The following is a 144,179-nucleotide window of genomic DNA, read 5'->3' as shown; positions in this document are numbered from 1 at the left end:
TAAATATAATATTTACATTTTAAATCAAATATTTATGTAAAATATATTAAATTAAAGCTCTTATCTTGATCTTTACTTTGATATGCAAATTAAATATTTTATAATTATTCGAATTCACAATTTTAGAAAGAAAAAAAAAACGTATAGTTTACAAATAAACCTTCAATTTTATTATAACTACAAAATTGTCACTCATTTTGAAATTAAATTGAAATTTTGACTTTTTAATTTAGTATAGATATACACGATAATGGACATATAAAATTATTTAAATATATAAATTAAGTAATACTTTTATTGAGGTAATAGAAAATAGAAAACCTAGGGAATAAAAATTGGTAAAACTATCACCATCCAAAATTTCTGCATTAGTCCTTTCATATGAATTCTCAAAATTTTATTTTTCAAAAAAAATAAATCAACAATCACTAACATTTCATTAAAGATCTACTATAAATTAACAAAATAAATTTAAAAAAATTATAGAAATCATTTACGACCTCAATTTATTAAGTATTTCTTCAACATCTTATTTGTAATAGGTTTGTAATTGTTGCTCGACCAATTCATCATTTGATATATTTGAATGTTGTTGGACAATTCGTTCATTAAATAATATTCGCTACGTCCACGAAAGAATTTCCCATTTTTCCTTTTTGGGACATCCACAAAAGAACTTCCTATCTATTTTTAGACTATATCCCACCACTTATAATCCTCTTACTTTTTCACTTTTCACAACTCTCAATCTTAATTAAAACACATTTTCACCACTCCAATACACTCAACTACCTTTTATCCACTCTCAATACACTTAACAATATTTTTTCTTAAAACTCGTGCCACTCCCTCCTAAGAAGTTCTTTCATGGACAGAGGGAGTATAACATTTCATATCTATATATGATTTTTGCTCAATAATTATGTAAATAATTGAACGACAAATTAGAGCAGTTTTTTTGTGTAACACCTTTTTTTTCATTTTTTTTTACCTAAACTATAACCTTAAATTCCTCTTTATTTTACAAATTGCCACTCAAATCAATTTCAAATTTAGAACTCCCTTTTTAATATAGCATAGATGTATTTTTTTCCCCTCTATGTATATATAATTTGAAGACACCATACCAAGATCGATCTTTTCTTTTTTTAGGAACAAAAACAAAATCACAGGGCATTAGATTATATCATATTAAGCTTCTTTTTCATTGAGTATCGAATCCTATAAACTCGTTATCCAATTATGATGAGTTCTCCATTATATATGTACAAAGTTAGAGTAACATTGTTCTTTCCTCTCTAGTTTTGCTGATAAATATGATTATTCCAAAGTTGCCTCTACCCTACTCATTGCCATTGAAATTCAACAATTTTAAGCAGTAATTAAATCATTTACAAATGCCTCGAATTCAAGCTCAATTCTCTCTCATGACTTCATCCATCGACAACCTTTGACCGTCTCACTTAAAATATCAACAAAATTTAGATGATTATTCCAAAAGTACAATCACGACTGGTTTTTAAAGTTTTAATTCAAAATGACAAAATTTGGTTGTATATATATATAATCTAGTTAGAAAAAAAAATCCAATATGTACTTTTCTTGCAATTGTTACATCATTCTCAAATATAAAACGTGTATAAATCTTTCAAAAATCCGAGTACACACATCACACACGGTTTTGTTTATTTAAAAGGAAAACAAAAAAAGTAGAAAAAAAAAAAGTCGCTCCAGCCAAAGGAATTGCATAGAACGTCAACTTATTTCAATTTTCAATTCTTTTTAAGTATTTATTCCTCTTTCCAAACGTCAAGTTTTATTCCTCCTCCACCTCCGCCGCCCGCCGCCGCCGCCCGCCGCCGCCATGGGCCTCTCCTGGAGCAAAAGGCGCCGCCACGAGAATCAGCAAGCCCCACCCCCACCACTACCACTTCCCCCACCCCCTCCCACCTTCTCCTCGTCAAACCCCCCTCCGCCACCAACTCCACCGCCCCGGGCCCCGCCCCCCAGCAGCTGCAATCCAGCCACAACCAGCTATGCTTTCGCGGCCAACGCCCCTCATTCAGCCGCCCCCTATCCCGCGCTTCTTCCGCCCCCTTACGCCCCTCCCCCGCCGCCGCCTTACAACTACAGCTACAACTTCTCCGGCTACTACTCGAGGCCCGTCCATATGATGGGCCACCACAACTACCGCCCCTATTACGTCCCCCAGATCAGCGGCTGGGGCCCCTCCGCCGCCCCCCTCCCGCAGCTGCCGCCTCTGCAGCCCGCTCCCTATGTGGATCACCAGAGCGCCAAGAAGGTCAAAAACGATGTCAATGTTCACAAAGACACCATTAGGCTTCAATTGGATGATCTCTCTCCTGATTGCCACTTGGTTACCTTCACTTTTGATGCCTTGGTTGATGGAAGGTAGATTCCAATTTCCGGTTTTTGAGTTCGGAATTCGTCTTGATGTTGATTTGCCCTTTTCTTTGATAAGATTTTTTTTTCTCTTTAGCCGGTTTTGGGGATCCGATCTACATTGATCGGCCTAATTGAATTGTGTAGATTACTGATAAAACAGACTAAGAAGTTGATCACTTGTAGCTAAGAGTTAAATCTTTCTGATTGGCTTAAGCTTATCACTGCAAATATTTGATCATCAATTGGAACGAAATAGGTTTCTGCACACTTTTAGGTTGTGTAACTATAGTGGATGCCTTCTTTATGCAGACCGCGTATATGTCATTTGTTTCTATTTGCATTTCTATATTAGCTTAAGACTGTTTGCGAAAATCGGCTCAATTGCTTCATTTTTTCTCTCTGTCCCAAAAGGTAATTTCCTGCATGAATTTGACTACGTATCATGTCATTTCCATTTGGAGTTGAAGGTAGAATTTTGCAATACCAACGGAGTTGCATTGCTGTCTGATGTAACTGGAGATTTAACTAGAATTCGTTGCTGTTCCTGAACCGTTAATAAATGAATAGCAGACAGCTTGAATTAGCTTCACATGAAAAGTTTCTTAGGTTAGAGGTGTGTGTGTCTCAGCATCTACATAGATTCTCCCTTAAACATGGGGGAACTTAGTCACCTTCTCTCCATGAAAAGTTCAACTGCCCAATCCCTGATTGAACTTGTTTTTCCATAAGACAATCAAATGAGTCTTTGATGATCTATCTGTAACATCTTAGGATCTGATTCTTTTGCTTAAAAAGGTTAACTATAATGAAATTGAGTGGATTCTTAGTTCCTTATAAAACAAACAATACAGTGTGGAGAATAAGTATTAAGTGATTCTTTAATCTAATGTTACACTTTTTACTGCAGAATTACTATCTTCTATTTTGCCAAGGAGGGAGAGAACTGTAAATTCTCTCCAGTTTATCCAGAGATCGTGCCAGTTAAAATTCCATTTCAGAAAGGACTAGGACAGAAATTCTGCCAACCTTCAGGAACTGGCGTGGACTTAGGCTTCTTTGATACCGATGACCTGTCAAAGCCTGTTCCAGAAGAAGATATCTACCCTCTTGTAATTATAGCAGAGTCATGTCAAGCATCGACACCTGTGGATGAGGGTTCAAAAGATGAAGCATCTCCTCATGCTCAGATCACTCAGGCTGTCTTACAAAAGAAGGGTGACGGGAGTTTTCAAGCGAAAGTGATAAAGCAGATTTTGGCAATTGATGGCGCACGCTATGAGTTGCGTGAGATTTTTGGGATAAGTGATTCAGGTGAAGCTTCAATCAGCAACGTGGAATCGGGAAAAGAATGTATCATTTGTTTGACTGAGGACAAGAACACGGCTGTCTTGCCCTGTAGGCACATGGTAATTTCCTTAACTTCAACCTCTTTGTGTCTGTTCACGGACAGTGGATATGCATATAATAGGAACAGTGTGATTGCGCAATGAAACGAGTAAATGAACTTGTGGGTGCTGAAAATTCGTCCAACATTAGTTTGATCTAGTTTAAGTCAGAATCAAAAGAATTGTTTTTCATTGTTTTCCACCTTGTCTACTATCTGGGAATCTTGTTCAAAATATGCTGATCATTGAAACCATTCCTTACCAACTAGAGATTCTTCAAAATGAATTAACCAAGCTGGAAAACCTCCAAGAATCATTGTTGCCCGCCCATGTAGAAAAAAAAACCAAAAAGAATGTTTTTTAAGTATTAAATCCTGGTTGCAACAATGAAACCTTTACTGGTGTCATCTGTTGTTGTCGATATCGTGTGTGCATAATGCTCGTGTTATCTATCGCTCTCCCATTAAATCCACTTTACTGTTTTGCAGTGTTTGTGCAGCGACTGCGCCAAAGAGTTGAGGGTCCAATCAAATAAGTGTCCCGTATGCCGGCAGCCCATCGAGGAGCTTCTGGAGATCAAGGTCGATGAAGGTAACCATTCCGCGAGTGCTTCTTCATTCGTTAATATGTAGGGGTGGTTTTTCGAGTCGTTGATTCATGAACTTGTTTGCATCTTTAAAAACCAGAGGGCTAATAGCTTGCCATGGCATCAACCACCAGCTTCTGTATGAATGGTAACTATACACAAATTTTACTTGTAAGAATATGATCACTTCTCATCAGGATCTGTACAGTCCATACCAAATCTTTTCTTTCTTTCTTTCTTTTTCTTATTTACAGTGTTTTATATACTTCACTAAAGCTTGTATATTTTATTTTGCTATAATTGATTTTGATTTATGATTAATGCAAAGTGTTAAGGGACTTTTTTGATTGGATTTGTGCTTGATTTTGCAACTCTTGTAGATTTTGCTTGACCTTAAATGTATTTTTAGAATGTAGTTCAAACTAGTCTCTCCATCTTTGAATAAATGTTTGATAGGGGATATATACAAAGATAGCTTAGTTATCTTGGCTTAAGTTTAACTACATGTTTGGTCTTTATTTCACTATTTAGCCGAGCTTAGGTATCCGACTGGGATTATATTTCTGGCGTTGAACAGTAGCATAGATTAACATTAGCCTCTGGTGGTTTGTGGACGGTGAAAATGTTTGTGAACGGCGCCGACATTTCGCATATGGTGATGAAGGATGGCGCGACCGGAGAGGGTTCTGGTTCTGCCGGAACACCGGGGGAGGGGGGCAACGTTTTTGGTGTTGAAACAGGGGGTGGGGTGGGGTGTTTGATGTTGAGGGAGTGGTGTTGAAACATTAAGCAATAGATGATTTTTTTATTTTTTTTAGTTTGAGGTTAAAATGGTAATTTACTAATTTAGTCTAGAGTTATATTTTATCTACCAAACAAGAATATTAATGGGTTATTTGCGTGTAAATACATAAACTTTCAGCATTTTTTAGTTTTTCCCAGGAACTTTATTTTTTGAATCTAAATACACCAACTTAGTGTTTTTCTAATTTTTCCCATGAATTTTATTTTTTCTCAAATTAATGTTGAAGTGGCCGCCGAAACTGCTGAAATCTGCTGACGTGGAACGGCGGCCCTCGGACTACGAACAACACTGTCGAGTTGGGTTTATCAAAGTCTAATTCTACCTTCAATTAGAGACATAAATTAGAAAGTGGAGAGAATTGACCAAAATTAACAGAGAATAACAGCGAGAATTGATAGAATAATGAGTTTTTTTTTTTTTTGAATAATTTGTGTTGTTTACGTAGAGAATGGGATGAATTCTATGGCTTTATTTTTTTTAAAGGGTTTTTGTTGTTTCACGCAGTGGGTAGGGAGAATTGCAACGAAAATTGATAGAATAATAAATTTTAATTTGATCGGAATATTTCGTCATGAGAAAAATCAAAAAAATACTAAGTTCATGTATTTTTAGATTCAAAAAATAAAGTTCGTGTATTTACACGCAAATAACCTAATATTAATTATCTTAAAATTATCTTATTTACCGAACACATATAAACAATAATAATCTCACTCAATCCACATTATTTTATCTAACTTTTACCTATCATGCTTTATCTCAAATTAGTTACGTATAACCGTAATTGTTAAAATAATATGTGAAACCAAATCGAAATACTATTAAAATGCGATTCGAGTTTTTAGTTTAATTCGGTTTTTATTTTTCAAAAATTAACTTTTCCATTTGGTTCAATTTGATTTTTTTTTTTTAATTGAACAAAATCTATATTCTGTATAAAGAAAGCAGTTCAACGTAACAAATTCCCGACAAAAATTTTTGACAGTTTTTTTTACAATTCACATTCAAATAAACATGGAGTTCTAAAAAAATAAAACAAAACATGGTGTTGACCAGCACAAATTTGATTCAACGTCTTTTTATTTAGGCATAAAAATTTGATTCAACGTCTTTAAATGAACAAGACAACAATCAACAATTTGTTCAAGTCTTAGATCTCATGTTTTTTCAATTAAAAAATGCTCGATCTTCACATTATTTAACATATTTCCACTGCTATTTATAATCCAGAAACAAATACTAGTATTACAATAAAAGGCAAAAAAAAAATGAAGTATAGCTCAATCACCTAACAATTCAATCGAGACGTGCGTCTTCTCTGCCTTCCCGCAACATCTGTACGATGAGGCGGCTCGATCGCCGGCGACGGAAGCCGTTAGATCGTTAATCCAGCAAGTGGGGTTACCGGATCTTTCTTATTCTCTCTGCTGCTGCTCTCCTTGACGCACAAAGAAAAGAACGCATAATGAAGAAGAAGAAGAAGAAGCTGTAGCGGCGCTGGATTCAGCTCACATACCTCTCTCTCTCTCTCTCTAAAAAGTGAGCTCAAATAAACTGTCTGCCTCTCTCTCTAGTTTCGCTTAAAGATTTCTCATACAAACACGCATGTTTTGGTGCGCTTGTGCGTTCTTGAATTTGGGGGTTTCTTGGAGTGGGGAAGTGGAATTCATTCATATTGATGCTCGAAAGAGCTAAAAAAGGGGAAAAAAAACAAAAAACAAACAAACATTGTATAAGTTTTTAACTTCAATTACGAGGATTTAACGGATTGCGAGTTGAAATCATTGCTTCTGTAAGTGTATAATTCGCATTCATGTGAGTAATCGAGTTTTTAAGCCTTACGCGCGCGCTGTGTGTGTGAGTTCTTGCCCCCTCTCGTGCTGTGTGTCGTGAACCCTAGGTAATATCGCTTCATTCTTGGCTTTAGATCGAGTCTTTTCTTTGAAAATTAGGGTTGGATCGAGTTTTTGCTGTTTGTTCGTTTTCTGTTACGCTAATTTTCGCCAATTTCTGAATTTCTTGTTTAGTATTTTGTTTGTTGATGCATTTAATTTAGTTATCCTTTTTTCTAAAGTAAGAATAAGTCTCTAAAAGATTTGTTTAAAAGGGTTTGGCTTATACTTGCATGTTTTTTTTTTGCTTACATGTAGCAGACGAATCTGATTCTACTGTTGAAAGACTGCAACTTGGAGAGAAGCCAAAAGTAAAACAATGGATGATGATCGACTGAGTGAGTTACCTGACTCGTTAATCCTCTCCATTCGACAACCCTTCTCTCCAAACGAGCCTTCACTTTGGCTGTTGAATCTTGAAAGTTTATTTATGGGGCTCTTGCACAATGGAAAGCTGCTATATTCTTCCCCTCTGATCCCATCTTGTGATATTGATTCGTGGCCCAAAAACAAGTGGAAAAGCTAGCTTTTGGTTTCGGATATAAAATTCATGGTGCACACTACTTGGTTCCACAGTGTTTGTATTCATGCTCATCAATCACAGAATTAAACCTACGCAATTGCTCGTTGAGAGGAATGTGCAGTGGAATCAACTCAAGAGTTTATCAATTAAATGTTTGGAAAAGTTGGTTTTTCCGTGTGTTTACGAATTACTGAAAACTTCAATATCCGATCTACTAGCTTGAAGATTCTCAAAATGGTCTGGTGTATTGTGAAGGCAGAGGGAGAGCTGAGAAATCTATTGAAGTTAAAAAATTCAGGTCGTGTTTGTGGTAGTTGTTTGCTATATGTCCCTTCTTTGACTACTGCAACTCTTTCTTACTTTATGACTCGTGTGGACGTGTCTCGTGAGAAAATGTTGCATCAAGTTTTTTGAAGCATCCGTTATGTTGAGAATGTGTCGTTCCCAGATTGGAGCTTTCAGGTTTCATTTCTTATTGCTTTATGTCATTCGTGGAATTAGATTTGATCTCAATCTCATGTTGCTACTTGCAGTTTCTTCAATTCCCGAATGCTGAGTTCTGCGTTTCCGACTGATGTTCTTGACATGTTGAAGAATTTAATTGTTGATAAGGTTTCTCTTTACCACTTGAGAGTCCAACATTCTCTAACTCGTTTTAGGTTTCATATCTTTTGCTGTTCTAAGTCATTCTACTAATTCGATTTTTGGGATTCTTTCTTTTTTGCAGAATGGTTGTATGCCTATCAAAGTGGCGTACGAGATTATTTCCCTTAGTCCCTCTCTGCTACATCTAAAGACAGTTGAGATTATATATAAAAGCTACCCCTCAATATCTTCATTGCTAAAATTTCTCACGTGCATCAAAAGATGGTGCTTCAACAACTTGGCGAGGAATATAATCAGCAGTTGGAATTTTGAACCAAGCTTGTGTTTTGATTATTGATGTCAATTTGGGCAATCGATTTATGGTACAATGAGTATTGTTTTGTAATTATAGTTATAGTGAGATATTTTTAAAAAAATGCTGCTAAAACTAAAAAGGCTAAAAATTGATATTTAATATTACTAAAATAATAAGATATAATTATTCAATAACCAACGTATTTATCTTTTTCAAAATATATTTTAATGATAGATATTGATTAAATATATTACAATAATTATTAATATCTGAACCGAGATAAAAGAGTTTCTTGGAGAAAGTGCTAATCTTTTATTAGGGGTGAGCAAATTCAAACCGAACCCGCTAAATCGACCCGGAGCGACGGGTTCGGTCCGTATTGAACCGAACCAATATGTATAAGCGGTCTGGTCTGGGTCTGTTTTTTAGGACCGAATTTTTTTTGGGTCGATCTGGGTCTGAACTCGATCGAACCCGCCGAACTTGGACCGACCCATACATTTTATAAAATAATAATTTAATTTATATATTTATAATTATATTAACAAATATATTAATTTTCACCTAAATTCTAAATTTCTAATCTAATATATATTTTTTTAATTATCCTTCAAAGTAAATAAGTATAAATTACAATCTTCAAAATATAATATTTAATTACTAAATTAAAAATAAAATATAATGTTTATAATTAACTTGTTTTGCTTGGATTATTATGTAATGGATTGATTTTAACTTTTATATATATATATATATATATATATATAGGGAGAGGTTCAGGAAAGAACCATAAATAAAAGAAGACCGGAGAACCATTTTCAGCCATTCGATCATCAAGATCTACGGTGGATGCATCATCTTGTTGGATGAATGTAGATCCTGGGTTCGAATCCTGAAGGGAGCATTTTTTTTTATTTTTTTGAGTGCATTAATTTTAACAGCGGATGCATTAATTTTTACAGTGAATGCATTAGATTTTATGGTTCTCCCGTTCTCACAAATAATGTAGTTCTCTCTAGAACCACACCCTATATATATATATATATATATATATATATATATTGCGATTTAGGATTGAGAATATTTGAGGCTACTATATGTGTTCGTATGGAATTTCTTTAATTTTAAATCTCAAAATTAAGTGTGAAAAAAAAACATTTCGGCGGGTCGGACCCGAACCGAACCAGACCCAATGTTCGGGTTCGGTCCGGTCCCGGGCCGGTCTTCTTTGAAAATTCGGTCTGGATCGATCCAACTTTTAAAAAAATTCGGTCCATCAAACCCGACGGGTCGGTCCGAGTCGTTCCGGGTCTGACCCGCTGCTCACCCCTATCTTTTATCTTCTCTTTGCACTCTTCTAAAGCATATTTTACCCGTTGATAGTAGGGTTTTTGCTTTTTCTCTTGATCGAAAACTAATATGACTCGTGCGCAGCACGGAGAATATTGTATGTTGTGTAATTTTAATATTTTATTAATAAATATAAAGATTTTTGTATCTATTATTTTTATTAAATAATACTTTATTCGTCCACGAAATGTGTACCCATTTGGGGTGGCACGAGTTTTAAGAAATTGATTAAGTGTGTGAGTGGAATAAAGAGCCTATGTTTTATTGTGAGTGAGTTGTGTGGGGTACACTAATCAAAAAAGGAAATGAGTACTCATTTGGTGGACAGATCAAAAAGGAAATATGATTACTTACTTTTTAGCTATGATGCACGGATTCTTCAAAAATTAGCATGTACGGCGAATCAGATTCTTTTGGGGTGCGATTCTCTCGGATTCTCGTCGGATTCGCACCCGATTCCCCACGTGGCGTATCTTTTAAAGCAATTTATAAAAATAAACCGGATTCGCAAATTCCATAGGCGAAATTCACATATCTCATGCACGAAAGGCCTACACAAGGTTGATTTTGATAATTTTATTGGACTAATAATATTTGAATCGTTATATTGTTGCCCAATTAACTTATATAACTGAAAATGCTTAACTTTTGAGTAAAATAAAATGTAAATTACATATAATTAATTTAAGAAAATTTAAATTGTATATATTTTATAAGCATTATATATAATAAAATTTAAATAATTATATGTATCCTTGCCGAATCGCACCCTATAATTTTTTAGAAACCCGTATCCCCGTACTCGTATCGTATCGCCCCCGCATCCGCACCCCCGCACCTATGCAACATAGCTTTGTAGACGGAGGGAGTAATAAAATATGAAAATTTTAGAAATATAAATGCAAAGAAATGTTCTATTGAGAATTCTAAATATTGTGAAAATGAATATTGACATTGAATAAATCAATAAATTATACGAATAAATCAAGGGATATTTGCCGTAAAATGCGCGAACTCTCAACAAATTCTAATTTTTCTCATGATCTTTAAAATTTGAAAGAAAAAAAATACCACCTTTTGATTTTTTTTATTTTTTTTCTAATCAATTTTTTTTAATTAGAGCAATGTACATTATTAATGTTAATTATACGATTCATAACTCTAAAATTAAATTCATATTTTGTAATAATAATAATAATAATTAATAACATAAAGTATTATTCATAATTATAATAATTACATTATTACTTGCTTAAAATAAGTTATAAATTAATTAATCGATTAAATAATAATAATAATAATAATAATAATAATAATAATAATAATAATAATAATAATAATAATAATAATAATAATAATAATAATAATAATAATAATAATAATAATAATAATTCACAATGCAAAATACACGAATCCTAAGAATGAGGAAAAAGAATACCTAACAAAAGTTAAGGAATAAGAATCCTGAAAAGTTGCACTACTTTTCTTTCTTTTCAGAATTTCTTTTACTTTTCCTATTTGATAAAAAATTTAAATATAGAAATTGAATATTTTGAAATCAGATTCTTTTTCCATGACAGAATCCATGTCAAACAAACAACCCTAGGGGTTTTCTGCTTTATTCACTTATGTGGATTCAAGCTCATCTTAACTCTTTCCAAGGGGTTTTCTAAAAAAAAAAGCTTCTTCATTTGCCTTTCTTAGTATTTAATTTGATTTTCGTGTGTGGGGTTTTCAAATTAACATCTTTTACACTAAATTAATTTCATTAATAAGTTTTGCATGATTTTTATCCGGTCGTCACGAGTCTTGAGACGACATTCCCAAGTCCCACAATTTAGCTTGTCTAGCAAAAAATACTGTTCAAACCCTTCAAAAAAAAAAAACAATAGTACTCCCTCCGTCCCACTTGAAATGTCCTGTTTTTCCTTTTTGGGTTGTCTCACTTCAAATGTCCTGTTTCTTTTTTAGGAAAAAATAAGAGATAATAAGTGTCTAATTAACTTACTAATTTAGTCTTAATTTAAACCTTAATCTCTCTTTGTCAAGCCCAATTTATTTCAGCGCAAATAAGGAAATGAATCTCGCTCTCTCCCAACCCTAAATCAACGGCATCTCCTCTCTCTGACAACGCGCCGCCCTCTATTCTCTCACCCTCCGTTCGCCGCCCTCTGTTCTCTCACCCTCTGTTCATGTCGCCCTCCATTCTCTCATCGACGGTTCACGCCGCCCTCTGTTCACCATCATGCACGGAAGTTCTCTGAACCCTAACCTATCGGATTCAGTCAGATCGTCGGAGGTTACATCGGATTAGTCAGATCTCCCTCTACTCACTATCACGCATGGAAGTCCTTTGCTAAAATGATGAGGAAACGTCTGAAGCTGTTGTTCGAGGATCCAATTCCGGTCGTCAAAGCTGTGGAATCAGAATATCCACCGGAGGCGCCAACATGGTCATCCATGGGGAGTCCATGCTAAGGATCTTATTCCCTGCCTTCTTCGAAATCCCTAACTGCTATGGTGGCTGTAAAGAGATTCCCTCTGTGTATGCTGAAGATTCGATGGAGCCTCTGTTTGTGAAGACGATACGATGAGTTCGTTAGAAGAGCTTTCATATCTGCCATCTATGTCATTTTCGGATTATAATCCCAATAATTTCCCAGTAAGCACAGGGGATGTGTATGAAGATATATGAGCATTCATGGCACGGAAAGAGCTGTTGCTGAACAGTGCAGCTAAATGATCTACCTTCAAATTGGTGATTTCTAAACCATCTTGTTATTGTTGAATTTTGTTATTAATTGTGAATATATTTTCTGTGGTTCAATTCTAGCAATTGATTGTGGCTGAAATGATGATTTGTTGGGAACTTAATGAAATTTCCTAATCCTAGTTTTGATGATACCAAAATCCTTAGGTTTCACTTGTAATAGACTAGAACTGCTCGAACTCAACTGTTAGAGTTCTTTTTCTAGTTTAGTTGCTGTTCTGAAGACTGAAGCCGGATGACTGAAGACTGAAGTTGCCGACTGAAGTAACGATGAAAGGCAGAGTCAAATACTGATATTTGACTGACCAGTCCAAGAATCAGTTACGACTGATTACTTAATGCGAGCCACGTGGATTCAGCGGACTGATACTAAAGTCAAGTATCAGTTAAACATTCTTCCTCAGACTAAAGCTCCAAAGCTTAAAGGAAGCCACGCACTCCAGAAGTACAGCCGCATTAAATGCAGAGATTTCGAGGATCGTCCTTTCTCTGCAGGGCCTTCCTTTTTGGTGATTACCTTTTCTGAGACGTCGTATCTCCTGCTCTCAAAGTAGCCGTTCTCACCAAACAAAGGAACCTCGAAGATTGAAGCCTCAGCAAAGTTCAAATCTATCTCCAACGGATGAATTCTTGAAGACCATTTCAGCCAACGGATTTATTCAAGACCTCTCCTATAAATAGAGCTCGAGGATCACTTCAATCTTCACCGATTCAACTACATAAGCTGAAATGCTGCCAAATTCGTCACTCGGCATTCAAAGCCATTTCAAAGTTTGAATCGAAGAAGAGAATCACAAAGCCAAAAATCAGTCACTGCTGATTACATACATTCTCTTAGAACTTAGGCAAATATTGTATATCCAAAGGTTAGGTATAACTGATTACAGAGAACTTGTTCTTTGTAATCTAGTTGGCAAGTTTTCGAACCTCTTTTCAACCGACCGAATCGAGAGTTTGAGCCGAGAGGAGTTCAGATCAGTGTTATGACTCCAAGAGATCTTAGTCTTTGTGGAAAGACATAGTTTTGTCTCAGTGAAGCTAAGAGTGAGAAATCTAACCCAGTGTGTTTGTACTGAAAATTGAATCTTCGGTTGTTTAGGTTTGCTGTGCACCCGTAAGCACAAGCCCAGTTAAGTTGTCAGTCTGATCAACTGACCGTGGATGTAGGAAGTATTTTTCGAACCACGTAAAAATCCCTTTGTTGTTTATCGCTTTCAGTATTTACTTTCCTTATTTGTGCACAAACGTTTTATCAATTGAAACTGATTAATAGCAAAGTGAAACACAAACCTTGACAACTTGCTTAATCACAAAGGCTATTTCGAAAGAAAAGTTTTTCTTTGTCGGTAATATTAATCTAATTGATGAATCTCCGGATAGTCAATAAGATTCATATTACTCCTCTATTTTATAAACTCGACTGAAGCCTAACGTGAATTAGTTAAAGTGTTCAGTATCAGTCGCCAACCAAAGTTTCACTAATCTTTTTTAACTGAAAAAGGTTGTGTCAGTTTGTTTTCGTTTGAAAAATAATCTATAGGTGTATTCCCCCCATACACCTATTTGAGACCCCAAGGGACCTAACATGATTATTTGCTATCTTGTTTTTGTGATATGTGATGAGGAGTAAAATATGCATCAGCCCAGCCTGGAACACTCAGCGCTGACCTTGAGACAATGGGAACCAGTCAACCAGGGACTCCGCAAGAAGACCGTGCAATAAACCTGACAAGAATGTCACCATGCTGATTCTACGAAAACAGGAGAGCAGCGCTGCATCCAGGGAAGGGATAAAACCAAAATGGCAGGGCTGGAATCAAAGTGGCAGGGCTGACATCGACTGAGCTGAGGAACAACATCCACTACGAGGAATGAAGGGCAGGGAGCAGGGCTGTCTTTAGGCATGCTTAGGGTCTTTTCTCACTTAATGTAGGGCAGGGCTGCGACCCTAATTTTACCGTTTTGCCCATGTTTATCTATATAAATAGAACCATTTTACCATAATGCGACTTACGTGATTCTCAATACAACAATTCTTATTTTCTTTGCTAATTGCTCTAAACTCACATTCAACGCACAACAGGTAAATCTCTTTTAAGTCACCCACCGAATCCGGACTCATCAATATGCATCAGTGATTCGATTAGGTATGAGATGCATTTGTTGTGTGTAGGTGTATGACTTTACCTTCACTTTGTTGTTTCTTTGCCGCAGCCCAAAGTCGACTAATTGTTCTTGGTGACGCTCCAAAGCGAGTCGCGACTGCCATCATCTTCCCTCTCAACGGTTTTTCATCAATGTTATTTTGAAGAAGGAATTTCACTACTTGATTTCTTTCACTAGTTGATAGATTCTTTTTTGCTTGTCATTGAATTTTATAGATTCGAGGTTGTAAGAATGTTGGAGTAAATAGGAATGAATGCTAATTTATTCTCTCTGAAATGGAATGTGTTGGATGTAAAAATGAATGCACAAAGGCTGTATTTATTGTTTTTGATTGCTAATTGACCGCCAAAAAATTTAGAACAAATTCGTGACTGTCAAATTTTTTTACTTAATGGCTGCCATTTGTTTAATTGCATCCACCGCCAAAAGTTGATTCATTAATTATTTAATGGCTGCCATTTAGTGTTTATTGATTCAATTATTTTATCATTATGCTATGTTTCATTAATTGTTTGGTTCGAAAGTTATAATTTTAAAAAAGTTTACTTTCAACTTTAAATTATTAAATGTTTTTTTGTTGGACCCACTCAGTTTTTAACTTTACAGAACACTACTTAATACTCTAATTAACTTGCTCCTAAATAATCGTGCCGAAAAGAAACAGGACATTTCATGTGGAATGAAGTGAGTAAAATATTTTAACTGTGCCAAGCCTTATCTTTATGTTGTCAGTCAGAAGTGAATCCCAAAGTGAATTTAAAATTATACATAACATAATAAATGTTAGGGCTTTAGGGTTGATTGTTATTTTGTGGAGTAATTTTTGATGTGATAAAAATTGAAAATATAATTTTTTAATATAAAAATAAGAATAAAAACTCATAAATGATATTTTTTCATATTTTTATTAGGGTTGATATTTTTTCGGTTTCCTTATACTCCCTCCGTGCACCAAAAAATTTCATATTTTTCCTTTTTGGGAGGTGCACAAAAGAATTTCCTACCTATATTTGGACTATACCCCACCACTTATAAATATCGCATTTATTCTTAATTTTTCATTTTTCATCACTTTCAATCATATTCTTAATACACTCAACAACCTTTTCTCTGCTTTCAATATATTAAGGCAATGTTTGATAGGCTTCATTAGGTGAGATAAATTATATTTCTCACCTAAACTGCCTGTTTGATAGACTACTGAAATAATGTTCCACGCCCGCTGCAAATGCAAAGCCTGCACTAAAACTACTGTGCCACTTAGAATTCTCATCCAATGCAGACCCCCAGTCCAATAATCTCCTCACCAACAGTGATTTAGATTAAAATTTCCGTGTACAATTTTATCCCTCAATTCACTTCAAATTCTAATGCTTCGTCAAATCCCGCCCTATTACAATCGCCTATTTCACAAAACGAAGATGAGTTCTGAGATGGATCGTCCGTAGACATTTGTTGAACTCCGTCGAAGGTGAGATTTCCGAAATTTCACAGGTGAGATTTGAATTTGTAAGGACTCATTTGGTTATGCAGATTTTCAATTATTCCATTCGGAATTTTGAATGTTCGAAATCAAATTTGTGAAATTAAAGATTTGTAAAAATTTCTGTCTGCTTCCTTTGTGAATTCCCTCGAAGGTGAGTCACGGTGAAATCAAAGTTTGGCAGAGGTTGTCTAGGTTTTTCTTTCTTTCTTTCTTAATCTCATTCTGCAAAATTTTTTGGGGCTCCACAAATATTGGTGTCAATGCTTTCTCTTTCATCAAAATATATTGCTTTTTATGTGAAGACCAGCATAGATTTTGAGTCTGTGTAAAAATGTGGTGTGGTTTAAAATTGGGTCTGTGTTGGGTTTAAATCACTATTTCTCTTCTCATTATTTCTTCAATTCTACAAATTTTGAGCTCCAGAACAATCTGAAATGCTCTGAATATTGTTGCTTCATGGATTTCTAATCTCAACTTCAAAATTTGATGAGTTTTTGCAGATCTGGTGTAGGGTTGCTCACCCGGTGCAGGTTGTTTTTCGTTGAGCGAGGTTTAAACTTTACCGAAATCAATCGAGGTATTTGGTGTAGATTTTTTACCCAACGTGAGGGAGATTGTCCGATTCATGAAAAATAGCTCATACTCTGGAATAGGCTGCTTTGTTTGGCTGTGAATTGTTTTTTGGTTAATTGTGATTTGCTCAATACTTGAAATGTCTTGTTCCATATTAAACGAATTGCATTGGCTAGCTGACATTTTTTTTTGTATCTTTATGAATTATCAAATATAATTTTAGTTTTCTTATTCGATTGATAACATATGCGTAATAAGCACCTGTCTTTTTTTAGAGTTTGAGAAACTACCCAATGTGTGAAGTTTGTTGGTTGTTTTCTGATTTCGGTTCTTTAAGAAGTGCTCAATTTCTGAAATATCTTCTGCCACTTTAATTTGTATGTAGATACTACTCGTTATTCATTTGTAGATTTATATCTTGCTCTGGGACAATATTTGCTATTCGTTTGCAGACAGCTATATTGATTTTGTTGGTTGAGAATTGCAATGCCAACAGATGATGTTAACTCGCTGTGCATATACTTGTTGATGGAAGAACAAATTTTCCATCAACATTTAATTTTCCTACTGGTAGCTTATCATATCATGGTTAAGATGACATCACGCAAACGAAAAAAAGGGTTCTAACAATGCAACTTTTGGGATGATTGAACGATTACCTGGTCAAGTTAAGCATATGAATAGGTTCATGGGTGTGAGTGATGTAGATTGTATTGCGAACTTACGCATGGACCATAATACATTCGGTAGACTTTGCATTTTGTTGCGTGATTTAGGGGGTTATCAGATGAGAGGTATATTAGGGTGGAAGAATAAGTGGCAATGTTTTGTCTATCCTATCACACCACAAAAAAAATTAGGGTTGCTAGGTTTGATTTCTGGCGGTCCGGTCAAACCGTATCAAAATTTGTGCACCTTGTCCTAAAGGCAATTATGAAATTGCACGTTGTTTTACTTGTCAAACCTGTGCCCATTCCAGTTGACTGTACAGATAGTAGGTGGCGATGGTTCAAGGTAATTCACTATGAATCTTTTGTTGTTTCCAACTCATAGTTTAGGATTTAAATACACTGACAAAGCACTTACATTTCAGATTACCATTGATTTTATGTTGCATATCTTTCATATAATGAGCTGAAAATTCTGAAAATCTTGTTTAGGGTTGTTTGGGTGCTCTCGATGACATTTATATAAACGTAATGGTGATTGGTGAGGAATGCTGACAAGCCTAGGTACTGAACCCGGAAAGGGCAGATTTCTACTAACACACTCGCCGTTTGTGATCAAAATATAAAATTCATCTATATGTTGTTACCTGGTTGGGAAGAGAGTGCAGCAGATTCGAGAATTTTGCGCGATGCCCTCACACGGCAGAACGGGTTGTAGGTGCCTAAAGGTAATTCACATGAGTAGATCATTGATTTTATGTACATTAGGAATAAATTTTGCTTCGAATATGACATTATAATGCTTAATGTTGCAGGACATTATTACTTATGTGACAATGGGTACGCTAATAGCGAGGGATATCTTACACCGTACAAGGGTATACGCTACCATTTGAAGGAATGAGGACCGAACATAGCCACAAAATACAATGGAATTATTCAATCTCCGCCATTTGAAGGCACAAAACGTTATTGAACGTGCTTTCGGAATAATGAAAATGCGTTGGGGGATCTTGAGAAGCACTACGTTCTACCCTGTGAAGACCCAGAACCGTCTAATCATGTCGTGCTTCATCTTGAATAATTTCATCAGAGCAAAGATGCCCAACGATCCTATCGAGCATGAATTTGATAATGCAACTACAAACAAGCAGGATGATGTTGAGTTTGAGGGTGAATTCATAGATGGAATAGAGTCGTCTCTACTGTGGAATGCGGAGCGAGATGCAATTGCCCAAGCCATGTGGCTCAACTATTTAGAAAACATTTGAATTGCTTCATAGTTGTAGATATTCTACTGAAATTTGCTACATCTTGTTTATATCTAGTTGCTAGGGACTAAATTTCTACCTAACTGAATTGATTTTAATTACAATGTCTATTTGAATCATGATGGTACTTGATTAAGGTGTGTTTTAGTGCGAGCGTGCCGTTAACTCGCTGTTTTGGGTTTTGAATTGGTATTTTTTTTTAGAATAAGAATGGTAATTGCAATTTTTGTTTGACCAAATGAGTGAGTGATTGCTCGAATTATGATATGTATGAAGCTCTCAATTTTATGTTGGACTATTGTCTCTATTCATTTTGTTAGAATTACGACCTATGCTTGCGTATTATGGATTGTGAACTTTCGATTATTGTTTTTAGTTTGTTGTTTATGCTTGATGATTGATTATGCATTCATCTTCTAATGATTTTAATACTTGCTTCAGTTCATAGCCATGGATAGGAGACTCGCACCGTGTTGTAGATGCGGACGTGGAAGGATGTTATTGATGTGTGCCGGCCCGAAGGCTCAGCACCCGGGGAGATGGTAGCACACATGTCCTACCAAGAGAGGTCACAATGGAGGCTTCGTTTGGTATGACGAGTACCATGGTCCATGGCTGAAATGACGACGAATGCCAACAAATATTCGGCGCCTACTTACCAGCCTCTACATTCGGAACACACATCAACATATGGGGTTGTAGATTCTCCACCACCGACCTCTAACAATCACATTCGACTAACCCGAGAAAATGACGTCTAGATTCCGCTTTTCTTTTTGCTTGTGATCATGGTAGTCTGTGGGATTGTAATTGGGAAGTTGCTCTAGTTATATCCATGCTAATTAGATTGAAGTTATGAGTACTTTATTAAGGTTATGAATTTAGGGTGGTATTTTGTATTATATGTAAGCAGAATAGGTATCATTTTGTTACGGTGGACTATCTATCACCTTATACTTCTATTTTTAAAAAATGTTACAACCAAAGAAAGAAAAAATTCACTCACACTCTAGCTCCTAGGGTGACTTGAACCCCCGACCTATTGATTGGAGGGGGAACGTCTTACCAACAGACTGCGCTTCATCGTCGACTCACTTTATACTTCTATTTTAAATCTTGTGGAGACAAATTTGTAATGTATGTTCCTACCCTTTGGATGGTACTTTGTAATATATGTTCTTGCCCGTTGGATTGTACTTTATGATAATAATGGGTATCATTTTGTTGCCTTATAAATTCACTACATGTTATGCACATAAAGTAACAATCATTCCAGTTTTATTTTTACTTTGTAAAATATGCTAAAATAATAGTCCTCACAAACTTGGAGCTATTTTGGGTTTTTCGAGAATGTTACCTTTTGTAGTTTGCTAACATTTAATTACATTGTAATGATTCATTTTCAGTTAGCTTTAAATGGTTCAAGACAATTGATTCATTTTGTAGAAATTGGTTGCGCAAGAAGGGAAGAAATTAGCATAAATATGTCATCTCAAATTAAAAGTTTATTCAACCCCCAACAACCACAATTATTGCAATTGATCAAGGAGGTTTATTATCACAACATGAAGGAACCCAATACTGATTCTTGCACCATTATATATAGCCCATCTCATCATGCAAGTAAATAACACCCAACACTTATCAAATTTAGCAACATCAAGGCATGAAGCCCTTTGGTGAGCCTTCGCAAGATTGGTTTTTTAACACTGGCAAATGGAACATTGCGCTCGATTCTTATTTGATCAAACGTCTTGTGGAACGCGAAGAGGGGTGTCAGTCAACTCTTCCTACTGATTCGCCGCATGCACTTATCTGTGAGATGGAGGCCTTGAACAAAGAGGTTGGAGCCGACGTCACATGCAGCGACGTACTCGACCATGTGAATTTCCTGCGGAAGCGCTACAATTTCTTCAAAAAACTCGCTTCTCGTGTGGAGACAAATTGGGATGTGTTGAACAATCGGGTTACATCAGATGACAAAGTTTGGAAGGTCATATTTAGGTAAGGAAACTTGGCTAACAACCATTTAAAAATCGAGTATGATTTGTATTATTTCTTACCGGTATCAAGTATATATTTTTTACTGATGCTTTTCTCTTACAGAATGAGGATCACTTTGCTCAAGCATGCTACGAGAGTGGTGATCCATTGTGGTTCAAGCTGTGTAGACTTTACGTCTCCAATGCCATCAAAAAGGAGGCCTCGCCTACTGTCATAATAATAAGTGACTCTACTCATGGTTTCGTAGCCCCATCAACTAACATTTGCGTGTCTCAGTCCGTTGATGATGTAAAGTCACCTGTGATGAAAGCCCCAACAGCCCAGAAATTGGTTTCGAAGACGACACAGAGGTGAACATCAGGCCTACTGCTGCAAAGACCTCTCATGTGTACCATATTTGGCATTCGATCGAGCGTCGCTTTGCATTTCCGTTGAAGCCAAAAGCTCTCGATGGCAAAGAAAAAGGTGTTGCACGTAGTTCGTGTGCATCGTCTAGCCTATACAAGTAAGAAGTTGTGTAGAAACTCCACCCTCCCCACAGCGTCGGTGAACTCTATTAACAACTTTTGTATTTGGGAATGAAATAGGCTGCTTGAACGAACTAGGCTGTTAATTAGTAGGCATGTTACATGTTTTGTTGAATTTGCTTTTGGTTTTATGATGAAGTAGGAAGTAGTTAACGTGGTATACTTCCCCATATGCCACTACTTGTTTAAAATTTTAGCATAAAAAATAGGCTGCTTGTATTTTGTATTATGTAATAGGCCGCAGCTGTATTATAACATATCAATGGAGTTCATGTAATTATGCTGGTTGTGGAGGCAAGGATGCTCGTATGTGTTAACCCAAGAACATTTTGTGAAAATCAATTTGTGGAAAACGTATGAAATCTTTTGGTATTTTGGAATAGTTTATTAATGTAACCTTGGATTAACATAAAGACTATAAATTAGGATGAATATAGTTGATTTATATCTACTAAATATTAGTGAAGCAGTAAGTTTTAATTGCTAAGAGTTTTGAATTTCAAAGTTCGGAATCTTGATTACTTGTCTATGCAGCATTTCATTTCAGTCTTATTTTTCTGTGAATCAGATATTTTATAAACATTGAATCATGTAATTATACACTATCTTCTGTTGCAGTTTTGAGTTTATGGAATGAGGTATATATTCATGGATTCGAGGCATATGGAATGAATCCATGACACAGTGGTTTTATAAATATGGTAGACTCCCTTGGTACTACACATTTTGTTGTTGTAAATACCTCATAGAGTGATATAAATTCACAGAAACAAATACAAATTCACATACAGAGATAGAAATCCACAAGGCAAATGTAGTAAAATTGCATCATATGTATGTTGAACTCCATTCTTAAAAATTCACTTCATGAGACAAAAATATATGTTGGGAACCCCATGGAATATCTTGTTTTGTTTTGATGATACCAAAATCCTTAGGTTTAATATGTAATAGACTAGAACAGTTTGAACTCAAGTGTTAGAGTTCGTTTCTAGTTTAGTTTGCGGTTCTAAAGATTGAAGACTGAAGAACGAAGGACTGAAGACTGAAGATATCAACTGAAGTATCAGTTGAAGAATCAGTTCGGAACTGATTACTTAATGTGTGCCGCGTGGACTCAGCGGACTGATACTAAAGTCAAGTATCAGTTAAACATTCTTCCTCGGAGTAACTTCCAACGTTCAAAAGGAAGCCACGTACTCCAAAAGTACAGCCGCATTAAATGCAGAGATCTCAGGATCTTCCTCTCTCTGCAGAGGTCATTCCTATTTGGTGGCTACTTTATCAGAGACATCGCATCTCCTGCTCTTCAACATAGTCGTTCCCACCAAACAAGGAACCTCGAAGATTGAAGCCTCAGCCCAAATTCAAAAAGCTCTCCAACGGAAAAAATCTTGAAGACGTTCTCCGCCAACGGATCTATTCAAGATCTCTCTTATAAGTAGTGCTCGAGGATCACTTCAATCTTCACCGATTCAACGACTTAAGCTGAAACTCTGCCAAAATTGTTTCTCAGCCAAAAGCTTAATCTCCCCAAAGATTGAATCGAAGAAGAGAATCTCCCAAGCCAAAAATCAGTCACTGCTGATTATACACATTCTCTTAGATCTTAGGCAAAACCTTGTTCACCAAAAGCCTAGGTCACAACTGACTTCAAAGAACTTGTTCTTTGCAGTCTAGTTGGCAAGTTGTCGAACCTCCCTTCAAAAGATTGAATCGAGTGTTTGATTCGAGGAATTCAGGAAGGTACTCTGGATCCTTGAGTGTTCAACGAAGGTAAAACGTTGAAAGGTGCTCAGCGCAGGTAAAACGCTGAGTGAGAAATCCAACGTGAGTGAAGTGTTGGTACTGAAGAGTGGAATCTTCAGTGGTACGGTTGTGTGCACCCGGCAAGCATACGGTTCGGTTTGCAGTGCACCAGTTAAGCACTTGCGGAGTGGATTGTTGGTCTGATCAACCGACCGTGGATGTAGGAAGTGTTTTCCGAACCACGTAAAAAACTTTGTGTTCTTTACTGTTTTCCGTATTTACATTCTTACTTGTGCTATTACTTTGATAAACTGAAAACTGACTAAAGCATAGAGAAACCTAAAGACTAACATCGTGCTCAACCCAAAGGCTATTTCGAAACAAAAGATTTCCGCTGCGTGTGTTATCAGTCTGTCTAACCTATCCCTGATAGTCAGTAGGACTTATAACATCTCTGTTCAACAAACTCGACTGAAGCCTTAAGTGGATCAGTTAAGGACTCTGAACTTAACTGATCACTCCTTACTGAAGAGTGTTCAGTATCAGTCGTCAACTCCGGTTCAGTCAAAACACGTTTTGTAAAACAGGAGTCAAAGTTTGTGTTTAAAGTTTCGATTCAAAATCAAAAATAGCCTATAGGTGTATTCCCCCCCCCTATGCACCTATTCGAGACCCTCCGGACCTAACAACATGTAATACTTTGACCACTTCAAATAATATGGTATCTAATGCGCGCAACAGGGGGATTTCATCCAAAAAAAAATATGGTATCTCCTCCAACATGGGATTACAAATACACTCACAAAGAACCAACAAAATATGGATCATATTTTTATATAGAATTCACTTGGAACATTTTCAATATTTACACAAAAAGGAGGACAAGGAATCTACTACAACCGCTCCCATAATTGCTGCAACTTAACATTGACATTTCCCAAGCTAAGATTCAAAACAGACAATAACATCAATGTGCTTCACAATATCACTCCAAAATAGATTACTAGCAAACCTAACAAGCCTAGAGTTTCTTAGACATAAGTATGCGCAAGACATAGTGTGGTTTCGCATCATCGGCAAGTCCCATGAATAATTAAAGACCTTGCTTGTCACCTGCCAAGATTTCACATGCGTCAAATTTATCGCTCATGGTCAAAGTAGGCATGTTGCTCAATTGTTCGAATACTTCTTTTCTAGCTTTCCCCAAGTCTTTCCCATACCCAATACGCGATGCAATTATATCTGCTCTTTTGTCGGCGTTTTTGCTTATCTCCTTCAACAGTTCACAAAGACTGTCAAATGCTGCGTTAACTTTACGTTTCTTGCCCGAGACTCTTGCAGCAACTCCTTCCTTATCAGGTTGACACACACTGTCATCTGCCCCTTCGATCTCAGCCTCGGTCTCAAAATGGGGATGGTAATCACCTTGCACTCCATCGTTATCATCGTTATCAATATGTTGCATATCGTTTACTGTATCCGTGACGTCTTCTGCTGCCGTACCAGTTGCACGATCCTTTCCGAATATCTCTTTCCATTCTTCTAAGTGCAGCCAACTCTTAGAACGCATGTTGCGTGTGTTGGGGTCACACTACACACATGGAGACATCAAGGGAATCAACACAATAAGCTGTAAAAAATACCGTGCAAACTATGCCAAATTTTGTTGAAATTGTGTTTACCTTTACAATTTGATCCTATAGCTCGGCATCGCAATCTATCATGAACTTCCCATCAACGTTGAAACCAACTCCGCTCTTTCCCAACATAGCAATTAGTGAATTATAGTTCTTTTTCCACATTGAGATCTTAGAATGGATATGGGCCATGCCTTTCAAATCCGTCCCTGGAAACGTATTCTTAACTGCTTCTGCTAGCTTTCCAAGATACCCAGCTCGGAAGCCGTTATCCAACTTCCAACCCTGCACCACAAGCTCTTTCAAAGCAGCAATAAGAACCTCCTATTCCCCCACTGACCAACTACGTCGTGTCTTATCGGGTTTATTAGGCTTGCTACGTCCCATTTCATTGCTCGTAGAGTCTGATCGTGCATCCATAAACCACAGAATGAGCACACAACTATGGACATAAATTAAAAAATAAACGAGCAAAATAGCCTGATTTTCCTTATTCAAAGAAACCACCACAACTATGGACATAAATTTAAACATAAACGAGCAAAAATATCCTGATTTTCCTGATTCAAAGCAACCAACTGCCATCTTCAAACAAATAATTTCGCTATGCTGAAAGTGAGATTGATTCATTACTCATGACTCTTATGAACGTAAATTCGAAGTAACCACAACATATTATGGTCATATATGATATCACTTATAAAAAATTATATAACAGCGATAATCTTCTCACAAAAAAATGAGGAATCAATCGAAACGCAAGGAAGACGTAGATGGAAACGAAAATCACTGAAAAAACATGAAAATACTTACCTTGGTAGAACATACTCATGGTGGTTCGATTTCTTTTGCGTCAAAGCAACAACGACGCAAGGGGATTTTGAAAAATTCAATCGATTACGCAAGAATCACTATGAATCGACAATAGATAAGGCTTGTTAGCGGCAAGAGCGAAACTGAATCGATGAAGAAGACATTGCCCTGCGTTCATGAATTTGGAGGGTTCCTTCAACGTTTGGCGCCCCAAATTTTGAAAAAAGTGGCGGTATTCTTTGGGCTCATTTTTTTTTATCAATTCTGTCAAGGCTCAGTAGATAATTTTCAAATTAAGTAGAGGGTAATATGGTAATTTCACCATATATACCATCAATTAAATTATGTTATCAACATGTTATGCATAGATTATTTACTAGCTATCACACAGTAGATTAATTAATTAAACTCACAAAATATGGATTAATTATCTCTATGTAATTAATATCTTCATTCCTATACCACACTATCAAACGGACCCACTATTTAAAAATAATTGTCTCCCACTAATATCGCCATTTCAGATATTTTTTAAATAATGTAAACATTCGATTTTATTTTTGTCATCAATGCAAATTCTTTAATTGTTTGATTTTTCATGCAATGGTTAAAATTAAAAAGAATTAATGTATTCACTTCCATGGTAAATGATTTATTATTATTATTATTATTATTATTATTATTATTATTATTATTATTATTATTATTATTATTATTATTATTATTATTATTATTATTATTAAGTACGATAGAGTATTTTACAAGAAAAACCATTTTAAAAAATTTAGTTCAAAATTCATGCTTAACAAAACCTTTATAATCGCATGTTGATATATTCTATAAAAAATTATTGATTCGAACCTTGAAAATTATAAATGACTAAAAGAAATATCTCAATAGATTTTTTTGGGAAAATTTAAATACTTTAATACTATCCTCGTCCACAAAAAATAATGCTTATTGAATTGTTAGTGGAGAAAATATTTCATTTAAAACGTAGTGTTTATAATACTAACTCTTGTCTTGATACACTTATCTTTTTAGTTTATTACATTTATAATGATATTTTTCAAAAATAGTATGTGGTTTCTACCTTCTCTACACCCATCAAATAAGTGGTCCCTATCCACTTCAGATTCTTAACACCTTATTCTTAATCTCTGTGCCCAAAGTAAATGTGTCAAGATAAGTGGACGGAGTATTATGAGTAGATAATAAAGCCACCCATATAATAGATAGTTTCCAAAAATGACAAGATACTAATTTTTGTGAACATCCCGAAATTTTTTGTAGATATATGGAGTAAGTTTTAATAAAGTCAAATAACCTGAGAGCATCCACAGCGGGCCATTTTAAGGCCTGGATTGACGCAGCAAAACTGGCGCACCGCGCATTGAAGTGTCGTGGCGGTGCTCCCCCGATTGTTAACTAACAACCGGTGCTTAAATGAAGAGAGAGAGAGAGAGAGAGAGAGAGAGATTTCGTGTGCTACACGTGCTTGAAATGAAAAATGAAAAAAAAGTGGCTAGGTGGAGAAATAGAGAAGCAGTTATAGTCGCAGAGGATGGGGGAGAAAGAAGAAAAAAAAGCGGGGGGTTGGGGTGGGGTGGGTTTAAAATTTTGTTTTTTAATTTAATTTTTTTATCTTTTTTCTTTTAAAATCCTAGTAATTTTTTAAACTTTTTTTCATTTTCACCTTTTCAATTGTTGTAATGTTTTTAATTTTAAAATCTTATATTTTATTTTAGCTAATGTGATATTGAATATTTAATTTTAATAAAATATTTAATTTTAAAATAGAAGTATAGAAATAGGATTAAATGGAAATGAGGATTTAAGCACCTCCACAAGAGCATCCACACAGTGAGGGTGACTTGGTAGCTGACTTGATAGAAGGGGGACCACAATGAGTAAGAAGGCCATAGTGGGGTGACTTGATAGCTTACTTGATCTTTTTAGTTTTTGATTTTTGTATTTTTCATCTAAATTTAATTGCACAAATTTAAATAACATAATTTACTTCAAATTTAAATTGCATTAATTTTAAAATCCTAAAAATTACATAAAAAAAATTACATAAATCTTAAAAATTTAAAAACATATCCTAAAATAACTATTCCGGCACTAGAGGTCTGAAATGTGCCCAAACGTGCTCGATCAAATCATTTTGGAGCTGAGCATGTATCTGCCTATCTCGAAGAAGTGCATCTCTTTGCACATATTGCTCGAAACAAACCGGGGTTGCTCGAGCACTCTCCGTCGAGTCACTACTAGACGCCCTGTGTCCAGCGTCGTCATCTCTTCAATGGGTAGCTCTTTCACCTTCGTTCTCCACAATCGTGTTGTGGAGAATGATGCAACACATCATGATGTCCTTGAAATGCTCGACGTACCAACCCCGCGCCAGACTTTGAATGATTCCCCATCAAGCTTGAAGCACTCTAAAGGCACGTTCGACATCCTTCCGTACCGATTCTTTCATCTTCTTGAACCTCGCCTCCTTTAGATTGGTCGCTATCGGTGGACTCTTGACGAAGTAACGCCACTCCAGATATATTTCATCGCACAAGTAGTAGCCCATTTGGTAGTAGTGTCGGTTGGCCTCAGAGATCACCGGCGTCGTCGTTCCATCCAACACGTCGGAGAACACAGGCGACTGGTTCAAAACGTTGATGTCGTTGTTCGAACCGGCGACACCGAAGAAGGCATGCCAAATCCACAAATCGTGGGATGCAACGGCCTCCAAGATCAAGGTGGGCTCCCCTTGATCACCGCGTGTATATGCGTCATGCCACGCCTTTGGGCAATTCTTCCACGCTCAATGCATACAATCAAGACTATCGAGCATCCCGGGAAATTCGTGTCGTGCCTCGTGCATCTGAAGAAGGAGTTAGACGTCCTCCGGCGTTGGACGGCGAAGATAATTGGCTCTGAAGCCTGGATGACAGCCTTGTAGAATCTCTTGAGGCATAGATGCCCCGTCATGTCGACGACCTTGAGATACTCGTCGAAAGTATCCGCACTGACACCGGTGGCTAATTGGTGGATAGCCACCGTGCATTTCTACAAAGGCGTGAGAGAGTCCCGACCTCATGCATCATGGCTCATCTGGAAGTAAATATCTTCACCTTGCACAACATCGACGATGCGCAAGAACAACTCCTTCTGCATCCGAAAACAACGTCGGAAAAATGTAGGCCCGTACGTCGGATTGTCGTTGAAATAGTCTTGCATAAGACGTAAATGAGCAGCCTCACGATCACGGTAGACGTATTGCCGGTGATGAACAACATGTTCCGGCTCCGGTTGGGAGTACATTTGAACAATCAATTGTTTTTGCAACTGGATCTCATCGATGATCTCTTGTTCTACCCCGTAGGACGAAGACGACGAAGTATCATCAGACCATTCGACCATTTTTAGAGGAAGTGAATATGAAAATGTAGTAGAGAAATAGATGAAGATTAAAGGAGAAAATTATTTGTGTGTGTGAATGAAGAAATGAGGGAGAGGTATTTATAGAAAGGAAAATAAAAAAAAAAATAAAAAATAAAAAGAAAAAGGTGAAGAAACGGCTAGAAAGCCATTGGAATTAAAAAAAAAGGAAAATTCGGCTATATAGCCGTTAGTTCCGAATTTAATTTTTTTTTAATAAGCTCGTGTCCACACGCGCCTTGAATAACCAAGATCAGGCCTTACCCGATAAATCGGGTAAGCCTCGAGTTCATGGAGGCCACAGTGGTGGACACAATCTGTGGGTGACTCGAGTGGCGCAGATCGAGTCACCCACTGTGGGTGTTCTAAGCACCTATGCATTGGAGGGGAGGAGGTGCTTAAGGTGGGGACCACCATTTAAGCACCTCCCATTGGATATGCTCTAAAAGGCTAAAAGTAAGCAAGCTTTTGAAAGGAAAATCTCTCTCTCTCTCTTACAAGTTTCAAGTGTAAGAAAAAGAAAAATCAAATACTAAACTATACTCTATGCATTTCGTAAGAGGGTATCATATATGAGATGATACGAATTTTAAGAACATATTAATAATGTGTTGTGTGAAAATGAGTGATTGTGATTGAATTATTGTGAGATTATGTAAAATTGAGTGATTATGATTTTAAAAAAAATGATATTATGTCCCAAAATGAAAGTAATACTTTTTTATGAGACAAATAAAAATAAAAAATGTGATATTTCTTATGAAACGAAAAAATATTATATTTGAACTAGGAAGACAATAATTTCAAAACAATTCACTTCACTAAAATCACAATAAATTTCATCGAATGTATATTAGCACAGGGTACACGATCGAGTACGTTTACAATGGAAAAGAAATTTAAAGTACAAATCTGTACTAAGAAAAATAAAAGAATTAGAAAATAACAACGAGAGAAACTAAAACTGATTACAAACTAAAACAAATATGAAATGATGTCAAACAAACAAGAAATGATGTCGAGTCGAGATGGAACTCTTCCCGCAAAAAGAATTTCGTCCCGGTAGTGCTATCGGTGTAGGTGATTCTTCTCCAAAACAATAACATCTCGACGGATGTAGCATCACAATTCCGACGAGTTCTGGCGAACTGAACAAGATCGAGAAATTAAGGCTACGTGTGTGTGCGCGAGGCCATGACCTTCATCAAGCCCACTAGCAAGCCCACAAGTTATTACCTCCATGAGCATTGATATTTTTATACATGAAAACACTTTTCAAGTGTTATTTTCTTACACAACATTCAAACTTTGATATACAATATCTCATTAACCGAAAATCGATTTTAAAACTTCAAGTATACCACGTTTATTTACTCGAGACGTAGATTAATATCCAATAATTATTCAATTAAATAATAAATATTTAATTAAATAATTAATTTTCAGATTGGTCTTAAAACTAATATTTCTAACAATATATACATCTCAGTTCAGTTATGATTTTGCATTCACGAGAAACAAATCTAATGGAATCCAAAATTCCGAGATTTCAGAGGCAAAAATCTTTATTCAATTCCAGATACCCTTGTCCGAATACAAAAATTCAGGAAATATTAGAGAACGAAATATAATTATGACGCCGATAATCAGATTTTGAAATTAATAAGTGCAGTAAAAAAAAGCTCTAAATTATAAATGTGGCAAAAGTCACAAGTCATAACCCCCATCTTCTTCAATCGGCAGAGCTCCCTTTTTGTTCCAGATTTGATCTTCAATTTTGTGCATAATTTGAAGGAGGGCCGAAATTTGAAGCAGAAAGATCATCATGCACTCCTTCGCCTACAGAGCTAATGCTCTGCTAACGTTCGCCATCACCATTCTTGCGCTAATGTGCGCCATGGCCTCTGTCTCCGACAACTTCAATTCGCCGTCGCCGACCTCTGAAGTTCAGGTAAACTTTGAATTTTGACTGTCTGTGTGTTTTGATTAGTTGATTGGATTTTGTTTTCGGCCCTGATTTTGTTTTTATCTATGCGGGTTTTAGGTGTCGCATATCAATTGGTTCCAGAAGAAACCGGACGGTGATGATGAGGTAATTCTTTCGTTCCGGAGTGTTAATGTGTAGATTTGTGCGAGTAGAGATTGAAGGAATGATTATCGCTTTTTTGGGGGGAGTCTTGTTTTTACCGGCAGTAATGCGTGGACTGACCTATCTGCAAATCGAGAACTGTTAGTTGAATTATTTGTTGCTCGAATTCGAAATTTAGGCTTTTGTTATTTCCAAAATGTTTCATTTTTTGCATATATCAAAAAAAAGTTCTAGCTTTTTCAAGTGGATCATGCAATTGTAGCCTATTGTCAGCCTATAATTCCACATACAGGGCCCTTTTCATGTGTTATCTTGTCACTGATGTCGGATGCTCGTGTATCACGGGGGAATTACTGGTACGCAGTATTTTTCATTGCCGCTGGCAAAGCTACTCTGTGAAGGAGATCTTATTATGTGAAAAAGTTTTAAAATTAATGGGTCCTAAAGATGTAATCTAGTCGTTATGAAAAACCTGTTCAGAGAGTCTAGATGCATGTATCTTGAAATGAAAGGGACTAAACAGGGCCTTCTTTTCTCAATGACTCTTGGATCAACCTTTTAAGACTAACTAGCTTCCCAGGAAGCCGGGGACTCACTTATACATTCTTTAACTGTCAAAATCTATTGCGCAAACATGTAGATGAATCCTAAATGCTGGTGATTCAACACTGTTTTGGTGTCAATGTATTGTTATTTTCTATATCTGTAGTTGCTTTTACTTTACATAAGGTTTATAGATGCTCCTGTTCCTTCCTGTATATGTTTGGCTTGATCTACAATAATGCATTACAGAAACTTGATTATCATAGTGGGTAACATCAATAAAAGCTCTGGCACAAGTCTTCCAATAATGTCAGTATAATGGATCCATCATCCTAAAGTGTTAGTCACTATTTTGTACAAGGGAATAGCCATCTCTCATATTTGTTAGGACCAGTCAAAGTGAAAATGACGCATCAAGTATCCTATATCTCTCAGTCTTGGTGGAGCAGGTTGCTACTTAATTATATATAGTGTCATAGTGGGAGCAATTTTCTCCACAAGTCTTCTAAACCCTATCACATGTCAGAATTTTTTGATGTATAAATACTGTCTAATGTCAATTAGTACAAATAAGGCATAATAGTGGTAATTTCCACTCCCTCTGTCCCTAATATGATTTTCTACATTTTAAGCATGTATTTTTAGGTGGAAGTTGAGAAAGCAGTTTTAGTTTGTTTAGGTTTTCAACCTGAAATCGGATTCTGATAAAAGTGAAATTATACACTATTTTACATATTACTTGCATAAACATCCAAACCATGATACATTTTAGATATCTTATAATTTCTATAATGATTGTACCTTGTGATGCAAGAGATAACCAATTTTTGCTGGTTTAAACTTCAGGAGTAATCTTGAGATTTACCTCTTTGTAGTGCCTATGTCTTCCATTTCTTCCTCTTCTTCTTCCCCTAATGCTTTGTAATCATCTGATTGGTGCTCGGAGTTTCTAATGGTCTTAATCTTCTCCAATTTGTCTTCTCGTGTTTCATGGTTTCAAATGGATTGTGATAGTATTCCAAGCTTTGTTAATAAGATGCCAGTAATGTCTAATGATGCATATGCATTATTATATATTAAAAGAGAACTCGGTTTGTCTGCTAGTTGAGATTTGAAGAAGGCCTACTTTTCTGCTTGATGAATGTGTTTCATCTTCACAGTTGTCCTCTCTATGTGTTGTTTCCCGTTTGTGGACTATCCTTGTAGCTTCCCTACATTGAACATTACATGAACCTAAACAATGGGAATGATATAGTATTCAAATTTTTTGGCTCTCCTCTTCCAGCTACCTGCCGTTGGCACCACCTCTATTCAGGGAGGGAATATGTGGACTGGCATTGATCTGATGATCTATGATTTGATAAACAAGTGCATTGTTTTATGCACTGTGCTAATAATAGAAATTAAAATTGTCTTAGTTTCTTGGTTTCATTTTGAGAAACAATTAAAGAGTTGGTGGCTTACATTTTTGTTTAATGAGGATTTCAACATTATGCAGGTTAGCCTGACACTGAATATATCTGCAAACTTAGAGTCATTGTTTACATGGAACACAAAGCAGGTTTGTCCATATTCGCTATATTATACTTTGACTCTGACTAGCCTCCTATTTTTGGTACTTCTAGTTGGGAGGATATCCTTCTAATCTCTGTAACCTGTGAGCTTTGATTGATTTGTATCTTATTTTGTGTCTTCTGTATATCCTGAAGGTTGGTTTAACCTTACCATTTTATCGTGTATTCATTCGCACATTTCAGTTGGTATTACACTTTTTCTGCATAATCTATGCATAATCTACACTGTTGCTCGATTATAGGCTATGCAAATTTACTAGAGCCTGAGGACTGCCTAGGCTTCTCCAATTATTGTTACTTCAAACTTGTTCCCATATAATGTTTTCTCTGCATCTCTCTTCTTCATAGGTTCAAATTTTCCAAGCTAGGGAAAGATAGAAGAACACAGTGCTATGTGCTAGCTCCTTAATTTAGGCATAATTTATTGTAATTTACTACTGAATTTCCAACTACTTGTTGCTGTTAAAGTTAATTCAGAATTGACGAACTATTCGTCTTGGTTTCTGTAGGTCTTTGTATTCTTAGCTGCTGAATATGAAACCCCCAAAAATGCGCTAAACCAGGTAAGCGAGTGAGGCTGTTGTTTAGCTGGCTTTTATTTTATGATCAATTTGTGTTATAAGATATAGTTGTCATAGGAAGTCTTGAAAAGGTAACCTACCTTTTCAATTACTTTAGTTGCTTGTTTCATTGGTAGTACATGTTTCCCTCGAGTCTTGGCCTTGATCGCTTGCGCAAGATCACATTTTTTATTTCAATTTATTTTCTCTGCGGTGACGAGGATATGTATCTTTTGTTTTGTAGGTCTCTTTATGGGATGGTATTATTCCTTCCAAAGAGCACGCGAAATTTTGGATTCACACTACTAACACCAAGTATCGTTTCATCGATCAAGTGAGTTCATCTCCGTTACTTTTGGGTTATTTAGGTTTAGCCTATTTTAAGATTAACCAGAATTTGTTCCCTTTTTTTTTATATAGGGAAGCAATCTACGAGGTAAAAAGTTCAACTTGACATTGCATTGGCATGTTATGCCCAAGACCGGCAAGATGTTTGCCGACAAAATAGTGATGAGCGGCTTCCGCTTGCCGGAGGCCTACAGATGATCAAATTGGCATATCTGCTCTAACTTTAGCCTTTGGAGAAGAAGATGAGAAATGGAGTTTACATTCGAAAAAGTACATTTAATGGATTTTTTTCACTACTTATAGAACTTGTAATTTAAGAGTTCCAAATTTTCGTTTCAAAAAAAAAAAAGATTTCAAATTTTGTTTTTAACTTTGTCAAGGTTGCTATACATTTATTTGAGACCCTGAAAGGTGATTGGCTAAGTTGGTGCATGAGTTTCGCTTAAAATGTACTCCCTTCCCTTCGTCTCATTAGTAATTTTTCAATTATTATATTAAAACGCCTCATTAGTAATATATTGTATTTTCTTTTTTAATAAAAATTTAATCATTTCAAATGTTACTTTTTCTGTTCACGAAATACTGTTTTAATTTAGGGTTAATAGCCGGAAAATACACGAACTATTTTTAAATTTGCATATTGCACATCAGCTTTAAAATTAGCTCCAGAATACATCACCTTTTAATTTTGTTGCAAATTGCACACGCGTTGACCATCACCTTGATCGGTGTTGACGTGGCACCGGAATTTTCAAACGTGGACTCACCGGCACTCAAAACGACATCGTTTTGAGTGAGTATCAATTAAAAAAAAAAAAGGAAAAATCATTTTGAAGGGTCGAAGCAGAGGTCGCCGCCTCCCTCACTCCAGCGCTGCCTCCTCGTCGCCGCCTCCCTCAGTTCACCGGAAGAAGGGTCGAAGCAGAGGTCACCGAAAGAAGGGCCGAAGCAGATCCAAGCCCTAAAGCCCCAATTCCAGCCACCACCTCCCCTCCTCGTTTTCCCGCCGCCAATCCAAGCCCTAAAGCCCCAATTCCAGTCACCACCTCCCCTCCTCGTTTTCCAGAGCGAGGGCAGCAGCGTCGGCTTGGAGGAGGAAGACGAAGTAGGTGAGGCGGCGGGAGTTAGCAGCGTCGATGAGGAAGTCGCGGTGGCGGGGCGTCAGAGCGGGGTTGCTTCGGTAGCCTCGGATGCTCAGTGGTCAGGAGAGGAAGTCGCGGCGGCGACCACCACAACATCATCGCCGCAACACCACCACAGATCCCCAAATCCTCAGCCACCAACAACACCTGCTTACGTGCTGCTTCACCCTCGCCGCCCCCGCCCCCGCCGACTCGAACTTGGAGCTTTTGCAGAGTTTGGGGTGTGAGGCTGTTTTGGTTAGTGGAAATGAGCTTAGGTTGGAGAATATTGTGGCTGCTGTTTTTGTAAACATTGACAGTGAATTTGATTTGGAGAATATTGTGTCCGCTGCTAGAATTTCTGGGAAGATGGTTAATGTGCTTCTGCTGAAGATTATTGTTGATTGTTGAGTGATTTGGGTGGTGGAGGTGGCGGTTGAGTGGAGGTGGAATGGGGGAGGCAACGATTCCAGATCTGGGTGGTGGAGGTGGCGGTTGAGTTGCCGTGCTGATGTCGGAGAGGCGTTCCTCACCGGAGAAGTAGGCGGCGTCTGGCTTGCTGCGGTCGCCGGTGGACAGAGGGAGGTGCCGGCGGTACTTTTCGTCGTCGCCGGTAGATCTAGGACTTAGGGAGGAGGGAGACATTTTTTTTTAAGGAAATTTAATTTCTGGGCAAAACGACGTCGTTTTGCCCACGTGGCTTGCCAACGTGTAAAATATTGTCCACGTCATCGCCGGTCAAACTTAAGAGTTGCCGGAACTTTCGCCGTGTGCAATTTGCAATTAAATTAAAAGGTGGTGTATTGTGGGGCTATTTTTGAAGGTGATGTGCAAAATGCAAATTTGAAAATAGTTCGTGTATTTTCCGGCTATTAACCCTTTAATTTATCATTTGGATCCGTACATAAAAAATTGTTTTAATCTATTTTTAATAAATTTATGGAATTTTTTTCACTCACTAACATGTGGCCATGTGGGCCTCATTTTTCACTAATCAACTTAATTAATTTTTCCACTTCCTTTCATTTGTGGACTCCTTTCTCAACTAATTAAATAAACAACATAAATTTTTTTAAAGCTAGTGTCTTCCTCCTTTTGGACAATATTTCGTGGGTGGAGGAAGTATTTTTTTGGGTTAATTACGCCAAAAACCATAAACTTTGGGCCGATTTCCAAACTTGCCATGAACTTTTTTTTATCAAAAATTTCCTGAATTTAAGGACTTGAACAATTTTTTCATGCTTTCTAAAAATCCCCAAATTCAAAGCTGACATGGCACATTTTAAGTTACTGGAAAAATGACGTGGAATTGCCGGACGATTAATAAAACGACGTTGTTTAGGTGTGATAAAACGACGTCGTTTTGTCATGTGTGTAGTCTCTCTCTCTCTCTCTCCACTTTCTCTCTCCTGGAATTGACGTCGCCGCCGTGAATCGAAGCTGTTGCGTGAAGATAAGGCGCAGCTATTGCCGCTGCCTACCGCGAATCGGAGCAGGGGATGAGCCAGAGTTTACCTATTAATTGCTCTGATTTCCTCCGTCTCTTCCGCGACTAAGACGTCTGCTAAAATTGGGGGCAGCGGCGGTGGTTCACCGAGCCCAAAGCCAACGGCCCCTTCGTACCTCATTTCCTTCTCGCCAGCCCCTTCACGCCCTCGTCTCTCACTATCGGCGACATCCGCATAGGAATTCGATGGAATCAGCAGACGTTTGGTGGCGGAGGCGGTGGTGAGGAAAAACGACGGCTTCTTTTTCCATAAGCAGATGAGGAACTAATTTCCACTCCACTTTTCTTTTCCGATTTAATCACCTGAAATCACCTAAAATAGGGTTTCGATTTAATCACCAATTTCCACTCCACTCCACTTTTCCACAAGCAAATGAGGATTTGTTACAATTTTCTGAAGCTTATGTTTCTTCTGAATTTTTCCTTGTTAATGATGGTGGTGGATTTGGTGATGATGGTGGTGGAGGGCGGTGGAAAGAGAGAGGGCGGCTGAGCGATGGACGTGCGTGGGTGGTTGGCGGCGGCGGATCTGGTGATGGTGGTGGGGGAGGGCTATGGAGAGAGAGCGGTGGCAGAGGGGCTTCAATGGTGGGGAATCTGCGGGGGTGGTTGGCGGCGGCGGATCTGGTGATGATGATGGTGGAGGGCGGTGGAGAGAGAGAGGGCGGTAGAGGGGGTTCGATGCGGCGGAAGAGGAAGGCGACTGATCTGGTGATTGTGGGAGGCGGCGTGAGGTCTGGAACGACGCGAGAAGGAGGAAGGCGGAGGTGGTATTCCTCGGCGCTGCTTCGTCGGAGGAAGGCAGCGGCGGTCCTTTGGTAGCGGTCCACCGGCCGACTTGAAGAAGGGGGAGGGAAAATAATTTTTTTTTTATTTTTTTTATTGTTTTTCCAAGTACGTGCCACATCAGCTCGGTACGTAGGCGATAGGTCAGCTTGGTATTACCACGTAAGCGACACGTCAGCTTGGAGCTTCACCGGAGTAAAAAAGCATGAAAAAATTGTTCAACCCCTTAAGTTCAGGGAATTTTTGATAAAAAAAAAGTTCATGACAAGTTTGGAAATTGGCCCAAAGTTCATGGTTTTTGGCGTAAAACCCTATTTTTTTTATATAAAACCATTTAAAATGTTATTAACAGTGAGTTCACCTTATTTTATACATTTAACTCATTTAAAATAATTCTTAAATATCTTTCATTAATTTATTTTATACACTAATTATACTTTTTTTTATTCAAAATCAATGGGACATTAATACGTTGGTTCTCTTTAGGTTGTTTAATACGTAGATGAGTGATGATAAACCTTGATCCACTATTTTATCACCATAGACCAAAATTTTGCAATTAAAAAGTGTTGAATACTTCCGCCTTTTTTTTTTGCCCTTGAATCTGAAGAAATTATACTCCCTTTATTCATTAAAATTATGTATTTCTTTCATTCATAATAAGTGTGATGTAGATAAAATTTAACAAAACATAAATTTTAAAAAGATATTAAGAGCATTCACAGTGGACTTACTTGATAGCTTACTTGATAGTAGGGGATCACATTGAGTAAATGAGGCCACAGTGGGATTACTTGATAGCCTACTTGAATATTTTAGTTTTGATTTTTATGGTTTTCATTTAAATTTAATTGCTTAAATTTAAATAACACAATTTAATTCAAATTTAAATTGCATTAATTTAAAATCCTACAACATACAAAAAAAAAGCCTACTCTAGATAAGTCCACGAACGCTTGAGCACTTCTTGGACCATGTAGTTGTGCAATGTCCTTTGTACATCCGTCATGTGCGTAGTATTCGTGTTGAGGAGCTTCATATTGAGCTTCTCCCTCTTGAGCTCGTTCTTCTTGGCATACTTGGCGGTGATTGCTTTCAAGTTTTGGTCGAACCTGTCCAACCTCTCCACGAATTCGGGTGAAGGCTTCGAGCTCTGCGACGCCTTCCCCTTCGCCGCTCTCGCCGCCGCCTTGTTTCCAATTGGCCCGGAAGACAAGATCTCCTCGCCCGACGTCGAGGTGGTGAATTCGCCCGTCTCCATAGTCTTCGTCATTTTCAAGGAATACACGTCTCCCTCGAGGTACATCGACTTGAACTTGTGGTTGTTCCGGAGAATTTTTCACGCGTTACAATAGTTGAACGCGCTCTTAGTTGGGCTCCTACTTTTGAAGAGGATTTGGGCCTTGTCCCAGAGCATGTCGTCCGATGGCCGGCAGGCCACCGGGTGTGCATCTCTGTCCAAATTGCCTTACAGAGCTGCACATCCGCGCTCACTCGGGCCAGTGCCTTTGAGTTTGGCGGTGTTTGAGGTTGGCGCCGATGAGGGTGTTAACACGGTCGAGAATCCGTGTCCAATACGCCTCCCCTTTTTGATCGATCCCACGGATGGCCTCATTGGTCTCCTCCGTCCAAATTTAGACGATGAGGTCCATCTCCTCAAGGGTGTAGGTATGACGGATAGTCATTCCTTCAGCCGACGCCTTCTTGTCATGCTTGATCTTGTAGGCGATTTCCTTCCCCCGACCTCCTTTCTTCAGTTTGGAGGAACTATGGGCCACCGTTGACTCCTCCTCGCCGGTTGGAGGGTCATCCCCAAGTTGCATCCCGCTAAATTGGGATGATAATCGGTGGAGAGATCGGGGCACCAATTTGGATCATATATGTTTGGGTTGCCATGGAGGTTGATAGAGAGAGGAAGAAGATGGAAGATGGTAGAAGGAGATGGATTTAGGGTTTGGAAAAGAAGGAGTATTTAAAGAAGATAAAAAAAGAAAAAAAAAAAAAGAAAAAAAAGTAAAAAAAACAACAAACGGTCAAATGGACCGAAAATAATAATAAAAAAAAAATTGTCATCTGCTAAAACTGCCGTTTTTTCAAATTTCATTTTTTTTTAATACACACTAGCCTTCGAGTATCACTCGATGTTTCAAGTAGCCCTCGAGTAGGGAGGGCTTGCATCGCCCTACTCGATCTCGCCCCTACTTGAGTAAGGGGGATCGAGTAGGGGCGATGTGGGTGCTCTAAGAGATGTGTATAAAGTAGAAAAATTGTCCCATCGAATTGATTTGTAAGGTAATATAAATGGTGTGTAAGATATATTTTTTAATAAAATATTATGTGTGAATGACATAAAGTATAAATGGTATATGTCATAGAATGAAAATATCATATTTATTATAAACAAACAAAAATGATAAAAAGATCATATTTATCGTGTTGATGAAGTATTTATTGGATTTTTTTAATATGTTCTTTAAATATATGTATTTTTTATTTTTGAACACTACATCATACGTTATTTCTGATAATTTTACTCTTATAATTTTCATTTATTAATTAATAATCAAGTTAACAAATATTTAACATGCAATTATTTGTTGGTGTGCGTGTGTTGGCCAAACGGTAAGAGATTAATGCCTAAGGCCAAAGGTTTTGGATTCGAGTCTCTATGGCGCGACCTTTTAATTTTTTTATTTAATAATACTATTAATTTATTAAAAAAAATACGCTAATATTTAAGGGGGAGAGGGTAGAATATATCGAAATATCGATCTATAAAAATTCTAAATTTTCAAAATAATTTGGATAAAGAAGTTTTTATGAGGAATTGGAGATCGCAGATCCAAGAGAGAAAAGCGCGTTAAAAGAGACGAACACAACAAAAGAAAAATATACTACTCCTATTATTTAAAAATTGAAGTGTCGTCGAAAGTCAAAAGATTCACTCATCTGATTTCCAGTGAAGCAAAAATACAAACAGAATGAATGCATAAATCAGTGCTGCTACAAAATTTGGAATGGCATGGCCTTCAAATTCGCCGCCGCCGCCGCCACGTGCCGCCGGATTTTCAACTTCACCGTGATCCCACTCCTCCTCCTCGCCACCCTCCTCTTCTTCCTCCTCCACCCCCGCGCTACAATTCCCAACTACCCCTCAAAACCCCAACTATTTCCCCGCAGATCCTTGCTCGCGCCGACCCCCAAATGCTCGCCCTCCAACACTACAGCGGCCGACGGCCTATTCAATTACTCATCTCTCCATTCCTGCTTCCTCCGCGGGAATCTCTTTCTCTCAGTCCCTCTCCTCGCCCTCATTCTGCTCCTGCAGTTCTACATCTTAGTGAAAACCGCCCAGGATCGCTTCTCCGTCGTGGTCACCAAGCTCGCCGCCCACCTCAAGCTCTCCCCGTCGATGGGCGCCGTCACGCTGCTAGCTCTCGGAAATGGCGCTCCCGACGTGTTTGCGTCGGTGGCCGCTGTTAGAGGGGGCCAGCCTCGGACCGGCTTCGGTGCGATTCTCTCTGCTGGGACATTCGTCTCGGCCTTTGTCGTCGGCTTCGTTGCGCTGTATGCAGCGCCGTTTGCGGTCGATCCAGCTCCTTTTATAAGGGATGTGATGTTCTATTTGACTGCTGCTTTTTTTCTCTTCTATGTTTACTTGAGCGCTGAGATCTTCCTGTGGCAGGCGATTGGTTTTGTTGCTTTTTATATTTTCTTTGTGGGGATTGTGTTTTCTATGGATTCGGGGTATGCTGGCGTTGCCGGAGAGAAGGGTAGAAGCTCACGGAATGGTGGCGGAGAGCTGGGGTTGGTTGAGCATCGGGAAAACCAGGTGGTGGATTGTGAAGTCGGGGAGTCGATAGCTCGATTTGAGGTCGAGAGGAAGACGAATTTTGGGTTTTGGGAAGCCTATGAGAAGGTGTGCTAGTGAGATCCAATCTATATTTTACCTCCTGCATTTGATTTATGAGTTGCTTGTGATTGCTTGCTGTCTGTGCCTGTGGATCATGAAATTCTGTTTTCCTTCATTTTTGGATAACTTTTTTCTGTAGTGACATGGCTTATTACAAGTTGTATATTACTGAAACTTAGATTTGTCCAGTTTAGTCTCTGATTATGGGGGTAAGCAACAGTAGGATGATTTTCCATGTGAACATCCTCATAAATTTCTGATTTGTTCATGATTTGGTTGTCAATTTGTGATGTTTAAAGAGAAAATGTATTGAATGTAGCCTGCTGATTAAGTTGTATGCTAGTAAGTAAAAAAGAACGCGTTCAAGATAAAAAAGAGTACGTTAGTTGATTTGGTACAATTAGCTTTGCATGAATTGTTAGGATAGTCATTATGTGTTTCATACATGCTTTGGATGCACTCGTTGTTGTACATATATGGTATTGCTAGGCTAGTACCTCCATGGGAGAAGATAGATATATTCTGTAGTGACAAGGCAATAAATAAGTTATAATTTCATTTCATAGTAATCTAGCATCCTTCTTGAGTCCATAAGTTCCCATGTTCAGCACTTGAGTTACACTTTGACGATGCAAGATTGGTCATATTGTTTTGGTGCCACAATGTTACTATTAATGGGTTTGAGAATGGGATATGTTACTACAGTTCTGCTATATAAATTAAAATTAGAAAAATCACACTATTTTGTTCTAGCTTGTTAATGGATAAGTGTTCTTACATTGTCAAAGATTATCTCTTATGAAAATGATTGATGACTAAGTTCTAGTTTGATTGGTAAGTATTCCCTTCTTAAGAAAATGTAGTAACAGAATCACATGTATGAATGCTGATGATATCTCTAGCTAGTTTGAGTTCAGTGGTACTACTTCTGAAGAGACATTGCATGTGATTTGTTAATTGCAAGTTTCAAGACTCTCTTGAATTTCATTTAGAAGTGTTGGTCACCTGTAGCTACAGATACATGAAGGTTTCTGAGCTTACATGATTTTCTTCTGATTTTTGGTCATTTGACTTGAGGTTCTCTTTCTTTCTTGTAGATTTCAAGAATATGGGAAGTTCCAGTCTCAATACTTCTAAAACTCACTGTTCCGGAAACTTCACCATCCAAATGGAGCCGATTTTACCAATCAGCCAACGTTGCTCTTTGTCCACTGGCCCTCCTATACTCCTGCAAATCATTTATGTCTTTAGACCATCCCATTAAATTTCTTCTTTCAAACACCCAATTTCCTCTTTGGTTAGTCGTATTCTTTGGAAGCAGTTCTTTGGCTACTCTTCACTACATAGTGGAGAAAGAGGCGCCCAAAAAAGAACAGATCTCTGCTGTGGTTGTCGCATTCATCATGAGCGTGTTTTGGATATCCACCGTAGCTGGTGAGCTGCTGAACTGCCTCGCGGCACTTGGCATGCTTCTGCAGTTGCCCTCTGCACTCCTCGGATTGACTGTTCTAGCATGGGGAAATTCGATTGGGGATCTTGTAGCTGATGTGGCTGTTGCTAAAGCCGGACAACCGGCAATGGCTATGGCCGGGTGCTTTGCCGGGCCTATGTTCAACATGCTTTTCGGGCTGGGAACAGGTTTAGTGATACAGACTGCTAATGTTTACCCTAAAGCGTATAAGCTTCATTTCCACACAAGTATAGTGGTTGCATTTGTGTTCTTGTTACTGAGCTTGATGGGATCTTTGTTGGTCGTAACGTGGAACCGATTTCGAGTTCCTAGATTCTGGGGGTTCTGCCTTGTTGGCCTTTACATTATTTTCATGATGGTAAGCCTACTCATTGCAGCCTTCTCTTTCTAATTTTTGGGGAAAAGAGTGAATGGTTGCTTCTATGTATATGGTTGAGATAAAGCATGCGAGTGCCACTAGTTGTATTTTGCCATGGTGCCTCTGTGTGTATGTGTGTGAATTTTATTAGATAAAACTAAATAATCACATGTAATGTCTCTTTAGAAATTGGTTAAATGGCATGCGAGTTTATGAACATATTACATATGTGGAATTTACTGAAACTGAGGAAAATCTTGAATCTCGTGAAAGTTTTTGGTTTAGCTAGAGAGAATTTTCATCTTGAAATCTATTAATGGAGAGAGAGAGAGGCCAATAAGAATTTTGAATAAATAAGGTCAAATGAGAAATTATGCAAATGATCGTAGTCATCTTTATATTATATAAAGAACCAGTTTAACAGCATCTAACTTACCGTTAATTTTTTAACAGAATATTCCTCTATTTTAACGTCTGTTTATTCAGCCTTCACCCACTAACATTCACCCATTCAGACTTCACCCACTAACATTCGGATTTATTCAATTTAATTTATACAGAATGTCACAAAATTAAAATATAATCTCTCACACTGTTCTTTTAACAATAACAATTTTCTTTCTCTCTCTCACACGATTTTTTTCACACGGTTTTCTCACAATCTCTTAGAAGCAACTATAACTTTTCATAAATCGGAGCAATTTTTCCAACTACATAATCTTCAACTGCTCTCCATTCATTTATGCACAAGGATGCTGTTATTTTTTATGATTGAGGCACAACCTGGAAGGGTAGATGGGTAGCATAGTGGAAACCGGTACAATTAGATCAGAATGTTGTATGGATAAAGAAGCAAAGATGAAGATCGTGAGAGATCGAATCTGAGAGTGACAACATAGACGACGCATCCAGTGATGTTCAAGACACCAAAATCCCTAAAAACCTTTCTTCCTGCCACCGTTGCTGTGTGCCGCCCCCACCCGCCGCATCACTGTCGCCGTTGCTTCCATTCTGCTTTCCATCGGGTGAGTATTGTAATTTCAGTCTTTATTCCAATGATTTGCAACGAGGTTTATAAATTGAATTGAAAGCACAATTTTCAGCAAGTTTTTTGGTTTGTGGTCTGTGCATCCCTCAATTGCATGTTGTTTATGTGAATTATGTATTTGTCAAATATTATATATTTATTTAATAATAATATTTTTGTACGGATGGCTGATTTATGCATTAGTTTAAGAAGTGATTGTTAGAGTCAATGTTGACTCCGACAATGTTGGATTGAATGTTGATAACATTCGTGTTTTCAATGTTGGGTGAAATGTTGATAACATTCATGGTGTCAACATTTCTGGGTTGCAACCAACATTCTGGAGTCTGCCTTGACTCCATACTTTGACTCTCCATTGGTAATTGTATATATTTAATCTTTACCTTCCTTTCACGTTTTATTATTCTTTGGTTGTGGAATAAAGGTTTTATGCTTGTTGACCACGTTTTTAATAAGTGGAAAGGTGGTTTATCATGGTCCAAAGTAGTGGGCTGTTAGTTCCTATTTTTCAGGACCCATGATCTCTCAACCAACATTCCAGACTGGTCGACTGGCAGTTTTCGGAGATGGATTGCGGCGGTTATAGGAAGCTTCTGGAAGTGGGAAGTGGAGGAAACTAACCACGACATGAAGGTCTATAAAAGCAGCAAGAAGCCTCATTCATCCTTACGTTTTGGGAGTGCGTTTTCACCGACCTAACATTCGCTCACAACCAACTCGTCACTTTTGTCTTGCTGCAAACATGACACCAGTTCTTCAAACCTTGCTTTGACGGAGGAGTCTTAGGCAGCCAATCTGTAAAGGCTTACTCTGTATTGACGGGAGGTCAAGGGTAAGGGTTAAAGATCGAGGACATTGGAGCGTAGCAGACTGCTTTGTTCGAGTAACATTTGTTACTCGACTGTTTTGGTTTTCTGTGTTGATTCAACACTTTAGTGCAGATTCTAGATAGGTAGATTTATCTTAGGCAGCCAATCTGTAAAGATAGATTACCAGAGAGATCTGAATTTGTACTTTGTATTGTTGATGATCATTGTGAATTTAGCCATGAGGCACTCACGGGTTGTATTTATATAACCCGTGAAAAAGTATTCATGTGTGTTCTTTAATTTCCGCTGCATGTTGGTTTCAATGTTATTAACATTTTGTTGTTAACATTCCTATCAACATTACTCTTACGAATTACACAGTGTTACTTGTGGTAATTTGGGGCACTAAACTATTACAATTGGCATCAAGAGCAGGTTCTTGACGAACTAAGAATCGATTCCTGTGTGCAAAATTACCACCAATGGATATGTCTAATGTTTCGGTTCGTCCTCCTAATTTGGATAGTAGTGGGAAGAACTATTCATTGTGGAAAACTAGGATGAAGATGTACATAACATCCACTGATGAACGTGCCTGGGCTGTTGTGTTGGATGGATGGACTCCACCGCGTGTTACTGATGATGTTGGCAACATTACTCCTAAACCTGAAAGTCAATGGAGTGCAGATGAACGACTCATTTCCAGCCACAACTCCAGGGCTTTGAAGGATATTTTCATCTCAGTTGATGTTCCTTGTTTTTGCATGATCTCTAACTGTGTTGAAGCTCGTGATGCTTGGTTTATTTTACAGGAAAAATGTGAAGGATTAGCAAGTGTTAGAGCAACAAAATTGCGAATGTTGACCACAAAGTTTGAAATATTGAGAATGCATGAAGATGAGACTATTCCAACATATTATGAGAAGTTGTGTGAGATCTCAAATGAGGCAGTTGATCTTGGAGAACCGATCAACAACGAGAGACTTGTAAGTAAAATGTTGAGATCACTTCCGGAAAGGTATAACATGAAAATTTCTTCTATTGAAGGAACTGCTGATGTTACTTCGATTATAATTGGTGATTTGGTTAGTATGTTAGTAGCATTTGAGATGAATCTTGAGCAGCAAAAATCCGGTTACTATCCTAAGAATGTTGCTTTTCATGTTGACAAATCTGCTTCTGCGATTGATGTTACTGACAGTGTTGAGAGCGCAGATGTTGATCTGGAAGATGATGATGATGTTAATCTTGTCATGTTGGCCAAGAACTTCAACAACATGATGAAGTCTCTGAAGAAAGCGAAGAACAAATCTGGAGACAAAAGGATGTCAGTGGGATCCTCATCTAACATCTGTAATGTTAAGAGGAACTACACTAGTCCAACATCAGAGATTAGAAATGCTGACAACATTCAATGCAGGGGTTGTCAAGGCATAGGTCATTATGCAAATGAGTGTCCTACAGTTGCAAGAAAAAGACAAGCTGGACTTACACCCGCCCTTAGTTCTTATTCAAAATCTGAGGAAGAACAATGTTTGTGGTCTGCAACTATTGATGAAGATGAATTGTCAAAAGCCGGAGTGATAGAAGTCCTTGAAGAGCTTGATGTTATCTCTGATGTTGAAATATCTGATGATGTTATTGAATCATATTTGACGAATGTTGGTGATAATGTTGATAACATTGTTTCAAACATTCAAGATGTTGATGATATGGAGATCTCCACTAACACAACAAACTGGTATGAAATAATATTTCTTGGTGAATTCAATACTAACATACCAGATGTTTCTTGTACTGCTGCTGTTGAAGAACATGTGATTGATCCACTGAAAGAAATGGAGAACAAAGAAGCCTTGTATGAAGAAGTGGGCAATTAATGTGGAGAATTGAGGAATGACATATGTTTGTTGCTGGATGAGAATCAAAAGTCGAAAGATGAGGTTACCAGAATTGAAGGCCTTCTAACACAATGTGATGTTGAATTGGGTAAGCTCGATGATGAGGTTGTCAGTGTTGAAAGAATATTTGAGCATCTAAACAAATGTACCTCTGATCTTAACGAAGTGTTGTCTCAAGTTCAAACTGGTCAATGTGAATTAGGATACATATCTGAAGGGCTCAGTATGTTGAATGAACATCACAATACCTGTAACACCCCGTGTTTTGAGAAGCTATTTGTGCCCTAGCTTGAATTTAAATTGAGTTTTAAATAGTAGCTAGAGGAATTATGCACGTGGGCGAATAAATGAGATAAGAAATTTTTAGAGTTTAATAGGAGGCGATATTATTTTCTCGAGTCTTATAAATTCTCTTATTGAGAAACCTATCTTCGCCCTATATTTTTATTAAAATGTCTATGTGATATAAATATTTTACTTGGTAGAATATTCACATATGATTTATTGATGCATTGTTATTATGATATTAGTTATATCATAATTGAGAAAACATTTCCTCACATGAATAAATATATTTTTCCACATACTAAATAAGGTTATAATTATTCAAGTATATATATATATATATATATAGATATATATATATATATATATATATATATAGATATAGATGCATCTCTCTTTCTCTCTCACTCTCTCACCCTAACGCAACACTCCCTCCCCACTCTCTCACATTATTCTTCTCTTTCCCATAATTGAAGATCACATGCACCTAAAAGGCTAATCTACTAGCCAACACATTCCTACACACTTTAAGCTCACAAGCACATGCACACCTCTCTCTCATTTCCCTCCCTCTCTTCTTCTTCTTTATTTTCGCAGCCCCTCCCCTCTTCACTTCACCTTACTTTCTTTTTTGTTCCACCAAATATAGTAAGAACTAAGGTTTCTTAAAGTGTTCATCTTCAAGCTCAAGCTCCAAGCATACTACGCATCATCCTCTACTCCACCTCCATTGATCTTGTTGGTAGCAACCTCAATCCCCCTCTTATGTTATATATATATATATTTTCATGATATATAGGCATGTATATTGAAGCATATTGAAGCATGATAGTCCCCTCTCTACTCTTGTGATTTTCGAAAATGTTGGTGAAAGAAAGTGTTATGAACTCCTTCAAAACTTTCACTACTTTTCATATGCTCATACCCTTCTTCATGTAGATGCATGAGAATGGAAGATAGTTCTTGAAAACCCTTGAGAGAGCTATATGTTATGATAAGTGAAGCATGATGAGTTATTAGTGTGAAGATGCATGAGAATGGTGTTGAAAGTATAGATCTAAGGTGATATGTGCATATGTGATAATTTCAACCATTTTGAGAAGTTTTCTTACGTTCTGGACTGATCAGTCCACGAGGTTTCCCTCGTCCAAAAATCTTCAAAAGTTTACAGAGTTTAGATATATGTGTCTTGAGGACGCTGGTAAAATTTCAAGTCATTTGGACTTCTTTTACTACCTTTTTAAAATGCAAAACTTTTACTGCGCATGTCCACCGGAAATTTAGAAAGGCAGTCCCTAGAGTCACACTTTTCAGTAACTTTCAAAAACATTCAGCCTCCCAAATTTTTATGATAGAAAGATACATGTATTATTAGGGATGTCAAAAAAACCCGAAACTGACGGGTCGACCCGAATAGACCGATAAAAAAAGAGGGTTAGGGCTGAAAAATTTTAGCCCGAAAAAAATTTAGCCCGAATGACCCGAACCGAAAATAGCCCGAGCCCGAGTGGGTTGGCCCGAAAACCGAGTGGGTTGGCCCGATTAACCGAACACTTTCTTAATAATTGATTTTTAAACTTTAATACTTTACTTTTTAATTTGATAATAACATTTTGATGCCTGTAGAATATGTTTTGATTTTTTCCAGCGGTTAATAACAAACATCTATGATATAAAAGTCAAAGAAAGATAGTCATTTATGTTAAATCTATATACAATTTTATCGGAAACGAAGTTAAAAGTTAGATATTATGTAAACTTATGTTAAACTAACACTAATTTTTGTATCTAAACTAAGGTGAAATGTCTTGATTTAAAAAATATGACATATTTTTATTATAAAAATATGATTCTCTATAAGAAAAGTTAAACATATAAAAAAAATCGCAAATTTGTGGGCCCGAACGGGCTAGCCCGAAATCGAGTGGGTTAGGGTTAGGGTCGAAAATTTTTAGCCCGAAAAATAAAAAAACCGACTAGCCCGAACCAAAAATAACCCGAAACCGAATGGGCTGACCCGAAACCGAGTGGGCTGGCCCGATTGACATCCCTATGTATTATACTGATTTACACCAAATTTCAAACCATTTGGCCAACGTTGACTATTTTTCAAAAATCCTAGCTTCCAATCGTGCAAAACTGCCGAATCTGGTAGACTGTGGGAAAACACCCATATCTCTTAAACCACTTGGAGTTTTTCACTCTACTTTTTTTTAAACGAAACTTGACTCAAAGAGGTTTTCATCGGTATAAGTCTCGAATCCAGGAGGTTCCTGGGTTAAAGCAGTTTATTCGTTAAAGTTGAGACAGAACAGAATGTTAAACTGGTAGTGTCCGAAAATTTTACCTTGATTTTGTGTTAAGAATTTTTAAAGAGCTTTGGTGGAATTATACACCATGATATGGCATGAAAATGCTACTAGAAAGTTTTATAAATATTTTTCAAGGCTTACATGAATATTTGAGAATTTCCGTACAAGGAAAAAGATTTCAAGTTCATAGAATGACTTTTAAGTCATTTGACTATTGAGATAATTCATTTATATTATTATGTGAAATATTTGTTTATTTGAAGCATGAATGACTATGTGTTTTTTTTATGAATGCTATTTACCTAGGATTGAGAGTCTTTTAATTGGATAAGATATCCGATTAAATTGGGAGGTCCAATTGGGTAAATAGTGGAGAAGTTATAAGATGAGATTAAGCATTGATGCAAGTATAAGTATTGAGATATTAGTTAGATGAATTCTAACTAGAGTTTATTTTGTCACATGGCAATCTAAACCACGTGCGCCACCAAAGGTTCGAGTGACGGCCGGCGTTAGTACGACTCTGAGCGTTACGTCATCGACCCCTGAGACAGGTGGGCTTTATTCTAACTCTATTATGGCTAGCTACCATGATAATAAGTTCAAATGCAAATTCTTATGAAAATGAAGCATGTTGAAGCATTATTGATGAGTATTATGAAAATTGTCAACTTGCCATATTTATTATTGATGAGAATGAGATATGGTATGTTGCCTCTATGAAAGACATGATTATGATCATGATGCAAGATATCGGCCTTTGACTGATTTATATGACAGTAAAGGTTTTGTGCGCAGAGGTGATCGTGAGCCGTCTCTAGTCGGCCGGTCACGGTGATTTGAAGGAGGCCTCCTTCTCTTCACCTTATATATATATTATATGAGTTCTCATAGTTGGCACATACCGTGAATATTTAATGTCTGCAGACTAATGATATTATTATGATGATGCAAATGAGTTTATGACAGAAAAACATGAACATGTATTTTTAATCTCAGTTAAATCCTGTTGATGCATTGAAAAGGGCAAGATTGACATATAGCTCTAAGAGCAACATTTCAATTATTTCCGGCATGAGTCCACTGAGTGCTTTTTGGTACTCAGCCCTGCATGTATTTCTAAATATGCAGGTCTGGCTTGGCGCGAGGATGGGTGAAAGCTGTTGGAATTGTCAGTTGGCTGTGTCTTTCCTATGTCTCATATTTATCCTTATAAGCTTTGACTCTATAAGAATTTGAACTCCCTGCTATATGTCTTCACACATATAGTAACGCATCTCGCTGCATAACTCTGATGAAACTCTTTATTTAATTTGCTTATGTCTGTAATATTCCTTAAGGGAAATACTTCTCAGACCCTTGCTAAGTTTCAATGGCTTAATCATGTTTACCCAAGCTAGTAATTATTTTGGTCTTGAAATCCTTCTTTAAAATGAGTAAAGTTTGCAATTGCTTCCGCTAAAACAAGATGTATTCCTATTTCTTTCACTATTTCTTTTATTAGTCGTACGATACTTGGTATACGCTATCACTGGCTATATCGGGCTGCGACAATACCACTGTGTTTGCTAAGGAGAGAAATGTTTGTGTGATCATGGATAATGTTAATAACATAGGATTTTCACATGAAAAGAAATCAAAGTGGAAGTCTAAGTCCCATGCGTGTCATTATTGCTCAACTCCATATCACATTAAACCCTACTGTGTTAAATGTCTCAGTGATGTTGATGATCTATCTGCCAAACAGACGTTTGATAGTTTCCAGAGGAATGTTAGTAACATTAGCAGGTTTGATTTTGGAGAAATGTCCAACACTGAAAAAGATGACGAACCTTGCAATGTTATATACATATTTTTACATACTAACATCTCTGATTGTTGGTATTTTGATAGTGGTTGTTCAAGATACATGACAGGTTCTAAAGCGTTGCTCACTGACTATGTCTCAACAAATGGAGGAAATATTACTTTTAGAGCAGGCATGTTGGTGAAGTTTGACAAGAACATCTGTGAAGTGTTTGACAACATCAATCAATGTGTGATGATGTGTAGGACATCCTCTAACATTTGTTACAAATCTGAGAATGGTAACATTTGCAATGTTGTCAAGCTAAGTAATGTTGAGCTGCAACATCAAAGACTCAATCATGTTAATCTCAAAAATTTTAAGAAACTCATTGCAAATGATGTTGTTCGTGGACTCCCAAAGTTTGTGATCAAGCGAGATGTTGCATGCCAACCATGTCAAAAGGGGCAACAACTACGGACTGCATATCCAATGTTGTCAACATGCAACACCACCAGATGCTTGGAACTGTTACATAGGAACTTGATGAGTCATGTTGAGGTAGAAAGTCTTGGAGGTGAAAGGTATGTTCTTGTGTGTGATGATGATTACTCAAAATATACTTTGGTTGCATTCATGAAAGCAAAATCTGAAACTTTTTATCGGTTTGAGAAACTGTATAAAATGTTTGTTACCCAATATGAACTGAATGTTGGCAGAATCAGTCTTGATCATGGAAAAGAGTTTGAGAACTTATTTTTAGATGACGTCTGCACTAACCATTGTTCTTTTTATGAGTACTCGGCTCTCAAAACCTTTCACCAGACTAGTGTTTCAGTAAGGAAGCATATGATACTTCAAGAGATGGTGAAAGCAATGTTGCATGCAAAGAGTTTGTCCAAATGCTCGTGGTCTGAAGCAGTCAAGACTGCATATCACACTATCAATCGAGGTTACTTGAGACCAGATGATGAAGATAGGTCAGTGTTACTGGAAGAACAGAAGGAATCTGAGCAAACATCTGAACAACAGAGAAATGTGAATGTTGACCCAACATCGGATGTATCATCCAGTGACTCAACATCTGAACCTGAGTTAGTTGAAAACACATCAGATCCCGATGATGAACATGGAAGACATCTTCTTCATGACTCCAGCAGGCGCAACCCTCTAGGACATGTTAGAAAGAATCACATGAGCACTCAGCTTATTGGTGATGTGTTGGAACAAATGCAAACTCGAAAGAGAAAAGAGATCAACCACAACGATATGGTAAGGATCGCATGCATGTGTTCTGCGTGTGAAACTGTTGAGGTTGAATGTTACTTGTCCATTGTTGAACCTAGGAATGTTACCGAAGCACTAAACGATGTTAATTGGGTGAATGTCATGCTTGATGTGCTAAATCAGTTTGTTAGGAATGATGTGTGGGATCTTGTCCCTAGACCACATAACAAGAATGTTATTGGCACAAAATGGATCTTCAAAAATAAAACTGATGTGGCAGGTAACATTGTGAGAAACAAGGCTAGGTTAATTGCTCATAGTTACACACAAGTTGAAGGCATTGATTTTGATGAGACTTTTGCTCATGTTGCTAGAATTGAGTCGATTAGATTGTTATTTGCTATAACATGTCAGGTTGGGATTTCTCTGTTACAGATGGATATTAAAAGTGCTTTTCTAAATGGTGTGTTGACTGAAGAGGCCTATGTTGAACAGCCCAAAGGGTTTTAGGATGTTGGTAAACATGACCATGTGTTTAAACTGAAAAAAGCTTTGTACGGTTTAAAACAAGCACCGCATGTATGGTATGAAAGGTTAACAATGTTTCTTGTTAACTATGGTTTCTCTAGAGGTCAAGTTGATAAAACATAAAAACATGTTGGTAACATCATTATTGCAAAGATCGATGTTGATGACATTATTTTTGGTGCTACTAATGATAAGCTTGTTAAAATGTTTGCTCAGGCAATGCCTACCACTTTTCAGATGAGCATGGTAGGTAAGTTGAACTACTTCCTAGATTTACAAGTGAAACTAACATCTGATGGCATTGTCTTCTCTAAAAGTAAATTTGCCAAGTGCTTAGTGAACAAGTTTGGTCTGGAAACTACCAAACACATGAGAACACCCATAGGTTCTACTGACAGATTGTGCAGAAACGATGTTGGTGCCAATGTTGACCCAACATTGTATAGAGGTATGATTGACAGTATGTTATTTTTAGCAGCTAGTAGACTTGACATTCTGTACAGTGTAGAAGTGTGTGCCAGGTATCAAGCTATGCCCAAAGAGTCCCATTTGAAGGATGTCAAGAGAATAATTCGTTATGTTGCTGGGACTGCAGAAGTTGGAATGTTGTTTTCAAATGACACTAATCCTAACATTGTTAGTTTTAGTGATGCTGATTGGGCTGATGATGTTGATGACAAGAAGATGACAAAAGAGGGATGTTATCTACGAGGTAACAAAGTTGTGCCATGGTCTAGCAAGAAACAACATCGTGTCTCTCTCTCTACAATTGAGGCTAGAAAGTATTGTGCGCTACTCCTATGGCTCAAAGAGATGTTGGATGACTATGGCATGAAAAGAAACATTCTCATTGTGATGTGTGATAACACTAGTGTCATTGAGATTTCCAAAAATCCTTTTCAACATTTTCACACAAAACACATTGACATTTGTTATCTTTTCATTAGAGATTTTGGTGAGAAAAAGTTGATTGCTTTGGAGTACATCCCTGCTGAAAAACAAATTGCAGATTTATTCACTAAGGTTGTTGATTTTGAGAGATTTTTTTATCTTAGGAAGTCTTTCGGTTTATGTTGCATGTAGGATGTTTGCATGTCATGGATGCTGGGACTTAGGATGTTTGTTGGATCCCAACATCTAATTTCTATTTCTTGTGTTTTATTTTTTTCAGGCATATGCATGTGGAGACTAATGTTACTAACATTGCAGAACAAAGTCGGATACTTTGATTTTCTAACTGACTTGATGTGAGACTGTCTCATAAGCAGATGATGATTTCTCAAAAATTCTTTGATGTTATAAGACCGGTAGCACAAGAGTGAGGCTTAATGGTCATAGAACATCCCCAAGAAAAGAGATCACACAAAGAACTCTCATCTAAGTACTCGGGGCACGGCGTTCGCTGCGACGATGCACTCAGGGAAAACAGATGTTGAGAACAAAAGATCTCAAATGTTTTTCAAAAGAAAAGGAGAAATCTTCTCTGCATAAGGTGATATGTTCTCTAAATTGAGAATGTTGGTTGTTAATGTTATCTGGTGGCGTTCCAACATTGGTAGATAACATTGTCTCCTTCCTGTTTGCGTTCATTAGGCATACCGTTGTTTCTTCTTTCTTTATCTCTCTTTATCTGATCGCGTGTGAGTTTATCTGCAATTTTGATTTTCTTTGGGTTTGTTTCTTCATGTTTATCTGCCTATCTCTCCAGATTTCGATTGATTTGGTACTGATTTGATATGTTTTTTGAAGAAATTTTTATGGGATTTAAAAGTTTTCTCCTTGTGCTTGAGAGTTTGATGTTAGCTGGTGTCTTGGGTTATATATGTGCCTCACTTTCATAACTTTGCATGATTTAACCTTGGTTGTTGGAAGCTTTTTCGAAGAGTTGTGCAGGCCTTAAAATCCAAGAGTCATGGACGAAAATTCTGATTTGAGTAAACTCTTTGAAAGCTTCATCCAACACTTCGGCTCATCAGAAATCGCTGCAAAACTTCTCTCTACCCTACCGACGTCCAATCCAACACTACTCTCTTTATAGTCTTAACATCCGATGGCCAACTTTCCAGAATCCACAAAATCTCTGGTGTCCTCGCCTAAAGCTTCGCCAAAATAGAGCTCTTCAAGATCTTTGATGGATGTTGGCACACATATTGAGAAAGGAGTTGCTCTAGATGTCGATGCCCCTGTTGCTGATGTTGATGTTGTACTTGCCCAAGGTTCTCGTGAGGAGGTTGGATGAAGGAGGTTGTGTCCTCAAGCGGATATCAGAGATCCACCAGATTGAAGTCCACACTCCATGTTTCATAGAACATCAATCTTCCAGACCGTTCTGAGTCTGATGTTGCACCAACATCCAAGCCAACATTGCCGAAGATGAAGATCTCTCATTCTTCTCCCACTAAAGCAGGTAAGGCAATAACTTCTATTCAAACAGTCTCTTAAACCTCATCTCCCACAGAAGTGCTTCAGACAACACCTCTAATTCAGAGGTTGAGGTAAGCAAGTCCTATTCCTCCGAGTTCTATTCTAGTGAAGTCAAAGGATTGCTTAAGTCTATGTTTGCTAGGAAGTTCCTGAATGAACGTCATACTGAAGAAAAATTCTTTCAAAAATATTGCTTGATGTGCTCTTGCAAGATATGGGGATGTAGGGGACCATTATGAATGTATTTGGATATGGTTTGGAGATTGATTAGGATATTCTATGCTAATCTAGTGAGTGAAGACTTCAATGTTGAGATTGATCAGAAATATGAAAAGAGTGTATTAGATATGAGGTAATTGATTTTTCTCCTACTATCATTGTTAAATCATATTTTATGGAGAATGTTGGTTCCTCTGTTAGCAACATTGATGAAAAGAAAATGATGATGATGTTGACTGGTGAAAAGCTGACCGAATGGACATCAAAGTGTTGCCTCTGTGCTAACGTGAAAGTATGCTGCTCTGTACAAGATCGATGTCTACAAATAGATGCCGAGTAAAAACACCATTGTGCTTACTCGTGAACAGGCTGGATTTCTTTATGAAGTTTGTAAGCCTCTTGCTTTTATATTTGGTGAATTGATGTTAGCTAACATCAGTCGTACAACATCCAAGTCAGCAGGCTATAGTTTGCATCTCTACTCCAACATTACCACCAACTTGTTGATCGTGTGAAGGATCTTCCCTATAGTCCAACGAAGCTTGGTGGACCCAATATTGCTGAGAATGATCTTAATAATGAGGAAGAATTCTTATGGAGCCACGAAGGCTGAGAAAAATGTTGTTGACGCTATAACTGCCTGGAGTACAGATGCTGACTCCAATGTTACTAACATCTCCACTTCAAAGAAACACTTATTTGTAGGCTCCTATTCTCATTCCCAGAAAGGCGAAGAGCTCATACATGCTGATTCCAGAGCAAAAGAGGTGGATGTTGTTATTGACATTAATGAACTAAAGAAGGCTGTGGTGGAATTTTGCAACTTTCTAAGGCCGAGTCAAGAATGTATGGTAGAAAGCATGAAAAAATAGGCGATGCCATCATTGCACGGTTTGAACACCTGGAGGAAGTGTTCCAACAACTTCTAAATTTTCTTCCTTCAACAAAAAAGGGGGAGTAGTTTCTGTTTTACTGATCAACTGATGTTGATGCCTGTGTTGATGCAGTTGGTGTTGATATGCTGAAGTTTGATGTTGTGGAGTGGTTTTTGATGTATAGTCTGTTTTTGTGGTGTTTTCACACCCTTGGATGTTTGTGGTGCATGAGAACCTTTTTGGTAACATTGTTAAATGTTATCTTGGTTTTTGGTTATGTTGTGTGTTCAACATTTCCTTGTTTTTGATATACTGTTAGTATATTGTGTTTTGTGTTGACAGTATATTGTGTTTTGTGTTGAGCTTCTGAATCCCAGATCCCAACATCGCGAATGAAGGTCTTAGTCTTCAGCTGACCTTCACAAGGATGAGGGAGAGATTCGAATTTCAATACTTGTTGTGTTTCACTGACATTTGTTTTGCAGGTTTCAGTGTTGCTGAATTTAGGGAGAGTTTCAAACTCTCTCGTAATTTGTTTCAAAGGGATTGTTGTTCCAACATTCTCTGGACTGTGTTGAGGTTGTCACCTCTTGTTTGTTTCAGGGGGAGTGTTGTTCCAACGTCTTTTCTGAACTATCTTGAGGTTTACCTCTTGTGTGATTTAGGGGGAGTTCTAAACTCTCTCGTTTTTGTTTCAAAAGAGAATGTTGTTCCAACATTCGTTCTGGATTGTTTTGAGGTTTACCTCTTGTTTGTTTCAAGGGGAGTGTTGTTCTAACATCTCTTCTAATCTATTTTTGAGGTTTAACTCTTGTTTGATTAAGGGGGAGTTTCTAACTCTTTCTTGATCTGAAAACCTGTAACATAGAATTCTTTTCTGTATATAGTTTTTTCTTTGTTTGTGTTTTTGTTGCAGGAAGGAAAAGATTAAGGGGGAGATTGTTAGAGTCAATGTTGACTCCGACAATGTTGGATTGAATGTTGATAACATTCGTGTTTTCAATGTTGGGTGGAATGTTGATAACATTCATGGTGTCAACATTTCTGGGTTGCAACCAACATTCTGGAGTCTGCCTTGACTCCATACTTTGACTCTCCATTGATAATTGTATATATTTAATCTTTACCTTCCTTTCACGTTTTATTATTCTTTGGTTGTGGAATAAAGGTTTTATGCTTGTTGACCACGTTTTTAATAAGTGGAAAGGTGGTTTATCATGGTCCAAAGTAGTGGGCTGTTAGTTCCTATTTTTCAGGACCCATGATCTCTCAACCAACATTCCAGACTGGTCGACTGACAGTTTTCGGAGATGGATTGCGGCGGTTATAGGAAGCTTCTGGAAGTGGGAAGTGGATGAAACTAACCACGACATGAAGGTCTATAAAAGCAGCAAGAAGCCTCATTCATCCTTACGTTTTGGGAGTGCGTTTTCACCGACCTAACATTCGCTCACAACCAACTCGTCACTTTTGTCTTGCTGCAAACATGACACCAGTTCTTCAAACCTTGCTTTGACGGAGGAGTCTTAGGCAGCCAATCTGAAAAGGCTTACTCTGTATTGACGGGAGGTCAAGGGTAAGGGTTAAAGATCGAGGACATTGGAGCGTAGCAGATTGCTTTGTTCGAGTAACATTTGTTACTCGACTGTTTTGGTTTTCTGTGTTGATTTAACACTTTAGTGCAGATTCTAGATAGGTAGATTTATCTTAGGCAGCCAATCTGTAAAGATAGATTACCAGAGAGATCTGAATTTGTACTTTGTATTGTTGATTATCATAGTGAATTTAGCCATGAGGCACTCACGGGTAGGGATGGCAACGGGCCGGATCTGGACCGGGTCTGGCCAATACCAGATCCAGATCCGTTTTCATATACTAGATCCAGATCCAGATCCAGATCCGTGGATCTGAAAATTTTGGATCCAGATCCAATCCGCCAGATCCGCGGGTCCACGGGTCCAGATCCATGGATCTACTATTTTTAAATTAAATTAAAAAAATTTCACAAAATCAACAACATCTAATTTTCATCATAAAAAATATAACACAAAATACTTTTATCTAATTACTTTTAGTTTTTATTCTTTTGAATATAATTTATTTATTATTTTTAATTTAGTTAATATTATTAGTAAACTAAATATAAAATATAAAAAATATATATAAAATAAAACGGATCCACGGGTCGGATCTGGGCCGGATCCGGATCTAAAATTTCAAGATCCAGATCCAGATCCGTTTTCAAAACTGAGATCCAGATCCAGATCCAGATCCGTTGGGTCCAAAAAATTGAGATTTACGGATCTGGATCCAGGGATCTGGACCGGGTCCAAGATCCACTGCCATCCCTACTCACGGGTTGTATTTATATAACCCGTGAAAAAGTATTCCTGTGTGTTCTTTAATTTCCGCTGCATGTTGGTTTCAATGTTATTAACATTTTGTTGTTAACATTCCTATCAACATTACTCTTACGAATTACACAGTGTTACTTGTGGTAATTTGGGGCACTAAACTATTTCAGTGATTGATATATATTTTGAAAGAGAAATAGATTTTTCAATCTATTTGCCTCATTTAAGATTGGGATAGGGTGATTACTAAACGAATATAAGATAGCACCGAAGAGGATTTCACAAAAATCTGGACAAATCTTTTGGAAATTCAACAGTAAAATCTTATTATAGCCTTTTGAAACGAGCTTGAGCTAATCGTGTAATCATTTGCTCAACTTTCTCAAATAATTTGTTATCCACCTTTTTGACGATTGAGATTTGACTTTAACTTATGTATTGATAAGTTTTAAAGTTCTTTTTCTTTTCTTTCTAAATTGCAATTGAGTAATTAAACAATGAAGTGATACGAGGTCTTTGGCAGTTTACATGTAGAAACTAATTGAAAGAGATTTTTCATGGTTTCTTGAAGTTATTCCTGTATTGTGTAATGATTATGATATATTGAAAGAGTTTCAAGGTAGTGAGCTAGGCTTAGATGAAATCGTGAAACGGGTTATTGGTTTGGGTGAGAAATGGTCATTTTTGAGCTATTACATATATAGATATGGATTTATGTACTCTAAAGTTTTCCATTTATTTTCCTTGCAATGATCTTAATTTGTGTTTCTTTTTGTTATAGGGTGTCAAAATACATACTTTTATACCGCATAGATTGGTGAAGAAATCTGGGTAAAAAAAATCGACATGAGCAGTTCTTACTAATCAAATATTTCTTTGTTCATCCAAACGAAATGCGTTACAAAAAAAATACAAATCATATCTATCGTATTATGATGTATCCAAAATTTGTAACTGATCATATCCTTAAGACTGATTTTCCCTGCATTAAGTTATTCGTTCGAGAGTTTTGAAGAGATAGTTATGATTGATGATGTTAATCAGCTGGTACATTTTCAATCTTATTTTATATTTTGTTTCATAATTGTGTATTATATAGGTATTTTGAATATGTTTAATTAATATTGTTTTGTAGATATTATTATAGAGCGATTGTAAAGTGTGGCAGCATAATGGATCAATTAAATTCTAAGTTACTTGAGTTGATTCTTGATTATGATGAGCAATAAGTAATCTCGATTTCAATTACCTTTGCAGTCACATTTCTTTGAAGAGGTGTTTTGATGAAAAAATTTGTGCTAAGAGTTCTGGAAAAAAGATGAAAGATGGGGTGATAGTGGAGGAGGAATGAATTATGCACTCTTCAAGTTTATTTATATAATTATATAATTGTTGAAGTGATATTTTAGTATTTTACAAAATTAAAAAAATTAAAAACTTTATAATATATTATGGCCCGTGCAATATGATCAAATTAAATAATGTATAATCTAACATAAATTATTTTTATCAATTAATCTAACTTATAACATAAATGGTGATATTTTAGTATTTTTACAAAATTTAAAAATTAAAAAACTTTATAATATATTATGACCCGCATCGCACGGGAGGGTGTACTAGTACTAACTAATGTACAAGAGAAAAAAAATAGTATTATGGACTATATCAATTCTCTATATATTTTCCTCAAAAAAAGAAAAAGTTCTCTATATATTTATGTATATTATGTGGAGAGTATAGTTATAAAAAAGGATCCGGTTAAAAGTGAATTAGCATCCTAGAAAACCAGCTATGTATAATAGTAGTTAAAAATGAAAAATGAAAAAAAAAAAAAAAGAAAGAAAGAAGAAGAAGGAGAAGAAGAAGAAGAAGAAACTTTTTTGTCGCAACTCATTTAGCAATTTAGACGAATGATTGAAAATCTATCGATATAGGGTGCATTTACTTTAAAAAAAATTATTGGAAAATAATAAATAAATAAAAAAAAATATTATCCTTTTCTCATTTTTTATCATATCTTTACTAGAGATGAAGAGATGAGCAAATGATAAAAAATATTTTCACATCACTACCAAAAAGAATATTATCCAATATTGGAGAGAAAATGAATGAAAAGAAGCTCTTGAGAAAATATTTCACCCTATTCGATTGATTTTTTTTATTTATCATACTGAACATGTGAAAATGATAGGAAAAAGTGAAAAAAAGATATATTTTCTCATTTTTCATAAAATTAAACGCATCTTTAATCATAATTTTTTAAACTGTTTTTATTAGCCAGATCTCATTGTCATTGGATATTGATGTGAAGTTGGGCCCAATATCCAAATTCTGTGGCCCATAGCCCACTTCTAAACCCGTCCACATAAAATACTTGCATGCCAAAAAAAGCAAAAAGAAATCGCAAAATTTGAGTCCTCAAATTTGAAAAAAGGTTATGGAAATATAACAACGGTCGGGTCGGGCAAGGAATGGCCGCTGCAACTATGCAGACTCCTCTCCGTCTCCTCTCCGATACCTATTTTCTCCATCAATCAAATCGCAGTGTCAAAATTCCTTGCAACCACTCTAATTTGACGTCTCCGCTTCATCACAACCGCATTTTTGCGGCGCAGAAAACCACAACCGTGTGCGCTGTAAACAGGAGAAACAGATACGGGATCGCGAAATCCGGCAAGCTGGTGCTGGAATCGGCCTACATCATCGCGTCGCATCTCCGGATTCTGCCGGAGCCTGTGGATTCAATTCTGAGAGAATTCGGAGCCGGAAATGGAGGCCGGAACGGGTTCTGGAGCGGATTCGGAAGGGGCGGATCCGACGGTTGGAGAAGGAGGAGGAAGATGAAATTGGGATTGGTGGGCATTTTGGTAATTCTCGGGGCGGTGGGGCTGTGGTGGATTGTTGGGAAAGAATTGGCATTGGATTCTGATGCTTTATTTGGGGGTTTAGGGTTTGTGCTCTTTGGGCTTTCTGTGGAAGGGTGGAGGAGAGGGGCTAGAGATTGGATTTTGGGGTTTTGTTGCTGTGCTGTTTTGGTGGGTTTGGTTTCCACCAAGGGTGATTTTCCCGTGTGGTTGAGGAATTTTGGGAGCTTGAAGAAGGGCCGGAGAAGAAGAAAAGGAAGAGCATTTTGAGGGATTCTTGCAAATTGGGATGATTTTTGGGCAATGTGCAAATTGAGTTAAGCTAGAGTTTGTTCATTTCTTTTGTCATTTTTTATTTTTTTAGGATTTCTTGATGTCTTTGTGTGTTATGGTTCAAGTTTTGGAGGTCCTAAATGATGATAGGAGTTTGATGATGATGAGAACTGATTGATGATTTCTTTGAATTGATCAATTAGACTGTACCAAAATAGATGTTGAAGATAAATATAATCTAAAGTATTTTTGGTGATAAACTTTGTAACTGATTTACTAAATGTGCATTTGTTCACTTTTTTTAGCTCATTTTATTTTCACCAAAGATATGTTGCAATGTGTGTTTACTGTATTTTTTTTGTTAAGAAACAGAGGCTGAAGCTGTAAGAGGGTCTGCCCCATTTTGAACAAAAAGAAGATGTTTTGGTCTTGCTTATGCAAATTTAGCTAGTTTTGGTGTAGATATGCATTTTTTGAATATTTTCTTTCTTGAAAGTTTTGGTGTCTGTTTTATATGTTTTCTAATAGAATCTGGAAATGTTTCATTGAATGATAATTTTGTAAATCTTTTCATCAGAACCATCAACATTATTATGCAAAAATATAAGGTCAAAGTTGAAGGTGAGGGCAGATTGTATTATCTTGCAGAGCATGTTGTGTAGTTGTATGCCTCTACTTAGTGGCGGAGCCAGGTATTAATTTGGGAGGGGGCTGAATTTACACGGGGGTTCGGGTATCGCCCCTGAAATTTTTTTTTTGGACATTCCGTATATTTAAGGCATTATTTTATTAAAAGACAAGCATAATAGTAATAATAAAGAACAACATTTTCATAGATTATATAATTTAAATATATAACAAATTAGTTTCAATACATTACAATTTTTTTTGGGACATTCTGTATTTTTAAAGCATTTTTTATTAAAATACGGCATAATAGTAATTATAAAGAACAACATTTTCATATACTATATAGTTTTAATATATTACAAATTAATTTCAATACATTACAAACTTTTTTTTTTGTCATTTCGTACATTTTAGGCATTTTTTTATTAATAGACAAGCATAATAACAATAATAACGAACAATATTTTCATAAATTATATATTTTCAATAAATTATAAGCTAGAATCGATAATAATAAAAGACAAGCATAGTAATACTAGCAAACAATTTTTTTTTTTGGTATTCCATCCATTTTAGGCATTTTCTATTAAAAGACAAGCATAATAGTGATAATAATGTATAATATTTTTATAGATTATATAGTTTTAAATAACACAATCATCCCTAAATTAATTATAAATGTAAGAATATAACAAGCTAATCAACTTTTGTAAAACAAATTTCTTTTATAATATAAACATATATCTATATATATTTAAAAAAAACTCAAAATTTGGGAGGGGGCTTCAGCCCCCCCCCGGCTACGCCCCTGCCTCTACTATTATGTAACAGCTGGTCTACATATAAAATAATTATGTGGAAATATTTTTGATATCATTCTTTTAAGGGTTAAGTATCAAATAAGCCTCTACCATAGTGGCCCTTTTCACGTTTAGCTCCCTATAGTCGAAGTTGGGCCAACTAAACCCCTGAAGTCCTTAATTTCGAACAATCCGGCCCTCTGCCATAACGGCAACTTAACACCGTTAACGACAACGATTCCGCCTCCTCCGCCCCCGTCGCCGTTGATCGTCCCCCCCTCTCCCGGCCCGTCTCCGCCGCTCTGGTCACGATCGCCGTCCCCGGCGTCCCTGATCCCCACCACCAACAGCAAATTCAGTCGGAGATCGCGAAGAAGCTGACGCCGCCGCCCGATGAATCGCGGAAGCTGTTCCAGTGCCTCAGGACCGACGAGGACGAGATTGAGCTGTTGCAGGGGTTCCTCAATTACACCACCCAGCGCTGCGGCCCACATACCTCCTCGCAGCACCACCACGACACCACCGCCTTCTACGACCAGATCAGGAGCAAATTCCAGCTCGATTTCTATCAGAACCAGCTCGTCGAGAAGCTGTGTCGCCTCAAAAAGAAGTACCGCAACGTCATCAGTAAATTCGGCACTGGGAAGGAGTATACGTTCAAGAGCCCCCACGAGCAGGCCAGCTTCGAAATCTTCTCCAAAATTTGGGGCAACGCCGCCGTCAATGGCGCCGCCGCCTACCGCGCGCCTCCCGTGCCGATCGATGAGGACGAGGACGGCATCAACAACCCTAATGTCAATAATTTCGTCGATTGCCAGAGCCCCAACCCAAACGGCATTGATAAAAACGCCAAAACTCCGCGCTCCAGGAAGAGGAACCGTGCCGGAGCGGCGGCGGAGGCCATCGGCTAGGTTAAGGGTGGGGGTGGGGGTGGGGAATTGGGGGTTCAAGGCGAGGCTGGCAGAGTTTTCGGCGAAAATTAATGTGTAAATTAAAAAAATAAAAATAAATAGTTAACGGTGTTAAGTTGCCGTTAGGGCAGAGGGCCTGATTGTTCGAAATTAAGGACTTCAAGGGTTTAGTTGGCCCAACTTCGACTATAGGGAGCTAAACGTGAAAAGGGCCACTATGGTAGGGGCTTATTTGATACTTAATCCTTCTTTTAAATTCGAGTTTGAATTCTACTGACCTTTTCTGTTGCCAACGCGACTATCTAGTATTGAGAAATTAGGTGCAATCTAGCTTTGAATATGAAATACTTCATCTATTCACAAAAGAACTTTCTAAAAGAGAGTAATTCGAGTTTGAATTCTACTGACCTTTTCTGTTGCCAACGCGACTATCTAGTATTGAGAAATTAGGTGCAGTCTAGCTTTGAATATGAAATGCTTCATCTATTCACAAAAGAACTTTCTAAGAGAGAGTAACACAAACTTGAGAAAAAATGTTATTGAGAATAGTAAAAAAATGTTTTAATTAAAATAAGAATGGTGAAAAGGTAAAAGTAAGGGAAAATGATATTTTGATAAGTGGTGGGGTATAGTCTAAAAATAATTAGGAAATTCTTTTGTGTACGTCCCAAAAAGAAAAAATAGAAAGTTCTTTCGTGGACGGATGCAGTAATATTTATTTGGTGCTAATATGTCAAAAGTGTATCCTATTACTGAAAATTGGGGGAAACTTTGGGTATAAATAAGTGTTAATGAGTAAAAATGTTCATATTTATAACTTCTAATTAAAAATGCCCATTTATATATATATATATATATATATATATATATATATATATATATATATATGAATGGGATCATATAGATCCCAATGCTTATAATAGATCCGTAGATCCAAATCTAGACCACACATTTATGACATGTGGCGCATCAAGATGCATAAAGGCATTTCAAGGCAAAATCTGGAGAGGGGTAAAATTGGAATGTAATTTTCGAATTTAATAATTAAAAAAAATATATTTTTTTAGATTTTCTCAAAATAGATATATTTTAGATGCATATAGTTTCCCACGAAGATGCATAAAGTTTTCACATGAAATGCATGACTTTGAACAGAAAAATGCATTTGATTTTTACAGTTTTGGTATTTTCACCACCCCACCCCGCACCACCCCCCAACCCACCCCACACCACCCCCCAACCCTCCCCATTACCACCCCCCAAAATAGTCATGTTTCACATGCATATAAAATCAAACAAAAGTGCATAAAGATTTTACATAAAAATGCATTAAATTAATCAAAAAATGCATTTCATTTTAATAAATCTGGTATTTTCGCCACCCCACCCCTGCCCCACCCCCACCCCCCCCACCCAATTTTTTTTTTTTAAACTGATTTTCTGACCGCTAACCCCCCACCCACCCTCCAGCCCAAAAAAAAATTATATTTTTTCAAAAAATGTAATGCATTTTTGTGTGAAAGTATATGCATTTCTGTGCGAAAGTATATGCATGTAAAACATGTAATTTTTTTATGCATGTAAAAATCAATTTTTCAAAAAAAAAAAAATTGGGGGGTGGGGGGTCAGTGGTCAGAAAATCAGTTTTTGAGAAAATAAAAAAAATAAAAAAAAATTGGTGGGGGGTGGGTGGGTGGGTGGGGGGGTGGGGGTAGGGGTGGGTCAGTGGTCAGAAAATCAATTTTTAAAAAAAAAAAAAAAAATTTTTTTTGGGAGGGGGGTGGGTGAGTGGATGGGGGGTGGGGGGGGTAGGGGTGGGTCAGTGGTCAGAAAATCAATTTTTAAAAAAATAAAAAAAAAAATTTTTTGGGAGGGGTAGGGTGTGGGTGGGGGTGGGGTTCAGGTGTGGGGTGGGGTTCAGGGGTGTGGGGTGTGGGGTTGGGGTGGGGTGAAATCTTATGCATTTTTGTATGAAACTTTATGCTTTTTTATATGAAAGTTCATGCATTCTCGTATGAAACTTTATGCATCTAAAATATACCTATTTTGAGAAAATCTAATTTTTTTTTTTAATTTTGAAAATTACATTCCAATTTTACCCCTCTCCAGATTTTGCCTTGAAATGCCTTGCCACGTGTCACCATCTTGATGCGCCACATGTCATAAATGTGTGGTCTAGATTTGGATCTACGGATCTATTATAAGCATAGGGATCCACATGAACCCAACCCTATGTATATATATATATATAGGGGGCCGCTCCAATGAGATCCCCTAATTTTAATGAGATTTAGGGCACGATCTGGTGCGTTTATTTTATCAATCCTATGGCTGATATTGTATCTGGAGGGTGATTTTTTTTCGTAGAGTTCGAATCCTGGAGGGAGCAGAATATTTTAAATTTTGTTATTCATCAGTATATACTACATTGTTCATCAGTATATACGGCCCTGTTCATCAGTATGTATGTCTTATTCATTACGAATTTTTTAAATTTTATTTTTCATCAGTATATACATATTGTTCATTAGATATACGTTTTGTTCATTAGTATTATATGCCTTATTCATTGTACTCATGTTACACGAAAAATAGGGGGTCTCATTGGAGCGCGCCCCTATATATATATATATATATATATATATATATATATATGGTAGGGTTAATATAAAAACCCCTCTTAAGATGAAAACTAGGAACCAATTTAAAGCCATTGATTTAAATAAAATAGAGGGCTGAGATTAAACTACAGATGCACAATTTCGATTGCATAGATGCACAGTTTCAATTGCATAGATGCACAATTTCGATTTGCTTGAGTATTTTGCATTGTTGGTTTCAATTGCATAAATTGCATATTTTTTAAGTGCACAGTAAAATATAATAGATGCACAGTTTCTTTTGTTGACTAAATCATAACCATTAGATCTAATATTTAAAAGGTCAAGATTAGGTTCCTAGTTCTCATTTTAACAGAGGTTTTTATTAGAACCTCTTCCTAATATATATATATATATATATATATATATATATATATATATATGTGAAGAAAAAAAAACTTGATTCTACGCCCAAACTAAAGTGAAAAGTCGAATTTGCATGTTGATGGTTGTACATCATTTTTGTGCAAAAGTCACTTTTTTGACCTAAGGACAAAAGTGTAAGAAAAGTGTTAAAAAAAATTGTCTGCTGTAAAAAAAGTAGGCTTTGTTTTACAAGTACATTGATTGAGATATTAAGGATAATTTAGTCAAATTTGGCCACAAACACAATTTTATAAAGTGAGCATTTTTCATTATAACTTAATAAAAGTGGGCATTTTAAAATTTTACTCTATAAATAATGTGTAATTATATTTCTTTTCATATATAGATACAAATTTTCTAAGTTTAAGCTCACTTTGAGTTTATTTACATAGGAATGATGTTGTTTTACTCTAAATGGGAGTAGGAGTAAATTTCGCCCACTATAGTTATTGGTGCCCTAGGACTGTGTTTTGTCTATAAATACAACTATCTGCTCTCAGGATAAGACACACAAAATAATCAGGGTTTTAGAGAGCAGTATAGGGCGCCGTTTGTAAGTGGCCGAATTCTCCTTGGGAATGCTCATAGCTCGTTGTCCATCCAACGTTGGGAGTTGAGCAGGATACAGTTCAGAAGGTCAGAACTGAAGTCTTTCAATTCAGCCATCGACAGCCTCTGCATACAATTCACAAGTAAGTGATTCTAACTCCAACGTGTAGCACTTAAATTCATAGGAGCATGTTAGGGATTAATCGTTGTATGGTGAATTATGATATCCAAGAAATGATCCTTTCGGGGCTAAAATCCTTCACACCGAGGGCTGCTCCTTCCGGAGAAAGGGCGATTGAGGAACATATTCTTGATAGAATGGAATGGATTCTAGTTGACATGCTATGTTTCTTTATGTAACCTTTTAAGTTAATTCAATCTAGATTCGGATTATGTTATATTATCATTGACCAATATTCCCTGTGAGGTTTATCTACTTTTTGCTTAGTTGATTGAGATCAAGTTTTGAACTTGTAGCTTCGAAGGTTTGCATTTCCCATTAGAATTATTTAGTGACTCTTGTGGGATTTGGTTGCTAGCTGCAGCTTGTAGCTTCAATTGTGATTTGTTTGGCGAGATCTAGTTTATTCAGCCATTATACGAAACCTTTGATGCCAATGTGTTATTGTGTCTGCCTAAAAATTTGGTGCATATACACCTTTTTTTTTTTTAGAATATATTAGTATGCCTCCCGTGCGATGCACGGAGACACAAATGTAGGAACTACTTAACATTAAGAAATACAGCTTTTGTTGAATCAAAAGTTACCCGAGATTGTGTGCGTGTGTTAGTCGAGTGGTTAGTGCATAAGATCAAAAATTTTGGGTTTGAGTTCAACATAGCGCGATCTTTAAATTTTTTTATTTAATATTGTTAATATATTAAAAAAAATTAGATTAATAAATTCATGTTTAGAAATTCATCATGTTCATGGATGATTTTTTCAGCCTCAATATAAAAAAATAACACATGAAGCTCATGAAGGAAGAAGAAACTTATTAATCATATATCAATTTGTTAAAAATTATTATTGATTTTTAAACAGATCAAGCTTTTAATTTTTAATTTAGAAGCTCCCAGCTCAGTTCTCCCAGTTCTGCTCTTCCAGCCCTGTTCTCCCAGCTCTGCTCTCCTAGCTCTGCTCTCCCAGCCCTGCTCTCCCAATTCTGCTCTTCCAGCCCTGCTCTCCCAGTTCCCAGCCCTGCTCTCCCACTTCTCCTCCTTTCTCTCTCAAAACCACTTCCCCTCCATAGCTTCCGCCGCCATCGCCCCCTTTCCGGCGACCGCACGGCTGGAAGACCTGCTGCCCTCGTCTCCCTCTCTCTCTCCCAGCCCTTAACACTCAACATACTCACCAACAACAATAAGGAGAAACATAGCTTTGAAAGTTCTACTCATCAATATCAGTCCGTTCGCACGGGAGAGCTCACTAGTAATTAATGAATAGTGAATTTACCAACTACCAATATTGTATTAACGGTAATTATATTCACATCCCTCATTTTATTCACTATAGCCCTTCATATAAAATAACATTAATAAAGAATTATAATTTACTATTTTACCCTACGATCGTAACTTCCAATTAAATCTCTATTTTATATAAGCCCCAGAACATACACAACTCAATCTGAGGCGAATACATCTCCAATTACTGCAGCAAGTTAAGATTTATCAGTAGGACAATCACCCGATAACAGAGCCCATGCAAGCAAAGAAAACATCGATGTTAATACCGTGTTCAATGAGACTGGATCATCTGTGAGGAGATAAATGAAAAACGCAAGAACTATAAACTCATTTAATTGTACCCCCCCTTTTTCATCTATATCACAGTAGCCGACAAAGATTACCAATTTCCTCGTCACTGATGCTAAATTCAAACGCGTGCAAGCATTTCTGAGTGATTGGTTTTGTTCTGTGTTCCAATCCCGTGTTAAAATTAAAAATAGAATATCTCTTGTCTCGCATCTGCTTTGCCTACTCTTTCCCAAATTATATGTTTGATGGGAAAAAATGGATTTGATATGATTGCACAATGAAAACTGATTCTAAAAATATGTAGTTGCATAAAATAGGATTTCGAATATGCCATTAAACATTAGTATAATTTTTAAGCAATAAGCTTCACGATTCTATAACATACAAGGTTGGGATTAAGATAGGGATTTAATTTAGAGTCTAGAGACTCATGAAATAGTTGCATAAAATAGGATTTCTATCGTCAGAGGCTGAGGTTGGGGGTTATACAAAAATAAGAATTTAATTTAGAGGCTATAAATTGTAGGATAAAATAGTAAATTTATAATAATTTATTATTATTATTTTATATAAGAGGTTATAGTGACAAAAATGCTATTAATCCGTAAGAGAATTATAGTTTTAGGTGTTGGGAACCTTGTGGAATATCCTAACCCTTGTTTTGATGATACCAAAAATTCATAGGACTTAACTGTAATAGACTAGAATTGTTTTGAACTCAAGTGTTAGAGTTCGTTTCTAGTTTAGCTTGCGGTGTCGAAGACTGAAGACTGAAGACTGAAGAACGAAGGACTGAAGACTGCAGATACCAACTGAAGTATCAGTTGAAGAATCAGTTGAAGACTGATTACTTAATGCGCCCAATGGACTGATACTAAAGTCAAGTATCAGTTGAACATTCCTCCTAGGACTGATCTTCCAACGTTCAGAGGAAGCCACGTACTCACAAGTACAGCCGCATTAAATGCAGAGATCTCAGGATATCCTTATCTCTGCAGAGGTCATTCCTATCTGGTGGTTACTTTTCAGAGACGCCACATCTCCTGTCCATCAAAGAGAGCCGTTTCCACCCAGACAAGGAACCTTGAAGATTGAAGCCTCAGCCCAAATTCGAATTGCTCTCCAACGGAAGAAATCTTGAGGACGATCTACGCCAACGGATCTATTCAAGAGTTCTCCTACAAATAGCGCTCGATGATCACTTCAACCTTCACCGATTCAACGACATAAGCTGAAGCTCTGCCGAAATTGCTACTCAGCCTAAAGCTTAACCTCCCCAAAGCTTGAATCGAAGAAGAGAATTCCAAAGCCAAAATCAGTCACTGCTGATTACACATATTCTCTTAGACCTTAGGCAAACCTCTGTTTACCCAGAAGCCAAAGGTCAAACTTGCTTCAAAGAACTTGTTCTTTGTAAGCATAGTTGGCACTCGCTCAAACCTCCCCCCCATAAGAGTGTTTGAGTGGTTCGGAGTTCAGGAAGGTACTCTGACTCTGAGTGAGAAGTCTTAGCACGGGTTGTGCTGAGCAGAGAAATCTGACGCGAGTGAAGCGTGGGTACTGAAGAAGGGTTTTCTTCAGTGTACGGTTGTGTGCACCCGGCAAGCACACGATTTGGTTTGCAGTGCACCTGTTAAGCACTTGCGGAGTGGATTGTTGGTCTGATCAACCAACCGTGGATGTAGGAAAGGGTTTTTTCGAACCACGTAAAAGTCTCTGTGTTGTTTACAGCTTTCAGTTTTACTTTCTTACTTGTGTTATTTTATTTGATAAAACTGAACACTGACTAACTGCAAAGAGCAACCATAACCAACAACGTGCTCCACCGAGGCTATTACGAAACTAAGTTTAATTTCCGCTGCGTATGATATCAGTCTGACTGATCTATCTTCTGATAGTCAGGAAGAGTGTTATCATCTCTGTTTTCGCAAACACGACTGAAGCCCTTACTTGCATCAGTTAAGTTCCAGCAACTTAACTGATAACTCTTTACTGAAGAGCTTTCAGTATCAGTCGTCAACTCTGTTTGGTCAAAACTGATTTCAGTAAAACAGGCGTCTTTGTTTGCATGTAAAAGTTTCGTTTTGATCTCTGACTGAGATCCCTCTGATTGAGGTTTGTTAAAAATAGCCCATAGGTGTATCCCCCCCATACACCTATTCGAGACCCCCAGGACCTAACAATTGGTATCAGAGCAGGTTGTTCGCAAGAACATTCTGTATCTGATTAGGTTCTAATTGAACTAGATCCTTTTTCTCAAAGGTCTCGAAAAAGTTCTCTCTTTCTTTTTGTGCTTGCTATCTGTTCTATGTGTTGTTATCTGTTCTCTCTTTTTTGATGGAGACTAACCACAACAGATTATCTTCTCTACCTATGTTTAGTATTGAAAAATACGACATGTGGAAGTTTCGGCTTGAAAGCTTCCTCACCGCCCAACATTGTCGAATGTGGGAAGTCATCACCAGCGGACCGATCACCATCATCGAAACCGTCAAAAGGGTTCCTGTTGATCCATAACAAGATCCTTACGATGAGGTCCAGCCCAAGCAAAAAGCAGACTTCACCACCGAAGAAAGGAAGCAAGATGAGCTAGACAACCTCGCCAAAAGCATTAAACTTTAGTATATTTTTTAAGCAATAAGCTTCACGATTCTATAACATACAAGGTTGGAATTAAGATATGGATTTAATTTAGAGTCCAGAGACTCATGAAATAGTTGCATAAAATAGGATTTCTATCGTCAAAGGCTGAGGTTGGGGGTTATACAAAAATAAGAATTTAATTTAGAGGCTATAAATTGTAGAATAAAATAGTAAATTTATAATAATTTATTATTATTATTTTATATAAGAGGTTATAGTGACAAAAATGCTATTAATCCGTAAGAGAATTATAGTTTTAGGCTCTTTCAATATCAGAGTAATTGCATCATTAGTTCATGTAACAGTTTATTTTTGTACAAACATTTATTCGTAAACTACAAAATCGAATTACTGTAAATTGATTTCTGCATCGGCCCAATAGGATCCCCAAATTTGCATAGATTTATCTGTAGTATTTGGCCCAACAGAGAAACGCCCAAATACACCTAAAACCCTACTTAATTTAGCAGAACGCGACGCCATTGCCTCCTCTCTCTCTCCCGTCTTGCCCCGATTCAACAGCAAAGATGGTATTTGTTAGGTCCAGAGGGTCTCGAATAGGTGTATGGGGGGGGGGGGAATACACCTATGGGCTATTTTCAACAAATCCTCAATCAGAGGGATCTCAGTCAGAGATCAAAACGAAACTTTGCATGCAAACAAAGACGTCTGTTTTACAGAAATCAGTTTTGACCAAACAGGGTTGACGACTGATACTGAAAGCTCTTCAGTAAAGAGTTATCAGTTAAGTTGTTGAAACTTAACTGATGCACGTAAGGGCTTCAGTCGTGTTTGCTAAGACACAGATGATAACACTCTTCCTGACTATCAAAAGATAGATCAGTCAGACTGATATCATACGCAGCGGAAATTAAACTTAGTTTCGCAATAGCCTCGATGGAGCACGTTGTTGGGTATTAGGTTTCTCTTTGCAGTTAATCAGTGTTCAGTTTATCAATTGAAATAACACAAGTAAGAATGTAAAACTGAAAACTGTAAACAACACAGAGACTTTTACGTGGTTCGGAAAAACCCTTTCCTATATCCACGGTTGGTTGATCAGACCAACAATCCACTCCGCAAGTGCTTAACAGGTGCACTGCAAACCAAACCGTGTGCTTGCCGGGTGCACACAACCGTACCACTGAAGAAAACCCTTCTTCAGGACCCACGCTTCACTCGCGTCGGATTTCTCTGCTCAACACAACCCGTGCTAAGACTTCTCACTCAGAGTCAGAGTACCTTCCTGAACTCCGAATCACTCAAACACTCTTTTGGGGAGGAGGTTTGAACGAGTGCCAACTATACTTACAAAGCCTAAGGTCTAAGAGAATGTTTGTAATCAGCAGTGACTGATTTTGGCTTTGGAATTCTCTTCTCCGATTCAAGCTTTGGAGAGATTAAGCTTTAGGCTGAGTAGCAATTTCGGCAGAGCTTCAGCTTATGTCGTTGAATCGGTGAAGGTTGAAGTGATCATCGAGCGCTATTTGTAGGAGAACTCTTGAATAGATCCGTTGGCGTAGAACGTCATCAAGATTTCTTCCGTTGGAGAGCAATTCGAATTTGGGCTGAGGCTTCAATCTTTGAGGTTCCTTGTCTGGGTGGAAACGACTCTCTTTGATGGACAGGAGATGTGACGTCTCTGAAAAGTAACCACCAGATAGGAATGACCTTTGCAGAGATAAGATCCTGAGATCTCTGCATTTAATGCGGCTGTACTTTGTGAGTACGTGACTTCCTCTGAACGTTGGAAGATCAGTCTGAGGAGGAATATTCAACTGATACTTGACTTTAGTATCAGTCAATTGCGCGCATTAAGTAATCAGTCTTCAACTGATTTTTCAACTGATACTTCAGTTGGTATCTGCAGTCTTCAGTCTTCAGTCATTCGTTCTTCAGTCTTCAGTCTTCAGTCTTCGACACCGCAAACTAAACTAGAAACGAACTCTAACACTTGAGTTCAAAGTAATTCTAGTCTATTACAATTAAGTCCTATGAATTTTGGTATCATCAAAACAAAGGTTAGGATATTTGTTTACCTCATTTTTGGGTAGTATTTGCGAGTTTTCTGCTATGCATTCGAGCGTGTTTCTTATCGTTTTGCTCTATTTTTCACGTGCTCGATGACTATTTGGGTGTTCTACTGTCGTGCGCAGGATTCGGGAGTTGTTGAGCGTTTTTGGCATCGTTTCAAGCAATTTTTGGAAGCAAGCTCACGGCGGCCGCCGTGTCACGGCGGCCGCCGTCAAGACGCCGGCCACGGCCCCACGGCGCGCGCTGTGCAAATCTGGGAGAAATCAGCGAAGGCAGGCCACGGCGGCGCCGTCCCACGACGGCCGCTGTCTACGGTGTTGGACCTTTGAATTCGCTGCTCTGGAGGGCTTCGAATTCTCTGCTCGAGACGACTTCCCTGCTCGAAGCGATTCCTCTGGCAGCAGGGAGTGATTCCTCTGGCAGCGGGGAAACTTCCTTACTCGCCTCGATTCCTCTGCTCGGGGAGACTTCCATGCTCGCCGCGATTCCTCTGCTCGGGGAGACTTCCCTGCTCGCCGCGATTCCTCTGCTCGGAGAGACTTCCCTGCTCCCCGCGATTCCTCTGCTCGGGGAGACTTCCCTGATCGCCGTGATTCCTCTGGTCAGGAGAGCCGCGATTCCTCTGGCGCCTCCGACCCCGCTGGCCTTGATCCCGCTGGCGTCGATCCCGCTGGAGTTGATCCCGCCGTCCCTGTGTAATTTCGGCAGTTACGTTTCTTCCATTTAAAAGCCCATTTTTAGGGTTTTTCACCACACTTTTCGACCTCAGCAGCCTCCAGGCGATTTTACCTTTGTTTTCCTAGTTTTAGAGTAGTTCAAACATCAACAAACATCTTTTGGCTTTGTGGATTGAAGATTATGTTAGTTTCCATTACTTTGGATTGAAGATTTGGATCGTACTCGCTATAAGACTCAGTTTATGTTTTCTATAGGATTGAATGTTAGTCTATTTCCTTTGCATAGATTATTGTTGCTTCAAGTTTATTTGATGAATTGCTTGTTCTTTTATCTCGCCTAGATAATCGTTGTTTATGATTGTTGATTTAACTATTACTTTCTAGATTGCTAGTTAGAACCCTAGGTTTATTAGTTTTCTGCGTTCTTAATCTGCTTCCTATCTTTCGCCTAGATAGATTTATATGCTTTATTTTAATTATGCATTAGTTAATCGAGAGAGAGTGTCAGACCCAACTACCTGATTAGAGTGTTTAGGTTTTCTTTCAGTTTCTTGTGAGTAACATAATTAGAGCCCTGCTAAGCCTTCCGTGTGAGACGACTTGAGTCACCTTACCGCCCTAGGACGACCTCGTATAAATTCGAGTCCATCCGCTAGGTGTTTTAGGATGAGTCCAATTTTGGCACCGTTGTCGGGGAAGGCTTTAGGCATTTGATTGTGTTGCATTTGTTTTCCGTGTTTATTTTTGTTCTTTCTTTTAACTCGGTTATTTTTTTTCTCCCTCCGGTGCGTTTGATTTGTTTGTTCGTGTTGTGTATGCAAGGACGCAGAAGCTTGAAGAGAAAGCTTGCACCTTACTACGACAATATTCACCGACCTCGTGAGGTCTTTTTAAGCCTGGAGGAGGAGTCCGAGTCCAGTTCGAGAAACCTTGTGGAATCACAGTCTCGAGAGGAAGACTGTGAAGAGAGAATCGCTTCCAACCCCATTCTGGAAGCCGTTGAGGATACACTGTCAGTGCATTCTGAAGGAGAAGAAGAAGCTCGGCCTAATCCTGACCAAGAAGCCATGGCGGAGCAGAATGTACAGTACATGGGAGATTTCTCCAGGCCGGTCATTGGGAACACTAGCACTTCAGCGATAGTGCTTCCCACAGCAGTCCGAAATTACAATCTGAAGCCCAACGATTCAAACCTGTTGCCGCTCTTTCATGGGATGCCCAGTGAGGACGCCTTACAGTTCATCCGTGATTTCTGCACTCAAGTGCAGACCTTCCCACTGCTGGAACTCACCGAGGATCAGTTGAGACTCAAGTGCTTACCTTATGCACTCAAGGACCGGGCGAGAACGTGGTTATTGTCCTTGCCACCGAACTCCATCACTACATGGGGAGAGGCGTGTGAGAAGTTCATGCTCAAGTACTACCCTAATCACAAGACACAGGAGATTAGGAGCCAGATAATGAACTTCATGCAAGGAGCTGACGAGCCTCTCCACGAAGCTTGGGAGAGATTCCAAGAGCTCCTCCGCCAGTGCCCACAGCACCAGTTAGCACCCGTCATGTTGATGCAGTTCTTCTATGACGGATTGATTCAGACGGCACAGTTTATGGTGGACAGTACAGCAGGGGGCAACATTGCCCGGAAGACAGCTGATGAGCTCAAGGAGATCTTCGACACACTTGCCGCGAGTTCTCAACAAAAGTCGGTAAGAGGAAGGAGGGTTGATGCGAATGCAGTGGCTCCAAACAATGAGCTTCAGAAGCAGGTAGCGGACTTGATGAGGCAAGTACAACACCTCACGATGAACCAGGTGGAGACTCCACCCGTTCGCGCGCCACCAGCAGAAGGTTGTGGCATATGTGGCGAATTTGGCCATGGAATCAACGCGTGCCATCGAATGGGGGAATCTACACCTGAAGGAGAAGTAGAGGTCTATGCTGCTCAAGGCTATTCGGGGAGGCCTCAATTTGAACAGAGGCCCATCTTTAAACAAGGGCAACAAAGCTCCAACTCGGGTTGGAGAAATGAGCAGAATTCGGGATGGAGGAACCAAGCTCCTGGCCAAGGGTCGGGATCAAACCAAGGCAATCAGTTCCCCCGACCTCCACAGCAATTGGGGTATCAGAACCAGCAGCAGTTCTACCCATCTCAACAACAGCCCTCATTCCCTCAGCAGCAGCATTACCCTCAACCATATCAGCAACAACAACCACCGCAGCAACTCTACCCACCTCAGCAGCACCAACCTCCAGGCCCCTTATTTGAAGATCAGATGCAAGCTTTCATGCAAGCTAGCAAACAGGCGATGGAGGCTCAGAGTGCTACCATCAAGCGCCTCGAGACTACAGTTGGGCAACTAACAGGAGCCTTGAATCAGCTGCAGCAAGAACAACCAACTGGGAAGTTCCCAAACCAGGACCAACAGCCGCATCAAGCTCATGCCGTGGCGGTAATCAAGGAGAATGCCCCAATAACCATGGGGAAATGGAGAAGCAAAACCGTGCAAGCAATCAAGGCTACCCAATTCCCCAATGAGCCACTGCCACCTGTCACTGTTGCACCAGAACAACCACCACCCAAGCAAGGAGATCCAGGTAGTTTTATTTTTGATATTAGCTTAGGTGGGGTTGAAAAGGTTTTGGGAATGCTTGATTTGGGCGCGACAATCAATTTGATGCCGCTTGATATTTTTGAGAAATTGGGAAACAAAGAGCTGAAATGCACGAATATTAAGATAGAGCTAGCTGACGGCTCCATTAGCAGCCCACGAGGCCTTGTTGAGGATGTTGAGGTTGTCGTGAGGGGGATTAGAGTTTTGGCTGATTTTGTTGTCCTGGATGTGAGAAAAGGGATTAGAGGCGAGAATGTGTTGGATTTGTATACTGAAAGCAAGAACTTTATGCTTGTATACAATGATTCCTGTTATTCACTATTCTTATCTCCTATCTGATTGTGTTCATGATTGCATATGTATGTTCTTTATCTCTGTATAAGTAGATTATATGGTGTGTTGTAGATCACAGAAGACCATATAATTGGAATAACCTTAAGAGATATAATATGATCACAGCCGAAATAACTCTAGGACAAGTTATTGGTTTAGGCTGCAGTATAGATGGAAGTAGTTTGTCTTGGCTACTTGTCTATACTGGTACGTCATTACGTATTGATAGGACCAACAGTTGAGATGTATTCTTCTATCTGACTTAAGTGAAGAATCAAGATCTCGGTGACTCATAAATCTTAATACTAATAAGTATTCAGATATATATGTTAATTCGTATATCACTTTGACTTACTATGGGCGAGAGTTAAATACTAACTCGAGTAGTCTGTATCTTGGGTGATAGCGGTTAATATATGATATTTGATTATCTGTATTAGTACCCGTATCCGGTATAGGATAATGACATCCCCTTAAGGAGCTCAATAAGGTTTATTACGCTAAACCCTGCAGGTTGATTAAGTTCAGGCGTAATAATAAAGATTGAGTGGTACTGCTTAAGGAATTATTAAGAGATTAATTAATTTAAGCTGTCAGAGCTCTAATTAATTAATGGATGTCGGATATTTTAAATACGGAGATTTAATAAGTCTAAATACAAGCCCCGACTCATCACCGGCAATAAAGGGGTAAGTCAGTATCGGTTCTCTAGTGGAATGAACTGATATTTATAAATTAATTATGGTCTGGGCTGACCATAGATAAATTAATTTATTTGAGGCCCATCTTTATTCCTTGTATCTGGTCCCTGGGCTGGCCCAATGTCTCCTAGCCCAAGTAGGGCAGAAAAACGCCTACACCCTAAAACTGGCGCCCCACTCTTCTTTCTGTATTATTAAATACAGCTGTCAGCTCTCAGGAAAATACACTGATCAAAAATTAGGGTTTTGAGAGCAGAGAGGGGGCGCATAACGTGATTGGCTTTTCTGTCTTGGGAGTTCTCATAGTTCGTTGTCCATCCAACGTTGGGAATTGAGCGGGATACAGTCGAGAAGATCAGAGCTGGAGTCTGAATCATTCGACGCGATCATCAACCATCTGTGCATCCGATTCTCAAGTAAGTTTTCCTAACACCTGTGTGCAGCTGTTAAATTCATAGGAGCATGTTAGGAATTAATCGTTGTATGATGAATTAATAATAATCCAAGAAACGATCATCGGGCAATCGAGTATTAATTCAATTTAATATTCCTTCAGAATGGGCATCTCGTGCTACTTGGCCGACCCTTTATGGCTACCACTCATACTCGCATCGATGTGGGTACGGGAACTGTAAGTATGGTAGGGGCAGGTAGAGCGGTAACATTCTCTGTTTTTGATAAAAAAAAACCTACTACCCCCACTCCCTAATTCAAATCTGCTCTTATGTTGAAACATTTGATGCTTTGGATGAGGATTGTATTGTGCAGGACTTCCTTAATAAGCTACAGGAAGAGGACGAGATCGTGGAAGAATTTCTTGCTAACTTGCAAGATGAAAGTGAGGTTGAGAGAGAATTCTTGGATAAGATACAAGAGGAAGATGATAAAGAGCAAGGCTTTCTGTGTGCCTTGCTATTGGAAGAGAAGCTAGATGAGGTTGGGTCACTCAATTTCATTGGATGTGTGGATAGAGGGCCATCCCAGGATATGAGCATGGAGGACTCATTTGGAGGACCCGCAGCTGCAATTCAAGAAGATGTGTTTACAAGAGCGCTAAGGCAGCTGGAGCTCCAATCGGATTTTGGTTAAGGGGTTCTCTTAGTCGGGCTGGCGACTTAAAATCTAGCGCTGCATGGGAGGCAACCCATGTTTTCTTGCTTTTCTTGTTTCGTTTTTATTTCGTTTCGTTTGTGTTGTGTTTTGTTGCTTTTATTGTTTGGTGCAGGTTGTTGCGTTGGAGACTGCTTGTTCTTTGGATGAGAGAGAGGCAGACATCGTGGGACATTACAGACTCACCACTGGATCGGTATTTAGGGAAGTTTCCTCTTTCACCCCTCTTTTTGTTTGCACTGAGGACAGTGCCAGATTTTAAGTGTGGGGGGGTGTTTGTTGGTATTTGTAAATCCTGTGGGTGTCTTCTTGTTGTGTTCTTGGGCTTTATTGTGTTGGGGCGAATGGTCCCCTTGTCTTGATTTCATGTTTGTTTTTAAGTGCATCGCATGTTGATAGTGGTTCATTGGCGATTTTGGGTTGTGTTTCGTGTTGTTTGTTGTCCTTGTCCTTTATGATTGATTTGTTCCCAATATGGTGTAATTAGTTTAATGTTTAGATGCAACACCTTGATGAGCAACTCTTGACGTGATTTGTCCGGTAGATGCTAGGGGGAGTGTTTTCAGTGCAATATCCTAATATCTTTCTCTGTGTTGAAATTTATGGTTGGTTGTTGAGTTTTTGATAGCTCTGGGTCTCTGCTCTTCTGATGGCATCATTATGAGCATGGGTAACCACACGAGAATATTTTGGATCACCTCCAAAAGTTCAATCTCGTGAATCATGGCCTATCTATTAAGAGCGAAAATAACTTGACCCAAAAAAAAAAGAGAAGTGAGATGTGAGAAGAATGAAAGAATGTGAAAAAGGAACGAGATATGATTGTAAAGGAAATTGCATTAGGAAATTCACCCCTAGCGGAGAATTGGGTCTGATCGGATTGAGTTGTTTCATCTTGTTGTTGCATTTTTAAACCTTAACTTTGAACACTTGATTGGGGACATTGATATCTTGAAGGACTTGGTTTGGTTGGTGTTTTGCTTGGTGAGAAGAATCGCTTGTGGATTTTCTGTTGATGTTGTGATTGTTGCTTGAGGACAAGCAAGGATTTAAGTGTGGGGGGGTTGTTTACCTCATTTTTGGGTAGTATTTGCGAGTTTTCTGCTATGCATTCGAGCGTGTTTCTTATCGTTTTGCTCTATTTTTCACGTGCTCGATGACTATTTGGGTGTACTACTGTCGTGCGCAGGATTCGGGAGTTGTTGAGCGTTTTTGGCATCGTTTCGAGCAATTTTTGGAAGCAAGCTCACGGCCGCCGCCGTGTCACGGCGGCCGCCGTCAAGACGCCGGCCGTAGCCCCACGGCGCGCGCTGTGCAAATCTGGGAGAAATCAGCGAAGGCAGGCCACGGCGGTGCCGTCCCACGGCAGCCGCTGTCCACGGTGTTGGACATTTGAATTCGCTGCTCTGGAGGGCTTCGAATTATCTGCTCGGGGCGACTTCCCTGCTCGAAGCGATTCCTCTGGCAGCAGGGAACGATTCCTCTGGCAGCGGGGAAACTTCCTTGCTCGCCTCGATTCCTCTGCTCGGGGAGACTTCCATGCTCGCCGCGATTCCTCTGCTCGGGGAGACTTCCCTGCTCGCCGCGATTCCTCTGCTCGAGGAGACTTCCATGCTCGCCGCGATTCCTCTGCTCGGGGAGACTTCCCTGCTCGCCGCGATTCCTCTGCTCGGGGAGACTTCCCTGCTCGCCGCGATTCCTCTGGCGCTTCCGACCCCGCTGGCCTTGATCCCGCTGGCATCGATCCCGCTGGAGTTGATCCCGCCGTCCCTGTGTAATTTCGGCAGTTACGTTTCTTCCATTTAAAAGCCCATTTTTAGGGTTTTTCACCACACTTTTCGACCTCAGCAGCCTCCAGGCGATTTTACCTTTGTTTTCCTAGTTTTAGAGTAGTTCAAACATCAACAAACATCTTTTGGCTTTGTGGATTGAAGATTATGTTAGTTTCCATTACTTTGGATTGAAGATTTGGATCGTACTCGCTGTAAGACTCAGTTTATGTTTTCTATAGGATTAAATGCTAGTCTATTTCCTTTGCATAGATTATTGTTGCTTCGAGTTCATTTGATGAATTGCTTGTTCTTTTATCTCGCCTAGATAATCGTTGTTTATGATTGTTGATTTAACTATTACTTTCTACATTGCTAGTTAGAACCCTTGGTTTATTAGTTTCCTGCGTTCTTAATTTGCTTCCTATCTTTCGCCTAGATAGATTTATATGCTTTATTTTAATTATGCATTAGTTAATCGAGAGAGAGTGTCAGACCCAACTACCTGATTAGAGTGTTTAGGTTTTCTTTCAGTTTCTTGTGAGTAACACAATTAGAGCCCTGCTAAGCCTTCCGTGTGAGACGACTTGAGTCACCTTACCGCCCTAGGACGACCTCGTATAAATTCGAGTCCATCCGCTAGGTGTTTTAGGATGAGTCAATATTCCACAAGGTTCCCAACAATTTCCCCCTTTTTGATGATGCCAAAACCACACAACATTTCTAGACACCAAAAAGACTGAACTCACAGTACAAGTTCTAAAACTGGGTTGAAAACAGTTCCCCCTTAACAATAGAACCTAAAAACTTGTACTTAGAGTTAAGAACGAAACAGTTCTAAAACAGAACAAGGAGAAGACAAAAAAACATAATCAGAGCCTGGACAAAAAGTCATTGTCTTCAGGTTGAGATCAAAAAGAAGTTATTTTCATTAATAAAAGACTGATAAGCCATCAGTCGAGGTACAGAGCAAGACTTACATTGGAGTAAAAAGAAAAACAAAAACAACATGGGGAACCCATGGACTCCAGCAGTCTGCTTGGCTGCGCCTTGAACTTCTTGATCTTCATCTTCTGTCTTCGTGTCTTCATGTTCCTAAGCTTGTTCCACTCTCACTTGTTTTCCGTTGATTTGAGGTCTTTACTTTACCTCTTGGTTAATCTTCCTCATGATCATCGGATGAAATCAGATGATCATGTTGCTTAACCAACTTAAGTTCGTTTCTGATGGTTTATCTTCTTTCCCCATTTTTGGCAACATAAAAAAGAAGGACGAACCTAAGAAGGAAGCGAAGAGCATGCGAAGGTAAGTTCGTATGAGGAAGATATTGGGGTTATTGGGGATGCAGAAGGCGAAGGCTTAGAAGGAGGTTAGGAAGAAGAGTGAGATGATGAGGGAGACAAGAAGAGAAGCAGAGGTTTGGAGAGGTGAGGGGACGTCAATTCAGTGGTAGCTGTGAGGATTCCACTGTTGACGTAGCGCCGATTGACAACGAGCTCTTGCTCATTGTTGTTGCTCCGCATCGAAGCTCCACAAAAGGCGAGAGGCCTTTTGGTGAAGACGATGAAGTCTATCCTATTTCAGACAGGTACTTCAAACCGATGCACCGGGCATGAGGATAGAAGACACTCACTTCGCTGGATACAAGTGAGGGTAGAGCAAACTTTGACGTCGGAGAGACGTTGAGATCCAGTGGAAGGGTCCGGTGAAGACCAGGTATGTGAGCGTCATTCTTCCACTCCATGACTTTGCAGTCATAGATTTCTCCTTTAGTCGGAACAATTTTTCTCTGCAACTTTGGAAAGATTGAAAGTTTTTCTCACAGTGAAGGCTGTGGAGAGTTGTTAGTTGATGCAGAAAAATCGTGAAGACAACATGGTATAAATAGACAAGACGTGAACCATGTAAGAAGATGAAAAGTTTTTCGAAAACTGTGCCTAAAGTGTATTTGAAGAAAAATTCACGTCCGCCTTCACTGCGGGGGACTGAGACTTCAAAAAGGTGAGATGCATCATTGCATTCTGTCATGTCAATGAGCTTCTCAAGAAATTTTATCACAGAGGCAAAAAGGTTGGAAAGATTTTTGGTAAAAGATCAGGACAAGTTCAATCAAAATAGATTTTCCCTTTAAAATACTTGTCCTTCTCGGATATTCCATTTTCCAACAACCAGTTAAAGTTTTTGAAAGAAACTGATCAGTTAGAGAAAGATTTTGAACTGAAACTCAAAACTTCTGAACTGAAATAACTGATTTTAAAAGTAAGCTTTTAAAATACTTACTGATCAACTGAACATTGTAGTCAGTTGATACCACTAGATCCTGGTTGAATCATCAGGATGACTTCTTCTTCAGATGAGCGTTCTGACTTCATTGCTTTCCACGTCGGTGATCGTAGAATCAGCAGTTGGTTGACCACCAGTCAGCATGACTATTTGAGAAGGTCTTCAAACACAGCATCACTCTTCAGGGTTGATGAGGCCGATCTTTCCACACAGATCATTGAACCTCTCTTCTGGAAGAGCCTTGGTCAGCAGGTCTGCTCTCTGAATAGCAGTGGGAATCCATTCTACAGAGATATTCTTTTTTTCGACATGATCACGGATGAAGTGATGTCGAATAGCAATATGCTTAACTCTGGTGTGATGAACTGGATTCTGGGAGATTGCAATAGCGCTGGAGCTGTCGCAATAGATAGGAACTTCCTTTTCGTCGATCTCATAGTCCTTCAACTCATGGACTAACCACAGGATTTGTGAGCAGCAGCTTCCGACAGCAACATATTCAGCTTCAGTTGTAGAGGTGGCGACTAAAGTCTGCTTCTTTGAAAACCATGAGATGAGCTTGTTGCCTAGGAATTGACATGTTCCGGAGGTTGATTTGCGATCAAGCTTGCATCCACCGAAGTCTGAGTCTGAATATCCGGTGAGCTTGATGTCGTCGTCTGCTGAATACCACAATCCTAAATTGGGTGTGCCTTTGAGATATCTTAGTATACGCTTTGCTGCATCCAAATGAGCTTCCTTTGGATCTGATTGATATCTTGCACATACCCCGACAGCAAATGCGATGTCTGGTCTGCTCGCAGTCAAATACAACAAAGATCCAATTATTTCTCTGTACTTCGTCGAAGAGACAGATTTTTCTTCTGAACCTAGATCAACTTTCCAGTTTGTGTTCATTGGGATCTTGACTGATTTCATGTGCTGAATACCGAACTTGGCTATCAGTTCCTTGGCATACTTGGACTGACTGATCAGTATTCCTTCGTCAGTCTACTTGACTTGCAATCCGAGAAAGAAATTCATTTCTCCCATCATGGACATTTGGAACTTGTTGGTCATGATGTCAGCAAACTTCTTGCACATGCGTTCGGATTTGGATCCGAAAATTATGTCATCGACATAAATCTGAACAATCAAGAGATCTTCTCCTTCTTTGATAGTGAACAGAGTTCTGTCCACAGATCCTTTCTTGAAACCTTGTTCAACAAGATACTCCGAGAGAGTATCATACCACGCTCTTGGTGCTTGCTTCAATCCATAGAGCGCTTTCTTCAGCTTGTACACCTTTTCTGGTCCAGCAATCTCAAACCCTGGAGGTTGTTCCACATAGACTTCATCTGTGAGCACTCCATTGAGAAATGCACACTTGACATCCATTTGGTGTACCTTGAAACCTTTGTGAGCTGCGAAGGCTAAGAAGAGTCTGACTGCTTCCAATCTGGCAACTGGTGCGAACGTCTCGTCGTAGTCGATTCCTTCTTCTTGACTGTATCCTTTGATGCAGTTCTGATTGATGTCGAAGACGAGGTTGCACATTGATCTCCGAGTCTTGACGCCATCTGATGGTTTTCCAATGATGTTCTCCTTTGAGTGGAGTTCAAACCATCTTCGATACTTCTTGATCTCTTCTGGAGATGGTGGGGCTTCTTCGGTCAGAATGGTTCTGATGTTGAGCACTTTCTGGAGCAGGGGAGAGTTGAGCTGGAGCTGCTTCTGCACGTTCAACTCTTTCTTCAGCAACTGGAGTTCCCCCTTGACTGATGCCATCTGCATTGGCTCCAGTCTGAACTTCAGACCTTTGGCTGATCTTTTGATACTGAAGCTTCTCAGTATCTTCATCTTTGCCTGGTCCCCACACCAAGACAGTAGAGGGCTCGGTGTTGTGGATTTCAGCTTTGGAACCTTCAGTGTTCTGAACACACTTTTCAGCTTCTTGTTTCCTGAAATCATCTGTAGACTCATCAAAGATCACATGAGGTGTTTCTTCAACACAAAGAGTTTGAGAATTAAACACTCGATAGGCTTTGCTTGAACGTTCTGTTCCAGAGTATCCAAGGAAGACACATGGATCAGCGTTGCTATCGAAAGTGTTTAACCTCTTCTTTTCATTATTGTGGATGAAACACTTAGAACCGAAAGCATGAAAGTAGGCAATCGAAGGCTTTCTGTTCTTCCATAGCTCGTATGGAGTTTTTCCATGTCTCTGAGTGAGGAAGGAGCGATTCTGCGTGTAGCATGCGTTGTTGACTGCTTCGGCCCAAAACTTCAAGGGGAGTTTTGATTCGGCTAGCATCGTCCTTGCTGCTTCCTTCAAAGACCGATTTCTTCTTTCTGCAACTCCGTTCTGCTGTGGTGTTCTTGCTGCAGAATTTTGATGACTGATTCCTTGTTCATCACAATACTCACGAATGACAGTATTGAGGAACTCAGTCCCACGATCTGATCTGATGCTGATGATGTTGACTTCCTTTTCAACGCTCAGTCTTCTCAGCAGCTTTGGCAGTTCCTCCAGTGTCTCTTTTTTCTTGAAGAGAAAGATAACCCAAGTATATCGTGAATAGTCATCCACAACTACTAAGGTGAACTTCCTACCGTTGTAGCTTCTTGGAGTGATAGGGCCAAACAGATCCATGTGAAGTAGATGCAGAATTCTTTCAGAGGAGTGTCCTGACTTTGACTTGAATGACATTCGCGTCTGCTTTCCTCTTTGGCATGCTTCACATTCTTGCTTCTTCTAGAACACAATAGAAGGGAGACCTTCTACCAGTTGATGTTTAGCAAGCATGTTGATCGTCTTGAAGTTGAGATGGTTGAGTCTCTTGTGCCACAGCCAGTTGAGCTCCGAGCTGCTCTTGCTGATGAGGCATGTTTCTGGTGGACTGTCTTCCCATGAAACGAAGTAGAGACTCCCTTGTCTGAATCCTTTCAGAACCACCTTCTTTTGATTGTTTCTAACAGTGAATTCATCCTTCTTGATCTTCACTGTGAAACCGATGTCACAAAATTGACTTACAGACAACAGATTATGTTTAAGACCAGAAACAAAGCTAACATTACTGATACTGGCGTTACCCATGTTGAGCACACCGTAGCCTTTTATTTCTCCGATTGAGTTGTATCCGAATGCAACTTTGGATCCAGCTTTCTCAACATATTGAGATAGATATTCTTTGTAGCCCGTCATGTGCTTCGAGCAGCCACTATCCAGATACCACGTTCTGATTGAAGCTTTAACCTCTTCCTTCTTTTTGTGTTTCCTGACATTGACCTGCAAGGAAGAGTTGCTTCAGGCACCCAATCAAGCTTGGGTCCTTCGATGTTAGCTCGAGTTCCATTTGGAACCCATATCTGCTTCAGAGTTGGTCTGGCTGATCTCTTGCGCTTTGTTGATTGTCTGATTGACATTGTTGGCGCTTCAGTTGGCACACGAGCATTCTTCTGTTGAGAATTTCCTTTGAAGGCCTCACTCTTGTAGGAGTTATGTCTGATGAGTGGTTGAGGTCTTCTTTGCTCAACGAAGTATCTTCCTTGAGATACTCGTGTCTTTGCAGACTTATGGAGACTTGACTGATGTCGTGTGACACGAGTCATTTGATGTCCAGTTGCTTGTCGTCGTGGATGTCGCTTAGCTCGACTGGACTCAACATTGTTTGGTCTCCATGGATGTTGTTCTTTCTGAAACTGAACTGATGTCAGTCTCTGACTGATGTGGCCTTTCTTCCCCCTGGACTGGTGAGGAAGATTCTTCTTGATTCCTGATGTTCCTTTCCCGATCTTTGACTGAAATCTGCTTTCCAGTCTTCTCAGTAAGATGATCTGATTGGGGGCCTCCTTTGCTCGTCTGTAGCTCCGTGGAGGTGGAACATTTGATCTTGCCATCAGTCTGCGTTTGCGAACTTCATCCATATCATGATCTCTTGATTATTCTGATGTTGTGATTTCAGAAGGATCGTCCTTTGAAATGATCATGATCTTCTTTCCTTTGTCAGCTGCAACCTTTCCTCCAATGCTTTTAACAAGACCTTTCGATGGAAAGTTGCTCATCATGGGAGACTGCATCATGCAGTTCTTGACTGTTTCTTCCAGCTTGTGATTGAGCCTCTTGATCTCATGAGATGCTCTCTCACATTCTGAGTTGGAGATTCTGAGCTTTTCCTCCAGTCGGCTGTTCTCCATGATTAGCTGATCAAGACAAGTTTCATCCGGAAAGTAGATGATTGTCTGATTTCTAGCTCGTTCATCATTGATCTCCTTGTCCATTTTCTGATTCTGCTTGAGGAGATCTTCGAACATTTTCCTCAACTGACAGTGATCAGTCATGAGCTGATCAAACTTGTCAGTCTCATCGGATGAGCTATCTCCAGATTCTGAGTGGTCTCTTGAAAGCATCAGGAAGTTATCAGTATAAGGAGTTTTTGAATGAGAGATTACCTCTGAGCCATTCATTCCATTGTCGTAGCTGTTGTCAGCCACGCTTTCTGATTCATTGGCCATCAGGGCTCGGCTCTCATCGTCTGAGCTGGAACTGTCGAAGTCGGATGATTCTGATGTGTCTTTGGAAGAATCAGCATCATCAGCAACCATCGCTTTCTTCTTCGAAAAGCTGCGATCTTTCTTAGCTTTCAGCTCTCTGCGCTCAGCTTGAGTCAGATCAGGGCATTCATTTCGAAAGTGCCCTTTCTTTCTACATCCAAAGCATTCCATGTCTTTGATGTCGTAAGCGGCTGACTTCCTTTTTCCGCTTCGATCTGTGGAATGTCTGGAGTTGTTTTCTCTTTCCTTTCCTTTGTAGTGCTGCTTGTGGAACCTTCTGTACTTCCGGAACTTGGACTCCATCTTGTTGAATCTTTCAGTCAACAAAGCATATTGACTGAAGAAGTCCTCAGGGTTGAGTTCCGTTGGTTCCTTGATCTGCTTCTTGCCTTCTCTTGTTGAGGCTTTCAGTGTAACTCCTCTTGAGGTTGAGGGACCATCTTCGTCTGATCCTCCAGCCTTCTTGTTTCCAAGATTTCTCAGAAGGTCGAACTCATTTGCCATGAGATCGGAGAAAAGCTTGTTTGTCGGGAGCTGACTGAATCCAGGCTTATGCTGATGAGCGACTAAGTAGATCTGCCATTCTCCTCGTGGCAGTGCTCGAGGAATCTTCAGGTTGATTTCTCGTTGAGTGTATTTGTCTTTGGAAATGGATTGAACTTCATTCAAGATTTGATTGAATCTAAGTTCCATTTCCTCGACAGATTCATTCTTGAGCATGAGGAAGGAGTCGAACTTCTGGCAAGCTATGGATAGCTTATTCTCCTTGATTTCCTCGGAACCTACGCACATTTTTTCCAGAATGTCCCACATCTCCTTTGCAGTTCCGCACTTGATGATCTTCATGACATGCTTGTCGGGAACGGTGCCGGAGATGATGCTTTTGGCGAGGTTGTCTAGCTCATCTTGCTTCCTTTCTTCTGTGGTGAAGTCTGCTTTTTGCTTGGGCTGGACCTCATCGTAAGGATCTTGTTGTGGATCAACATGAACCCTTTTGACGGTTTCGGTGATGGTGATTGGTCCGCTGGTGATGACTTCCCACATTCGGCAATGTTGGGCGGTGAGGAAGCTTTCAAGCCGAAACTTCCATATGTCGTATTTTTCAATACTAAACATAGGTAGAGAAGATAATCTGCTGTGGTTAGTCTCCATAAAAAAAGAGAGAACAGATAACAGCAGATAGAACAGATAGCAAGCACAAAAAGAAAGAGAGAACTTTTTCGAGACCTTTGAGAAAAATGATCTAGTTCAATTAGAACCTAATCAGATACAGATAGTTCTTGCGAACAACCTACTCTGATACCAATTGTTAGGTCCAGAGGGTCTCGAATAGGTGTATGGGGGGGAGAATACACCTATGGGCTATTTTCAACAAATCCTCAATCAGAGGGATCTCAGTCAGAGATCAAAACGAAACTTTGCATGCAAACAAAGACGCTTGTTTTACATAAATCAGTTTTGACCAAACAGGGTTGACGACTGATACTGAAAGCTCTTCAGTAAAGAGTTATCAGTTAAGTTGTTGAAACTTAACTGATGCACGTAAGGGCTTCAGTCGTGTTTGCTAAGACACAGATGATAACACTCTTCCTGACTATCAAAAGATAGATCAGTCAGACTGATATCATACGCAGCGGAAATTAAACTTAGTTTCGCAATAGCCTCAGTGGAGTACGTTGTTGGTTATTAGGTTTCTCTTTGCAGTTAATCAGTGTTCAGTTTATCAATTGAAATAACACAAGTAAGAATGTAAAACTGAAAACTGTAAACAACACAGAGACTTTTACGTGGTTCGGAAAAACCCTTTCCTATATCCACGGTTGGTTGATCAGACCAACAATCCACTCCGCAAGTGCTTAACAGGTGCACTGCAAACCAAACCGTGTGCTTGCCGGGTGCACACAACCGTACCACTGAAGAAAACCCTTCTTCAGGACCCACGCTCCACTCGCGTCGGATTTCTCTGCTCAACACAACCCGTGCTAAGACTTCTCACTCAGAGTCAGAGTACCTTCCTGAACTCCGAATCACTCAAACACTCTTTTGGGGAGGAGGTTTGAACGAGTGCCAACTATACTTACAAAGAACAAGTTCTTTGAAGCAAGTTTGACCTTTGGCTTCTGGGTAAACAGAGGTTTGCCTAAGGTCTAAGAGAATGTGTGTAATCAGCAGTGATTGATTTTGGCTTTGGAATTCTCTTCTTCGATTCAAGCTTTGGAGATATTAAGCTTTAGGCTGAGTAGCAATTTCGGCAGAGCTTCAGCTTATGTCGTTGAATCGGTGAAGGTTGAAGTGATCCTCGAGCGCTATTTGTAGGAGAACTCTTGAATAGATCCGTTGGCGTAGAACGTCATCAAGATTTCTTCCGTTGGAGAGCAATTCGAATTTGGGCTGAGGCTTCAATCTTCGAGGTTCCTTGTCTGGGTGGAAACGACTCTATTTGATGGACAGGAGATGTGACGTCTCTGAAAAGTAACCACCAGATAGGAATGACCTTTGCAGAGATAAGATCCTGAGATCTCTGCAATTAATGCGGCTGTACTTTGTGAGTACGTGGCTTCCTCTGAACGTTGGAAGATCAGTCCGAGGAGGAATATTCAACTGATACTTGACTTTAGTATCAGTCTATTGCGCGCATTAAGTAATCAGTCTTCAACTGATTCTTCAACTGATACTTCAGTTGGTATCTGCAGTCTTCAGTCTTCAGTCCTTCGTTCTCCAGTCTTCATTCTTCAGTCTTCGACACCGCAAACTAAACTAGAAACGAACTCTAAGACTTGAGTTCAAAGTAATTCTAGTCTATTACAATTAAGTCCTATGAATTTTGGTATCATCAAAACAAGGGTTAGGATATTCCACAAGGTTCCCAACAGTATTTTTGTCGCGGTTCTTGCAAATTTCTCTTGCTGATGACGATTGATTTTTCGTTTATTTGATAAAATTGGTGCTTGTTGATAGGTTCTCTCGAACGACTACGATTTGTTGAACCCACCGGCGGAGCTTGAGAAAAGGAAGCACAAGCTTAAGCGCCTTGTGCAATCTCCTAACTCTTTCTTCATGGTAACCTCTCTTCAATTTCGGTTTCGTTTTCGCTAATTTGATTTATGGTTTTTAGTTTTTTCTGTCATTGTTTTTTATTGGTTTTTTGTAATTGTTGTAGGATGTCAAGTGCCAGGGTTGCTTCAATATGTAAGTTGCATCGGATTTTGTAAACTGGATAATTGGATTTGTGAAATTGTGAATCAAGTTTGTTGAATTATTTGTGAGATTTTGAGTGATTGTTGATATGTGTGAATATGTGTATGTGTGTGCAAAACCACTGTGTTCAGCCACTCCCAAACAGTTGTTGTGTGCGGAAATTGCCAGACGGTGTTGTGCCAACCGACTGGCGGCCGCGCCAGGCTCACCGAGAGCTGCTCCTTTCGGAGAAAGTGCGATTGAGGAACATATGGAATGGATTCTAGTTTCGTGTTTTCATTTTGATCATTCAAGACATGCTATGTTTCTTTATGTAACCTTTTAAGTTAATTCAATCTAGATTCGGATTATGTTATATTAGCTTCCCTGTGAGGTTTATCTACTTTTTGCTTAGTTGATTGAGATCAAGTTTTGAACTTGTAGCTTTGAAGGTTTGCATTTCCCATTAGAATTATTTAGGGGTAATTCTATTGATAGCCACCATTCTTCTCTCTATAGCCTCACATTTAATAAAATAATAAAAATAATATTACCCCTAATTTAATTTAGGGCAATTCTCTTTAGAATTCGCCGCCGGTGAAATGGTTGAAACTTGAAACTGGACACTTACACGCTCAAAACAATAAGAATAATTAAGGATGATTCATTCCTGCGTAATCATGATGATTAGGATTTGATGGCTGCTAAATGGAGGTGAGAGCTTCTGGAAACAATATGATGTTTGAAGGGGTTGTGCAGTTTGCATTGAATGTGATCATGGACAAAGGCTTTGACAATGATAATATATACTCCCTCCGTCCCAATAATAAAGTCTCCTTTGTTTTGGGCACGGGTATTTAGGAGAGGTAAAGTTGATGTTAAATTAGTAGGGACCACATAATTAGTCCTTTAATTAATGTTATTTTATTTCTTAATTAAATTGACTAATTTAATTAAGTTGATGTTTTGGGCTGCCTGCTACTCTCTCTCTCTGTACGTGATTTCTACTCTCTCTCTCTCGAATCCGCCGCCGCCGCCGCTGCTGACAGGCCGGCGAGTCGCCGCCCTTATTCCTTCTTCGGTCGGCGTCACTTCCCCCTTCCTCTTCACTGTCATTCTCTCCATTTCTCTTCCTCACACTCAATTTCTCAAAATCGAGCCCAAATCTCTTCTCTCTCTTCTCGCCGTTCTCTCTTGCAAAACACACACACACAGGCGACTGGTGGGGTGTGAAATTTTCATCCCAATTTTCATCCCAAAATTTTCATCCCAAAATTTTAATCCCAAAATTGGAGGTTCACATCCCAAAATAGCCCAGATCTCTTGCAAAACACACACACAAAATCGAGCCCCAATTTGAAGGAATATTAAACTGAATTAATGCTCCGATTGCCCGATGATCGTTTCTTGGAATATTATTAATTTATCATACAACGATTAATCCTAACATGCTCCTATGAATTTAACAACTGCACGTTGGAGTTAGAGAATACCTGAAGAATTCCTAAGAATTCGTCAATCTGTTGCTGAACAGGTCAGCCAACTTTAAGCCTTCGTTTGAAGCCCCAAACGTCCTCAAATCGTATTTCGCCCAGAAATACGACTTCTTCGTCGTCGAGAGAGCTTTCCGTGGCCGCCTGATTCGTCTGAATCGGAGTTCTGTGGAGGAAGTTATGGCCGTTGTACGGAGACTGCCAGAACTTGGTTTCCTGCGAAAATCTGACTCCAGCTCTGATCTTCTCGACTGTATCCCGCTCAGCTTTCACCGTTGGATGGACAACGATCTATGAAAGTCCCAAGAGAGAAATACGCCCCACACGTTTTTCTTCCCTGCGCCCCACAGCTCTCAAAACCCTAATATTTTATCAGTCTGTTTTCCTGAGAGCTGACAGCTGTATTTAATTAAAATTAAATACGTGTGGGCACAGAATTAGTGTAGGAGGCGTTTTTCTCTCCTTCTAGGGCTATGAGACATTGGGCCAGTCCAGGGACCAGATACAAGGAATAAAGATGGGCCTCAAATAAATTAATTTATCTATGGTCAGCCCAGACCATAATTAATTTATAAATATCAGTTCATTCCACTAGAGAACCGATACTGACTTACCCCTTTATTGCCGGTGATGAGTCGGGGGCTTGTATTTAGACTTATTAAATCTCCGTATTTAAAATATCCGACATCCATTAATTAATTAGAGCTCTGACAGCTTAAATTAATTAATCTCTTTATAAATCCTTAAGCAGTACCACTCAAACTTTATTATTACGCCTGAACTTAATCAACCTGCAGGGTTTAGCGTAATAAACCTTATTGAGCTCCTTAAGGGGATGTCATTATCCTATACCGGATACGGGTACTAATACAGATAATCAAATATCATATATTAACCGTTATCATCCAAGATACAGAGTACTCGAGTTAGCATTTAACTCTCGCCCATAGTAAGTCAAAGTGATATACGAATTAACATATATATCTGAATACTTATTAGTATTAAGATTTATGAGTCACCGAGATCTTGATTCTTCACTTAAGTCAGATAGAAGAATACATCTCAACTGTTGGTCCTATCAATACGTAATGACGTACCAGTATAGACAAGTAGCCAAGACAAACTACTTCCATCTATACTGCAGCCTAAACCAATAACTTGTCCTAGAGTTATTTCGGCTGTGATCATATTATATCTCTTAAGGTTATTCCAATTATATGGTCTTCTGTGATCTACAACACACCATATAACCTACTTATACAAAGATAAAGAACATACATATGCAATCATGAACACAATCAGATAGGAGATTAGATAGTGAACTTAGGAAACATTGTATACAAGCATAAAACGTTCTTGCTTTCAGTATACAAATCCAACAATCTCCCACTTATACTAAAGCAAACTTTTAGTATACAATGCGTCTATTTACCAATCACCTAACACTTCTCCCACTTATACTTAAAGTTTCCTAAGTGGGTGGCATCAATCTGGCATCAATCGCATTCCCATCTTTCAATGACCATTTGCGATAAGCCTTTTGTGAAAGATTAGTAGGTTTCTCCAATATGTGAGAATTTATTCTTTGAGCACAAAAACCTCGATTTACGAATAATCGTATAACTTGGTACTTACTCTCCATGTGTTTAACCCCTTGTGGTTCTTGGATTCCTTAGAGTTCGCAACTGCACTTGAGGTATCACGAAGGTGATGCTCCCACGCAAACTAGGAAATACCCTTAGATCCTGGAGGTAGTGGTCAAACCAAAAGGTTTTACCTCCCAAGAAAAAACACATAGCTCGAGGTAATTATTCTTTGTTCCGGTCAGCCTGGAAATCCGAAATCATATAATCCAAAAAGGAACTAAACTGTCTAACTGGTAGACTATCCTTATTCTCTAGTCAGGGACTTGAGAATATAATTTACCACAATTCAGTGTCCTTAACTAGGATTATACTGATATCTTACAATCATGCTAACTGCATAGCAAATATAAGATCTCGTACATAGCAATCCATACATGAAGCTATCTACTGCGGAAACGTAGAATACTGCCTTCATTTCCTCAACCTTAATAGGCATCTTAAGACATAGTCTTTAGATAAAGGAACGCCATATCTAAAAGTTAGCAATCCTTTCTTGGCGGTATTCATACTAAAACGAGTATTCTCAGTATCAGTGTAAGACACTCGAGATAAGCCCAACATCTTTTTCTAGTGATCCCTTATAACCTTGATCACAAAGATGTATACTATACCTCCTTAGTCTTTCATCTGAAACTGTTCGGATAACCATTACTTTATGTCCTGACAATAGCTCCATATTGTCGCCAATTAGGAGGATATTATCTACATAAAATGCAAGATAAACCACATCACCGATGACACGAGAGCGATTGACACGAGATGCTTCTCTCCCTCCCTCACGTAACCTTCAGGTTGTTGCGCATGGATGTCCTTCCCTTTTTCAAGGAAATATATATGACATCCATTTGCCAGACCTCGATGGTTTAAGTGAACTGCTATGGGTAAAATGATCCGAATGTTCTGAGCATGGTACTGGCGAAAATATCATCATAACCTATACCCTCACACTGGGCATAACCTTTCGCCACCAGTCTAGCTTTAAAAGCTACGACCTTGCTCATTCGGGCTTATCATTCTCCTGTATACTCACTTGGAACCTATGGCTTTACGGCATTCTGGTAGCAAGATTCTCTTAGCATACAACCATATTCTTAATGGATTGCTCCATTGAGGCGTGCCAGGAATCTACATTCTCGTCTTCCACTAATTCCAAGTAGATATCTGGGTCGATTCTCTTATATTCACTACCAGAGACTGAATCCAAAGATTCTCCCAAGAATATAAATCGATCGGGTTGTCCCACAACCCTCCCACTACAATGGATCTGTGGTGGCACATGTGTGTCAACAGTGCGTGCAGTGTCTTGTGGTACAAAACTCTTGCACACTTGGCTTGGGTGATGGAATTGCCTGTCTAATGTCTTCAATTTCTTGAAGCACACTATCTGACTTGGATTAGTGATTATTCCCATAGCCCACTTCTAAGAATCGTGTGTCATTGCTAATAACCACCTTCTGATTCTTTAGGACTAATTGCAAAGATGCATAACTCATCATTGAATATATTTTTCCAAGAGTGACCTATTTCTTTTCTCCACCACACCATTTTATGCAGGGATTACACGGTGTAGTAAACTGGGTTGGAATCCCAAACACTGACAATGAATCAGAAAAGATCATTCCTAACACATTATTGGCCCTTTATCCCCTTTGTCATGAATGACCTGGTCTCCATCTTTTCCTCTATACAGGATTCGCAGGTTCCAAATGGTACAACCTGGATTAAATCCAATGTACTATTTAGACACGAGCCTTTGGATCCTGTTAAGATAGATGCGACCTAATCTAGGGTATCAATATATGTGTAAGATCCTCATGAGAGATTAGCCTTAACTTTTCTCTTTCTTTTGTTCGATGATGTAAATGCAATATAAAGGTATTTTGTAGACAAGTTATAGTATGAAGAGAGATGTTCAAAATACCAGAATAGACAACTTTGTCATTTCTTATGATAGAAACACCACTATCAAAAATGACATAAGATCCATCTATTCAAAATTTTGGAACATGATAAGGAACTCTCAAAAACTAAACTATGTCTTTAGAACTCAAAGACAAGTCTTCAATTGCAACAACTGCGACTCTAGTCACGTTGCCTATGAAGACTATCATCTCATCACTTCTCAGCTTCCTTGTCAGCTTATAAAAAGCCATGCAAGATGTAACAATCATTATCAGTTTCTCTCGTTATCCACTACTCATAACTGAATAGAAAACAAGCTGACATGTCTTAGTTACTATAGCAAGTGAGATACCTTAACCCTTTGCCTTGAGTATTGAAAGAATAAATCTCCAATACTCAATCTTATCACACCACTACTCCCACTATTTCCCTTGTCTTTCTTGCCCCTTGGACCCTTCTTCTTCCCGTCATTCGACGAAGAAGATGACTCACCTTTGGCAATAACAAGTGCTTGCATATCTCTTTCCCACAACTTCCTTAGCCGTAACTAGAGTAACTCAAAAGAAGTATCTTTCTTGCTCATAACAGCATTGAGGCGGAAGTTCTTAATTAAAAGACTTGGGAAGAGAGTTCAGGATAATATCGATTTTTGCCTCACCGTCAATACTCCCACTGAGCAAGTCAAGTCCGTCAAAAATTGCATGACATGCTCGTGCACTGAGCTGTGCTCACTCATAAAATTAACAAGATTACTCTCATCAAATTTAAATGAACAGCTCAGTCCAACTCTTCGAACACTTTCTTGAGATTCAGCATGATGCTAATAGCATCGTCCATGCCCTGATGTTGGAGCTACAAGGTTTGTGACATTATACTCATAATAAAGCATATAGCCACATTATTCGTCACATGCCACCTTTTATGCAGTTCCTTTTTCCCATCAGTTGTCTCATTGTTCGAACAAATAGAACGTCGAGTAGTAAGCAACACAAAAAATGTGTTAGTTTGTGATAAAGATGAAAATCCAAAACTGCGTTTCCATTTTATATAGGTGGACCGGTTAAAAGACTTTGTGCAAGAACAAAGAAACAGGAGACATAGACATATCTGAAAGTAAACAAGTTAAACATGTAAGAACATGAACGCATATAGTTCGTAACAATAATATTGTAACCTTTTGATAAAACAATATTAATGAAACCTCCAACGGCTCAAAGAATCCCATGTGCAAGCCACGTTGGGTGGACGTTTACACACGAACTCCTCAACCAGACTATTCACCTAGTCATTTAATTTCCATCCATGTCAACTTAACCTTTTGACAAAGGAAATTAATAGTTGGCACCTTAACTAGACCATATCATCATCAAGAAGGGACTCCTTTGGGAGTTGTACATTGTACTTGATATGATATCTAAGCAATGACCACATTTTAACCTTAAAAATTAAATTCTCGAAATTAGCATACTCACTCGGACCATGCCGCTTTCAATTTAATTTTCTTGGTTATCTTATTTAATTCCATTCTCCAAAGTACTTGTGAAAATTACACAAGTAAGCCACGTTGGGTGGACGTTTACTGCATAACTCCCACTACTTTAATGGATTTAAATATTTTTATAGAAACCTCTTCTGACAAACTTATGAAAAACAAATATGAAGTAAGCCACGTTGGGTGGACGTTTACTCACATTGCTAATCACTTTGTCTAGAGACCGCATGTGGAGGTCTACATAATTTTAAGAATAAAAATTATTAAGTAATAACCACAATTTAACCTTGAAAATTAAATTCCCGAAATTGACATACTCACTCGGACCATGTCGCATTCAATTTAATTTCTAAGTTATCTTATTTAATTCCATCCTCTAAAGTACTCGTGAAAAATTATACGAGTAAGCCACGTTGTGTGGACGTTTACTGCATAACTCCCACTACTTTAATGGATTTAAATATTTTTATAGAAACCTCATCTGACAAACTTATGAAAGAACAAACATGAAGTAAGCCACGTTGGGTGGACGTTTACTCACATTGCTAATCACTTTGTCTAGAGGCCGCTTGTGGCAATCTAAACAATTTTTAATCATCTATAAAATTATTAATACAGCTTAGTCTTTTTCTTTCAAAAGGTTTGATCATGCTCAACACATAATCCTAAACATGCTCATCTAGAACGCAACATGTAAAACATGCTCGCAGAATTCTAAAACATGCTTAAGAAAACGATAAACCTAGCATGCTTGTTTAAGCGCAGTTAATAAACACATATTAACAAGCAGAGACAAAACAGCATGCATGGAGCATAAGGGATTAACACCACGACATGCAAAGAACATAATTAAAGAATTAAAATTCTTCGTGACCCATTCGTGGAATCCCATTTCTAATCTATTAGAATAAAACAATAGAAAAGAAATAAAAATAAAACTCAAAAACGTAAACTTGGCCCGAAACGCTTCAAACAGGCTCGTCTTTGAAAATAGGGTTTGGGCCCCCTAGGGTTTCTTGAAACCCGCGCCCACCTAGGGTTTGGAGTTCCCTAGGCGCCGCCGCCACAGCTCCCAGCACGCTGCACAGCAGCAGCCCGGCGCGGCAGCCCGGCGCACAGCAGCAACCTCCCGGCGTGCAGCAGCAGCCTCCCGGCGCGCAGCCCCGGCGTGCAGCAGCGTCCTCCCGGCGAGCAGCCCGGCGTGCAGCAGCGTGCAGCCCGGCGCGCAGCCCCGGCGTGCAGCAGCAGCCTCCCGGTGCGCTGCCCCGGCGTGCAGCAGCGTCCTCCCGGCGCGCAGCCCGGCGTGCAGCAGCAGCCTCCCGGCGCGCAGCCCGGCGTGCAGCATCAGCCTCCCGGCGCGCACAGCAGCAGCCCGGCGTGCAGCCCGGCGCGCACAGCATCAACCCGGCACGCACAGCAGCAGCCCGGCAAGCAGCGGCAGCCCGGCGCGCAGCCCGACGCGCAGCGGCAGCCCGGCATACAACCCGCCTTGCCTCCGGCTCTCCAACCTCCGTTCATTCGATGTTGATTCGTCGTCGTCTTTGTCTCGATTTTCAATTTTACAGATTACAACGGAAAAACAAAAACAATTGAAATTCTAATCTAACCACGGATTTTCTCGTGGTAAAAAAAAAACGATTACAACGTCAAAACGACGTATCCCACGAATCAACAGACCACGAAGAACAGCAGCAGTAAAAACAACGCATATTATTAATCGTACATAAATTAATAATAGAGCCAAGAAATTAATCCTGGGCTCTGATACCAATTGAAGGAATATTAAACTGAATTAATGCTCCGATTGCCCGATGATCGTTTCTTGGAATATTATTAATTTATCATACAACGATTAATCCTAACATGCTCCTATGAATTTAACAACTGCACGTTGGAGTTAGAGAATACCTGAAGAATTCCTAAGAATTCGTCAATCTGTTGCTGAACAGGTCAGCCAACTTCAAGCCTTCGTTTGAAGCCCCAAACGTCCTCAAATCGTATTTCGCCCAGAAATACGACTTCTTCGTCTTCGAGAGAGCTTTCCGTGGCCGCCTGATTCGTCTGAATCGGAGTTCTGTGGAGGAAGTTATGGCCGTTTTACGGAGACTGCCAGAACTTGGTTTCCTGCGAAAATCTGACTCCAGCTCTGATCTTCTCGACTGTATCCCGCTCAGCTTTCACCGTTGGATGGACAACGATCTATGAAAGTCCCAAGAGAGAAATACGCCCCACACGTTTTTCTTCCCTGCGCCCCACAGCTCTCAAAACCCTAATATTTTATCAGTCTGTTTTCCTGAGAGCTGACAGCTGTATTTAATTAAAATTAAATACGTGTGGGCACAGAATTAGTGTAGGAGGCATTTTTCTCTCCTTCTAGGGCTATGAGACATTGGGCCAGTCCAGGGACCAGATACAAGGAATAAAGATGGGCCTCAAATAAATTAATTTATCTATGGTCAGCCCAGACCATAATTAATTTATAAATATCAGTTCATTCCACTAGAGAACCGATACTGACTTACCCCTTTATTGCCGGTGATGAGTCGGGGGCTTGTATTTAGACTTATTAAATCTCCGTATTTAAAATATCCGACATCCATTAATTAATTAGAGCTCTGACAGCTTAAATTAATTAATCTCTTTATAAATCCTTAAGCAGTACCACTCAAACTTTATTATTACGCCTGAACTTAATCAACCTGCAGGGTTTAGCGTAATAAACCTTATTGAGCTCCTTAAGGGGATGTCATTATCCTATACCGGATACGGGTACTAATACAGATAATCAAATATCATATATTAACCGTTATCATCCAAGATACAGAGTACTCGAGTTAGCATTTAACTCTCGCCCATAGTAAGTCAAAGTGATATACGAATTAACATATATATCTGAATACTTATTAGTATTAAGATTTATGAGTCACCGAGATCTTGATTCTTCACTTAAGTCAGATAGAAGAATACATCTCAACTGTTGGTCCTATCAATACGTAATGACGTACCAGTATAGACAAGTAGCCAAGACAAACTACTTCCATCTATACTGCAGCCTAAACCAATAACTTGTCCTAGAGTTATTTCGGCTGTGATCATATTATATCTCTTAAGGTTATTCCAATTATATGGTCTTCTGTGATCTACAACACACCATATAACCTACTTATACAGAGATAAAGAACATACATATGCAATCATGAACACAATCATATAGGAGATTAGATAGTGAACTTAGGAAACATTGTATACAAGCATAAAACGTTCTTGCTTTCAGTATACAAATCCAACACAATTTTCATCCCAAAATTTTCATCCCAAAAATTTTCACCACCATGGGAGGTTCATAGAGTCGAGAAGGGTTGGTGGGAGTCGTGGTCGCAGAAGCCCTCCGGCGACTAGAAGTGGATGAGTCGCGGCGGAGAAGAGCCGCGAGTGGACGCCTGAACGGTGGGGTGCGAACTGCGAAAGGGTGGGTGGCCTGACCGCCTGAGTCGTGCCGCGTGAACGGCGGCGCCGGACGGAGAATTAAACGAGAGAGGAGCTCCGCCTGAGTTCCAAGAGAGGGCGGCGATTTGAGAGAGCGACGCGGCTGTGCTACAGAGAGATAGGGCGGCGGCGATTTGAGAGTGAAGAGAGGAGAGAGAGAGAGTGACAAAGAGAGAGATAATAGAGAGAGAAGAGAGAGAGAATTGTTAATTAAGTAACTAATTTTTGCCAAAAAGGGAAAGGAGACTTGAATATTAGGACGACCCAAAAAGGAATAGGAGACTTGAATATTGGGACGGAGGAAGTACTTCTTTGTTTGTTTCACTGGATTTGGTTGCTTATTCTAATAATAAATTCTCATTTCAATTTTGCTTTTAGAATTCTATGGAGCGAGGCTACATATTCTGTAGCCATATTACTTGAGAGGCTTTCGACTGTGCTACTCAAAATCGCAAGTTGTTTGTATATATATTTTTGAATGATTCAATTGTATATATTTCAGCCTTTAGGAATTTTCCTAAAGAGTAAAATTTTGAAGTAGCCAAAATGAAGCATAAAACACAATTTATGGTCACACATTGAAAAAACACAAATTTTGGCCATTTTTATAGCTTTGGGACGTTTTTGCCCTTAATTGGGCGGACTGGGTAGGGTCAGGAGCGCGGGTCGCGTGCCGGGTAGGATCAGGCACGCGGGTCGGGTTAGGCACTTATGGCACTATTAGTGCCATAAGTGCCAAGCTTGGCACTTATGGCACTATAAGTGCCATAAGTGCCAACGAAATTTTTTTTTTACTTCCCCTGCCCTGTCTACCCCCCAGACCCCCGACCCCACCCACCCCACCCACCCCCCAAGCCAAAAAAATTTACTTTATTATTTTATTTTATGGCACTAATAGTGCCATAAGTGCCAACGAAATTTTTTTTTTACTCCCCCTGCCCTGTCTACCCCCCCGACCCCCGACCCCACCCACCCCACCCACCCCCAAGCCAAAAAATTTTACTTTATTATTTTATTTTATGGCATTTATGGCACTAATAGTGCCATAAGTGCCAACGAAAATCCAAAATAAAATAAAGTAAAATGGTCTTTTTAGCACTTATGGCACTAATAGTGCCATAAGTGCCAAACATGCAGAACAAATATAGAAACAACAGCATCATCTAAACCCTAAATGGAACATTTAAACCCTAAATGGATAATCTAAACCCTAAATTGAACATCTAAACCCTAAATGGATAATCTAAACCCTAAATGGAATATCTAAACCCTAGGGGAAGTGTTTAAAAAGTTCCTTTTGGCTTGGGGGTGGGTGGGGGGTGGGGGGGTAGGGTCGGGGGTCAGGGGGTAGGCAGGGCAGTGGGAGTAAAAAAAAAATTATTGGCTTGGGGTGGGTGGTGGGGGGTGGGTGGGGTTGGGGGTCTGGGGGTAGACAAGGCAGGGGAAGTAAAAAAAAAAAATTTGCTTGGGGGTGGGTGGTGGGGGGGGGTGGGTGGGGTCTGGGGGGGTAGACAAGGCAGGGGAAGTAAAAAAAAAAAAAATTTGGCTTGGGGGTGGGTGGTGGGGGGTGGGTGGGTGGGTGGGGGGTGGGTGGGGTCGGGGGTCTGGGGAGGTAGACAAGGCGGGGGAAGTAAAAAAAAAAAAAAAATTTGGCTTGGGGGTTGGTGGTGGGGGGTGGGTGGGTGGGGTCGGGGGTGGGGTAGACAAGGCAGGGGAAGTAAAAAAAAAAATTTTTTTTGGCTTGGGGGTGGGTGGTGGGGGGGTGGGTGGGTAGGTGGGGGGTGGGTGGGGTCTGGGGGGTAGACAAGCAGGGGAAGTAAAAAAATTTTTTTTTTTTTTTTTGGCTTGGGGTGGGTGGTGGGGGGTGGGTGGGTGGGGGGGTGGGTGGGGTCGGGGGTCGGGGGGGTAGACAAGGCATGGGTTAATCCCTAAATCTGGATCCGGGTCAAATGAAGTTGTTGGATCTATTGGGTTAAAGGGTAAATTAGGTAGAGCACATAAAAGATGGCCAAATATTGATATTTTAAATTTTGTGGACAAAATTTAAGTTTCAATCACCAATAAGGCCATCCGGCCCTATTGTTTCTTTCCTAAACATTTCTCTCTTTTAATTAGTTTGATTTTAGTTGCGTGTCTCCACTACAAGGTGGGACTGGTTTCGTTGAGGCTGGTTTCTCAAAAGCAAAGAACAATTATTTATTACGTGATTATTTTGTTTGGGGGCTATAAGGTTAAAATAGTAATTTTCTTATTATTTTTATTAATTTGTTTTTATAAGGGGCTATACTGAGTAAAATAGGGGCTACGTATAGAATCACCCATTATTTAGTGACTCTTGTGGGATTTGGTTGCTAGCTGCAGCTTGTTTTTCAATTGTGATTTGTTTGGCGAGATCTAGTTTATTCAGCCATGATACGAAACCTTTGATGCCAATGTGTTATTGTGTCTGCCTAAAAATTTGGTGCATATAGGCGTCATGTAACTTTTAAGGCAATGCAGTCTTTTTATTGTTGTGATATGCTTTTTTGCTGCATTTTATATGTTGCACACGGGTTAGCACCTTCTTTTTGCGCAGATTCTATCGAGCCATTATTCACCTCTTCGGCGCGGAATACTTGAGGAGGCCAACTTCCGCCGACTGCCAACGGCTTCTAGCAATGCACGAAGCGAAGCACGGCTTCCCGGGAATGCTAGGGAGCCTCGATTGCATGCATTGGCCATGGAAGAATTGTGCAACGGCATGGCAAAGCGCATACACTCGCGGCGATCAAGGGGAACCGACCATCATCCTCGAAGTCGTCGGATCGTAAGATCTATGGATCTGGCATGCTTTTTTAGGACTCCTGGTTCGAACAACGACATCAACGTGCTCAACAACTCGACGTTGTTCAACGATCGACTGCAAGGAATGGGGGTGCCGGTCACATATCAAGTCAACAACACCTACTACACAAGTGGGTACTACTTGACTGACGGCATCTATCCCAATTGGCCGGTATTCGTGAAGAGTCCTACACATCCGACGGATCCGAAGGGGAAGAGATTCAAAGTGATGCAGGAAGCAGCTCGCAAGGATATTGAACGAGCCTTCGGCGTCCTTCAAGCTCGTTGGGCAATCGTCAAAGGCCCATCGCGTCTTTGGAGCAAGGAGGAGATGAGCGACATCATGTTCACGTGCATCATTTTGCACAACATGATCATCAAAGACGAAGGCGAGCACGCAACACAGTGGGAAGAAGACGCCGACGAAGCTTCGAGTAGCGCCGCATCTCAACCTCGTGCCGGTGCTCCGCCGGATTTTCGTGCATTTGTTGCACGACAAGCATCCATGCGAGACGCGGAGATGCATGCTCGCCTCACTTTGGACTTAAAGGAGCACATTTGGTCTCGTTTTGGTCCGATCGAGCCCTAGGAAATTATTGTAATTTTTATTTTTTTATTGTATTTAAATTATGTCTTTAAATTATTGTAATGTAGAATTTAATTTTAATAAAATATGAATTTTAAAAATAAAAGTGTAGAAATGTGAATTTTGTGGAAATGGGGATCTAAGCACCCATCTAAGACACAATGCATTGGAGAGGGGTGTGTCTTAGGTGAGTACCACCTTCTAAGACACCCCCTAAGCACCAATGCATTGGAGATGCTCTAAGCATTTAGTGGGCCCAGCGGCCGCTGGCTTCTCCGCGCCGCGACCGCTGAAGCTCAGCGATCACTGGCTTCTTCAACCTGCTATCCGCAGGAGTTGGGATCCAGCCAGCGCTGGCTTTTCCAACATTTCAATTTTTTTATCAATCTATTTCTAACAAAGTAAATACATGATAAAAAAAAAAAATAATAATAACATTATCTCACTTTTTCTTATCCATCATTTTCAAATGAAAATTTTACTATCAAATTAAACCCACCCTTAGTGAAAATCAGAAAGTCCGTTGCTTTGACCGGAACTAGGGCTTTCACTACAAACCACTCTCCATCAATTCCGATCACGCAAAATGTTCAGTGCACTGCGTTTCAACCTGAAATCGAGCCTCCGCCGCTTCTCAACGGCGATTAATCGCCGCCACATCGAGGACGAAGGCGACTGGCTTTACTCCTCCGAGTGGTGGGCCGGCCACCCCTCTTCCAGGCGCAACGTCTTCCGGGAAAACTCCCGCCATGGAAACGGTGTCGTATCTGTTCTATCTCACCCTTGCTCCAAACCAGTACGTCGTTACGTATATATATATGTCCACGTTTGTATGTATGTAGCTATTGACGAATAGCATTGATGCAGGACAGATTTTACTGGGGAAAAACTGAAAAATGGCTCCAACAGAGGCGCGATGAGATATTTCCAGGTTCGAAAAATGGCGGAAACTTCAGAGTTTGTGGTTATGAATGGAGAACGCTTCACTTCAATGACTTCACTCGTGAAAGCACCGTTAAAGTTTTGGTTGCGCGTACGGAAGAAGAAGAAGGAGATGAAGCTGGCTCCGTTTGCGTTATGCAGCAGCCACGTTGTCTGGCTGTACCATGTAATTCCCCCCAAATTTTTTCCTTCTCAATTCACTATGCTAGAATCCTAATGACTGTATCAAATAAATCGTTTTATTGAGCTCAATTTTCAATGGATAGTCTGAAACAAAAAAAAAAGTGGGAGATTGAAAAGAGTAGACTCAGAAAAGAATTGAACATTGATTTGTATATCTTTCCCATGATATTATGCATAGGTCATTCCTTACCCATCCGGTGCTCATTTATCGAGCAAGAGTTGGGACTCTCTGTTTTTCTGATTCGTGCCTTTGTTTGCAGATGTGAAGAGTATGATATCTGCTGGATTGTCTACCATCACATCATGCAATTATGAGCTCATGAAGAATGCTGTACTTGGGAAACAAAATTTGAATGTTCTATGTATCGGTCATGGCGGAGGAAGCATACCTTTGTTTATGGCTAGTGAAATCCAAGGTTTAATAAAACTAACCCTCTTTTGCATTCAGTGATCTGAGAAGCTTTATTTTAGATATCGCTCTGTTTTAGGTGCTTCTAATCATAAGCGAACAATTGTAGTTGGATCTTGTTCTATGCAATATACTTTCCTCTCATATAAATGCAATATTTAGCTATATATAATAATATATTGTGAAATTCACATTAATAATCTTTTTTTCTTGTCAATGGCCCTTACTATAGTCACTATATAAGGATAGTCCAGTTACTTCCCTGAAGTTGGCATTGCTAAAAGAATATGACACTGTGCAAGTGAATTATGCACCCTTGCACACTTGTGAGCTGTGTCTTTCCCGTGGACAATTGTGTTTCTGTAGGCCTTAGTAGTTTTTTACTTTTGAGAGTTTGGCAGCCCTTGAGATTGAACTGAATTGGTACATTATATTTGCTATGGTTTAACATTTCTGATCTGAAAAATCTGTTTACTAGCTTGATAAGGACTAGAACCATGTTCTTTGATTTGGCCAAACATTTTGCTGTTTACTCTTGCTGGACATGGCTGCGTATCTCATCTTTGGTACCTTTTCAGGTGCTGTGGTTCACACGGTTGAGATTGATCCGATTGTAGTCTCAGCTTCAACACGAGCAATGGGGTTTCCTGCCTTCACAGTTACGTCTCCCAATGGAAAGCGTGCTCGTGCAGTGCCAGACCCTCTGGATGAGGTTCTGTGGAAAGGCACTCATGAAAGGATGCTACTGTTCAGTTGGGATGCGGAGAAGTTTGTTCAAGAGAGCACCAATGTCTACGACATCATCTTCATTGATGCCTACGACGGGGAAGACATCTTCCCACGCAAGCTGTGGGATCCTGATTCCCCGTTTCTGCAAGCTCTGGGGAGCCGGCTCCATCCGGATCACGGCACAGTTGTGGTGAACCTGCACGCTGACGTGGAGGTGGACTTGGATGCAGCAGATGCACCGCAGGTCTCGTTCTTCCATATGGGAAAGCACGTGTCTCGAGTATGTGACGCATATGTAGATGTGTTGCTAGAGAGGGGCAATGGTTTTGGTTATACTGTTCCTGTACCGTGGGTGTATAATACATCTCTTGTTGTATGTCGAGGTTTGGGCAGACCTAAGGATAGTATGGAGTGGAATACAATTTTGAACACTCTGATTTGCAAAGGTCTTGAGGTGGACAAACTGCTTAACATGCCATTTTCTTGTTTGCAGTATGTTAAAGGAGGTTTTACTCCGCTGGAGTGATGATCAATTCAACATTTGTCTCTCAACTTCTTTATCATACAATCTCTCTCTCTCTCAAATGCACCCTCCTCATTCTCCACAATCAAATTCATGGTCGAATCGAGCTCAAACCATAAAATCAATACTCCTACCATTTCACTTTGATACTATCACATTGTTTTTAATAATTTTTAAAAAAAGTAATGCAATTTAAATTTAGAAAGTGAACTATATATTTGATCATATCAACAAAGAATAGGACATTAACAAAGTGAGACGAAGGGGATAAGATTCGATGTTCCATAATTTTATTATGTATGCACTGTCTCTCTCACTTTTATAATTATTATTATTTAAATAATAATTTTTAATAAAAAATTTATAATACTAGTATGATTTATACTTAATTTTATTTTAGAAAATAATACACCATTATTTATAATTTATCAGCCTATTATTAGAAAATAAAAGTGAAATTAAATAATAAAAAATAATTATATACCCTAATTAGATGGAATAAACCTCAATCAATAATCATAAAATTAAATTAAAGCATATAAAGTTGAAATTAGAGAGAAAATATATAATAAAATAAATAAGATTGAAAATAAAATATAAAATGGGACATCAAATATAATACACTGAATCTCAATCCAAAATAGTTAAGCGATTTTTTTTTAAATACCTAGAAAATGTTTTGAGCAGCATACAAACTGTATGTAATAGAGAAAAAAAAAAAAAAAAGGTTACAGTATAGTATGAGTATGCTTGTGTATTCTTTTGTAAAATTATCAATTTAATAATGGATATATTTATTTAATTTTTTTTTGGAAGAAGTACTCCCTCCGTCCCAATATTGTTGGCCACATTCTTTTCGGCACTGAGATTAAAAAAGGGATAGTTAGTGGAGATAAGTGTGGTCCCCATATAATTAGAGGCATTTAATTAATTTGTTAATCTCATTTGACTTTAAATATATTTCACTTTTTTTGTTTTTTTCGCTGTTTCATTTTCGGCTATTTCATTCATTAATTAACTCTATAATTATGAAGTCATTTTCGGCTGTTTACATTCATTTTTGTTGTTACATTTTTCACTTTAAATATGAAGTCACCAATACTCAATAATTTCGACTGTTCCATTCATTAATTTGAAGTCAACTTTAAATATGAAGTCACCAATATTCAATAATTTCGACTGTTCCATTCATTAATTTGACGTCACCAGTATTCACTAATTTCAAGTTTTTAAATTAACTCAAAGCTATGACTAACAAAAAACAATTTAAATAAGGCAAAAATGAATAAAAAGAGGCGGCAGTTTTTTTGGCCTCCAAATCAATAAATCTCCATCATTACACAAATTTGAGTACAAATTTAGGGGGGTGTATTCGTTGTGGAGTTTAATAGATTTCTATGGATTTTAAAAGTCTGGGTGTATTCGTTTCAGACTTTTAAAAGTCTGCAGAAATCTGGGTGTATTCGTTCAAGACTTTTAAAAGTCCATATAAATCTGGGTGTATTCGTTTCAGACTTTTTAAAATCCATACAAATCTAGGTGTATTTGTTATTCCATTGACTTAAAATCCGGAATGACTTTCATGGATTTCATCCAAAAAATACACACGACGAAATCCGGCCAAGAACAACGAGAATTGAAATCCATGAAGTATTGAGCGAGCGCTGAGTTCCAGCGCCCGCGGCCAAGAAGCCAGCGAGCGCTGGAACTCAGCCACCGTTGAGATAGTCCAGCAGACGCTGGATTTGAGCGGGCGCTGGATTCCCAGCGGTCGCTGGAACTACTCACTACAACTAGGGTTTCTGTCTCGAAAAATCAATTTTATTGATCAAATTCAATCACTGAAGCTCCTTACTGGTAAATTCTATCTGATTTCGTGTGTATTTTGACATGTGATGTGTAGCTTCAAGGTTCGGCGCGAGAATCATATCGAGTATCTTACCAAAAGTCTGAAGCAGCTCGGCCCTAACTTTTATGTTTTGGATGCCAAGTACGCTCTTTTTTCATCTATTAGTCCAGATATTTTCGGATTTTGTAGTTCTGTTTTTTAAATTGTTTTTAGTGTTATGTTTGAGTGGTTGGAGATAATTATGTTCGTTGTTCACTTGAAATAAATCTAACTGCATATGGAAACTATGACCATTGGTTTATTTAGGCTGTAGAAAGTGATTTGCAGCAATAAATTGTGATTATGAACGTTTTATTGTAAATTGTGTAGTTAGTTATGCAACGGTTTTAGATTTTGAGCAGTTTTGAATGTGAAGTATATATAGTATTCTAAAGTTTTGATTTTCTGATATGTAGTCGACCCTGGCTCTGCTATTGGATCATACAATCGATTGCTTTGTTGGGGGATTGCATCGACGACGAATTGGAAAATGGCTTTATTGATTTTCTTAGCAGGTGTCAGGTTAGCTTTGATTCGATTCAGTATTGATTGTCAGGATCCTTATGTTTGCTAGCGAGCGCTGGAATTGAGATAGTCCAGCGCTTGCTGGGTTTCCAGCGCTCGCTGGATTCCCAGCTGTTGCTGGGTTTCGAGCGGTGCTGGGACTCAGCGGGCGTTGGTTTTCATGGATTTCAATTCCAGAATTATCCCCTAAAGTCTTCGAAAATCTGTGAAAATCGGGGTGAAATCCAACCACAAATTCTTTGAAAGTCGTCTGGAATCTATGTGAACTCCATGGAATTTAAATTCCATGGACTTTTTAAAGTCTGTGGAAATCCACAACGAATACACCCCCCTTAGTTTCCCCCAAAAACAAATCTATAAATCTGCCATCATTTGGCAGATTTTCACTATTCAAGTTCTGCTCCAAAAACTCAAAAACTACATACACTATGGTCATCAAAGACCTCTCTACCAAAGATAGGAACAAAATAGTGCAGTTTCTTCTTACAAATTTGAAGAATGGCAAACCTAGATATGGTGCCATGAAGGAGGCTGCAACCCTCTTCAACTAGGCTGCAGCCCTCTTCAACTCCTCCCAACGCACCGTCACTCGACTTTGGGCGGCTGCCAAGAAACAAAAGGAAAAAGGTGCTGCAAGAAGGAAAAGAGTTAGCGTCGACATAGAGCTAATTCAAAGCCTAGAGCTACACAAAAGATCAACAATTAGACGACTTGCAGTGGGGATAAATCAAAGCAAAAGCACAGTTTGGAGGTGGGTAAACAAGGGGCTGATCAGAGCTCATTCAAGTGCTATTAAGCCGGATCTCACAGCCCCAAATAAGTTGATGCGACTGTGTTTTTCATTAGAGGCATTGGAATTTGATCGCATTATGTTGGCATTGAAGTTTAAGGCTATGGACAACACCATTCACATAGATGAAAAGTGGTTCTACATCACAAAGGCAGCACATAGATTCTACCTAACACCGGCTGAGGGAGATGCGGCCAACAGGATGCCGCTCAGAGAGACGACGGGCTCTGGCGACGCCTGCTCGTCGGACCAAAACGTGTGTTTATTCATCGCAGCGTATGAAACGGGCCGAAAAAGACGGACACATGCAATTAATCGGGGAACCAAGGGAGAAACCCCTAGATTCAGAGGGGTAATCGTCGTTCAATCGGCGATTCGACGGTGAGAGAGAGCCGAAGTGTGGCAGCTAGGGTTGGACCGATGAGAGAGAGAGAGACGAAGGGTTGCGGCTAGGTTGAAAAGAAATTATGCCAAAAAATAGGTTTAAGTAGGGTATAATTAGGGTTTATTTAGGCCCAGTTTGATTGGCTGTTTAAAGGCATATTAGCATATGTATATGGCAATACACGGGTGTTTGAAATCCTTTGAACATATTCCCGATGGCCCGCTAAAATTCAATAGCCCGGCCTTAAGTTACTGTTCATGTCGGATTACACAACTGGCGCCCCCCCTCTGATACGTTTTCTAGACTTTGGGATTGAAATCCCTCTCCCAAAATTGCCCTTGATTTTTGTATCCAAAATTCGTCAAACCTGAATTTTGACCCCCAGATTTTCGAAGCTCTCATTTCCGGCGACCCTCGGTTCTAACCAAACGAAGAACACTCTCCTGCGCATAATCGAATTTTCACCCCCAGATTTTCGAAGCTCTCATTTCCGGCGACCCTCGGTTCTAACCAAACGAAGAACACTCTCCTGCGCAGAATCGAACTTTCACCCCCAGATTTTCGAAGCTCTCATTTCCGGCGACCCTCGGTTCTAACCTAACGAAGAACACTCTCCTGCGCAGAATCAACACACGGTGGGTACAAATATGAGAATCCAATTTTGAATCTGGTAATCCTTGTTCCCTTTCTTTTCGAAACCATGCAATTTTTTATTTTTTTTTGTATATTGTTCACACATAAAATTATTGTCTCTAGGGTCTTCGCATTATACAAATTGTTTGGGGGATATATGTTTTCAAAATTTTAGACTTTATAGAGTTGAATCCTTCTGTTTGTATTTTGTTTATGGGCGAAAGTATTGGTGTGGTGCTTGATTTACACTTCTTAAGACAACATTGCTTAGCTGTTGTAATCTTGCTGTTGTGAGTTCTGTAATCTTGCTGTTGTGAGTTCATTTGAAAGTTATGAATTTAATATTTGAGTTGATGCAGGGACACCTGATTATCAATTTTGTGATAGTAAATATGCAGCTGATTATCTTAAAGTGTGCACTCATCAATTGAGCTACCAGATGGCTCGGATCGGATGTAACATCTCCATACGTGCCTCCAACTGCTGGCAGGAGTATACGTCAGATAAATGTGTTGAAAGATGAAGTAGAAGCTGGGACCTTAATCATGACTACAACTCACAAGCTAGTAGAAGAAGGATTCCTTGATGACCCCTGCTGTAGTGGGATTTGCTAGCCAAAGAAGAAGAATTGAGAATGAAGGCAGCTAAAAATTGTGGTGCACCACTAATTGAGAATGAAGGCAGCTAAAGAAGCTACAGATCTCGAGAAAGCAGGACAACACAAACATGCGTGTACCACTGATTGAGAAAATTTTGATGGAATTGTGTGGGAGAAGAGATGAGAGAAAATTTTAACGAAGGGGTTTTTATGTCTTTCTTATTTATTATCTAAGGTTAGTAATTAGATATCAAACACAAACATTGTGTGACTAATTAATTTGTTTAACGAATCAAACTCAAAAATCTGATTAATAATATCCATTAATCTGGGAAAGGTAACCATAGGAAAATTATGTGACCATAACCGTTACAGTCAATCAAACAAGCCCTTAGTAAGTTAATTAAGGTCTTTAATTAAGTCTAATTTTTCCTTATTTTGGAAAGTGGCCAACAATAATGGGACAAACCAAAAAAAAAATGTGGCCAACAATATTGGGACGGAGGGAGATGTTATTTAATGAGAGGGAACCAAACCGGTGGTTTGAGATAATCATATGGCAGAAGAAGAAAGGTTGAGCGGCTCCTCTGCCGGCCCGAGCCCGACCCATAATCCGTGCCCCATTTGCCTCTCCCCTACAACGCAAGAATCCTATTTGGATCAGTGTTTCCGTAAGCCTCCATTTCCGCGATATTATTCTTCAATTAATTCAATTTTGATTTCTCTTCTTGTTTTCAACTCATTTTTTACATTCTCCATGTTCTTGAAAAATTAATTTCCCAGAGTTGATTTGCAATTACTTCAGATTGTTCTTCTTGAAATTGAACCCTCCGAGTATGTTTTGATTGGAATTTGGAGTTGGTGACGAATCATTTTGAGGTGCAATAAGTAGAAAGAAACCAAGGAGTTTGAAGATGCAAATTATACTAGTAGAAGATCTTAAAAGGAGCTAGTGACTCTATAGGCATAATAAACTACATTTTAATTATGATATTTAGATGGTTAAGTAGTTTTTAGTGAGATTGTAATATTTGAACTTTAATTCTTATGTTGATGGAGAATAGTTCTATGGAGTGAATTTCAGAAACTTTATGTCTGAAGATGCATATCTCATAGTTTTTGCAAGACTTTGTATGCTGTCTCGGCCTTTATTTCAAGCTGTCTTTGTAAATACGCTACTTGAAATTTTATCCAGAAAGAAGAAGGCATATTGTGGTTTTTAATTATCCATTGATGTTTAAGCTCAAATGTTTCAGATAAATTTTGCTATCACTGCATAGTGAAATGGATCAATATAGTTGCACGCCGGCAATCCTGTTCATCTTCATCGATGACTTGTCCTTTGTGCAAGGTAAGCTTTATATTTTGGTTTTCACCTTTCATTTACTAATTCAACATTAGTCTTAGTTGATCAAGGATGTTAACATATATTTTATGCCTTTGTATGTTTGCTGATGCAATTATATTTTAAAATCACGTCAAATTTTCTGTAACAAATTTCATCACCGTTGATACTTTGCTCACTTTTATGAAACCGATCATGATACTCTCTTTGTAAACAATAATCCTTGTTGATGCAATTGTCTTGGGAAAATCATATAATGGATGTGAGCCTTTTTCTTTTGTTATTGCAATGACAAGATCTCACTTTGATAGTTCCTATATTTATTAACATGTGGTATCCCATGCTTACCGGTTCTAGCAAGTTAAGAACCTATTATTTGGCCAAAACTCGGAATGACCTGCATGCTTGGTAAGGACATTTTAGCAAATCTTAATCGGGCTAGCTAGGTAAAACTACTGATGCTGTGTAGTTTAACAATAGTTTTGCTTTCCAGTCTATCAAGATTTTTGTGTAGGTCGAGGAGCTTGCTAAAGGTCTGATGATCTCCATTGTCCACATCCTCTTGAGAGATGAATAAGAATAAAATACTAGTTTTTGTTTCTTTCGTGGGGTTTCTGTTTAGTTTGTGATACCAAAATGCCAGAATATGGCGACAAGAAAAGATAGAGATGAATAAGTATATTTATTTGTAAACAGTTACCGGTGGATAATTTATGAATGCTCTATTCCTCTTCTGGGCTGTTTTTATCTTTTATTACATAATTTTATATCTTTCTTCAGAGAGAGAACTTCTCGATTATCTGTGGATATGATGGAACTTCTTTTCAACGGCATTATGTTGGCAAGAGTTTGGGAGATAGGTATGGTAGAGTTGGTTTAGTTTGAGCCTATATTTATGAGATCTTCATCTTTACCTTTTCTTAGTTTCTCGACTGCAAATTATTCAATTATTTGATCGTTTATTGTGATTTCACAGTGAATTCTTTTCAGAAGCTCACAGATATAGGCTGAAATGCTACTACACCGACCCAGGTTTTTTCAATTCCTTTGCTATTTGAATTGCTCTATTCAATTTCAATCTTGTAATTAGCTTTAATCACCCCCCCCCTTTCAAACCCTGGTTATGTGGTGGCAGGTGATATTGCTGAAAAAGTACATGTTTCACTTTACTGGAAGTTTCGCAAGTATCTACAGCAAAATCATTTCCTAGCTGACTGGTTGAGAAGGGAAATTCAGGCTGTAATGCAGGTATATTCTCCATTTATTTCCCAATCTTTTGATAACTGAATTGAGTATAAATCACCACCCTTCCTATTGCACTTGACAAAGTGGTTAGTTTTGAATAATACTCTACCAGGATTATCCTTGTAAATTTTAATACATAAATTGTTTGGAAGTTGGAAAAACTTACGCGATCGGAATAAATTGCCTTTAGATGGATCACACAGTAATTTATTATATATATCTGGTGGACATTAATTTCCACCTCAACCCGACACAAGACCTTCTACCCTCTGCCAATGTTTCTATATTTCTTACTAATACAGTCTAGTGTAGGTCTTTGTGGAAGTTTTCAGTCAAGAATGCAAAGATTCTTTCTTTATCAATACAACGCCAAATACTTAACTGTTTCAGCGTTCATCTGATTCTCAGCGTCTCCCTTTACATATTTTTCTTCCACTAGATTTGACATTTGAGTACTGAAGATATGATTGGAATTTATATTTGTAGGAGCCTAATTGATGAATTAATATACGCCTTTGATAACAAAGAAAATGAAGACTGTAGAATGTTTGGAACTGAGAGAAGAAGCATGGATTGTCTGGTCAGAATCTATTATGCCGATTAATAACCATTATTAAGTCAAGTCAAGTCAGTTTTTAGGTACCCTAGTTACTGCTGATGTTCTCTGTCGCTTGAGAGAGTATTGTAGATTACATGTATATCGTTCACTCCATATGCAGGAGGAGGATGTCGACGTTATCATGCATCACGTACTTGGTGTTATCGACTCGTTAAGAAGGTATTGTGCATCTTAATTTCTAAATGCGATTTGCAGAGATCTGGATGATTGTCATCATTTCTTCAATGTTGCAGGGATTGGTCAAAGAAGACTAGTGTCTCGACTGAAAAGGCGCGAGAAGAGTTCAGAGCGGCAGTTTCGGATGCGGTGAGGCCATTTTTGACAGGTAGGACAGAGAGGTTTGTAGAAGAGTTAGAAGTGTTTGTAGCGTCAGGCCTCAACATGGATGCTTTTGATGAAATGTACATTAAGCATTTAGGTTGGAAAGAGAGTGAGAAGGATTGTGATGAGACTCATGAACCTACACCTGCTGTACCCTACTTGTACATCTTTGATGAAGATGATCATCCTCATCAAATTTGATTCTTTGTGCTCTTGTTAACGGAGGTTTGGTTTGATGGATGAGATTGATAAGATTGATGATATAGGAAGATGATTAAACAATTCACCTAATCTAACGGTGATAAATAATCACTCAATTTGATTATTAGAAATTTTAGAATGCAGGTCGAGTTATCCATCACTGTCCGAATTATTGAAACCAAGCACTTAATTAAGTAGAACTATTTCATCAATAATGCCTTATAATTCAAACCAAACGCCTTAAGAAATATGGACATTTAAATCACGAATTAACCGCTCCATCATTATATCATTTTTTTATTAAATAGAATTTTTATAAAAGAGGAAAATAGAAAAAGACGGCGGAACCAAACCCTTGAGAGTACAGAGGGGAGCAAATAAGGGCCGAGCCTCATTAAAACCTCAACAAGAGGAAATCTCCATCATTATATCATATGTGAGTTGAAAACATGAGGCCTATACACTCTGTATAAAAGGTGTCTACTTTATAAATTTTGATTTGCTAAATATGTCCCTACTTGAAGGGCAATAATTATATACTTATATTTATCAATTATATCTATCATATACCTCTTATTTTTAATTTAAGAACAATTATGTAATATTATATAATAATTCAATTATAAACTCATCATGTTAAGTAAGAGGCTACACGTATAGATCGCATGCTCCTGGATAGTATAATCAAATTTATAAACTTAGGGCATTATTACCATACATCCCAATAAATGGATATTTATTGGTAGTATAAACCAATCCACCAAAAAGTAATGCATACTGTCATAACAAAGCAAAATGTAAACATAATAATAACTTTCAACAAATGTAATAATATTATACAAGAATATTCGAATAGATACAAATAGTGAAAGGAAAACCCAAAATGCTCTATGAGCGTCCCAGAATCCAATTCCATCCACATGTGTAATTATTGAAGTCCAATCCCTTTTCTATATACATAAGTATATCAGATCATTTCATGTAATTATCAAAGAACAAATAATTGACAAAAATCTTCCAAACTAATTAACCCTGTGGTATATATTTGTCAACAGAATACTCAAAAAGGGACTGTTACCTCGTTGGCAAATCTCATGAAGAAAGAATGAGGAATTGATAGAAAAATAGAGAAGCAGCCACCATCAGAAGTCTGTTAGCGATGGAACTGAGTCGAGCAGCTCCACTTCCAACAGGCAGCCCTGCTGGCTGTGGTGGCGGTGGAGATGGTGCAGAAGAACGATTCGTGCTCCCAGGTGTGGCCTCCGGGTCTAAAATGGAAGGCGCGGGAGCATCACTCGTTTTGTTGCCTTTGTTTACAGGTAAGGTGTTCGATCCACTAGCAGTAACATAGCCTGATATCAGCAGCCGAGTGCTTATTAAATCGAGCTCGTGGCTGTAGAAATAGATGCATAATATAGCGAGAATGATAAACCAAACTTACAGTTGGATTCTGACCACCCCAAGATCATCTCCTCGCGATCAAAGACTATGTTGTAGCCAGTCATGAAATTTTCTAGGAGTATTTTAAAAAATTCATAGAGTTCGTCAGCAAAAATGAGACAGTATTAATGTCAGAAGAAACAGACTGATGACCCAAAAGATGCTTTCATATAGATGGCTAATAGGTTCAAGAATCTAAAAATCGTTTAAACAGAATATACATGCTTTGTTAATTCTTCTGTGTCACTTGAGGCATAAATTCTTGGTTTAAAACGAAGAGATAAATGCAAATCAGCAAGTAAACTAATCCAATATACTTACGTCCAATGATGTTAATATCCTCGCTTTTGACGATAGCCAAACAATATGCATATCCACCCTGAATATGAATCAGAGTTTTTAGCACATTCTTTGACAGTAAATTTCATAAATTAATTTTCCTCAAAAAAATTTCATAAATTAATATAATCTACTGAAGATTTCACACCTGCCGTGGAATCACAATAGTTGGCATAGTGACAAAAAATAGGTCTCCGCCTTTAAACGTGATGTTCAAGTCCGGAGTATAGTAGCTATCTTGAGTTTTACTGCAGGCAATGGAAATAATGAAGCGAGGACGACCCAAAATCAAACATACAGTGGCCCAAGAAGTTGACTAAATCAACTGACCCGAGTGAATAGCAGTAGTCGAAGATAATCTTCCTCTCAGGTTGGTAACGTGGTTCAGTTACTTGAGAATCAAACTGCAAAGGAAGAAATTATTTCATGACTTGCTAAAAAAAAGAGAGGATTAATCGAAAGATGGTTGTATCATATATATATATATATATATACTTACACCCTCTGCGATAACAGAATAAGCTGGGTCGTTCAAGTATGTGAAGGAGGTGCCAGAGTCGAAGATTGCTGTGAACTCGACCTTGCTTGAATTTCCCCCCACAACTATATTTGTCACGGTCACATTATAGCTGGGACTGCAGACAAGAAGCAGAAATTGATTGCAAGTATTAGACTTAGGAGCTGAAAATAGGATAAATCAATGCATGTTTTGCACAAACAAATTCAACTGCTCACTGTGATGATTCAACGTTGATAGGCGTTGTTTTTTGATTGGGAGTTCCTTTATCGCCAAAAGCAATTCTTCCAACTCCATCACGCCCTCCAAAACACATCGAGAAAGAATTTGCTGCGAGCCCTTTGTTGGCTAAGATGCTAGGGACCGATATATTGTCCATACCAAGTCCGAATAGACCATTGATAGCAGCACCATCAAGAAAATCACCGGTTTGAATTATTCCACATCTGAAACGAGGACACATGCTAAAGCTTTAATACGAAATAACTGTGAAAAATAAAACAGTCCCAGGAGACCAAAAGTGAGCATTTACATATTATTTAGTCTCAATTTAAGGAAATATTTTGAGTTATGAGCGAGTCTACCGAAAAAAGGAAACACATACCCTAATGTAATTGGGGCACTAACAGGTTTTTGAGGACTTTCATATGTTCCCAAGTGCAAAACATCATCTACTAATATCCCTGTACTTGAAGTATTGCTGGAAAGGTACACTTCTTGATAAGCACAAGCTTTACGCCTCAGCGCACATCCTCTTGTCCTTCCACACATAGTGCTATTGCAGGGAACGGGTAAGCTAGTTGACGATACATTAGGGTTGTATATGCTTAGCTCTACAGTCTGTTTTCATTAAAATAAAATCAATAATGAGCAGAGATATGCATGCAAATCAAGAAAACGAGAAGTATGAGGCGTGGTGCTGTGAGGTTGGCTAGTTGAATAACATCACAACTTCTATGGAAGTAGGTTTTGAATACGATAATGTTGATGTAGATATTTCTGAAGTCTTGGAATGACATACCTTCCCTGAAGTCGAGTTCAAGCTACGTACACAATCCGTACAGTCGCATGGTAACCAAAATAGGTCGCTCCCCGTGTCGAGTGCCACAAGAAAGGACACGGGCGGGGTACCCACAGAAACAAGTGAATAGTGCAAACTGCAAATACACAAAACAATAATAATTAAGAAAGAGATGCAACTACTGTTTACATTCACTTTTTAAGGTACTTTATAGAAGGAAATACCTAAGACACCAAACCCTTTAAGACAGGGAAAATTAAGAAAAGATAAAAAAAAAAAAGCACATAATTTTATCACTGGAGCTATCATTGTAATTCTCTTAAAAATGACAAGTAATATGAACTCTATAGAACAAAGATGCAGTTCAACTACTTGAACTATACATCATTAATTTACTCTCCTAAATATGATATAATTATAAGAAAGTAATTATAGTTTGTTGAGTCAACCAGTTTTCAAGAGAGAACTGTAGCTCAACTACTAAGCATCCAAAGAATAAAATAGGTGTTTTTGGAAGTTTCTTGTTAAGCTCACCATGCCTTGTCTCTCCTCACCACTACATACTATTAGTTGTGCAGAAGCCTTCATATCTCTAGACAATAAGAACACAGTTTAACTTAGCTAATAGACCATGAAATTGGTTTCTAAGTCATCAATACTCAAAATCTCCAAGAAAACGTGAGTAAGTTACCCCAGAAGCCATTGAAGAATGAAGCAAAAATCACAAAAGCTTATCAAAGACAAACTTGTAAGTGCACAAGCGAATTTGGGGACCAACAAAAGATGCTACTTATAAAACAGTTGATTCGTGAATCTAGTGAAAGTGAAGGGCGTGTCTAAACTATACTTTATCGTATCCTTCCATTTTCACCCAATTTGTGACATTCCTTCAAAATCTCAACCACCTCTCTTTTAGGGGCAGATAGTAGCAGTAGCAATTCAAACAATTAGCCCTCCCTCATAAACCAGTAGAAATTAATCGAATTAAGACCATAATCGAGCAGATAAATAATGAAGTGGAGAAATTGACAGCACGTACAATCCGAGAGAGGAGAGGCGGTAAGTCTCGTTGGAGCCGAAGAAGGTGAGGTAGGGGCTGGAGGCCGGGGTGGTGGCGAGGCGGCGGGCTTTGGAGAGATGGTCGCGGTGGGCCATGGCGGCGAAGAAGTCGAGACTGTCCTTCTCCGGCAGCCCCCTGACGTCGAGGAAATCCTTAACGGTATCGGAATAGCGGTGGTGGACATCGAAGCCGAAGAGGCCGTAGGCATCGCTGCCCCCAAAATTAATCCAGCACACAAACAGAATCAGCAAAAAATCCTTAAAAAACATGGTTAAATTACTTCCTGGTAGAGCAAGTGCAATGAGGAATTAAAACCCTGGCCCAATCGGAGAAGCGGAGAGTGGGGATGAGAATGAGCAAATCCTCAACAGTTATATATACGGGATGGAGAGTGATTGATTGGAGAGAGGGAGCCGTATTGTACCTCGGGAGAGAGAGAGAGAAATGGTCAAGTCAAATACAGAGAGGAGAAGAGGAAGAAGAAAACGCGGCCATCATCATCATCACCATCATCATAATGTATTTAGTAGCATGAATCGAGAAAATAGGAAATTGATGGAAAAAGAAAGTCGACGGCAACACGACTATCTTCATGCTTAGTTTAAAACAGTTGGTAGAATTGTAGGCGTGGCGGAGATGTGGCAGTTGTTTGTGGGGCCCGCCGCAGCTGCCGCTATATTCACAACCAAGAACCTTCCTTTGCTGCAATTTTCTACTTCAAATTTGCTTCTGCCACTTTACACTTATTCTTTTTTTCTTTTTTGGTGTCAAATCCAGTAATTTACATTATATGTGGATACTTTCCAAAAATAGTTTAATAAATTATATGTGGATCGAAAAAGGTTAATATGGATATTGTAAAGTTTTTCTAAATTTAATCGGATAAAAAAGTTAAATATTTTAATAAATTTTGTTCAACTTTAGAAAATATTTTATTAATTTTATTTTTTTAGCCACATTATAATTTTATTTTTAAGTTCTTAACAATTTTTAAAATTTTTATTTTCTTTTTGTAGCTTTTGTATTTTAAAAATAATAAAAATTAAAAAAGTTATTAAAAAAAGACAATGTAGAAAAAATAATAAAATTAACTAAATCTTTTTTTATTTTGAACCAAACATTTTAAATAAATTTATTTTTTTTAAGTATTTAACTATATTTTGTCCAAATAGCATTATTGTATTGTAAAACCCTATCAAAAGTTACTACTCCATCCCTAAAAAAAAGTTACTACTCCATTTATCATTTTTTTTATACTCGATTAAACACGAGTAATCAGTGACTTGTTTTTAAGTAACTTAAAATTAACAATATGAACTTTATGTAAATATGTATTAGTATAAATACTGATAAATTATCTATTTTGTGTATTTATTTGTATTTTTGCATTGTGATGAACATTTACGGTTAGATTTATATCAGCATGTTTGGCGAGCGCTGTCGTAATTTTTCCCTCATGTGTAATATATCCTTGATTTTTTTAAGTTTTTATATGTCTTTTTAGATTTCATGATATATTTTTATTTCAATTTGCAGTAAAGAGTTTAGTGTATTAACTGGGAATATAAAGAAGACAATAATAGAACATTTAAAAGGTCTTTAAACTTTTGGTGAATATAGATAATCAATTTATGAATTCGAATCTTACAATCTTTGGATACATGAATACACGAATATATTTGTTGCTCACATAGTTTAAATGTATAATGAAATATAGTTTTAGCAATAAATAGCTTTTATATACTATATATTTTTGCTCTTAATTAACTTTTCTTTTGGATTTCAAAGCTTGGCCGGTGCTTGTTTTTATTTTACAACTTTCAACATTTCATTTCCGGACTGATCGTTGTGTTTTCCCAATTTTAGTTTTCATACTTAACTTTTGATTTATTTTTCTTAAAACATTTTATTTTCCTTTCACATGTGTCACATGTGTGTCGATGTCACGTTTATCACTATATATAGTCTATAAAAGCTTGACTTTCTCGTTCTTGTTAATTGACTAGACGTTAAACTATAATTGACATTCACCCTCTTAAGTTTACGCGTTTCGACTTCTAATTCGGACCCTCGTCACCTATCATTTGTTATCTTGATTTGTTTCTCTATTTAAGGAGCGTTTATTTAACATAATTAATTTAAAATATATAACTAAATGTTATTAGTTTAAAATTAGTATTTTATAAATCCTATCCTTTTAATAAAGATATGAATCATATGCAAAACTAACTCAAATGATAAAAATGATTAAAGACATTGATATATTCTAAAGTTGTAAATTCATCTTAATAAATAAGGAATTAATTTTATTATTTTTATGCACTAAAATTAATCCTAAGAAGTAAAGGGTCCTAAAATAATTTTAAGTTCTTTATCAAAATTGCTTGTCTTTTTAAAGGTCGGCACCTTTCCACCTATTTGTACTTGATTCCGACTTCTTGTTTGAAACTTAATTTATTGAGTATAAATGTACAAGGTAGCTCGATCCAATCCTAAATCATGTTTAAACTTATGGGTTAAATAACAAATACACTTATAATGTTTATAACAAGAAAATAAATAGGTCTCTAACGTTATGTTTTATGCAACTAGATTCTTAATGTTTACAAATTGAGATAAATAGATCTTTAACGTTTATATATAAATTGGGATAAATAAGTCACTTCATTTACCGACTGTGAATGCCATTAGGGACCTATTTGCCTAATTTGTGAACGTTAAGGACCTATTTGATTTTCAATGTAAATGTTAGGGATGCTTTATTACTTAATTATTCTTTTTCTTTTTTCTAAATTCTTAATGTACCTTGAATTTAAACGTAATTTGTGCCTTCATTGAAGATAATTTATGTATAAAGGATTATATTACCATGTCATATACTATAAAATACGATTAGTTATTCCAATTTTTCTCTTATTCGGGATCTTATGAGGCGTCTTCTACATTTTCTTTTATATTTATCTTAAAATTCTCATTTTGTGCATTTTCAATTTATATATTTTTAAAAATATTAAATATCACATATATATATATATATATATATATTAGAAATAATATGAAAATATATTTTAATCCTATGTCCTAAATGGCATCTCTATGTATTTTTTGTTCTTATTTATCTAAATTCTCAATTTAATCACTTTATATTTTAGATATATTTAAATCAAAATCTTGATTTGAAAAATTGTATATATGTCATGAAAATTGTATAACTTTAGTAGTATTTAGTTAAATCGATACAAATACACATAATAAATCTCTTTATGTAATTATATAATTAAGAAGCAAAAATACCTCTAATGCATTGGCTCAAATAATAAAAATTATATATCAAAGACATTGGAATATCTCAAAGTTTCAATCCCTCTTAGTAAACAAGCAATTAGTTATATTATTTGTATTCATCAACATTAATCCTAAAAAGTAAATACCATTTAGAATTCTTAAATGTTCTTCATTTAAAAATGCAACATGGGATCTCATATAAATTGATAATACATGATATTAAAAGGTTGATATATGACATTATCTTTTTTTTTTTTTTTTTACAATCATATATCATATGATCTGATTTTGGGTATAACTGGGTGTATCGTACAACCGAATTGCATCCTTATTTAGACTTTGACCCATACTCTGACTCGAATTCGTATCCTAATCTAAATCGTATAAATAATATTATTTTAGATGCGGATCAATTCGATTGTACAATGCACACGATTGTACTCAAATTTTTATGATAATACATTATCTTACCAACAACTCATGCAGTTTACTTGGTCTTCGTCAATGCTTGTAAGTTGTAATGTGACGATAAATATAGTTAAATAGATAATCTCAACTCGGCTCTTGTCCGAAAATTTAAAAAATTTAATATAACATTTTAATTATAACCAGCTTAGTATTCGCCGAAAATTTCTGGCGGTTAGGTCCGCTTTTTGGGAATGTTTAGGCAAACTATGATTACAGTTACAGGTATTTTTAGAGATTAAAGTCAAATGATGAGAATATTTTTGCTCTCAATAATCAATATAACAAGAGGCATTCTTGTGTGTTCCATGAAGCACCGTGCTTCATGACACTAACACTTGTATTAAATGACATTAACACTAATATTAATACTATTTTGAAATGACACTAACATTATTTTGTTTTACAAATGACACTATTGCATTAAATGATACTAACACTAACACTATCTTGAAATGACATTATTCTGTTTTACAAATGACACTATCATGTTATATAAATAACACTGTCGCGAAATGACACTAACACTATAACATGATAGTGTCATTTGTAAAACAAAATAGTGTTAGTGTCATCAAGCACGATGCTCCATGGAGCACACAAGAATTTGCGATATAACAATGATTATATTGTTAGTTTTGGAGGCCACAATTTGCTTATTTGTGCTGTATGTCTTATATTTTTCATACATTTGTGTTGATTACTTTGTTGCATTGAGTCCTTGAAATCATATTTAACAACTTCTTAAAAACCTTTTAATTCTTTAGCACTTGTAAATCTTGAGTTAAAAGCAAATAAAATATGAAAAATACACTAAAGGAGCGTTTATTTAGATGATAGTAAGACTAATATTTTATTTATTTTGATGGATTGAAACTTTGGAATATATCAAGGCTCATTATTTTCATCATTTAAGCTAGTTTTGTTTGATTTTTATCTTATTGAAAGAACAAAATTGGAAAAATCCTATTTTTGAGGATAAAAATACTCAATCATACATGAGGTGGTCTTGGGTACAATCAGGTGTATCGTACAACCGAGTTGCACCCTCACTTAGACTCTAACCCGCACCCTGATCCACCCTCACTTAGACTTTAATCCGCACCCTGATCCGAACCCGTATCCTAACTTGAACTGTATAAATAACACTATTCTGAATATGGACCAACCCAATTGTACTCAAGTTTTTGTGATCATATATTATCAATCATCCAAAATATATCGGTGGCAAATATTTGTAGGTCAGCGAAGCACCACGTTAACTTAGCTAAATTAAACCAAGTGGCTCTTTAATCTTGGACAATTTTCAAACGACTTGGATTTATATAATATATATGCATGGGTCAAAGTCATTATCAAGTTAGCCAATTCAAACTCCTATATAGTAATATTGCATGGACTTTAATGAACAATATTCACATGGATGATCACTTACATAAGGATGAGTTCTCATGTTAATTATTCTTATTTGGTTAACTATAAATCAATTTAGTTCATATAAGCCTTGATAAACAGAGATCATAAAATCGAAATAGTACATAATTTTATTTAAAATTTTAAATTAAGCAACACATAAAATTAATCAAAAAGAAATATATATATATATATATATATATATAGGAATATATATATATGTTGGTGCAATGTCTAATGTGAGTTAATAAACTTGCAATGTACTCACTAAATCGATTAAGCACCTTTTGAATTAAAAAATTACCAACATACTAATTAATCATTACCTCTTTAAATTTATTGACCTTGATATTTATTACTAATTTACAAAAGTAAACTAATGTGCCCGTCTTAAAAAATGCTCTTTTATCTCATTTCAAGTGCCTTATTTTTCTTTTTGAATTGTCCCACTTTAAATGTTTTGTTTCCCTTTATGAAAAAATTAAGGGTTAATAGCCGAAAAATACACGAACTTTCACCGAATTTGTATATTGCACATGACGACCTTTAAAAATAGTCCCAGAATACACCACCTTTTAATTTTATCGCAAATTGCACCCGCATTGACTACCACCTTGATCGGTGGTGACGTGGCTGTCGAATTTTGTTGACGTGGACGATTTTTCGATGTAGTAAAACGACGTCGTTTTGTCAAACTCTTTTAAATTAAAAAAAAGGAAAAAAACGTTGTTGCCACATGAATCTGGGTCGGAGAAAAGGGGCCGCCGAATCTCAGAAATTAAGGTCGCGCGCTCTGCACCACATGAATCTGGTAGAGGGCGGAGGTCGATGAAGGAGGAGGATTTACGCAGAGCGCGAGGCGGCGGAAATCGCGGTGAAAATCATGGGGGAAGAGGGAGGGCGGCGGGACGGGGGAAGAGGGAAGGAAATCAAAGGCCAACTCCGATCAAATCAAACCCTTCCCCAAAATCCTTCAATAGATGAAATCAAGGTGGTGGAAATTGAAGCATGAGTCTGGAGGGAGGGCGGCGGAAGGAGGCGGCGCGTAATAAAGTAAGACACTTAAAATGAGACGGAGAGAATATGATATATAAGTTACTTAATCAGAAATTTGCTATACTTTCATACAGTTATATTTCCACGCGTAAATAGGTCATGACGATTCATGTCACATTATATTATTACCTTTTAATGTATCCACATATTCATAAAAAAGTATATCATATTCATGGCCTACGTACTATTATTATTATGATAATGATAATATTGATCATTCTTTTTGTAATATGAGATGCATATAACGAATTAAACTACTGAATGACGTCATATAGTAGTAGAATCATCAAAAATATTGTTAACGGAAAAGCTAAATGGACACCGAGTGTCATGGACACTCGGTCAAAACCGGAGTTTTTGCACTTAGCCAAAGTGGGCCGGTTTTTTAGTGAATTAGTTATTTACTGATTTATCCTTATTAAGTATACTATTTTATTGTTAATATAAATCCGAAATTAGTTTGTTTTCGTTTAGTTTGATTCCTTTTTTTCCGTTTAGTTTGTTTCCTTCTTTTTCTTTCATTTTGTTTCCTTTTTTTCGTTTATTTTGTTTTCTTATTTTTATGTTTTTATTTCAGAAGCTTTTCTTAATTATATAATTCGAAAATTATATAAATCAAATTTGAATTTTATTTCTGGAATTCTTTTGATTATTTGTTTCTTGATAAAATAATCTTATATTTGTTTCCAGTTTTTTCTTTCCAAAATTAATATTATTTATTTTTATTCGAAAATTATGTTTTATTTATTTGTTTACTCTAATTTTATGAAGATCCTAAAAGTAATCCTATTTTTGTTCCTACATATTATTTTTCTATTGTTTCGAAAATATATTTTTTTTCTTTAATTTTGTATTCTAAAATTTTGTTTTTTTCTTTTCCGAAGATTTATTATTTTGGTTTATCGGAAATTATGTTATTTTATTTGTTTCCACTAATTTGGATATTCTTCTAAAAATAATCCTAGATTTGTTTCCATTAAGAGAATGAAATAATATAGTGTGAGTAATGAGAAAAATAAAATAAAATGAATCGTATCGTAAGCATGAGATTTTGCTTGTAAAATTATATAACATATAGTTTATTAAAAGCGATACAATAATAAGAAAATGAACTAATATAGTTTGAAGTTGAATTAGTGAATTGAAATAAACTCAATGATAATAATAAGAATGATTAAACTCAATGAAATAAAGTTGAATTAATGAATTGGAATAAATTAGTGAAGTTGGAAAAATAATATTAAAAAATGAATCATACGATGGTATTTTGCTCGGAGAATCATATATATTATAAATATATTATAAATGAAGGAATATATATGTGGGCAATATGAATGTTTAAAATTTGAAAATAATATTTTCGTACGATTGAAAATCGCTCGCGAAACTATTTAACATATATTTGGATGAGAAACAATGTATTATACGATGATATTTTGCAATGTATTGAAAATAATTTGTGAATTTGAAAAAAAATTACTAAAAAAACATGAATCATATGATTGGATTCGGTCGCAAAACTATTTAAGGAATACTTTGTTTGAATGTATTATAATAAAGTATTAAATGTAATATAATTATAACAAAATGAATATAGTATTGTATGAGTAACGAAGTCGAAAATAATTATAGTCAATGAAGTAAAGTAGAATTAATTACTGAATTTGTAAAAAAAAATATTGTAATATTATGTGGATAAAAATAAATTAAAATACAAAGAAAATTGAATATAATATATATGCATATTTTGGCTGACTGAACTGAAAAAATAGCAACACATTTGTCTCTTATTTTCGGTCCAAATCGCACCTCACCTACTTCCCATATCAGAAATTAATTGAGCCTCTTCAATAAACCCAAACCCCAAAACACGCCTCACCCAATCACATTCTACTCCTCACCAAATTGTCGTCGTCTTCCTCACAATCTACCAAAAACCCTCGATCCCCAAAAAAAAAATGCGAATATATGTTTGCTTATATCATAAAGATATTCATTTTATATAATTGAAATATTAGTTAAGTTGGAAGCAAAAATAAAGTATAGTCAATCGTACGCAGTGATTTTGCTCGGAAAACTATATAACATACACTTTATTAAAAGCGATATAATAATAACAAAATGAACTACTATAGGGTGAGTAATGAAAAAGAAATTTTTTAAGTGAATCATGCGATGAGATTTTGCTCGAAAAACTATATTACATATACTTTATTGGAATATATTATAATAAAGTATTATAATTGATATGATGTTAACAAAATGAACCATTATTGTGTGACTAACGATGTGGCCTTAGTTATTGTAAAACTATGAAATAAAGTTTAATTAATTAGTGAAGTTGTAATAAAAAATGAATTTTATAAGATATATATAATGCATGAATATTTATGTTGGGGAAACCATTGAAGTTGTACAAGCACACAAAAAAAAATGCCTTTATAAATGAATAAATATATTACAAAATGAAATTATGTGACAACTTATTATGGAGGTACAATATTAAAATTGTTGGGAAAAATTTAGATTAATATAAGCGTTAGTATAATATCATAATGAATTAGTGAAGTTGAAATAAAAAGTATACTCCATTAAATAGAGTTGAATTAATTAATTGAAGTAAATTAGTGAAATTGAGAAAAATAAATAAAATAAAATGAATCATATGCAGGGATATCGCTCGGAAAACTATATAACATATACTGGAATGAAAAACAATGTATTATTGTAAATAATTAAACGTGATATGTCAATAAGACAATGAACTACTATGGTGTATGTAACGAAGTCGATATAACTATTCGTTATAAAATTATGAGTTATTAATTATTTTAAGTTAAATTAGTGAATATAATATATAAATAAATAAAATAAAGTTAAATGATTCATACGATTGGATTTCGCTCGTGCACTATTTAACATATACTTGAATGAACATATACTTGAATGAGAAACAAGTTTATATAGTAAAGTATTAAACACGATATATGCCCTTAATACGATGAACTGCTATAGTATACTTAACGAAGTCAATATAATTATTCGTTATAAAATTAAAATGCAGTTAGTTAATTAATTTAAATTAAATTATTGAATATAATATAAAAATACACACACACACACACGTGTATATATATATATATATATATATATATATATATATATATATATATATATATATATATGGATTTTTCATTCTTTTGTGAAGATTTGATTTTTGATTTTTGATTTTAGATTTTATTCATGAAAAATAAATCATAAATATAAAAGTGGTGAATATCAAATTTTAAGGATGATAAAAATCATTCAGAATGTTATACGAAACTCGATCACACTTTTAAACAAACATCTGGCAAACATTCAAATAGTGGATTCAAGTATTAATATTACTTACTTATTAATGGGAAAAAAAATCATAATTTTCAAAAAAATAAAAACATAATTTCCAAAAATATAAATAATAAAAATTTTGGAAAAAATCTTGAAATATTTTATGAGAATCTCTAAAATAGTGGATTCAAATATAGGATAATTTTGTGGAGAATGAGAATATCTAAATTAGTGGAAACAAATCTATGATTAGTTTTAGAAGAATCACCAAATTATTTGAAACAAATAAAGATAACATAATTTCCAAATAAAAAAAATCGAATAAAAACTAACATAATTTTCAAATATAAAAAACATAATAACAAAATTTTCTAAAGAAATAAATAAATAATCTTAAAAAAATATTAATTAAAAAAAACAATAGCTACAAACAAATCTAGGATTTTTTTAAACAAAAAACCATGAATTATTGGTAACAAATCAATAATAAAATTTTAAAATAATAAATTAAACAATTTTCGGAATAAATAATCATATAAACCTCAAATATATGATTTACATAATTTTCAAAACTAAATAACTGAAAAATAAGTAAAAGAAAAACCCAAAAAAAAGAGAAAAAAAAGGAAACAAAAAGAACGTGAAAAAAGGAAACAAAAATAACCGAAAAAAAGGAAACAAAAAAAACAACAAAAAACATTAAATAATATGAGGGGTTAATTAGTAAATACAAAAATTCCTCTAAATCAGCCCATTTGGGTTAAATGCAAAAAAACCGGTTTTATGTAGGTGTTAAGGACACCAGGTGTCCATTTATCATCACCCTATTGTTAATTAATGTGGACATAGCTATTCATTAATTAATTAGTTAACGTTTTATCTTAATTGTCTGAATTAAGCTGAAGTAAATTATTTTTAACGACTTCTTCTATTTCACGTCGCAACTACATTCGCATGAAACATCGTGGTTTACTTTGGAAAGGTCATTTACTAATAATATATAGTTGACTTAATAAATATATACATATATTAAGAAACGAATGCATGCATCATGCATGTATTTTGTCCATTTCCTGTTTAAAATTTAAGACGCGTTTCACTACTTCTCCACTTTGCATTGAATTATTTTTTTCATTGTGGAATGTGTTACATTATTTATCAATGCTCATTCGATCGTTATTTTTTCAATGAAGCCCAACCCTTAGTTTCCTTTATATGCTTCCAAGGGATTTTTGTTCTTCTTTTGTTCGGCAATAAAATCTAATTTTAATAAATTCGATCATTAGTTTATTTTTTTTATGAATTTCTATAGGGTAAATATCATATTAAACCTTGAATTATACCCGTTTTATCAAAAATACTCTGAAATTTTCGAAATGCCCTCTAAACCCTCAAAGTATCAAGGTTTTATCAAATACATCCCGCATTTTTTTTCCGGCTACCATAAATATGATGTGGCTCGCCGAATGCCACAGTGTAATTTAAATTTTATTTTTTTTAATTCATGTCATTTTATATTCTCATTTTTAATCCATGTCATCCTATAAATCAAAATCCATCTTAAAAATTAGATCTGCATTCGACAGCTCCATTTCTCCCGAGCTCTAGAGCTCAATTTTACCAGCCTCGGCGGCCATGGAGACCTCGAAAGAAGTTCAATTCTCCATACTTTTGTAATCAATTCTCCAATAAATGCCACTCCGATCCATTTATTTAACAAAGTGGTTACCACAACCTATAGCTTAGAATCCCACGCCAAAATGAAGCAATTAGATTTGTTGACAAACCTACCATCACACATCATCATTGGTAATCCTCTCCAAACTCCCCATCCCAAGCATCATCTGATGCAAGTCCGTACAAGCCATGGCTCCATCTTCTCCGATCCCACCAATTCGCCACCCACCATCTCTCCACATCCACACTAGCCCTAGCTCGCCATCTTCTCCCAACTTTTTGCGGAACACCCAATTTCCCTCGTCCTCTTTCCCCCAAAACCTTAAATTTCCTTCATCGCACAATCCGCCTATCTCGGACGCCACCGACCACAATTATCCCGGAAACACCGACAACATGTCGAATTTGCAAGTAATTCCAAATGGGTTTCCGACGAATTTGACGAGCGAATCGGACGGGAGGGTTTTCATTTGGGTTTTAATTTTGGGATGGTTTTCAATATTTGGGTTTTAATTTCCAGGATGAATTTTGATATATAGAATGACATGGATTTAAAAAAGAGAATATAAAATGACATAGATTAAAAAAATAGAATTTAAATTACACTGTGGCATTCGGCGAGCCACGTCACGTTTCTGGTGGTCGAAAAAGAGATGCGGGATGTATTTGATACTTTGAGAGTTTAGAGAGCATTTCAAAAGTTCTAAGGTATTTTTGATAAAAACGAATATAGTTCAGGGTTTAATACGATATTTACCCATTTCTTTATGAATTTTGATGAGTTTACAACTTTACATAATTATAGGTCGACTTCGAATTGGGAATAAATAGATTGCTTCCTAAATTCTGGGGTAAATGTAGTTTATGCTCCATTATTTTTCGACAATTTGAAACGAAAAATGTCGATCACGATTTTTATGTACATTTATATAACCATATTTGATCAAAACTCTCAGGGTGATATTTTTTGCGTCCAACATTTCATGTGACTTTTACGTAAGAGCATTGCTAATCAGTGACATATTATCTTTTTTTATTTAAAATAAATATATTAAAAATTTTCCTATTTAACTAATGTGTACGTAGCTAGCCACAATGTGGCCGCAGAAATTTCTTATGTAAGTAGCTAGGGTTATGGTCCCTCAAAATTGGATAATCCAATATATATAACTAGCTAGGGTTATGGTCCCTCAAAACTTTGATCACTACGGTAATAATAGAGGTGGTCTTGGGTACACCCGGGTGTATCGTATATTCAGGTTGACCCGTATTTAGATTCTGACCTGCATCCTGATCCAAACCCGCATTCTAATTCAAATCTTGTAAATCACACTATTCGGTTATACAAATGACACTGCCTGTAATTGACACTATTCTGTTATACAAATGACACTATAACATTGTAATGACACTGTGTATAATTGACACTATTCAGAAATATAAATGACACTTCTTGTAATTAACACTATAAGCTTGTAGATGACACTATAATATTTTAAATAACACTATAAGATTGAAAATGACACTCTAACATTTTAAAATGTTACAGTGTCGTCATTTATATAATTGAATAGTGTCAATTATAAGCAGTGTCATTTGTATAACTGAATAGTATCATTAACATGATTTGAATCATGATACAAGTTTGAATTAGCATGCGGGTCAGGATCTGGGTACGGGTCAACCCGGGTGTATGGTGCACCCGGGTGTACAGGAGATTATTATTATGGAATACCTAAATACTTGGAATTAAGTTCTATGAATTTGAGTATATTTCTGTTTTCATTTATGCTTTCAGATAATCCACCACAAACAGTCATGTCATGGAGTATAGTATATAATTGAGTTTTTTTAAGAACATCCAACACCAAATTCTAAAATATACAGTATATTTTTTCCTCTCCATGCACTAAGTCTTCACTACTAAATAAGCTGCTAATCTTGTACTTATATGTTGACTTTATTGCATATAGTTTATAATTATAGTTTACTTCTAAGGTCTCCCTCTGCCAGTGGCTGGTTGCTTACATTGACTCATATATGCTTTTATTTTTGTCCAACGCAGACAGCTAGTCAATGATGAAATATTAATTGGATGAAATGAAGATGTAAGTATAGTATTTGGATTATAAACGTAGACGCAGTCAAACTTCAAATTCTTTATTTCATAAAATTTTCAAACATTTCAGAATATTTCAGTAATTGTAAATTTGATCCTCTAATATCGTGTTTAAGGAAAAATATCTCGTCTACATAGCCCAAACCCAAAGTCCTCAATTGTAATGTTTTACTGAATTGTCATATTTGAATAAGTTTGGACGCTAAAATTGTTCTTAATCATAAAAGCAGTTTATATTGTATGTTTATTATAGTTTAGAATTAGATGTTTATATTGTAATTTGAATATATTAATTCTATGAGTTTTGTATAAATCCTGATCATATTTTAAATATTTACCCTCACAAAGAAATTCTATGATATGTCAAATGCATAAATTGTGCACAATTTTTATTGGTCAAATATGCTATATTGTGACTGACAATAGGTGAAAATTTTATCGTTACGGTTTATAGGTTTGTAGGCCTACGCCAATATTAATGGGCCAATTTTATGCTCATGAAGCAGAATATGGGCCGGAATACTTTGATTATTATTCATTGGGCTTTAAAAATGGCCCAAAGGTATCCAAAACGCTACTGGATTACAAAAAATATAAAATTCATATAATATATAATATATAGTAATATAGAGAGGGATTCAAATGGATTTTTATTTAAAATAATAATGAAAAACCATTCTTAACTTTTCGATTATGAAGAGTTACGATAGTTGCATCATCTTGATTGATGAATGTAGCACATAATTTTTAATTTTGAAGGGAACAAAGATTTTATTTTTTTCTATTTTTTTAGTGCAATTAATTTTACAGCTAATACAGTAATTTTACACGTCAATGCAGTGTTCATAGTTCTAATTTTGAATTTTGATTTTCATTATAACCATTTATATATTATATATAAAAGTTAAACCAATTGTAAGAAAAATTCCGGTTGAAACTTTAGTAACACTACCAAAAAAAGTGCGATTACCGGCAACATTTGCCGTCGGTAATCGTGGGGCGACTGCCGAAAACACGATCACCGGCGGAGGGTTTCCGTTGGTAATTTCCTCGTCGGTGATTCGTTTACTGGCGGCAAACGATCGCCGCCGATAAATAACGGCGGCGACTCCGCTAGTGAACTTCGCTGTTGATCGATGGAACTTCGTCGGACTTTACCGGCGGAGGCCACCGTCGGTGATTAGCGGCGGCGATAATGTTGACCGAATGGCGGTGGTGCCGATCGCCGGATGTGCTGGAGTATTACCGGCGGCAGAGGCTGGCGCTAATTACTTGTCTTGAATTTATTTTATTTATTTATTTATACCTCACAAGTATTTCTATATTTATACAGTAGTGCATACGTTAGACGAACTTCCCAGTCGATCACCCATCTTAGTTGTGCTCTAAGTCAAGCACGCTTAACTTTGAAGTTCCTTTCGAGTGGTCACCAGTACAGAACACTCGTATTATTGATATATCTAGTACCTATTAATTCATTTAAACTCTATTTCAATATACAATATCATACATTCATAACCTTAGAATATGTCGAGATGATATCCAAGAGATGTCGTTAATTATTGATCGGTCTTGTTTCCGCACTTATTTTTATGTCGAAAAAATATTTATTAATTAATTTATTATTATTATTATTAATTTTTTTTATCAATCTAGTTTATACACCATAAGTATTTTAATTTGATAATTGTATACGTCCTTATTTTTATGTCGAAAAAATATTTATTTATTAATTTATAATTAATATATTTTTTTTATATATCAATCTAGTTTATACACCATTAATATTTTAATTTGGTAATTGTAATGTATTTTGAATACATTTGCATACGTTGAATCCAATCACAATAAATAGGGGATGGAGAACGAGGTAAGTGCAATGTTGTTTGAAAACATGAAATAAATAGTTCAAGAAAACATAAATGTAAAAAAAAAAGTGCAAGTGTAATTTTGTTCCAAAACATGAAATAAATAGTTCAATCAAATATAAATACGTAGAACTGCTGCTCAAGGTAGCTGACCCGACCGTCTCATGAACTCCTCGAACTGAGCCACACGCTGCTCAAGGGCCTCACGTGCTGCTCGTTTGGCCTCAAGTGTTGCGAATTCTGTAGCCCTGTCCTCCTCAACCTTCTGCAGGCGCTCATCCAGTGTGGAGATCCGTGTCTCATACAGTTGCTCAGACATCGCGGAAGTGTCTGTGCTGTGAGTAGACCCCCTACTAACCTGGATCCGATCGGTACTTTTAGTGCCGTAGAGTCGTGACCTGTCGGGCTGTACGACCTCCATGAAGATCTCATTCAGCCGATTATCTCACCCAGTCTCAACAACAATGTAACGAATCTCCACCTAATTCATACATAATAATGCATAATTATTAGAAAATAAATACATTTCACTATGTATTATTATTTGATTAAACTTAAACACTTACATCTAGTCTCTCATCCCTCGGTGACAAAAAAGATTCATCCTCGCGCATGTGGAGGCGGAGGAAGGTGCTATAGTTCTTTACAGTCAGGGGGAGTCCAGTCTCCAAGCTCTGTTCATGCATGTATATCAGATAAATAAGTTATTATTTGCGATATTATATATATTGGGTTAGGTTTTATTGAGAAGCTCAAATGTGTTGAGAAGTTGAGAATCAATCTAATAGATGAACATGTCAATTAGTTTTTATGAAAGCGAGTTTGATCTAGGGTTCGATCCTTGGTGGTGACGTATTTTTTAACAAATTAAATAGATTCGTATGTTCGTCAGTTATATTTGGTATGTTCAAAGAATTTATTGATCTAGGGTCTAATTGTTATGTTCATCAAAATGTCCTAACATGTTCATCTATTAGATTGTTTCTCAACACGTTTGAGCTTCTCAATCGAACCACTCCCTAATCATTACTTATGAACTTATTTGATAATTACTAACCAAACTCTGCTGCAGGATACGAGTGGACTGAGACCCTCCAACGTGCCTGCTGATCCATGTACCGGGTTCATCGGGCTCAAACATTCGGTTCGCATGTGCTCGCTGGGAAATAGCCCGAACATCCTCCCGCTCCCAGTATGCCTAGAGTCCCATCCAAAACTCGTCTGACATGCCCAGGGGTCTATCCATCGTTTCCCCTGCATCGATCTTCGCTCTGAGCTTCCTCTTGTAGTCGCTCATCAGATCACTGTACCTTTTGCTGGCTTTATGCTCTCACATCGACCTCACCTTAGGCTCAGCATCAGGCGACCAAACAAACTCTTTCTGTTAAAAGAAATAGTTAATTTAATTATATAACATTTTAACAATATATAATGATAAATTTATATGTACTATAAATTCAATTATACCTTTAATTCCTCAAAGCACGCGTCATTCACTCCTTGCGGAGTCAACCTTCAAGTGTACCCGTTTGGGTGCAGGCGGTGTGATACGATCCTTTTCAGACCGTTCAAACGAACACGCAAACGGAAGACTTGAAACGAACGAACATGAAAAATTCCAAAACCTCTTAATCTACCCCACGGAATGATATAGGCGATTGAATCCTTATACCCCAACGTGATGTTGACGCAGCAACTCGAGGACGATGAATGACACCCGATAAAGGTTAGTTGACTTGCTGTTACGTCAATAGATGAATTCGTCTTGGAATTTCAAGAGGAATTCGATAACTCTCAAGAGAGGAGTAAAAACTTACGAAAATATTATTGATAAAGGCTAACAATTCGGCCAAACTCTTAAACACGGACAAACACGGAACAGATATATGGAACTCTGAAAAATTCGGAAGTTATATGAAAAACACGGACAGATCTAACGGCATACATCCTAAATAAAAAATAAATAAAATACGAAACCCTAGAATTTTACCCTTGACACGACGAAAGAAAATGAAAATGTAACCTGAATACGAATGCGGCTCTGATACCAAATGATACGATCCTTGCCAGTCAGTTCAAACGAACACGCAAACGGAAGACTTGAAACGAATGAATATGGAAAATCTCAAAACCTTTTAATCTAACCCACAGAATGATATAGGTGATTGAATCCCTATACCCCAACGTGATGTTGACGCAGTAACTCGGGGACGATGAATGACACCCGACGAGGGTCGGTTGACTCGCTGTTACGTCGATAGATGAATTCGTCTTGGAATTTCAAGAGGAATTCGATAACTCTCAAGAGAGGAGTAAAAACTCACGAAAATATTATTGATAAAGGCTAACAATTCGGCCAACACATAGCAAGCCTTATATAGGCAAAGACTAAACCTAATCTAATAAGGAAACAACTTTAAATAAAAACCCTAATAAGCCAAACAAGGCCCTTATTCCCTAATTTCGAAAATAACCCAATAAGCTAAACTATTGGGCTTTAAATAACAAAGCTAAAAATAAATAAATAAAGTCTTCCATCTTCGGCCCAAAAGCACGTAAATCAAACGTGGGCTGCTATCCAACGCGCCAACTCCACCAACTCCAAATGGCTTCTTCTTCAACTCTTGCTTCCAAACTTCTTACACTAACGACGAACCTTGGGCTGCATCAATCCCCTCCTCTTGAAGAGGATTTATCCTCAAATCCAAGTCGTCACCTACTTCAAAAGGAAATCTTTCCTTGCGCATATGCAACCATTCCCAAGCACCAGGTTCAAACACTATTTTGACGAAGTAACTAGGACTCAAACTCTTCCTCACGTACCCCTTGGCCAGCAACTAAATGATCGGCCTTTCCTCCTTCATGGCCCACTTCCAATCACTAGTCCTTGTAAGAAGGGACTTATGCATCAATTCATTCTCATTTTTAACTACGGGTTGCTCCTTGGACTTCATCTTCTACACCTCTTTTCACAACTGCACTTGATCCTCATAAACTTGTTGAGGAGTAAGAGGAACAATCGACACCTTCTTCTGCTTATATTCAAAGGAATATTCGTTGGTGAAGCCATCATAAGTCACGCGTTGATCAAACTGCCACGATCGTCCCAACAAGATGTGGCTCGCTTGCATGGAAATCACATCACATAACACCTCATCCCCATACTTCACAATGCTAAAAGGAACCTTCACTTGCCTCGTAACTTTGATGAAGCCGGTCTCATTCAGCCACTGCAAACGGTACGGCTTGGGATGCTTCACCTCGGTCAGCCCCAATCTCTCAACCATGGCTTTACTAGTCACATTCGTGCAACTCTCTCCATCAATAATCATGTTGCACACATTGTCTTGAACAAGACATCTCGCGTGAAAGAGATTATCCCGCTGCTCGCTCTCATCGAATTGAGTTTGAACACTCAAAGCTCTCCTAGCTACCATCAGCTGTCCAGCAGGTGACAAAATCTCCTCAACCTCTTCTTCATCGTAGACATTCTCCAAAACTCGCATATCCAGATCGGTGTCCTCCCCATCAGTCACAACCTCGCCGTCATCTCTCATGATCATAAGTCTCATATTCGGATACTCATTCATAATATGCCCAAATCCTTGACACCTGAAACACTTTTTATCTCAATTTTGACCATCGGAAACTGCCGGATTGCCTTGATTTGTTGCACTCGCACCCTCTGTTTGGGACCTAAAGAATTGCTTCTTGTCGTCTCTCGGCGGCGCCTCCATCTTCCATTAGTTCCCTTTTGACGAGGAACCACTAGAAACTGATTGGGATTGCCTCCAATTGGACTGATTCGGTCTCTGGTTGCTGTTGTTGTTGACCCTCATCTTGAGTTGATTCTCTATCTTGATAGGCATGTGAACCATATCATCCAACTCAACATAGTCGCCTCCACTTTATCACGAATGTCCCAATGCAAACCAGCTAAGAATCTCGCCATAGTCGCCTCTCGTTCCTCTACAATATTGGCTCGAATCATGGCAACCTCCATCTCCTTGTAGTACTCATCCACACTCCTACTTCCCTGCTTCCAATTCAGCAACTTGTTGAAAAGCTCTCGGTAGTAATGATTAGGCACAAATCACTTCCTCATCACAGCCTTCATCTCATGCAAAGTCTGAATAGGTGATTCACCGTTTCTTCTCCTACTCGTCACCATCTGATCCCACCAAACAAGTGCATAATATGAGAACTCTATCGCGGCCAACTTCACCTTCTTGAGCTCTGAATAGTTGTGATAGTCGAACAGAAGCTCTACCTTTCTCTCTCATTCAAGATACATCTCTGGATCGTTTTTCCCTTGGAATGAGGGAATGTTCATCTTGATGTTGCCTAAATTATTATCTTGCTAAGTCCTACTGCCATCTCTCTGCCCGTCCTCTTCGTCATATTCTGTATCCTCTCTATGCTCCTCATACTGACGATACTGGGTCGAAGTCCTCTACCACCATGGCCTCCTCTGCCACCTCGGCCTCCTCGATTGAAATTGGATTGAGACTGTTTGATCTGGTCTATCCTATCATACACCCTTTCCAATTCGAATATCAGAATCTTTTCCAATTCTGATCTCAATGCCTCCATCATGAATTTCGTTTTTGGATCAGCGACAAGTTGATCCCCCAAATTCGAACCCTGTTTATCTTTCTTTGACATATCGACACAAAAACAAGAAAAGGTTAGTAAAAACAAAAGAACCTCACGACCTCACAAACACTCGTGTATCACTCAACAATGAATTCACTCAGCACTCGTGTATCACTCAAATTAATGGCTCTTTTCACTCTAATAATCTCACTCGCTCTTGCCTTTTTCCACTCAAAATTCTCCCTCAAGGAATCGAATTCCCCCAATCTACCAGTTGAATTCAATACCAACCAACAAATGAGACCACCACAATAATCATCCTGCAAGAACACCACAACAACAAAACGGACTTTAAAGGCTCTATACTACCCAAAGACGACGAAAAAACACAAAGAAACGAAGACTGAAAACTAAAAAACGTGATGTACAGAAATGGTCTCAACACACTCTAAACTACCAAAGGAACCCGAAAACACAACTGCACATAAAGAAAATTTGAAAAAAGTGCACGCAGAAGATGCCCCAATAGACTATACACGACCTAAGGAACACAGAAAACACTACGAGATTTAATCAAAATTCAGAAAAAGTGTACACAGAAATTGTCCCAAAAGACTCTATACGACCCTAGGAATCAAAAGAACAAAATTGCCCACCAACGATTTTTTTTTTCAACCCTTACAGAACGTGGATTCGAAAAAACTCACGAACAAAATGAAATTATGAAGTATGGAACATTGGCGATAGTTTGAAACGATTCTGGATGTGGGATATGTATGGGCGTGTATAATGAATATTATGATCCCCTTATGGATGAACACCTAAAATACGAAACGAAACTGAAGCATACAAAGCCCTTATTCCCTAATTTCGGAAATAACCCAATAAGCTAAACTATTGGACTCTAAAATAACAAAGCTGAAAATAAATAAATAAAGTCTTCCATCTTCGGCCCAAAAGCAAGTAAATCAAACGTGGGTTGTTATCCAACGCGCCAACTCCACCAACTCCAAATGGCTTCTTCTTCAACTCTTGCTTCCAAACTTCTTGCACTAACGACGAACCTTGGGCTGCATCATGGTGGAGAGGTCCGGTGGCTCGTTCAACTCACTGTGTAAAAGTAATTTAAGGAATTATTTGTTATATGAGAAATAATGATTTAAATTAAAATACTTACCCATTAGGCATCCTCTCAAAGACAATCCTCCCTTCGTCCCTAGTCGAGTTAGCCCTGATCTCGGCTAGGGATGGGCCTCTGGGCCTTCTAGCCCGTGAACTAGAAGAGGCCTGGGAGTCTCAGGAGTCATAGAAATGTGCGGCCTGGACCCTGAAGATGTGTCATCAGTCTGCTGCTCTTTCTGTGCAGATCGAGCACGAGAAGCAAACCCAAGTAAACCTCTACGAATAGACATGTTACCTGTTTCAAATTGATTCAGATAAGCATAGACACAAATAAAATATCACAAATTACTTGAGAAATAATACAATACATATTAAGCAATAAAAAATAAAGTAATTGAATTAAAAACAATCATTTGTTGTGAGAAGATCCTTAAAAAATAATCAATTTCTATCCCAAAGGGAGAAGATCCTTAAGAAATTGATTAAATCTATCAATATATAATAACATATCATTTAATCCTAAACACATACTAGCATACTTAAAATTCTCTTAATCATACTTAATTTAACAAAATTATCTAACATAAATAAATTAATCTAACTAATTCATACTTAATCATACTTTATAAACTAACAAATTAATCTAATTAATTAAAATTAATCATGCTTCATAATTAATCAAACTATAAATTAATTAAAATTAATCTAATTAACATTAATTTTAATCTAACAAAATAATAGTAAACAAATTTAAAATTAATCATACTATAAATTAATTAAAATTAATCTGATTAATATTGATTTTAATATAATAAAATAATTAATAAATAAATAAAATAGCGAGAACAAGAGCGTACGGTAGTGGTCGGCAGCGGAGCGGTGGTGGTGGCGGCAGCGGTGGCGTGATGAATAGGCTGCAATTAGAGAAAGAAAGAGAAAGAGAGTGTGAGAGTGTGAGAGAGAGAGGGTGAGAGAAAGAGACACACACACACGAAAGGAAGGGTGGGGACTTACCTTGCCGGCGGCGGTGGCGAGCAGCTGGATCGGAAAGGTTGAGAGAGAGGTGGAGAGGGGGCTGCGCGGTGGTGTGTTGCTGCTGCCCTAGCCTGGTTTTGGGCTAAATAATTACCGGCGGCATTTTGCCGTCGGTAATAGCCGACCCGCCTTAAAATTACCGGCAGCGTCGGTCCCGCAGCTAATCACCGGCAGCCGCCAGTATTTTTAAAAAAATGTTTAATATATATTAGTGGCGGCCGGCTTGTTTACCGGCGGTGGTGCCGCCGGTGATCACCGGCGGTGATTTTGCCGCTGGTATTTCGTTAGATATTTTTAAAAAGATGGGTCGCCTCCCTCGCCGTCGGTGTGCCGCTGGTATTTCTACGTTTTTTATAGTGTAATAACTAGGGCTGTAAACAAACCAAGCCGCTCGCGAACTATTCGGAGCTCGGCTCGAAAAAAGCTCGTTCAAGTTCGTTTAGAGAAGCTCGATAAATAAACAAACCAAACTTGAGCTTAGTAGTATTCGGCTCGTTAGCTCGTGAACATGTTCGTCAAGTGATTCAGTTTGAAAAATATAAATTATTAGTAGATACAACTTATATTTATCCATTAAAATTAATAATAATTGTATTAAATCTCTAATTAATTTTGTTAGTTATAAGAAAATAATTATTATATTTATTATTTTGAATAAAATAATTTATTTTAAAAATAAAATAATCAATATTTTGAATATAAATATAAATTTAGAAAGTTTGTATAGGCTCGATTGGGCTCGTGAACTGCTCGTGAGCCTCAAAGTATTCGATAAGTAAAGTTCGGGATTCGATTCGATACTAAACAAACCAAACTTGAGCACACCACTATTCGGTTCGACTCGATTCGATTACACCCCTAGTAATAACATCATTAATAAAGATTAACTTAATTATTAATTATATATATAATTGATTTGTTTGAACAATTTTTACATTTAAATTACTTAACAATCTAATTAGTGCAAAGAATATATTTTCTTTTAAATTCTTAATAGTTTATGTAGATATTCGCATATTTCTTTATCAAAAAAGGTAATAAATTTAAATATAAAACTAGTAGACATTTAAATTTACTAGTTTAGATTTAAATTTATTCACGCATTTAATTTAGTGCTAGTTTTACATTTAATTTAGTGCTAGTTTCATATTTCCATACTAGCACGCATTTAAATTTCTAGTTTTATTCAATGTGTGAGGTGGTTAGGGTTGGCAAAATTAGATTCGACCCGCCCAGTTTTATGATTGGTCAAGCTCGATAAATTAGAGGTTCAAAAAAAAAATCAGACATTAAAAGCATGCCCAGATAGCTCGTTGGGTCGCCCAGACTTCGAGGTTAAAAAGTTCGGGTTTTAGGACTTTTTGGTCCGCCCGATTTTTTCATTGATAAATTTTAGTT

At 37.7% G+C, this 144,179-nt stretch overlaps 10 protein-coding genes and 2 long non-coding RNA genes across 16 annotated transcripts; 11 read left to right on the top strand and 1 right to left on the bottom strand.

The window, feature by feature from the left end:
• The first annotated feature begins 1,677 nt into the window (after positions 1–1,677).
• LOC130996936 (probable E3 ubiquitin-protein ligase LUL4) lies at positions 1,678–8,449 on the top strand. 4 transcript variants are annotated; one of them, XM_057922220.1, is made up of 6 exons: positions 1,711–2,412; positions 3,314–3,812; positions 4,280–4,382; positions 7,336–8,059; positions 8,131–8,209; positions 8,325–8,449. In XM_057922220.1, exons 1-4 carry the CDS (start codon positions 1,865–1,867, stop codon positions 7,410–7,412), a joined length of 1,227 nt encoding a protein of 408 aa, XP_057778203.1. In that variant the 5' UTR covers positions 1,711–1,864; the 3' UTR covers positions 7,413–8,059; positions 8,131–8,209; positions 8,325–8,449. The 4 variants fall into 4 exon arrangements, with proteins under 4 accessions (XP_057778205.1, XP_057778203.1, XP_057778201.1 ...); XM_057922218.1 differs by having other exon boundaries at positions 7,333–8,059; XM_057922222.1 differs by lacking the exons at positions 7,336–8,059; positions 8,131–8,209; positions 8,325–8,449 and adding an exon at positions 4,478–4,733 and having other exon boundaries at positions 1,678–2,412.
• Positions 8,450–30,451: 22,002 nt separating this feature from the next.
• Positions 30,452–34,509, top strand: LOC130996960 (signal peptidase complex subunit 3B-like). The gene is made up of 6 exons (XM_057922253.1): positions 30,452–30,898; positions 30,992–31,039; positions 33,078–33,140; positions 33,663–33,716; positions 33,958–34,047; positions 34,134–34,509. Exons 1-6 carry the CDS (start codon positions 30,773–30,775, stop codon positions 34,257–34,259), a joined length of 507 nt encoding a protein of 168 aa, XP_057778236.1. The 5' UTR covers positions 30,452–30,772; the 3' UTR covers positions 34,260–34,509.
• Positions 34,510–40,296: 5,787 nt separating this feature from the next.
• LOC130996928 (cation/calcium exchanger 5-like) lies at positions 40,297–43,436 on the top strand. Its single transcript, XM_057922203.1, has 2 exons — positions 40,297–41,394; positions 42,486–43,436. The coding sequence occupies exons 1-2, from the start codon at positions 40,498–40,500 to the stop codon at positions 43,248–43,250; spliced, it is 1,662 nt and encodes a 553-aa protein (XP_057778186.1). The 5' UTR covers positions 40,297–40,497; the 3' UTR covers positions 43,251–43,436.
• A 4,308-nt stretch (positions 43,437–47,744) lies between these two features.
• Positions 47,745–50,978, top strand: LOC130996968 (uncharacterized). Its single transcript, XR_009092892.1, has 3 exons — positions 47,745–48,002; positions 50,066–50,126; positions 50,704–50,978. It is a non-coding gene; the product is annotated as an uncharacterized LOC130996968 (long non-coding RNA).
• A 188-nt stretch (positions 50,979–51,166) lies between these two features.
• On the top strand, positions 51,167–53,095 carry LOC130998608 (uncharacterized). The gene has a single exon (XM_057924022.1). The coding sequence runs from the start codon at positions 51,167–51,169 to the stop codon at positions 53,093–53,095; it is 1,929 nt and encodes a 642-aa protein (XP_057780005.1).
• An 8,364-nt stretch (positions 53,096–61,459) lies between these two features.
• On the top strand, positions 61,460–62,122 carry LOC130998607 (uncharacterized). The gene has a single exon (XM_057924021.1). The coding sequence runs from the start codon at positions 61,460–61,462 to the stop codon at positions 62,120–62,122; it is 663 nt and encodes a 220-aa protein (XP_057780004.1).
• A 1,651-nt stretch (positions 62,123–63,773) lies between these two features.
• Positions 63,774–64,466, top strand: LOC130998606 (probable transcription factor At5g28040; the record flags this gene model as incomplete). Its single annotated transcript, XM_057924020.1, has 1 exon — positions 63,774–64,466. A coding segment is annotated over one exon (693 nt), but the record flags the coding sequence as incomplete, so codon positions are not given.
• Positions 64,467–72,878: 8,412 nt separating this feature from the next.
• Positions 72,879–91,765, top strand: LOC130996971 (uncharacterized). Its single transcript, XR_009092896.1, has 3 exons — positions 72,879–72,975; positions 91,456–91,557; positions 91,658–91,765. It is a non-coding gene; the product is annotated as an uncharacterized LOC130996971 (long non-coding RNA).
• Positions 91,766–104,508: 12,743 nt separating this feature from the next.
• LOC130998605 (protein ALP1-like) lies at positions 104,509–105,105 on the top strand. The gene has a single exon (XM_057924019.1). It carries the CDS (start codon positions 104,509–104,511, stop codon positions 105,103–105,105), a length of 597 nt encoding a protein of 198 aa, XP_057780002.1.
• A 487-nt stretch (positions 105,106–105,592) lies between these two features.
• On the top strand, positions 105,593–107,928 carry LOC130996933 (uncharacterized). 2 transcript variants are annotated; one of them, XM_057922210.1, is made up of 4 exons: positions 105,593–105,898; positions 105,970–106,210; positions 106,488–106,643; positions 107,215–107,928. In XM_057922210.1, the coding sequence occupies exons 1-4, from the start codon at positions 105,689–105,691 to the stop codon at positions 107,889–107,891; spliced, it is 1,284 nt and encodes a 427-aa protein (XP_057778193.1). In that variant the 5' UTR covers positions 105,593–105,688; the 3' UTR covers positions 107,892–107,928. The 2 variants fall into 2 exon arrangements, with proteins under 2 accessions (XP_057778193.1, XP_057778194.1); XM_057922211.1 differs by having other exon boundaries at positions 105,617–105,898; positions 105,975–106,210.
• Positions 107,929–108,608: 680 nt separating this feature from the next.
• Positions 108,609–116,477, top strand: LOC130996950 (uncharacterized). Its single transcript, XM_057922236.1, has 8 exons — positions 108,609–108,706; positions 113,213–113,378; positions 113,964–114,058; positions 114,833–114,912; positions 115,029–115,084; positions 115,188–115,300; positions 116,017–116,075; positions 116,150–116,477. Exons 2-8 carry the CDS (start codon positions 113,264–113,266, stop codon positions 116,436–116,438), a joined length of 807 nt encoding a protein of 268 aa, XP_057778219.1. The 5' UTR covers positions 108,609–108,706; positions 113,213–113,263; the 3' UTR covers positions 116,439–116,477.
• Positions 116,478–117,236: 759 nt separating this feature from the next.
• Positions 117,237–121,540, bottom strand: LOC130996930 (aspartyl protease family protein 1-like). The gene is made up of 10 exons (XM_057922205.1): positions 120,795–121,540; positions 119,756–119,891; positions 119,339–119,574; positions 118,953–119,180; positions 118,717–118,852; positions 118,548–118,621; positions 118,366–118,465; positions 118,200–118,257; positions 117,880–117,951; positions 117,237–117,790 (listed from the first exon to the last, which is right to left on the bottom strand). Exons 1-10 carry the CDS (start codon positions 121,082–121,084, stop codon positions 117,531–117,533), a joined length of 1,590 nt encoding a protein of 529 aa, XP_057778188.1. The 5' UTR covers positions 121,085–121,540; the 3' UTR covers positions 117,237–117,530.
• Between the last annotated feature and the right edge of the window lie 22,639 nt (positions 121,541–144,179).

The sequence above is a fragment of the Salvia miltiorrhiza genome, chromosome 8 (genome assembly GCF_028751815.1).
Source record: "Salvia miltiorrhiza cultivar Shanhuang (shh) chromosome 8, IMPLAD_Smil_shh, whole genome shotgun sequence".
Lineage (NCBI taxonomy): Eukaryota > Viridiplantae > Streptophyta > Magnoliopsida > Lamiales > Lamiaceae > Salvia > Salvia miltiorrhiza.
This window is presented reverse-complemented; position numbering and strand designations above follow the sequence as displayed.

Bases quoted from the DNA above. Each gene is read 5' to 3' on its own strand.
- LOC130996936 (XM_057922218.1), top strand. From the start codon at position 1,865: ATGGGCCTCTCCTGGAGCAAAAGGCGCCGCCACGAGAATCAGCAAGCC. The intron at 3,813-4,279 runs GTAATTTCCTTA...ACTGTTTTGCAG, and splicing joins TCTTGCCCTGTAGGCACATG to TGTTTGTGCAGCGACTGCGC. The intron at 4,383-7,332 runs GTAACCATTCCG...GCTTACATGTAG, and splicing joins GGAGATCAAGGTCGATGAAG to CAGACGAATCTGATTCTACT.
- LOC130996960 (XM_057922253.1), top strand. From the start codon at position 30,773: ATGCACTCCTTCGCCTACAGAGCTAATGCTCTGCTAACGTTCGCCATC. The intron at 30,899-30,991 runs GTAAACTTTGAA...TGCGGGTTTTAG, and splicing joins CGCCGACCTCTGAAGTTCAG to GTGTCGCATATCAATTGGTT. The intron at 31,040-33,077 runs GTAATTCTTTCG...AACATTATGCAG, and splicing joins AACCGGACGGTGATGATGAG to GTTAGCCTGACACTGAATAT.
- LOC130996928 (XM_057922203.1), top strand. From the start codon at position 40,498: ATGGCCTTCAAATTCGCCGCCGCCGCCGCCACGTGCCGCCGGATTTTC. The intron at 41,395-42,485 runs GTGTGCTAGTGA...TCTTTCTTGTAG, and splicing joins TTTGGGAAGCCTATGAGAAG to ATTTCAAGAATATGGGAAGT.
- LOC130998608 (XM_057924022.1), top strand. From the start codon at position 51,167: ATGGATAATGTTAATAACATAGGATTTTCACATGAAAAGAAATCAAAG.
- LOC130998607 (XM_057924021.1), top strand. From the start codon at position 61,460: ATGGCCGCTGCAACTATGCAGACTCCTCTCCGTCTCCTCTCCGATACC.
- LOC130998605 (XM_057924019.1), top strand. From the start codon at position 104,509: ATGGATCTGGCATGCTTTTTTAGGACTCCTGGTTCGAACAACGACATC.
- LOC130996933 (XM_057922210.1), top strand. From the start codon at position 105,689: ATGTTCAGTGCACTGCGTTTCAACCTGAAATCGAGCCTCCGCCGCTTC. The intron at 106,211-106,487 runs GTAATTCCCCCC...CTTTGTTTGCAG, and splicing joins ACGTTGTCTGGCTGTACCAT to ATGTGAAGAGTATGATATCT. The intron at 106,644-107,214 runs GTTTAATAAAAC...GTACCTTTTCAG, and splicing joins TATGGCTAGTGAAATCCAAG to GTGCTGTGGTTCACACGGTT.
- LOC130996950 (XM_057922236.1), top strand. From the start codon at position 113,264: ATGGCAGAAGAAGAAAGGTTGAGCGGCTCCTCTGCCGGCCCGAGCCCG. The intron at 114,059-114,832 runs GTAAGCTTTATA...ATCTTTCTTCAG, and splicing joins TGACTTGTCCTTTGTGCAAG to AGAGAGAACTTCTCGATTAT. The intron at 115,085-115,187 runs GTTTTTTCAATT...ATGTGGTGGCAG, and splicing joins ATGCTACTACACCGACCCAG to GTGATATTGCTGAAAAAGTA.
- LOC130996930 (XM_057922205.1), bottom strand. From the start codon at position 121,084: ATGTTTTTTAAGGATTTTTTGCTGATTCTGTTTGTGTGCTGGATTAAT. The intron at 119,575-119,755 runs GTATGTCATTCC...TAATGAAAACAG, and splicing joins TGAACTCGACTTCAGGGAAG to ACTGTAGAGCTAAGCATATA. The intron at 119,181-119,338 runs GTATGTGTTTCC...TCCTCGTTTCAG, and splicing joins AGTGCCCCAATTACATTAGG to ATGTGGAATAATTCAAACCG.